The sequence below is a fragment of the Manis javanica genome, chromosome 1 (genome assembly GCF_040802235.1).
Source record: "Manis javanica isolate MJ-LG chromosome 1, MJ_LKY, whole genome shotgun sequence".
NCBI lineage: Eukaryota > Metazoa > Chordata > Mammalia > Pholidota > Manidae > Manis > Manis javanica.
This window is the reverse complement of record NC_133156.1, coordinates 185,033,309-185,177,487: the sequence shown is the minus strand read 5'-3', so window position 1 is coordinate 185,177,487 and position 144,179 is coordinate 185,033,309. Positions and strand designations below refer to the sequence as shown.

The following is a 144,179-nucleotide window of genomic DNA, read 5'->3' as shown; positions in this document are numbered from 1 at the left end:
CTCCCTCATGCCTGCCCCATCCAGTGAGCCAGTATAAAGGAAAATATCATTAACTTTAATGGTTTTCTTTAAATTGACATTTAAAACATTATTATATCTGTTCCTATTCCAAGCAGTAATTCATTTAGAAAAACCTACTGGACTGTAGTACACGCCAGGCACTCCCCTAGACAAAGGTGATACTGCAGTGGAAAAAAAAATTGGCAAAAACCATGGCCCTCTGGGAGCTTCCTTTCTAGAGGGAGATCTGGAAAATCACAATGTGCTAGTTGTATTTTTTCCAAATACATGTTAAAATATATGACTCTTAATACAAAATATGTTTATCCATGTCCCCTCCCCCAATCATCTCACATTCCTCCCGTAGTATGCTTACCACAAATTGGGAAACACTGTGTTACAAAACACAGACCTCATCTTGGGCCATATGAGAAATCCAGCCATGGTGGATTTCTAGGGGAATTTGACAGTTTTGTTTTTATTTGGGGTCAGATCTCTAAAGTTACAAAGCTACTTAAGAGAACCAACCTATTTATAAAAATGAAGTGAATGTCCCAGAGAGAGTTTCATTTCACTCTGGGGGAAGTTCCACCGTGAGTTTTATTTTGTCTCAGACCTTTGATCTGGTTGTTTCTAGCCATTTAAATGTGGGATTCTAAAAATACCCATCACAGAGGCTCTTCCTCCCCTGTGTGATTCACTGCCCACTTACAGCTGAGCAACTCTGAGTTCCTTCCTGACCTCAGAGAAGGAGCTTTGACACATGCTCTTGGTCTTCGCAAGGTAGAAGGAGCTGCATAGCAGAGGCTGTAATGATCGTGTTGTATAAGTTATAAGTTAGCCAATACTGACTTCAAGGCTGCGGCCATGAGTTCCCAAGAAAGAAGTCTTTGAAAGGAGAAATGTGCTGACCTAGACTTAGAGCATAGTTTGGGGAAACCAAGGAAATGAAAGGCTATTGAAAGACCACACTTGAGTACCGACAAGAGAATACCTAGTGACTAGAAACAAGAAAAAGCAGGAGAGGAAATGAGTTAACCAGCACAAGCTTGAAGGGTCAGGTTGGGTTATGAACCACAGCGGGAAGGAGAAGAAGAATCTACCCCAGGGGCTGGAGCGGAGGTGGAGGTGGAGACAGTACAAGTAGCAAGACACCTAGACTGGCTAAATAAACTTGCCCTTTGTGTTCCCAATAGCCAGACAGTGGATTCTTCTGTGAAGAGAACTCCAGTGATGATGATGTGATTCTAAAAGAAGAATTCAGAGGGGTCATTATTAAGCAGGGATGTTTACTGAAGCAGGTGAGTGGCCACCATGACTCCCTTCTACTCTTTCCCTCTTACCAGGTCTTTTCTATCCTAAATTACCCAAATGGTATTCCATTTGTTTGGGCAGTAGTCAACTAGAAAATGAATCCCACAGAGTGAAGACAGACAAATAGCTAAGTAGATGATCAAAGTGGCATTAGGTCACAAGGACTGAGGCAGGCAGGGCAGAAGATGCAACTTGAAATAGGGAAACTCTTCTTTTATGGATATCTTGGGGGGTAACAGACATTCTAGCAAAGATCCTGACCTTTTCATTAGCTGGAGGAAATCAGTTGGCTAAGAGATGCCATCCAAAAGACAGAGATATTTCATAGTAAAAGTATTTCCATTTGCCCACCCATCCACCCTGCAAAGCAACCAGGACACAGAGCAGGCCACATCCAGAAGAAGAACATTGTATATCATTGAAAGCAAAGAAGTACTATTCTAACATGTGGGTATGACATCGTGAGACCAAATTGAGGGCATGCCTTAAGCCTACTCAGCAGAAGGAGCAGTAGATGAAGTTCAGATTCAGTCAGAGGGCATGGACTCACCCTGGGGGGAAGTCCTGTGCAGTTACCAGGTGTCCAGGTGCCTGTCAATGTCTGGGAGGCAAGGGCTGGCTGGGGTGGGCTGAAGAGCTCGAGTTGGTTACCAGGGGCCAAGATGCAGGATGCCAAGAGGTAGGAGAATACTAGGGCTGAGTCTGGGTGAGGAAGCCAGGGCCAGGGGCCAGCACCCGGTAGAGGACGAAGTAGCAGGAAAACAGGTATATTCAGAGTGAAACAATCTGATACTAGCAGATGGTGTCATAGAAGCCATAACTGCTTGAGAAGACCAAGGTCTTACCTTCCTGGCTGTTCTGTGAGCTGTCTGAAAGGAGCTGCTCAGTAGACAACAGAGAGAACCTGGTTCCATGAGATTTCCATGTACTGTCTATAGGCCCCCCAGGACTGAGAGGTTCGACTTACATCCTAATAGGGCCCTGAACTTCTAGGCTGAAGAGGAAAGAATCAAAGTTGAGCATATATTTCCATTTAAGAAGGACTTTGGACTAGTTGAGAATAGGCATAGGTAGGGATTTTGAGTTTCACAAAGAAAGTGGGGCGTTAGTGTGGAAAACTTACCTTAGCACCAGGTTTTGAGAGAAGGGGTCCTAAGCAATAATACAGTGAGGATTTAGAAAGAATTCACAGACTGTTCTAATAACTTTTGTGACAGGGTGACCACTGATTAGATTACAGGAAAGCATAGCAGCAGGGCCAGACTTATGTGGGGAAGGTTCTGGCAGTTGCCCATGGGCAGAGTTTTCCCCATCGCTGGCTTCCTCATTCATTTGCCAAACATTCCTATATTCTGGCTCTTTGATTACAAGTGCTGGAAGGTAGCTATTAAGAGTAATTTGGGAGGGAATCTGTTAAAATTGTACTATCGGCCAATTAAATCAGACTGTCCAGATTTTACAGCTCCCCACGGGATTCTGATGCGTGACCAAGGCCAAGAACTGTAGAGCTAACCTTTTTCTTAAATGCTTATTTATCCTACTATCAAAATACGACTATTTACATAGTCATCATTATAAGCCTCCTTTTAACATGAAGAAAATAGAAATCTATGTATATTCAGGCATTTTGTTCTTTTACAATTGCCTTTCCTCTAACTTTTTTGTGGGAGGGAGAGGGAAAAGAAACCTCTTTTATATGACTTGGTGGCTCCTTTAGTTTTTCCATTCTTAGCTCAGTGATTTATAGTCTCGGTTCATATCGGAAGCACTAGAGGGAACTTTAAAAAATCTCCTCATTAAGTACCACAAAACTAACCATGCTGTGTCTACTACTGGGAGTCAACCAGGGTTACCCTGCACAGAAGGCTTATCATGAAAAAGGATTCCTGTGTTCATACTTCACAGGTGGGAAGTACTGGGTTCAGCTGGAGGTCCCACTCCCCCGAGCCCTCCTCAACTCGCCCCCTCCGAGTTCTGCCTATTTCTCCCATCCCAGAGGAAATTATTCCACTTGGGGAATGTAGAAAGTTTGAGGATTAATGATATTGGGCGTTAGTGTGGAAAACAATATAATCTGCAGTCAATATAATCTGTTTTTTATATAATTAATTCTGTTATGACAATGAACAAAATATTAGTTTCTCAACCACACGTAGATTCTTTGATGCAGAGGGACAATGTGTTAGATGTGTTTTTCCCATGTCTGCCACCAAGTCCAGCATCCTTCTTGATCTACAATGGTGGACAGTTGACACTTGGAGAGTAAACTAAATTGAATATAAGTAGATGACCTTGACAGATCAACAACAATTCTTCAAATCCCCAGGAATGCATGCCTTCCTTAAAATCTCAGGAAACACTTATTAAATGAAAGACGGACAGATCAGACTCTTTAATGTGTCACATTGTGATGCCAGAGAGAGCTTCAAGGCGATGCAATGGTTGGCCAGGCTTGGCTGATTTCACATCCTCCTGTTACCTTCCTCTTCCACTGACTCATGGAAACTTGGTACCCACCCAGTTATTGCATAAGCGAACGTGACATATGCGACTACAGGTCAGGAGGAAATGGCGTGGGGTAGAACCTTTAGTATCCTCACCCTAGGGACAGATTAGCCAAGCCAAAGAGCAGGAATTCAGAAAAAGAATTTCAGAAGTTGGTGCTTTACAAAAGCCATTCTGGATATGATACTGCAGATAGAAATAGTCTCTGTTCTCCCATATGACTCTACAGGGTTCCTGGCTTCCAACCTCTGGCAAGTAAAGGCTCTTTGAATATAAGCTCCTGACTAAATGCTTGGCCAAATAACTTAGACCCATTCTTGAAAGCTCCCTTTAAACTCCTTTGACCCGACATTATGAAGGAGGCACTATCTGTTAAAATCATAAATGTTTTATTGTTTTCTATACAAGTAACATGACATACTAGAAAATCCATCTATGTGCCTGTCAAAATGTGCTGCTTTAGAAATAACAAATAATAGTCTTCAGATTAGCAAGATGGAAACTGTATCGTCTAACCTAATTTTTTTTTGGCTTCAGAAGTTATTTCAGTCATTTGAATTTACTGTGGGAAATCATAAAATCATGTTTACCATGACATTTAAAACACTGCTATAAGCTAATGGGAAAAACTGGGTAATTCAGGGCAATAACAAACAGATATGAAACAGCTTCTATGTGCCAGACAGTGCTGGGCAAAGGAAGGAGAGAAACAAGATGCAAAACCTGCCCTCAAAACCCGCAGTCCAGTTGATGTCAGTGTTTAATTCTATTGCAAAGGACCAAGTCCTATTCTTTTTCATCACATCTGTCACAACGATCATTCCTTCCCATCTCCATTGTTGCTATCTGATGTTAGCCCCTAATTTTATGCTTGGATTGTTACAATCATTTCCTAATGATCTCCTTTTTACTTTATTATCTTTCTTTCCTCTGGCTTATCTTTAACCTAGCCAGCTGGTCCATCCTGAATGTTGTTACTATATTAATCTTCCTAAAATGTGATTATAGGCTTTTCCCTTCCAACAGAACCAACCACCATCAGGGACAACCCTGCCTTTTATTTTTATTAAGTCCCTTTCCATTTTTCCACACTCCCCTCTGCTGTCTCATGAGCCCTGCATTCTAGCCAGACAGGTCCTATTCACGGATGGCTGCCTATGTCTCCTGCATTCCCCCTGCTGTTTTCCTGTTGCCGGTAGGCTTCCCACCTGCCTCATTCACCCATCGAACTCCCCTGTGTCCCACCTGGCCAAGCGTAGTTCTTCATGACGTTCCCTCTGACATCCCAAACCCACAATTACATCTCCCTCCTTTAATTCCTTTGAAACCCATTATCTATACCAATTATGTGGTTTGGACATTTTCTATTTTATATTTCCACGTAGGGTTATAAACTTTGAAGAGTAGGGCTGTGTCTTAACCCTCTTTATAGCCTCACCATTACCTAACATAGTAGCTTCTATGCAGTATTCTTACATAATACACAAGTTGAAAGATGATCTTAGAAATAAGCTAATCCATAATTTAATAACATCCCAATTGTTCATTGGCTCTAGTGCTATCTCTATCTCCAAGACGTGGGTTGGGGCCTGGTTCTTCTGGGGTTTGTATTTATCTCTCTTTTCTTTTTTTTTTCAATTCGTCAAACACTTATTATGTAGGTACTATGTGTACAGAGTGATGATAAGAACTCATCATTGCTTTTCTTACATTGACCCTGAATATAGGGGCATAGGAGGAAAAACTGGAAAGTGAGAAAATTCATTCTGAGAGAAGACCCTGCGTATCTGCACTACTATGACCCTGCTGGGGTGAGACTCTGTGGCCAAAGGCCATCCGCTGGGAGCCTCCACTGCAGCCAGTAGCTGGCTTCTTTTTCTCCTTTCTGCTCTGTCGATATCCCCTTTTCCTCTTTACTCTCCTACTTCTCTTTCTCCCACCTTCCTCTGCCTTTTCCTGCCCTCTCTTATTGCAAAGATCTAAGATCTTAGGCTTTGGGGCCAGTGTAAGTTCAAGGATGAAGAAAATATCACTATATTGCCCTTTATTTGGTCAACTCAGCATAATTTTTTTTGTTTGCCCCAATCTGATATTGTCAGAGGAACTCAACTAATCCAACACTTTGCTCTTGGTTTAATAGGCAAAAAAAAAAAAATGATAATTCCTTTTAGGCCAACTTGGATGAAAGCATTGTTTAGGTCCAGTCATTTGGGAAGTTGATGGTGCGGAGGAGGGTTTTTTCCTCAATAAAATGAGCCAGTTCTAAAGCATAGAGACAGTTCCACCCAGGCGGGTCCTTGGCCTCTGTGTGTGGTGCAGGGCTTGTTGATTCCCTCCTGTGAGGGTTGTACTACTCTATCAGCTGCATGCAGCCAAAGAGCTCTGGAAACCCACAGCTCTTCTTTCGTGGGATGTGGTGATTCAGCCTCCATACCTCCCCTGGAACTTTTCCTCGGACAGGAAGCTCAGACTGACTTGTGTCTCTTCATCCAACTTCCCTGGGTGAAGTGGGAGGTGGAGAATCTAGAAGGGTTCCCTTTAATCTCCTTCTGCTCTTACCTATTTTGGGAGCCCTGATTATACCAGAGTGAGTCTATGTGGCCTTTGCACTAATAAGATAAGGTATATCCAATACATTGTTCTTTGGAAACATAACAAAGGATTCCGCTCTCCGCTAGGGGGAAGATCCCCTGGGAGCCATCCGCTTGAGAGGCTGTGTGGTGACTTCAGTGGAGAGCAACCTAGATGGTAAGAATGAATTTTTGTTTGAAAGAAGTACATCTACTCAGATTCCCTTCCCACACCTGGGACATCCTGAGTCAGCCACAGTCAATTATGCAATCAGTCAGGCATAGTGTGAATGAATTTCTGTCTGAAAACCTGGGAAAGACCAAGAGTTATTCTCTCCCAACGATGCCCTGGCTCTTGGAGTCTTGGGGAGTAGGTGTGGCTTTGTGGATGACTTGAATAAATCCCTGAGCAAAGCTGACAAAACCTTTACCTCAGAACTGGCTTTGATGGAGAGACTTACTACCTCCTGACTCTGTAATTGAACTATGACATTCCTTAAAGGGGAATCCCTTTTACATCCTTAAACGAGATCTCCCACAACGATAGGGATATCTGCACAGTGGGGCAGTGTGGGGAGTGGAAAGTGCCCCTAGGTTATAGTTAGGTCTGTGCCACTCAGTTAGCGGCAGGATCTTGGGTGGATTGCTTAACTGATCTGGGTCTGAGGTCCTCCTCTGAGAGCGAGGGGGTTCTGCCAGACGACCTCTGGGTCCCAGGTTATGAGTCTATGATTCATGTTGGTTGGATTGACTTCTCAGGTGTGGGGATGAAAGTATCACTGGGCAGACGTGGTTTAGACATCGAAACTCTGGTTTTGCCTTGTCATTTTGGGCTGATGATATTTTAGAGGCTGCCAGGAAAACATTACAGCTGCATAAGCCCAGATTTTTACTACTGAATCTGCTCGCTGCCTTCTCCCCATAGAATGATGCTTCCATTTGGAGGTAGGGAGTGTGTTTCTCTTTTGATTTGAGGTGGATGTTTTAAGTCTTGTCACAGTATTGGCCAGTTTATTGCCTTTTGATCTTTCAGCAGAGACTCAAACTTTGCCCCTTGATAAAACCAAGTTCAGGCTATACTGGTGGGCTGGTGGTATACAGGTATACTGTGTATCTTTAAAAAATCAGACTCAGCCCTTGGTTTATATTCTGAGCAGAGAAAATGTACTCATTAGACACTACTGGTGTGCAAAAGTGAGAAATCTAGTTTGCTTTTAAACTATAAAAGAAAATGTTTCTCCTTGACTGTTTTATTTATTTCATAAATGTACACACACACACATATGATTATACTATATAGTATCTATATAAATACTATAAACATAATTATGTAGTGACTGTATATGATCATAAAATAATGTTAAGTTTGAAAACCACATATTTAATATTCTTAGGGCACTCAAAAATTAGGGATTTCATTCCTTGCAGAAGGAGGGTGAACTGGGTGGCCTATCCAGTGCGCATGCTCACTGTCGCTCACTTTCTTTTAAACCAGGCAGGAAGACTGAAGACGAGAACCTCTTCGAGATCATCACAGCTGATGAAGTTCATTATTTCTTGCAAGCGGCCACTCCCAAGGAGCGCATTGAGTGGATCAAGGCCATCCAGGTGGCCTCCCGGACTGGGAAGTGAGGACACACCTGCAGGTTATCACCCTCCTGAGGGAAGCCCACAGATAAGCTCTGTCCAGAACCTGTCCCCTTTTGGTGACAAGTCAACAAGAAAGGGCCCGGGGGTGGGAAATTGTCATCTGCAGAGGTTCTGAATGTAACTAACCACATGCCATGTGATGTTTACTGCACCGACCACATTGCTCACTGAAGCCTTTCTGTCACTCTCCATGCCCCTCAAGCAGATATAACAAGCTATGTGACCTGGGTACTTGGCTTAATCTCTCCAGACTTCAGGTTCCTTTTCTGGAAAATGAATGAGTTGAACTAGGAGACCCCTGAGGTCTTCCCTAGCTTAAAAACTGAAAGCCTTTGATTCTAAAACCCATGACGTCAGTGTCTCTCTCTATTCATCCAGCTGGTGGCTAAGTCTTGAACCTCAGAACCTGAGCCAGTTCTTACCTTTGAAACTGTTTCCACTCTGTACTAAGAGTATGAGGGATAAACCTTTTTTCCTGTTCACCACCTTCCCCCGCTCTTGGCCCTGGGATGGTGTGTCAAAGCGAAGGGGAACTCCCTTCCTCCCCACTCTGCCCAGCAGTTTCCTGGGAGCCGGCGCTGTGCTCTGGCTTATAGGTGGAAGCTTCCCATCACTTAGTACAGCCTGGGACTTACGTCATCCAAGAAAAAGACCTGAGGAAGGCAGGAATGGCAGAAGGTCTTTTCCATGTCCTGAAACCACCCACGGCAGGTGTCACTTCTACTTGGGGCTGATCTGAGAAGGCTTTTTTGTCCCTTTCTGGAGCATTTCTCTACCATTGATTAAAATGAGGAGGGGGAACTCCAAGTCTTCAAGATTCTGTTCATTTTAATGTTTTCAGATAAAAGTGCCTAGATGAATTTGCACCGTGGGCTCTCTACATGGGTGAGGAGCCTGGGCAGCTGCCTAGCTAATGTGTCCCCACAGCTCCAGAGGGCACCGGGGCTGTAACCACAGGCCGGCAGATGGGATGATCGGTTTATACAAAGACAGCACTGGAATGATTTAAATGTACACCAGCCTCCTGGAGGAAGCTGTCAACATTGTGCAGCACCTTCAGTTCTATAGTTACTGATCTGTGGTTGTGCCTGAGTGTTAAGCCCAGGCTAGAGCAGCTCCGCTTGGCTTTCCAGGGGCCTCATGAACTCATTATCAACCAGAGCCATCTGCCCTACATTCAGATTCGGTACCTGTTTCCAATTTTTGACTCTGTCCACTAACTAGTGATTCTAATCCAAAATTGAGAAAGAAATGGATGTGTGTGAAGGTGTATTTTCTAACTTCAGATTTTCAATTTTAAGTTTCCCAGTGAGGAAAGGAGGCTAAAAAATTCTTCCTGCTTTCATCAACTCTTCTCTTTCCCTTCCCCAATTCCACATGATATCCACGAGGCTATTCCTACTCTCGGATTACTTTACCAATGGCCTACAGGTAAAAGGCCACCTGCTCTCTGATTTGTTAGTAAATTGTCTTCTTGGAACATGCATAGTAGGTTTTCTACATTCAGTGTTAAAAGTATTTATTAATGTGGAGTCAACTCTGTTTTGAAATAAACATGACCTTGTTTACTGTCTTTTTGATGTGATGTCTCTGATGTTTTACCTTCTATCAATGAGTCTCCTTTTCTACAACCCACTTTCACTTATGGAGAATAATACCATCTCTCATTTCAAGTCATCCCAATAATTTTATGATTTTTTGAAACAAAGTCAGTCTATTCTAGGGAATAATAAAATATGGGGAAAATAAAGATAAAGCTTATGAAATAGGAAGAGATGTGCAGTCCATATGGACACTGATTTTTAATTTATAAGATCAGGCAAGCAAAAGAATCCTTGCATGGCCATTAACCATAAAGGATGCAGAAAATATTCCCTTTAGGGAAAATAAGTTTCCTTCTGAAGGGCTGCTATGTATGGTTGAGCATAGTATGCACTGCTCAACAATTCACACTGCAGTCCAGGTGACTGTCACTCCTTGGAATTTGCATTATACAATCTGCACATTTGTCAAAGGGTCTGTGGAGAATTGAAAGCATCGTTATGGCTTTCTAATATGAGCAATTGATTCTTCCTGGTGGAATGAATGTGTCACTTGCCAACTTTAGAGTACAGGTACAGATGCTACGTCTGAACCTCTTGGGCTTAGAAATCATGCTTATGCCCTTTCAGGCATGATAATAGACAAATCCACAAGGATCTGAGCTGCACTAAATCTGTTGTTAGCTAGATCTTCCGGATAAGTTGTTCCAGCTTCTACATCAGCACTTGCTGCTTCACTTTGCACTTTCATATTATGCAGATGGCTTCTTCCCTTAAACCTCTGCTAGCTTCAGACCTTTCTTCTGCAGCTTCCTCACCTCTCTCAGTCTTCATAGAATGGAAGAGAGGGCATTGCTCTGGATTAGGTTTTGGTTTAAGGGAATGTTGTGACTGGTTTGATCCTCCATCCAGACCACTAAAACTTCTCCATGTCAGCAGTAAGGCATTTCACTTTCTTATCATTTGTGTGTTCACTGGAGTAGCACTTCTAAATTTCCTTCAAGATCTTTTCCTTTGCATTCACAATTAACTGTGGTGCAAGAGGCCTGACTTTCAGTCTGTCTCAGCTTTCAACATGCCCCCCTCATTAAGCTTAATCAGTTCTAATTTTTATTTAAAGTGAAAGACAAGTGACTCTTCCTTTCATATGAATGTTTAGGGGCTATAGGGTTATTAAATGGCCTAATTTCAATTTTATCTCAGGGAATAGGAAGGCCTAAGGAGAGGGAGAGAAATTGGAGAATGGCCAGTGGGTAGAGCAGTCAGAATGCCTACATTTGTTCATCAAGTTTGCCATCTTATGTGGGTGCAGTTTCTGGTGCCCCAAACAATTACAACAGTAACATCAAAGATCACTGATCACAGATCACCATAGCAAGTAGAATAATAAAGTGAAAAAAGTTTGAAATATTGTGAGAAGCACCAAAATATGACACAGACACAAAGTGAGCAAATGCTGTTGGAAAAATGGTGCCCATAGACTTGCTTGACAGGGTTGCCACAGACTTTTAATTTGTAAAAAATGCGATATATGTGACACACAATAAAGTGAAGCACAATAAAATGAATTGTTTAAGAAAGATGTTAAGTGTCTTTTGTAGGCACACACAGATACACAGACATATGTGGTGACTAGAATTCTACCAGCAGAGGATGACTAAGCATAATGAGGAACTTGTTTAGATTACAATAATGAAGTTTCCCAGTGCTGCTTGATAGACATTAGAGGAAGCTAAACAGAGCACTGACATCATTTCCTTTGGCTTCTGTGTGAAGCCCACATGGATAATCCCTTCCATGCTGCCACCCTATATCAGCCTTTAAGTTAAAAGAAAAACCACAGAAAGAATTATCAAGTTCCACTTGATGCTCTGCTCTGACTAAGGAGTTTCAAAACTGTGTAACGTGGAGTAGGAGACATTAGTAAGGAAAGAATGGGGGAAGATGAAAGAAAGTTAGGCAAAGCTTGCTAAAAAACATAAACTTAGCTTGAAATAATCACTGATAACCTTCAGGGATTCTGGCTTGGGTTCAGGGCTGAGGGAAGGTAAAATCCCTGGAGGAGAGAAACAAGGATGGGAAATGAGCATTGATGATACTGAACTTGCTGCCTGACTCCATTTGGGCTCCATTGAGTTTCAGGGGGTGTGTGCACATGGGTGCGGATGGGAGGTCGTGGGGTGTAGCAGGAAGTGCTGTGCTGTGGGGGCCTGGGACCTGTTTGAATGCCCAGGCTGTGACTTACTGCATTTGTAACATGTCTGTGTATGGGTTTCCTTATTCCTCAAATGGGAGTAATAATGTCCCCCTTGTAGGTTTGCCATTGGGACTACTGTCATAATACCTGTAAGTACCTGTGAGGGCACCCAACAAATCCTAGTTTCCTTTCTTTGGACCCTGCTGATCACCAACAGGCCCCCACCTGCCTTTCCTAACTGATTTCTCCTGTGCCCGTCTTCCACGGCAGACATACTGCCCTCTCAGTGGTCCTTGGGAGGACCATCAGGTTTCGGTCACCTCCTCTGGCTCATGCACCCCAAGGCCTAGAACACTCCCTGGCTCTGGATCTCTCATTCTGATTCCTTCTTCAAGGAGCAGCTTAATGCCTTAGCTCCCCACTGTCTCTTTGTACTTCCCTCCACTTCCATGGTGGAATCTTAGGCCTCTGAATTTCTCTACCATCTGTTTGTACCAGGCAGTTAGAAGTAGTTGCATACTCAGCTGGTTGGAGCATCACCTATCCTTCCTGTTTTAGAGTTTGTCTTCTGTAGGGTCAGAAACATGTCTGTTTTACAATTTTACAGTCTGTTCCATCCCTCCTAAAACCTAGTTCAGGGCTCATGCATAGCAGGTGCTCTATAAATAGCTGTTGGTGAAGTACTGTGAATGACAGAATTTCCAGCCACTGACCTGAGCTCAGGAATTCTGCTGCAGCTGAGATAGCAAGCATTTCCTATCAGCTACCACCCTTTTACCTGCTACACCATTCTAAGTACTTTGCAGATATGAATTCAGTTAATGTTCATAACAACTGTTGAAGATTTATACCATATTATTCCCATTTTACAGGTGAGGAAATTGTGGCACAGAGAGGAGAAGTGACTTGTCCAGGGTCACACAGCTAAGAATTGTCAGAGTCAGGGCTCTATCCCAGTTTGGCTGGCTACAGAGTTGATGCTCTTAGCCCCCCACTTTAAACTTCCCCTTCACAGTAAGAGATGGAGTTATAGTTAGCATTGACTATGAGTGCCAGGGACTTTGGTACATACCACATACATTTTATATTTAATTTGTACCACAATCATGTGAGGCAGCTTCATCCCTATTTTGCAAATAAAGAAAATGAAATTAATCAAATTGCCCAAGAACCCTGAACCAGTAGCCCAAGGAGATTCAAACTCAGGTCTGCTTGTCTTCTAAATTCATGGCTTAAGTACTCTGCTCTGTTGTGGATAGCTTTGGTGCTTACCACCTTTGGACTAGCTATCTTGTTACCACAGGAAAACCCTGCTTACTGCACCACCACTCATCCCCTATCAGTTGCAGCAATATTTCCTGTTAGTTCACAGCCAGCAACACACTGGGCTCTAGGCTTTTCTGTGTTGAAAGGGAAACCTCTGTGGTCAGATACAGCTAGGCAACTAACTCTTCCCTGCTGATACTAGATATTAGGCTTCAGAGGATTTTATTCTTTAACATCAAATATTGCAAAACTCTTTCCTGAGCTGATTAGTGTGTGTTTGTCTCTCTATATATATTTGTGCACTTGTACATAGTCTTAAAACTTTTTAAACCTAACTCTACTGATATCATATGCATGCACAAGAAAAAACTGTTGTGTGATCGAAAGTTATGTTTTGTCAGTAATAAGAAAGCAAATAACATCATAAAAGGGGGGCACTTTACTAAGAAGATATATAGATGGCAGATAAGCACCTGAAAAGATGCTCAACATCATTAGTCACTACGGAAATGCAAATTAAAACTATAATGAGATACCAGTGCTTGCCTATTGGAACGCCTAAAAAGACTGCCCCTCCCAGTGGTGGCAAGGGTGTGGAGGAACTGAAACTAGGGACCGCTGGTGGGAAAGTAAAATAACTACAACTGTTTGGAGAAAGTTTGATAGTTTCTACAAAAGTTAAGCATACACTCGCCATTCCATTCCTGGATATATACCCAAGAGAAATGAAATCAAACGTCTATGCAAAACTTATAGGTAAGTATTCATAGCAGCTTTATTTGTAATAGTCAAAACCTGGAAACTACCCAAATATCCAATAAAAAGATAACAGAGAAGCAAATTGTGTATAATCATACAATGGAATATTACTCAGCAATAAAAAGGAATGAATTGTTGATAAATGCAACATGGATGAATTTCCAAATAAGTACGCTGAGTGAAAAAAGCCAGACAAAAAAGAGTACATACTGTATTAATATAAAATTCTAGAAACTGCAAACTAATCTACAATGACAGAAAAGAGATCAGTGGCTGCCTTGGAGGAGGAGGAGGACAGAGGGGGATGGGAAATAGGAATTTCAAAGGGAAAAGGAAATTTTTGAGACTGAGGGGTATGTCCACTTACCTTGATTGGTAATGGTTTCATGGGTACATACTTATCAGTACGAAACTGATCAGGTTGTACACTTCAATGTATGTGGCTTACTGAATGTCAGTTAATATTCATTGAAGCAATGCTTGCACATACAGGCTTTCACTTGGGGTTTGGCGGAACATAATACCCTGCTCATGACTTGGCTGAGACACCCCTGGCTCTTAACACTTCTGAGGGGAGTCCCTCCTGACTTCCAGAAGTCAGCAAGATTTAAAGCACCATTCCTTGTCCCATTCCCTGGTATGCAAAAAGTATTTGAGAGAAAAATTTGGACATACTAGAATGCTTTGGCAATGTTCAGGCTAACTGAGATTTCTTGCTCTTTGAATATTACGCAGGTACCCTCTTCATATCAAGTCTTGAGCTTGACAACCTTCCTAAAGTTGTAAAGCCAGGCTCCTGCCTCCTAAGAAGTACAGCAAAGCTGAGATTCTTGTTGCTGACTGAAGATCTTGCTGTACTGGAGGTGGTCCTCTGGGCTTCAGCCTTTATTGTAAGGGGCAGGAGAAAGGAAATGAGGAAGTGGACTGCATCTGGACAGAGTCCACTAGGAAGTTGCTGTCTTATGCAGTTGCCCCTCCCCCAATCTCTTACATTGACCTGATTTCTTGTGACTTGCTTCTTTATTTTAAAATTTGAATCTAGAAGAAAGTTCCTATTATTTTAGAGTTCTGATCAGTTGGGTTTGGTCCAATAAAAAGTTTCTTATAATCCCTGCAGTGAAAGCTCAGAGGAAATAGATTCTCTGAAGTGTTCCAGTCTGTGAAGCTGAATGCACTCCCCAAAGAAGGTCAGACTGACAGAAGAATGGTTAGCTGGCAAGCTCATGTAAAAATGAAAGCACTGTGGACTTTGTGTTCAGATAAGGATGCCTGTAGTTCCTCCTAACAAAGCAGAAGATCAAGCCACTGAAGCCAAATGATTTTAAATGATTCTGAATTTTTCTACCCCTACTACAGAAGGGGGTTTTATCTCATAGGCAGTAGACAGATCAAATATCACAGTGGCCTCATCAGTCCCTAACTAACCTCTCTGAGCCTCGCATATGTATCTATAATATGGAGATAGCAATGCCTATGTTTCACCATTGACATGAGGACTAAATAAGATCATGTAAGTAACAGGACTATACTGGCTTGGGTGGTCAATATACAGTGGTTTTGCAAGATGTTAAAATGAGATTGTTTTTATCTCCATTTAGTTGATGCCCTCAGAAGGATCAGAAAAACAGTAGATGACAGATACTCCCACATCAGAACCACATGGGACTTGCAAAGGGGTAGCCAAACCCAGTTCTGTGACCCTTCTCTCTTCTCCCATCTTGAAGATCTAAAAGAGTTGTAGACATCAGTTGGAAATCTGGCAGCTGTATCTGGGAAAAGTGGTTGCAGTGCAATGGACTTTTCCTTTCCACCCAGTGGGGGTGGTGTGAAGGTATGTCCCTTCACTTCAAGCACACTGAAGGGCTTCAAGAAGACTCTGACCTTGACCTGTACCTGGTAGAATCTGTGCTGCCCAGGGCCTGGTGGGAGATCATACCTGGGCACTGCCAAAACGCTGGCGGGTGCCCTGGGGGCAGAGGCAAGGAGAGAAGCTGCACTGGAGTGAGCCTGCACTCTCTGGCATTGTTGGGGCCATGGATGCATGAGTGCGCATTTCCCAGCATGGGCCGCAGGGGAGAGAGGGCCCTGTCCAGCTTTTAAAAAATCCTGCCAAAGAGGACTGCCTGAACAGGAGGGATGTGAATGAGCTCAATAATGGGAGTGGACCATCAGATGCTCAGAGGCTGAAGGAAACAATGTAGGCAGCGCAGCCATGGGAACACACATGGCCCGCCTTGTGGGAGTGCATCTGAATGTCTGAAAGAGGCGGGTGTCTCTGAAAACCCACCAAAACCTCCCTGAGGAGGCACACGTTGAGAGGAGACCCACACCAGGTGAGGGTGGTGCTGGGAAAGTAAGTCCTTTCCTGTGCCTTGCCTACCCGCCTGGACCATTCTCCCTCTGGTGCAGCAGGAGGGAGCTGGGCCAGAGGTACAGGTCAGGGGAATGGAGAGAGGACCTTATCACACCGGCACCTTTCCCCACTGCAAACTTCTCAAGCCTCGCTGGCTCATTTGCGGAAAGCAGACTCCTTAACTCTAAATTAGGCTCAGAGTGTTACAGAATGCTAACGTTTTAATTACCTAGTTGGGATGGGTTTGTGCCTTGAAGTGGCTGGAGGGCTTTTTATTACTTCATAGACACTGGAATATATGATGAACCTGCCTGAGAGTCCATCCCAGGGTGGGAAAAAATGTAGCCCCAGAGAACGGACTCAAATGGCTTATGGGAGGAAAAAAGTAAAGGTGTATGTTGGTTGCCTCCTAGGAGTCTGGCTTTTCAACATCATAATGACAGCAACTATTGTTGGGATAGGAAGATATTCATGAAGGCATGTGCAGCAGTCCTGAAGGCTGCTCACTGGCAGCTCCCAGCTCTCTCTTTTTCAGGGACATAGTGTGATTGCACTTCCCAGCCCCACAGGAATTTAAAATATGGCTATGAGAAAATTTTAAATTATATATGTGGCTTACATTATGTTTTTGTTGGATAATGTGTTTTCTGAGAGTAGTTCCTTTATCAGCGTGAGTGGTTCCTAAAGTGAGGATGTCAAAACATGGAACAGATCCTACAGCCAAACCATGGTGGATGTATAACGGAGTAAGAAATACACATTTGCTGTTTTGAGCCGCTGAGGTTTGGGGCTGCGGTTATTGCAGTATGAGTACCTAGCTACCCTGAGTGGGTCCCTGTGGAAGAGGAAAGCAGCAGAAGTGAACTTCCTGACCACCCTATCCTCTGAAGTCTCTGTGATTGTCTGCCTTTTCTTATTTAGACCATGATCATCAACCAGAAATATCCAAATATTTTAGGATTTTCCTTGTCCTCCTAAATGTACTCTGGTCTAGTAGTAATCCAGAAGGAGAATGGTAAATGCAATATCACTGCATGGATTTTTATTTCATGAGTATCTTGATGCACAAGGAAGATAACTGTGTGGGTTATTTTGTTTTTAGGTTAGCAGATGAGGTCAACACAGAGCCAGAAGATTCACCGTCTCAGTTTGGTGATTTGTTTCCTGTCACAGTGTGTGATCCTTCTATAAACAGCCCATCCTTTCCTTCATGCCTCCCTTGCAGTTTCTGTTGCTTTCTGAGCCTCTCTATGAAGTGCTGGCACTGTGAGGGTATTTGGAGCTGGGCATCCCTGGAAGAATGGTGGCAATCAAGCCTGTTGTAATCCAGGTGGGAGAGGACAGAATCACAGCAGTGGAGGTGAGGCAGGTGAGAGTGCATTTCAATCAACACCTGAACAAATATTTACAGAGGGTCTACCATATGTTAGGAACTGTGCTAGGATGAGAAGCAGTTGAATTTTCCTCTCTGCCTGCAGAGTCCTGAAGTTCATGATTTTAACACCGTGTGATCACTGAGTCCTATCACGGGACGATAAAGAGAAATGAGCTGTTCAGAGTGGTTCTCCTAGGAATACTAATAACTGAGTGTAGCTTTGAAGGTGGATAGGATTTACCAGGCAAAGAGGGTAAGGGACTGATTTGAAAGATACTTGCGAGGAAGTATCAACAAGAGAGGAAGGATTCTGGATGATTTTCAGTTTATGATTTAGTGATCAGAAAGATGGTCATTTCATTGAGTGGAAGAAATGAAAAAAGGAATGGTTGAGTTGGTGGAAAAGGTGATATGTTCACCTTTTTACCAAAATGTGCTGGCACTGTGGAGGGTATTTGGAGCTGGGCATCCCTGGATGAATGGTGGCAATCAAGCCTGTTGTTGTAATCCAGGTGAGAGAGGACAGAATCACAGCAGTGGAGGTAGAAAACTACTGAATTTAAAGTTATAGTTAGGAATCCAGGAGTGACTACTCAGTAGCAGTTAGGGATCTAGAAGACGGGAGCAAAGAAGAAAAGTCAAAGTGGAGTTTTAGATTTCACAGTCATGGATTTGTCCTTGGGTATTTGAAGCTGTAGTAATGGATGAATGCCCAGGGGAAACAGAAACCCATGTATCCATTTGCTCATGCGTTTGGTACTTCACCCACTCCGTGGTAACTGAAGAAATGTGAGATCAACCTGGCTAAGTATATACACTAAAGAATAGGAGTGTAGACACTTCTTTCGAGATGCCTGATTGTGCAGGGGAAGAGATGAATAGCCAATAACTAGATGGGATAGGAAACCAAGAGAACACATTTTATGGATGAGAGAGACCTTCCAGAATTAAAAATTGGTTGAATTTCACTTACACCTGAAAAATATTTTTGTCAATGGGAGAAATGTAAGTCAAAAATTTCAGTCAGTTGTATACATAGAAATTAATATTATTAAAATTTGTAGAGATTTCAGTATTTATTAGTGTAATTGTCTACTTATGTTTATTATCTGATTGTTCTGCTCTGCAAGTAATGGACTTAGAAGACTTATGATTCAAAAGAAATTGTTTGGATAAACTTTAATTGACTATCTGCTAAGCTAGATGCTATGCAGGTGCAGAAAAGTCAAGACTCAATCATGTCCTCTGGGACTGAGAATCTATTTATAAAGATTAATTCCAGTGAACTGTACAGATGATCTATTTCTAGAAAATCCCTTAAAAGTAAAAAAATGGAAGTGTTGAGGACAGTCTAGAAAATTGGCTCTAGGCTTTGTGTTGAATGAAAAACTAAAGAATATGAGCTTTCCTTTTTTCCCTGTAGGCAGTGGGGAGCCCTTTAGGAAAGGGGCCTGGATGCAGATAGCTTAGAAGAAGATGACTCAAGGGAAATCAGTGAGTGGACTATTGTTTACCCATACGGGAGGTAATAGAATATAGATAGTAGAAATAAGGATGAACACAATTATTTCAAAGGAAGAATCCACAAAAGGCACGGCAGTACTGAATGAGATGGTGAGTTAAGAAGTACTCTGACAGGACCCTAGTGTCTTGATCTTCTGAGAAGAGCAGTTCCTTAACAGAGAAAGGAAAGTCATAGAGTGAGGGTAGGTTTGAGACATGAGTTTGAATGTAAGCAGAGAGAGTGGACATGCAGAGATATATTTAGACTCATGAGCAAAGAAGAAAGAGCTGAAGTCCTAGGAGACATGTTCACCAAAGAAGAGTATGTAAAATTAAGAAATTAACTCAGCTGGACAACAGGAAAGACCGTCATATGGAGATAAGGAGCAGGCTGAGAAGCTGCAAAGGGGATGGTAAAGATCTGGTTTACAAAAGACCGTCAGAAGCTAGGGAAAGAGTGATTCTACAAGAAAAGGGAAGTGGTCAACAGTGTCAAATGCACAGAAGCTAAGGAGCCTAAGTTCTCAAAAATGCCTGGGTTTGGTCATTAAGGCACCGTGGTGACCTTCAAGGGAGGACTTTCAGAAGGATGATGAGAGGAAAAGTCACTGCACAGAGAAAATTGTGGGTGCTGTAAAAGGGGAAGCAGTGGTTACAGACTATTCATTTTAGAAGTTTGTTACAGTGACATACAGGATAACTTACTTAACTTGTTCAATAGGCTCATATTAATTACAGTCCAATAGGAGCTTGCTCACTGCTAGGTGAAAAAGGCAGCCATGATCCCCACTACTACAGAGCTTGCATTCTATCTAGTATGGCCAGATAGTCTGTAGACAATGAGGACAACTGCTATTGATGAAAATAACACAAGGCATGAAATAAGCACATTCAAGTCTACGGAAAGAGAAAATGGATAGATCCTGAGGCAGAATTGAACGTCACATGTTCAAGGAACAAAAAGAAGGACAGTGTGTCTGATATTTGATAAATCAGAGAAACAAGGAAGGTGATTGGGTTTTATTCCACGTGCAAGAGGACACCATTGGTGGATTTTAAACAGGGAAGTGACATGATCAAATTTACAACCTTCAAATTCTCTTTGGCTGTTCTGTAAAGAATGGACTGTAGAAGGCAAGAGTTGAAGTTTGGACACGTGACAGGAAGCTACCAAGGAATTCAGGTAAGGGATAAGGGTGGCTTAGACCTGACTGGTAGCCCTGAAAATGGAAAGAAGGGGTCAGGTTTGGGATATGTTTTGTGGTAGAATTAACAATAGGACAGCTAAATGATGCTGAGGACCACGGGAAAAAGACATATGAGGATGACTCCTTGTTTTGGCCTGAGTGACTGCATCACAAGGGTATGGGCAGACTGCAGGAGGTGCACATGTGGGGTGTGGGTGGGTGGTAGCAACCAAGGATTTCCTTCTGCTCATATGTGACTCCTTTGAGTCATCTGAGCAGAGATGGGGTTTAGAGGGGTGGTCAGAACCAAGGGAAAGATTTTTCTTAGTGAAGGACTGAATGTCTATAAATTGTGGATTGAGGGAAGGAATATGCTGGAGAGAAGGAAAGAGGAAAATGAAGAAGGAGGGCTTTGGAAGAGGTGAAGAAGGATTGAATCACTGGCCCAGATAGAGGGTTACCATGGAAAGAGGAAGAATACCATTGAAGCTAAAAAGGAAATAAAGACAGTTGTAGAAATAATTGTTTAGAGATTGAGAGGAAGAAAGAGGACAGAGCTTATGCTAAATGCCTTCTGACATCTCTCTAAAGTGAGAGATGAAGTCAGCTGCTCAGGGGCATTTGGGTGTGAGGAATTATTGGGAGCTTGAGGACTCAGGACGTTTTGAATAGACATTTTGGAGATTCCATTGAGAATAGAGAGCATTAGTCTCTATGTAGTTTGAGGAGTGAGAAAAGCTCTTGACCTCTTTCAGAAGTGCTTAGTGATCCTATGGTGAGAAGGAGGAACCCAGTGGGAAAGACCTGGCATCCAGGGTGGCATGGAGACTCTAGCAGTAGGTTAAAGGTGTGTTGATGAATGAGGTTAAGGGTGTGAGTGGGATGCAGAAGGGCCTTAGTACATGGAGTGGGGCTGAAATGCTAGGTTCCTGGTGCAGGCAAAATGCTGGGTGTGTTTGCTGCAGCTGAGTGCATGAAGGTGCTACTCAAAGTGTGGTCCCCAGACCAGGAGCATCAGCATCCACTGGGAGTCTGTTCCAGAAAGCTGGAGTTCCAACCCAAGTCTCTGAGTCAGAGCATGCATCTTAACTAAATTTGCCAGGTGATGTCCTATGTATATTAAAATCTGTAGTGATCTGCTCTAGAGAATGAAACTTTCAAAAGGTTAAACATGTTTAAAAATAAAACTGTGTATTTCTGAAAATAAGAGGATCTTTCTTATAGGTTGTTTTCATATATTCTACTATATATAATGTATATATATTTAATTTAAAAAAAGAATGTGCACTTGTTTTAGGAGTGGAAAATATAGATATGCATGAAGAAGAGACTAATGTTCAGCCATACTCTTGGGGCTTGTTACAATATAGAAGGAATGGAGTAATGGCTGTGAGGGTCCCAGAAGTTTAGTCTCTCCCAGGTACTTGTCAGAGGGAGGCAGTTCAGCAACAGAACATTTGCCTCCTGATTAGGTGACCTTCAGCGACCTCTGTGTCTTTATCAGCAAATTGGGTATGTAAATAATGGTATATAAGGTTAAAATTAATGTAAATGCCTTAGGATAGTTATTGGCACATAATAAAAACTCAAAAAATGTTGTTGTTATATATTAACATTGTGCCAGGATGAGAAATCACTAGTAAAGCAGACATTTATACAATGTAATAGTCACTCTTGTTTGGTCTTTGGGACACTCCAAGGCATGGACTTGTTTTATAGGTACTTACCAACCATTACAGTTTAGGGGTACTGGGGAGATGAGATACACTCCCAATCTGAAGGACATGGTAGGGGAATGGATGTTGAGGAATATGCAATGGGGAACAAGAGCACTTTGGTGGGGAATTAGAAGCAACAGAGCAAAAGCCCAGGTCCTAGGATGGAATGCAAGGTTCTCCTGGGGCCTCTTCCACTTTTTATTTGGTGGTCTATGTTTTGTTTCATAAGTCCTCAGCAGCAATGCAATTGCTTTTGCAGTAACTGCAGCAAATTGAAACCATAAAAAACAGGAAATAAATGTATGAGCTGCCTCTAATTGCTCCTGACTAGGATCTAAGCAATTTGGAAATCTCCCACTTTCTGACTGTGTCTATCTGCAAATTTAAATGAATGCTTAAAAAATACTATGATATGATAGTATTCAGCATAATGATAGGGAGGGTTATATGAAATGCTTAATTTTCCATGTGGCACATGTAGGGTAGAAAGAGTTCATACCTTCTAATGCATTCAGTAAGTATGTCCTTCTTTCTGAAAGTACCTCTAACTACGGGTTCTGCTTGGCTATAGCAGTACTGTATCTATGCATGAGAATCATGAAGAACGCTGCTCCTTTCTTTAACATTTTTTGTCTTTCCTGGGGTATGAATGGTGCACTGAAGTTATTTTGTGGATGGTAGATTTGTTTGCAAGGGTACAGGTGGTACAATTTGGGTGGACACAGTTTTAACTACATGTTTACAGTTCTCTGGGGAAAATGCACACTGTCATTTACTCCTTGAGGAGTGACACACATGATATTGGAGTTTCCTAGGATTTAATAAAATAACAACCATTTACAGAATATGCAGCCTGGGCCAGTAATTGTGCTAAGTACTCTGCAAACATTGTTTTATTTTAACCTCACCCTAAGCCTCTGAGGTAGTTCATTTTATTATCCCCATTTTACAGATGAGGACACTGAGGCTCAGAAGGGTAAAGTAAGTTAGTCAAGATCACACAACTACAATAGTAGAAATGGCATTCAAATCCAGATTTTGCACTTTTAATCAATGTGATGTTTCCCTTCTTACTCCTTACACTCTTCTTGGGTGTGCCATTCAAGGCCATTGCTACATTTAGCATCTACTGTAGCAGGAATTCTCCAGTCTTCTAGGGTTACCCTTTCTTTAGAATCCAATAGAGTACATACCTTCTAATGCATACAATTCTGTATAGCTTCCTGTGGGAAATCTAGCAACATCACCAATTTTTCCAAAAATTCTGAATGGTAGGGGGGAAGACTGATATCATCCCTTCTCATTCTCAATTCTTTCTCTTAGTTCTTATCACCTGCTCCCTAACACAAGGCAGTTACTGTTTGCTCTCTACATACAGCCTCATCCTACACATGCACACAACTCTCCCTTCCTCCAAACACCACTCCTCCAAAGGCAGAACACATCAGCCGCTTCTCTGGGAAACAGATGCTGAGACAGAATTAGTAGCAGAAGAGGTTTGTTGGGGAGGGGAGGGAGTAATCCCAGGAAAGATAAAAGGAAAAAGAAGTAGAGTTGGGAAGAGAAAGCCTTCAGACTACAATGCACATCTGACAGAGGTGGCCTGGAAAGACAGTGGCAAAGAGTAATCTTCCCAGTGGACAGAGTTTTATCTTTTCATGGAGAAGAAGCAGCTCAAAGTGATAATATATAAGGACAATGAATAGTGGCAAATGGTTGTCAGGGTCTTGTAAGGAAAAAGATCATAGACAAGAAGGTCTGGAGTAGTGGCATATGGACATATATGTGCCTGAAGTGTGAAGATGTTTGTATCAGGTGTTAGTACCCCCGACAAGCATCCACCCCAAATTAGTTGGTCGTTGTTTTTAGTTAGTCTTTGTTTACAGTCACAGTAGAACTGGCACAATGGGCACATGAATAGTCATGGTGGTGGAGATGGAGGCTTCCACTTGCCAAGGTTGATGCAGCCATTAGCATTCTGAATGCCCAGGCTGTCAGCAACAGAGACGAATGCTGAGTTCCCTGCACAGCTCTATCCTTCAAGGAGACCAGCCAGCTACTTGGCACATTGGCTCATTGGACACCTTCCATCCTGGAAGGACCAACAGTTTCTTCTCATAGGAATTGACACCAGTTCTGGGTGTGAATTTCCTTTTTCTGTCTGTTGAGTCTTCAGCCAGCATCACTATCCAAGGGTTTATGGAGTGCCTGATCTGCAGCATGAGGTCCTATACAACATAGCATCCCACCAGCAGACCCACTTTGCAAGGAAGGAGGTGAGACAATAGGCCCAAGGCCATAGGACCGACTAGTTGTATGATATACTGTACCATCCAGAAGCTGCCAGAGTGATAGATCATTGGAATTGCACACTGAATGCTTAGCTGAGGTGACAGTTCAGAGGCAATGTTCTTCAAAGATGGGAACGACCACCCAGGATATAGTATACCCACTGAATCAATGACCTCCATATGACAGTGTCTAAGAACCAAAGGGTGGAAGCAGGAGAAGCTTCACTTACCATCATACCCAGTGTCCCACCAGATGACCAACCAGTTGGTCCTTTCAACTCTGGACTCTGCAAGTTAGGAGGTCCTTATTCCCAGGGAACCCATTCTTGCTAAAGGACACAACAAAGTTCTCACTAAATCTTAAGTTACAGCTGCCACCTGGGCATTTGAATTCCTTGTGTCTTGGGTCCAGCAGGCAAGGGGTCACAAACTTGAAATGCAATTAGGAATGCAAGAGATTTATTGGGAGTAATGTTTATGAAAGGTGAAGGTGGCTGGAAGCCGATTAGGCAGGGGGGACCTGCCAGGGCCAGCTGTCTCTAACTTGGCTGTTTTCTCGGCATTTCCTGACTCCTAGATCCAACCTGTGTTCTCTAGTTACAGGGAATAGCATCCAAATTACTGTTAACTTTAACAGGTTTCAAACTGTACCATCTGGTGATTTGCCTTACAAAACCAAGGAACTAATAATGAGGTTTCTTTAATAAAAGTACTGTTATTTCTGAGACTAAATCTAATATCTCTTGCTAGAAAGTAGAAAACGTTGGAGTCTTTTAGTTCCCTCCCAAATCTGTCCCTGGCCCAAATCTTTCTTTTGAATTGTCTGTTTCAGGCAGGGTCCAATCAGGAGACAGGAGACCACATAATAAATTGAACAGTACAAGTCTCATATTAAGAATTAAGGGTACATGTTGCAGGAGCTTGCAGAGAGAGCAGACTGTAATCACAAGTCTTCAGTGCCTTCTACTGACAAAAGTATAACATCCTACCAGCTGGCAAAGGAAAATTATTTAAAGGGACCATTCCATTTTCACAGAGCAGACAATGAAGGATGAGTTTGGAGTTGAGAAGGAACGCATTGATAACTGACACATCCCACAATCCCTTTTCTCCTTCTTGAGCCTGTCTCTAGTCCAGTGAGTTACCAAGTCCTTAGTATTACGTTGAAGCCATCTCCCTTCTCCATCTTTGTCATGCTGTCTTTAGCTTGCTTGGATTATTTCAAAACCCTCCTGTTTTTTCTCCCCACAATTGGCCCCCACCAACCTGTTTTCTGTACCTAGAGTCAATTATTTTAAGGCCAAACACACAGGATGAAGAACTCTTGAGGGTTTAATCCCACTTCTCTCTCAACTCTCAGCCTCGTCTCTAGCCTTCCCGTTGCATAAACTCTATGATGAACACTAGTGAATTATAGGATGTCCTCATTAATCAAACACGGTTATTTCAATCCTCAAACCCAGAAGTTTGTATAGGAAACAAAACCAATGTAACACAAAAATTTTGCTAAAAAGCAGACTGTTTATAAAATTATACCCCTCTCAAGCACCCCTCTCACTTAATACCAATGTATTATGGCCTCATATCACATGAGTGTACTGTTGGTCAGCCAGGATGTTTGCTGGCATAAATATGGTAGTAGAGTGAAAAAAATTGCAAGAATTCCAAAGGATGCAGTGTTCCAGGAGACTAATAAAAGTGTGCTAAGCAGCTCAAAGGATATAAAAGCTACTGATAAAGATTATATTGGAAGAAGTAAAAATTATCAAGGATGATGTGAGCTAGACCCTTCAAAAAGAATGATTTCAAGATCAAAATGTTGAAGCCACGAAGGTGTTCTGCAAGACACTTTCTTCTTTAAGTTCATGCTGAAAATGTAAACTATGAACAGAAGGATCCTGCATTATGCATCACAAAAATTGGGCCATTAAAAAAGAATCAACTCTGGATTGTCTTTTCAGTTGTCCTAAGAACTCTACATTCAAATTCAGGGCTGTTTTCCTGTCTCCTCCCTAAGGTGGTATCTGATTGTGTGAGGGGAGTGTGGTATTTATATAACATTATAGAAGTTGAGGAGAGGTATTTGATCTGCATGGATTTTTTTAAAAAACCTTTCCTGTATTTCAGAAAATGTTCTTATTTATTTTACCCTTATATTTCCCTAGGGTCTAGTTAACTTTAAAATGAACTCTATCTAGCCCTGCAGCTTGGGCTCAATTGAACATAAAATTCTTCTCTTCCAATGAAAACTTGCACTTGCTAATGAAAACATTGGTTTTCATAACTATTATCTCTAAAATGGGTATCAAAAGCATAGTTTGGAACTAAAAGATAAATGTTATTTCCCTTTCTTGGGGGGCTGAGTTCTGCTTCCCTTCTGAAGAGGCTAAGGGAATAATCAAAATTGCCAAGAATAAAAAGACCTTCTGATAATATCTCAGATTATTACCTTGCATGGATTAATATATACTGTATAATTCCATTTATGTGAAGTTCAAGATCAGGCAAAATTAATGTTTATAAAAGTCAGAATATTGGTTACTTTTGGGGGCATGTTTTATAATATGGGAAATTGCAGGAGGGAATCTTACAGGATGCTGGAATGTTCTATAACTGGTTCTGAGAGTTGTATATTAATATGTGGGAAAACAAATTTTTGATCCTTTTTGAATTCAATTGTGTGTTGCCTTTCAATAAAAATTTTCCATGTTAGTTACCTGTTACTGTTGTAATAATCAGCCACAAATTTGGTGGCTTAAAACAACACAAATGTATTATCTTATAGTAAGTTAGAAGGTTAGAAGTCCAAAATGGGTCTCACTGGGCTAAAATTAAGGGGCTGGTAGAGTGACATCCCTTTCTGGAGGGTCTAAGGGAGAACCTGGGTTTTGTTTTGTTTTGCCTTTCTGAGCTTCTAGAGGCTTCCCATTCTTTGTTGGAATGCCCTTACATTTTCAAAGCTGCCAGTGACCAGTGATGCCACCCTCTGCTTCTGACTCTTCCGCCTCCCTCTCCCCCATTTAAATGCCCTTATGACTGACTGCACTGGGGCCATCTGAGTGATCCAGTAGAGTCTCCTGGTTTAAGTAAGCTTCATTCCCTCTTACCATGTACCCTAACACATTCACAAGTTCTAGGGCTTAGGATATGAACCTCTTTGTGGGGCCATTATCCTGCTTACCGTGATTATTATTCTGTTACAGTTACCCAATTTGGAATTAAAGTTTTTAAGACAAAGTCCCAACCAAAAATAATTTAAATTATTAACTAGAAAATGTTGATTCTATTTCAAGTGGCATCTCCTTAAATGGGTTTTTCTCCATACCAAAAATTCACTGTAAAGAATAGGAAACATGGGCTGTGGAAAATGGCAAAATGCATATCAAGAAAGAAAAAAGCTCAGTTGTGACTTCCATCTCAAGAAACACCAAAGTCAACTCAACCCTCCGAAAGTTCTATTGGCCCTTTGATGGAGAAGGAAATTTCCAGAAGCAACAAAAATATGCCATCTCTGCTGTGGCCTACTTGACCAACCCACAAACCTGGCTTTGTTATTAGTGTTGATCAGGCCTTTGTTTTTTGGGAGTTCTGCGCTTTGCTGTTGTGCCGTTCTCCTGGTGCGATAGTCTAGCAATTATTATTCAGTGTTAATGATCCAGTGTACATAGGGCATTCTCCAAACTTTTAGACAATACTTGTAAAGAACATACTTTCCAGGTAAGACAAGGCATACAATTAAGGTGATTAATGTTGCTTTTAATTTTAAACAAGGTTGATTGCTAAGTCCTCATTCTCTTGACTGCTGGGTAGGCTGTCTGATGTTCCACTCGGCGGCACACTGCAATTGTGATGCTGGAGTTGATGGAGCACTAAGCTCCCTGGTAATTCTGTATCCTGTAACTTGTGGGTAGAAAACCAACAGGCAATTTGACCACAAATAAGGCAGTGGGATGAAGGCTGAGAAGACACTAAGCTTGGATTTCCACCTGTTTTCTAAAGGAAAAGAGCTTATGATGTAGCAAGGGAAACTTTTATGCAGAGAGTATAGTATTGATTTTTCCAGGCACATCATTGTGAAATTTAAGAACATGACAGAAAAAAGGAGAAATATAAATAGGGCACACATAAAGAACTGGGAATAGAATGTTTCTGGACTCCTCAATAGCAACATTAAACTAGAGGACAATATTGCCTTCGAAATTCTGAGTACCATTTTTGTAGCTTCAGTTCCTGAGCCGACCTGAGTTTCCACAATGCACGTCACTTAGATTATTTTTTGGTATCTTCCCCTTCAGGAAATTAAGATTGACCTCCCTCTTCCTTTACTAAACCAGTTCTCAGTCCTCCATCCACTCTCTACTGTCATACTGTGATTCAGTCACATACCTCATAGGTATGCTGTTTGTATTCTATTGCTGTTTCTTTTTCATCTTCTTGTATTAGAGTCATCAGTGAGTAAGTGCATAAAGGTCTTTTTCCTGCTCTTTTAAAACAGAAAGTTCCTTTTTTTTAATTTTACTCATTCATTTAGTGTTTCAACAGAAACTTACTGATTGCCTATTCTCAGCAAGGCTGAGAAAATAAAATAAACCCCTACAGGCCTCTATTACAATCTATTGGCAATTGTAATTCCACTTTATTCTTCCCATGCAGGTTGATGACTAGGTCAGGTTTTTATTCTCAGGAAGGAAAAAAAATAAGGCATATTCAAATGGTTAACACTATCCTGTTACCTGTGCATTGGACACACATTCTTGTGGCTGTTATTATGCATTCAAGCAACTGTTCTAAGTGTTCTCTTCCTATGAGAATGCTTCTTCAGGGTCCATTGTCCTACAGAAATTGGGAAATACTTTCACAAACAATCTCTGACCCATTCTTTTCTCTTTTTTTTGACATTATTTAAATCACTTTATTTTGTAGTATCTTTCTTTTTTCTAAAAAAATTTTTTTATTAAGGTATGATTAATATACACTCTTATGAAGGTTTCATATGAAAAAACAATCAATGTGGTTACTACATTTGCCCATATTATCAAGTCCCCACCCATACCCCAATGCAGTCACTGTCCATCAGTGTAGTAAGATGCCACAGATCCACTATGTGTCTTCTCTGTGCTACATTGTTCTCCCTGTGACCCCCCCACACCATGTGTACTAAACATAATACCTCTCAATTCCCTTCTTTCTCCCTTCCCACCTGCCCTCTCCCACCCCTCCCCTTTGGTAACCACTAGTTCCTTCTTGAAGTCTCTGAGTCTGCTGCTATTTTGTTTCTTCAGTTTTGCTTCATTGTTATACTCCACAAATGAGGGAAAACATTTGGCATTTGTCTTTTTCCACCTGGCTTATTTCACTGAGCATAATGTCCTCCATCCATGTTGTTGCAAATAGTAGGATTTGTTTCTTTATTATGGCCGAATAGTATTCCACTGTGTATATGTACCATATCTTCTTTATCCATTCATCTACTGATGGACACTTAGGTTGCTTTAATATCTTGGCTATTGTAAAAAGTGCTGCGATAAACATAGGGGTGCATATGTTTTTTTGAATCTGAGAAGTTGTATTCTTTGGGTAAATTCCAAGGAGTGGGATTCCTGGGTCACATGATATTTCTATTTTTAGTTTTTTGAGGAACCTCTATATTGCTTTGCACAATGGTTGAACTAGCTTACATTCCCACCAGCAGTGTAGGAGGGTTCCCCTTTGTCCGCATCCTCGCCAGCATTTGTTGTTCTTAGTCTTTTCCATGCTGGCCATCCTTACTGGAGTGAGGTGGTGTCTCATTGTGGTTTTAATTTGCATTTTCTGGCCCATTCTTTTCATCCTTAGTCTTTATTTGCATTTGCCTTTGAATTTCTTATCTTTGTCAAATGAGTGAACAAAGATGTAAATGTCCTCTTACACAATTTGTTTCATGTGTTTCAATGTCTCACTGAAACTAAGGTACAAGGGAGGCTGTTCCAAAGTCCAACTTGTCTGTGTGGTGCACACATGTGAAGGCATCTATTTGTCTTTTCTACTCCATCTGGACACCTGGATGCTGGCTACAAATTCCAACGTTTTGTAATAGTCCATGTGATCAGTGAAGTTGAAGAAAAAGGGATAAAATGGCACAAATGGAGGTAGAATGGTCAGAACTTGTTGATATAAATTTAATAAAGTTCTAGTCTGAGCATTTGGATACATGGTTTACTCCAATGGGGAAAATTAGAGGAAGAAGAGATACTTTCTGTCTAAATCTCCACTCCTTGTATAGACCAGTTACATATGTCAGAGACCATAGATTTTATTATTTTATTTATTATATGACTTTTTACACTGAGATATACACAATAATATACACAAATCTTAGTGTACAGCTTGATGAATTTTGACAGGTGTATACACTTTTGTAATTATCACCCAAATCAGGATACCAAACATTCTCACAAATTTTTTTCCCCCTTCACCTATTTCATCCATCCCACCATTCCCCTTTCCTATGTCAAGCTGAGACCATAGATTTTAGAACATGTAACTACTTCAAAAGACACGTATACCAGCATTTTCAAATAAACTGCCTATATAAGTAGGAAACAGAGCCATACGAAGGAGTTGTGATTCCTGAGTCTCTGGCATAACCCAGGTAGTAATTATTTGTGGAGAAAATAATTATTTTCTCACTGAAAGAGAGAGATGGTCTGCTAAGCAGGGCAAGAGAGGTAAGTGCAGAGATGGCCAGAAGGAAAAAAGTATTTAATATTCTTGCTTGTGATGTGGACCTCACCACAGCTGTGTTACTTCAAGACCCATAAATCCCACCCATCATTATAGCTTGGATGTTAGAAAAAAGAATAAGAGTTTAAAAATCACTATATACATAACACAACATATTTAAAATGAAAAACATGTGAACAGAAATTTAAATTAAAAGAATAAAAAAGGAACTATAAATACAAGGACTGATACCAGAATGATTCAGAAAATTAAAGTAATAGATTTGGTCAAAAAATTTTAAAAATAACAAGGAAAGATTAAAAGGGACATAACTAAAAAGTTAAAGAAATATGGAAAAGGATAAAAATTAGGGCTGACTAAAAAAGGATATAAAAAGGATAAACTATACATTGTAAAGTCAAGAATAGATAGGGAGAAAAGCAAAATCTCTAGACCCCAAGATTTAGAAGGGCAAAATCATGTCAAAGTTAAAATAAGCTAAAAGATAAATACAGAGAAAATAGAGAGGTGACAAAAAACTAAAAGAAAAGTGCACAAAAATCAAGAGCAAAATGAAGATGTTCAACCTTGCTAAAATTTAACTCCACATTTCCAAGTATTTTTGGAATGAAAGTCTGGGAAAAAAGCTCCCATTTTAAAAAGAAACAAAACTGACAAGTTTCGTGAATTATTCAGAGTGACCTCTGGGCTGAAGTAACTCCCATGAGTTGGGGTCTCCAGCAGAGCTTCTTGAGGGCAGAGATGGCCTGAAATGCCTGAGTCTGCAGTCTCTTAAATGCCTCTTTCTAGCCAACAGCAGGCCTATTAGTCAACAACATCAAATAATCATCCTGGAGCATCACTACTAACTACTGTTAACATTTCTATCACCTTATATCTGTTCCTATTTGTTCCTGCACAAAACTGTAAAATGTAGAAAACATCAGAGGGACAATATTTCTCAAGTGTGAATGTATTGTTAATACCTCCTGCAACTTTAGCTACAAAGAGATAGATTCCAGGCTGAGATTGTCAAGAAAGAGCCCAACCATCAGAAGTCTTCTTTATCTAGGATGGTTTTCTCTCTCCTCCTTACAGAATACTCCCCCAGCTAAAGTAAGGTTAAACAACTATCTTGGGACTCAGAATAACCAAAACAATCTTTAAGAACAAAGTTATAAGACTCTCCAATTTTAATCTTAATACAAAGCTACAGTAATCACGACAAGGGGGTTCTGGCATAAGGATAACTAGATCAATGGAATGGAATTCGAGTCCAGAAGTAAGACCAGAGCTGATTTTCAACAAGGGTGAAAAGACAATTCAATGTGGAGGAAACAAGTTTTTCAACAAATAGTTCTGGGACAACTGGAGAGCCACATGCAAAAGAATGAAGTTCCCTACCTCACACCATATGTATAAATTAACACAAATGAAGAATAGGCAAATCTGTAGAGATAAATCTATGGTGATCTATCGACTATAATCTGAAGTAGATCAGTAGTAGCTGAGGCAGGGTCAGGGGAAATGAGGAAAAGGGACATGACTGCTTATCTTCATTAAAAGTTTTGTGAGGTGGATGCTTTTGTAATCTTAATATTACAGATGAAAATCTGATGCATAGTTAACTTACCCACACAGTTAATAAGGGGCAGTTTTTAAGAATGGACTATCTCCACAGGTTGCTGGGAAGATATCTTCTATATAGTAAACACTCACCTTAGGGGTAGCTATTATTGTCTATAGACATTAATCTTGAGTGATGACTTGTATCAAAAATATACAGGGCTTTAGGCAAGGTAAGGAAAGCAGAACAAAAAACTAAGTCATACTGAGATAAAATTATACATCATTCTTGGGCACATTTTGCTTTCCATTTTGAGATGTGGATATTGTATACATAATAAAGTATGTAATTCAGGAGATGAATTTTGAAATTTACATGTAACAGGTTTATTTTTAAATGAAAAGGAGTGTTGTACATGAATTTTGATTATCTTGCTCAACTCCCCAGTACCTCAGAGGGTATTTCTGTCTAAAGGACAGGAAAGAATAAAAATGTAATTCTAGAAGTGTCTTTACCGCTGGACGAATTCCTTTTATAGTCTCTTCATATAAGGTGATAGAATTTATTCACAGTGTTTTTAAAAAGGTGAGAAATTTTTTTACACCTAAAGATGTTAAACCATAGATGTCTAATTTTAAGCTCTTGGAACCAACAACTGCAAAGCTCACATCTGTTACTTCAGTAAAATATACCCATATGATAACCTAATTTCATAGAACTCCTGAATCAGTGGAGGCACTGGGCTGAAGAGTTGGAAAACAAACCCATGAAAAATGAAATAATATCCTATCCCTGCAGAAAAACATCTGCACAGAATAATGACTTGGACATTCTTTTTTTGGGGAAAAAAAAATGCAAAACTGAATTCAAGTGTTCTTAATTGTGGCTTTGGAGATTAAGGCAGAAACCTACTAGATGGTCAGGCCAGGACTGGAGAGCAGGTGGGATAAGAATCTCTTGGAGTATGTAACTGACATTTTAACTTTCTAGCTGTAGAGGCTGTTTGTCATTTTGGGGTTATATTCTATGCTCTCTTCTGGGAAATACCTCACTCCTCTCTTAGTCCAACCCTCCCACCTGGGATGGACAGCATTAGCTTCAGTTTCATCATTTGCAACTAAAGTTTACAAATTCTGACTTATACTTCCTAATTAGCAAGCGTGGCTGAAATGAGGAACTCTCTCCAATTCACCCGTAAACTCTGAGTTTCAATAGAAACATTGCTCCCTCTGCTGGCAGTTGATTAGCATTTACCAGGTCTCCAGGACGGTGTGGCAGAAACACCTTCTGACTCAGTCCTGCGGCCAGGTATTCTCATCCAGGCATGTTGTTTGACCTTACTCAAGTTACTTCATTTCTACGAACCGCAATTTTGAATCTTTAAAATATTAATTTTGAAAATTACCTTTCAAGACTGTTTGATGAGTAAGTGGCCACATAAAAGGTACTTAATGGAAGATATTATTGTTGCAAGACAATTTGGGGGAAGAAAGGCCACCTGTTTTCCAAGGTTGTAAAATATAATCTCCAGTATTGTTGATTTTCTGGATCTGAGGAAAATGTACGTGTGTTTTATCAACTTAAGAAATTACTGTTATAGTGTACAGATTAATAACATAATCTTTATAAAGTTCTTAAAAATTCTCAGGTTAGAAATATATAACTTAAACCATAGATACCAAATAGTCCCTTTATAAAATTCAAGATCCATTCCTAATAAAAGCATTAGGAAATAGAAATTAATGGATATTCCCTTAATATGATTAATGTAATATCATAATTAATATGATTAATATATATTATTATATATAGTCCCTTAACATTATACATATATATAGCAGAGAGAGAGAGAGAGACTATTATAATGGAGAAACACTGGGGGCATTTCCACTAAGATAAGGAACAAGGCAAAGATGTCTACGATCTCCATTTCTGTTTAACATCATACTGGATGCATCAGTCAGTGTCTTCATTCAAGGGAAAAACACAGAAGCATAAGAATTGGAAAAGAAGTCCAATCCATTTACAGTGATATGATAATATATTGGGGAAACTGCCAGGAGATTCAATGATAACACCAATATAAACAAAAGAATTCAGTAAGTTAGCAGGTTATAAAATCAATGTACAGAAATCAATTGTGTGTGTGTGTGTGTGTGTGTGTGTGTGTGTGTGTGTGTGTGTGTAATTGTTAGGTAGAAAGACAGAAATAAGCAGGATGAAAAGAAGACAGGGCCCCCCAAAAATGACTCAGGAAGTTGATCAGATAGAATCAGAGAGCCAGAAATGACTCAGAGACTTAATCAGATGAAGCCACAGCATCCAAGAGTGACTCAAGAACTGTGCAGGGTCTCCCCAGATAAGAAACACCAGAAGCACAGGCACAGAACAGCCCCTGTCCTCATCTCACCAATCAGAACAAGCCTAGAGAGCTAAGAGCTGTCAATCACGGGCCTCTCTGCCCTGCCAAAACCACATAAAAGAAGCCAAAGACTGAGCATTCAGGCCTGTCTCTCCTTAGGCGCAGGCCCGCTCAGTTAATCTCTGCAGGTGCATTGAAACTTACTTTGCTTTCTTGACTTTGGTGTCTTGTCTCACTATATCTGACTTCCCTGCAACACCAAGCTCAGTTCCTTCCTTCCTAACATAATGATAATCAATTAGAAGATAAAAGAAGACACAATCCTATTTATAATTACAACATAAAAGATCAAAATAGTTGGAAATAAACTTAAAAGGAAGGGTGTAAAACCCATATGAGGGAAAACTAAAAACATTTCTGAAAGACAAATGGAAATATCCCTTGGTCTTGGATAACTTGGCATCATAGAGATGTAAATTATCCCTAATTTAACACTTCAGTAAAATTCCAACAAGTATTATTCCTGAAACTAGGCAACTTGACTCTAAATTCCACATAGAAAAATGAACATACATGCCTATATAGGAAAACTTGGGGTGGGAGGAAAGGACCAACAAGGAGAGAGAACTCTGCTAAATACCAGTACACTCTAAATCCTCTATAATAAAATAGTGTGGCATGAATAGACAGACCTGAAACATAGTTGAAAATTCAGAAATAGAGCCAAGTAAAAGGGAAATTTATTATATGAAGGACATGGTATCTCAGATCACTGGAGAGATGACAGAGTTGTTAATAAATGGTGTTAGGACACCTGCACAACCATTTGAAAAAAAAATTTGACTCCATAACACACATTCTACTCCAGGAAAAACTTCAAATGGAAAATGTGAGCCATACAAGCACTAAGAAGAAAACCTAAGTGAATTTGTTTATAATCTTGCTGTGGGGAAACCTTTAAAAATATACTTATCATCCAGATCCAATAGCAGAAAATAACAAATTCGACTAATTTAATAAATAGTTGTGCGAAAAAACTCTACAAGCAAAGTCAAAGTGACAAACTGGGAGAAATATAATTGCAACATATATCATAGATAAAGAACTAACTTCCTCTATTTGCTATTTGAGAAAAACAAAGACTCATACACACCAAAAGGTGTAAGTGCCTTTAAACATATGAACTTCGTTTATGACAAGATAAATACAAACTAAATCTCCTCTGGGAAAGTTCTTTCAATTTTTCTGTATGTTTGCAAAAAGCTCATAATAAATCATTGATAAAATCTATGTCATCATTTCTCACTATGAGATTGACAAGCATTCAAAAGTTTGAAAGCATACTTTTCTGTGATAAATTGAGTGAAATTTGGATCTGAGCTAGGTATCAGATGATATCATTATTGTATGAAAGTTCAATTTCTTGGGTGTGACTATGGTGTTGTGGTTATGTAGGAGTGTGTGCCTGCCCTTAGGAAGTACACACTATGGTATTTGTGGGTACAATATCATGAGACCTTAAAATCTATTTTCAAACTGTTCAGCTCAACAAAAGTGCTGTGTTTTTATCCTAGACAAGTGGTTTTTAATCAGGGACATTTAACAATGTCTAGAGACATTTTTGGTTGTCATAACTTGGGAGGGGGTGCTTTAGGCACCTGATGAGTAGAGGCCAGGGATGCTGTGATAGCAGCTGGACAGGAGGACCGTCATTTAAAATAAGTCCACCTGCCATCTCAAGAGAGATTTAGGTTTCATTTTACTTAGTCCACAAGCATTCCCTGGAGGACACGTCAGTCAGCAGGCCATAAGCCCACCCTTTCCCCACGCTGCCTCCTCAAAAGCCCGCCAAAAGGACACTATAAAAAGCCTCTTAGCCTGTAAGGGTGGCCTTCTTTGTTCTGCTCGTCAGAACAGAGGGGTCCTTCTCAGGTTTAGCAATAAACCTACTTGGACTGTTCAGTTCACACCCCTTCTCTTCCCTTTACCCTGTCAAACAGAGTACAGAGTACAGGACAGCCCCCTAAATAACCCAAAATGTCAAGGTTTAGAAACCTAGCACAGATAGAGATAAAGCAAAAGTGGCTTAAGTTAACCATTGGGTAATTTAGGTGATTATACAATTACACTGCTCGTTCAGCTTTTCTGTAACTTTGAAATCTTTCAAGACAAAATATTTAGGAATAAAGTCAATGAAATAAACACATAATAAAAGGAGTGTAGGAGAGAAAAAGAAGTTGAGCTTATAAAACCAAAGGTCACGCATAGAGAAACAATGGTAAAATCTCTATTAAAAAAGACCTACGGAAATAAAGATGGAAAATTCTGCCTATTCTACTTATTAGCAACAAAAAACACAGTCACCACAGTAAATTGAGAGATTTTCAAATGTGATTTTTAGGAAGTTTCTTTGATAATTTCATGTGTTTTCTACCAGACTTTCACTGTGTGATGATCAGATACACAATTCTGTCATATTAAAACTAAATTAAAACAAGCCAAGTGGGAAACCAGCAGCCAGTTTCTTCCCTACAGGGCTCAGAAGACCAATAGCTGAAAAATAGGCCTCAGAAAACGGTTAAGATTTTTTTCCATGACAAGTTAATGTTTGTGGTAACAATGTAATTGGTGTGATTTGCAAAGCTTCAGTTTTATCTTATCACTTCCTGCCCTGACTGCTCTGGGACTAGGAGGTGTTGAACAATGCAAACTGGATTTAATAAAAAAGTGGGTTTTATTTATGGTAGGGCTGAATATAAGAATGCTGGATTTTATGAGGCCTGATTTGCATCCCTCGCTTTGCACTGTTCCTACTATTTTCAGTTCTCTGCTGAAATTCTCCATGCCTTTTATGACCCCAAGCTTTGTTTTGGAGACTTCATTTGATAACTCCCACTGTGGGTCTTCTCTACTGTGCTTTTCTGCCTGTTTTTTATTCATGTTATTCTGTCTCCTTATGTGTGTGTATGTGTGCATCAGACACTGATTTTTAAAAATGTTTGTAGAGATAATATAAAGCCTTAAATGTAGATAAACTTTCTCCACGGAGGACTTTTTTTGCTTCTGCTAGGTATTTGGGCATTGTTATTCCGGGATCTTCTCTTCTCATTTCAGTGACTGAGATGCATGGTTTTCCTGTGAGGTACTTGCCTATGTACTTCTGGTTACTCCAGTTCCTGGGGCGCAGTCCTTCTAGGTCCCAAAGAAGATGGGGGATTAGTGTTGCTCCCCCTTCTCTTAGCGAGTCCTAGATTCCACTGTTGTCTTTGTACCCCTGAGAGACTTCCAAGTCTACTTAATCTCTCAGCTGCCTTTGTAGAAATTGGCAAATGCTCCAAGGCAAGATTAACCTCAGTTATGGACTTATCTCTCTAGTTCCCTTTCTTTCTCCAGAAACTGCTCCAATATTTCTTACTATCTTTTTAGTGCTATAATGCCTTAAGTGTATTAAATTTTTCTCCAGCTTTTTAAGTTGTCCTAGGTGGGAAGGCTTGTCAGATTATCTGTCTGTCATTAGCAGAAATATAAGTTCTACATATTTAATATTGACTTCTCCAAGATTTTCTAGATATTTGTAATGGGAGATGTTCCTCATTAGTCTGAGTCCTTCACTTTGCCTCAGTGTAAGGACTAAGTTTTGAAATGATAAAGGGCACTATATTCTAGCTTGGTGGTCTCTGAAGTCAGAGAGATTATTTGGGTTTAAATAGTGGCTTTACATCATATATATATATATATATATATATATATATATATACACACAAAATATATATATATATATTTGTATATATATGTATATATATATACATATATATACATATATTAGATTGCCTGGAAAAGAAGTTGAAGATGATTTTCTGTGAAAGATTATTTTCTTTAAAAGGCTAATTAATTGTTAAGATCAAATAAGATAATGTATATAAGGCATCTAGCATATGGTTAGCCATGGGGAATACCCTAGAAATGGGTTGTTGAAAAAGAAATCTTGGCTCTACGGAAAAATATTCCTTAAAATGATCAGATTTACTATCTCACATAGAACAATCAGACATTATGGGCTTCTTAATGTGATGCAAAAAGAAGCATATTACATCGCCTATGTAGTAAAATTACTAAGTATATTTTCCCTGAATTAAATCATGAAGAGATAATGAGATAAATCAATTACAGAACATTCTGTAAGATGACCAGACTGAACTCTTAAAGAAAACAAAAGTCAATATCCTGAAAAACAAAACCAAAGCCAGGGAGTTGTTTCTGGTTAAAAGAGACTAAAGGGACATAAAAAATGATATGCATATGGAAATCTTGTTTGGATCCTGAATTGGAAAAAAAAATTTATGAAAGATTTTTTTGAGGTCATTGTGGAAATTTAAATAGAGATTGTAAATCAGGTGATATTATTAATATAAACAATTTTAGATGTGATAATGTCATTGTATATAAGACAGTATTTATTCTTAGCAGATGCATGCTGAAGTGTTGAGGGGTGAAGCATCATCTTGTCTGCAACTTATTTTCAAATGCTTCAGCAAGAATAAAACAAAATATGTGGAAATGTTAACAACTGGTCTGTCTAGGTAAAGGCTAAGAGTTCTTTGTCAACTATTTTAACTTTTCTGTTGGTTTGAAATTTTTCAAGATACAAAGTTAGAAAAATGTTCTTGGCTCTGTCATTTGAGTTACTCAGTCTTAGGTAATTAAAACAACTTTGTTTTAATTCATTCAATAAAGATTTACTGAGCCTACCATCTATTAGATACTCGTACAGGTGCTTAGGATGGTGATGAACTAGATGGATAAAACCATTCTCTAATTTGCAGTTTCCTCATTCATAAAATGGATATAGAGTAATAGTACCCCCTACATTTGCACACTGCTTGCTGCAGAGTAAGCATTCAATGAATGTCGGCTATTACAATTAATCAACATTGTTCACTATTGGTCTAATTTCTTCTATTTGATAGTTTTGGTCGTCAACTCTAAATAAAAATGTGTGACCTTCCATCTTATTCATTATTTTTCCCAACCCATAATGTCACCTTGTTTTTGTTAATATTATTAGGGCATTTGAGGTTTTGTAGAGAAGATATTAGGTAAAGTCAAAGCAAAGATGAAATTAGAGTGGTTAGGGGTATAATTTTCAAATTAGTTGTATATACATATGTGTACTCAAAAGTCTTAAGTTTATGTTCATACAGATTTTATTGACAATTATATCCTGATCTAAAATGGTGTTATAAACCAGGAGCAACTAACAAAAGGGTCCTAAAAAAAAAAAACGAAGAACAAAAACTACATCTTGAACTGACTAAGTATTAAGCAACACTGGAAAATTCTTAGTACTTTACCCCAATAATCTCACCTCTTTTTTCAAACTTTGTATACATAACATGTTATTTTATTTATCTATGAGTAAAACCATGCCATCCTTCCATTCTGCCCCACCCACTCATGTTCTCAGGTGCTAATGGCTTGGTCTGATAAATGTACAGTTCATTCTAAGCCCACCCATAAAATTTACCATAGAGTTTCCAAGTTTTCCTTTCAGTGTGGACTATGATCATAGTTTAAAACTTACTCTACAAAGGATTATTTTAAGGCTATGGTACTAAAAAAAAAAAAAGCAAAGGTTAGTCATGTACATTGAAAAATAATACTTAAAACTGGATTGGGGTGGACCAATAATTAAAAATAATAAGTGATACTCTCAGATCAAGTTTATTTTCAAGTATTTATCCAACCTCACCCCCCAATTTCTACTTTCCTATTTTTCTTGCAGCTTTTGAGAAGAGTAGAACAATTGTTCATGTATTAGCATTAATATCAAGAATTCCGTATATCTTATGGGTTACACACTGTATTTCAATCCAATCTTGTCTACTAACAATATAGTAAGTTATTTTTATTATACATTCTAGTTTGGATTAAAATAAATAATATAAAAATAATTTAACAAATATTTATGGAGTACCTATGATGTTCCAGATTTTGTGAACACAAAAATAAATAAATGGTCCCTGACATTAAGAAGCTCACAGTACAAACTACGAGACAGACAAAACAAACAATTTAATATGTGACAGCCTTGAGAATGGTATGTACAAAGAACTAAGGGAACCTTAAGAGGGCCACTTACTCTGGAATGGTAGAATTTAGGGATGGTTTCCGAATCAGGATGAAGAGTTTACAAGTGTTTGCCAGGGAAAGAATAAAGGTGGGTTAGAGGAAGAACATTTCTATAGAAGGGATTGCTGAATAGTCCTAGAGGCTACATTGCTGATTGTCAAAGTCCCTTCCAACTCTAAGAAATTATTAGGAGGCAACAAATCATTGCTTGCTTCCCAACAAATGGAATGTGTATAGACTGCATTTTTCTGCTATTTGCCTATTTGTTAAATACTGGTTTCCTGGATTCTTACTTTTTGTGTTATACAGCACAATTTAAGAAGAAACCCCCAAACTAACTAAAATGTTTGGTAGACACTTTTTACTATGGTGCTGACCCACAGATTCAGAATCTGGTATAGTGAGTACTATTCTGTCTACTTGTAAGAGAAAGAGAACAAAAACTAAAGTTAAAAGTTCCTGGAAAGCTATCACCTTTAACAAAGCCGGTATATAAGAAAATGCTTTTCTTTCTTTCACATGTGGAGAAAACGCAAAGCTCAGTGCTATGTTCTGGTTATCCACAAGTGGTCCACTAGATGATGCTATAAGTCTTTCAGAAAGAAAATTTTACCAAGAAAAATAGTGTGAAATTCTGATAGTAGTTAAGTGTTCTGGAAATTTTCCAAATTTTTTAAGACCCTCAGAGCAATTCCAGGTCTCTAGGCAAGTAATAGGAATCTTACTTTCACAAGTTTTAGCCCTCTGGTTGACTAATTTTAAACTAAACCACAAATTTAACACATTTTAAAATGGTTTCAATGTTAATCTGCTTCTAGTGAAATGGAAATTTTAGAGTTATTGAAATATAAATGTATTATACATTTAAACATATTGTTATTCATTTCATTTAGGTATTCTTCCCATGAGCCTAGTTATGTCTACTACTTAATGAATCTAAGTTTCTTCAAATGGTTTCCTGAATTGTTAAATTACTATTGCACAGAAAATACCAACCAAGTTCTCTTATCATTAAAGTACTACAATATACTAACACAAATGAATGAAACAATATACAAAATCACTTTATCATTATAGTATTTCTTATATAAATAACATTTCATTTTATCAATTTATAATAAAAACAGAAAAATATTTTTTACTAAAGTGCAAAATACAAAGCTTTACTTTTATAGTATTTTCTACTTGTCTTCTTTTAAAAGTTACATATTAAAAAGGTGAACAAAAAATTGAATGGGTAAAGATACACATTTTGTAACCAAGAGTCATTTTAGTTTTAAATTCTCAAAGTTAAGAGGTTTGTTTGTGATTTTCCTGCTTATCTTTCCAATTCTGCTTCTAGAATTTCTCCCCAAGTATCTGCATCCATTGGGTACATGATTTTTTCTGGTAGGCTAATAGAAGAACATAGCTTGCTGTATCTACCACTCAGCCACTCATGTTTCACTTTACTCTTCTGGTAATTTCTCAGTAGTATTACCTGAAAGAGGTAAAGCATCATTGTTAAAGAAGATAAGTAAGTGGTTGGTTAGTAAGTTTGTTTGAAACTAGAGAAGCTGACTGACAGGGCTGAAAAGAAGATTAAGTGTTTACACTGATATACACATATACGAATGTGTGTGTATGTATATATGGAGTGAGCCACAGAGTTTGCTGGGGGTTTTGGATAACAGAGTGAAAAGAAGTAGACACTTTCTATCTGGCTAGCAGAGGCAAATGCTTGAATTTAGGATTTACAAAAATGTGAAAGGATGGATGGGAGATAGCATGGCTTGTAGGAAAAGAATAATAATTCAACTTTAACTCTGAAAACCAACATACTTTGTATATATCATTTTGTACATGCAATCCTACCTCCTCCAAGCAGAAGGTACAGTTAGCTCAAACCCAGCACCATATGGTCAAGAACACTGCAGACTATAATGATGAAACTTACCTTCCAGCAATAACCACTTTCCACATCATCATCTATTTCTCTTTGGCACACAGCTCTTAGAGCCAAGCAATGAGGTTTCCATAAGGAATCACTGTTTCTTATTGTGTAATTCCAGCTCCTGCATGTCACTGAAGCTCTGCACAAACTCCAAACATCCAGCTGACTGAAAATTTTAAAGGTAACTTCTGGAGGAAGCAGTTCAACAAAGTTATTTTGATTCTCTTTTTTTTCCTTCTCAGCATCCACAGAGTTCAACTCTATGTCAGAAACTCTTGAATTAATATTCCTCCTGGAGATTCTCTGCATAGCTTGATGATAATTTTAGTAAATTATTCTCATACAGGACCTAAAAGGCAAAGTTTAAACATACTAAGTCTCTTCAGATCAGACTATAGATCCTACTCTGAGACAGATACTGTCTGGGTATGAATTAAAGAACCTTAACTTTCTCAACTTGAGTTTCTCAATCTGTAAAATGGGGCCAATGATGTTCCTTTCCTGTGTGTTCTTGCAAGGATTAACAGGATAATGTGTAGACTGCCTGCCTCACATCTGAATTGCACAGAGGAGGCTCTCTACACGTTAGTTCCCTTCTTTTTAAATATTTTTGTAAATGTTTTATGTCAAAAAACTTCTTTCTGCACCCAAAGAAATATTATCTAAAAGAGAGAAGTGATTCTTTGCAGATTATAATTTACTGAGTTTAGTAGTAGAAATGACTACTGTGGGAACACATTTAATTCCAATTTTATTGAAAATAGTTCTGGAATTGTATATGATTCAATTCTGTTAAACTCCTGAATATTTGTTGTCTGTGGGTACTAGTGCCTGTCATTAAGTTCTCCAAATAAAATTTGTGACTGACTCATAAATCTGATGGCCTTTTAGAAGTTTACATAATTGTTTATTTACTCATACCTAATGGAGAGGAGCTTACATTTGACAAATACTACCTGAAATGTACAAGAGGTTGAGATCTGGGTTATAATGACACTAAATCTCAAATATTGAATCTGGCTAAAAGACTAGTGTTTTAGAAATGGCCTCCTGAAGCTACCATACATGCATAGTTAATTATGAACTAAGGATAACAGTCGCTGAGTCCATCAAGCAACAGTGATTAATAACTATCAACAATGTTTACAATTCAACAAGCTATAGTATGTCACTAAAGATTTAAAGTCCACTTTCAGCTAATTTACCTAAACTGCATGGTATAGGCTTCTGAAATCCAATGAAAGCAAGAACCTGTTTTTGCATATAAAGACAGCTCATATTCGCTTAAAATCAGTTTATTCCATTTTGCACTTCCTTTTACAAGGGGGGACTGGCGATGTGGCCATAAAGGAAGAGGGTTTTGAGATAACTGCTAAGGACTTCTTTTAACAAACTAATGACAATTGCACCTCCGAGATATGCTACTCACCTATGTTTCTGAATTTGCCAAGACCACAGTTACACCCGTTCAGCTGGTTATGATCCAAATTAGCTATGATGGTTAAAATTTTAATGTCAGTGTTCATCAGAGGACTTCCTCTTGAGGGTTTGGGGAAGAAAGTAAACTGATAAAAACAAGTTCATGAGTCGGGAGCAAGTTTTTGCCATGCACCTCCCCACTCTTACTATCAACACAAACCGAAGCCAAACTACCATATACTCGAAAAGAATCTCATATTAGGAGATCTTTACTGTACATTTATATGTTTGTTGCTTCTCCCAGGATCTCACTGGGGAATAAAGTGCATCCTCTCGTTATAGTCACAGGAGGCGGAGAAGGCCTTTGAACTTAAGAGTCGGAGGTGCTTGGCGAGGTTCTGAAATCCCACTAGGCTTCTTTTCTAAGTCCAGTTTGGCTTGGATGCCTGGAAAACTATCCCTCTTCTGCCTCTTCTTTATGAGTCAAACATCGCTGAATTACCTCTCTGGTTAGGTAAGAGCCCATCCCTCCTCCCTTCAGGTGACACACGGAAGGGAGGGTTCGGTGGCAGCGCCGACTGAGGGGGCTGCGCCTCGCGGCTTACGGGGAGTCCCCAACCCGTCTGGATCCCGCAGGTAGTAAGGTACAACTCCGACGTCCCATCTGAGCCACCCTCCTTGCATGCCCCGCGCAGGCTGCCGCTGCCCGAGTCCGGGGGCACTGACAGATCATCAACAACAATCGTCGGCACCCACTGTCACCGCAGATCCTAGCCGCAGAACAAAAGGCGCGCGGGCTCCCAGGCCGCTCCGTGCCTGCCCCCCGACGTCGGTAGGAAGGGAGGACCCTCCTACCTACTGGGCTGCGGTGTCTACTCCTCCCGCGAGTTAAATCTTTCGGAATTCGAACCCTTCCCCATAGTCCCTCGGGTGCCGCCCACTCTACTAACTCCGCCCTGTTGACTCAGCTTTTTGCACAGGCGCAGAGAGGAGCGCGCGTTGCCTTTTGGGATTGTAGTTTCACTAGGGCGTCTCAGCTCCGCGAACGCGGAGAAGGAAGGCGCTGGGGACTACAGGGCCCGGCATCATTCCAGACGGGTTGGCTGTGTGAAAGGGGACAACCGGGGAGAGCGGGGCGGTTAACCGGGGCTTTTAAACAGTAGTTTTGAGGCGGCCTGTTGGAGAAATCCCCGCGGCGTCACTGTTACAAGTAGAGAGGCTAGACTTGGGACACGGCCCTGGGCCTTGTGCGGCAGGAGGACTGAGGGCAGCCGAGCTCCGAGCTCCCCTCCCCCGTAGTTTTCTGAGGACCCGCCGAGGCCTCGCGCGTGTCCATGGAAGGAGGGGACCGTCTCCTTGTCCAGGGGCCTCATCCTCTCCGCCATGTCCAGCGGCTTTGAGCTGCAGCCGCAGGACGGCGGCCCCCCGGTGGTCCTGGCGTCCGGGGAGACGGTGATCGGCCGCGGGCCGCTGCTGGGAGTAAGTGTGGCAGGGTCTCGGCCGGACCCGGGGGGCCGTGCGAGGCCCTTGCTGGCTCCTGAGGCCCCACTCTCTGTCCTGGCCCGATTCCGCACCACGCCCGCCCTGCCTGTCTGGGTTTTAGAAGTTTGGGGACAGCACGTATTACAGTCAACTTTGATCAATTCACAAACGTTCCCTTATGTCACCTTTAAAAAGCACTGATTTGCGTTATTATCGTTATAATGCCTAACAGGGGTCGGCAAACTATAGCCTTGGGTCCAGACAGATCCAGGGCAAACATATCACAAGCCCTGTTTCTGTGGGGCCGATGTCCAAGAATGGTTTTTAAATTTTAAAATGTAAAATGTAAACAACCAAAAACTTACTAGCCTTTCAGGGAGAATAATTGCGCAAGGGTTGAGGATATTGCCTCTTGGCCTAACCAAGCCACAATATTTACTCTAGTATCTGACCCTTTACAGAACGTTTGCCTACCTCTGATTTATATTTTCTAGAATAATTTCTTTTAAGCTTTTGTGGGACTGGGTGGGCCTTACTTTTATTGTAATACTCTACAGTAATATCAGTACTAACCCTTATGTAAGCTTGTGTTCCATTGATCTAAGGACTTCAGGTATACCAACTTCTTTAATCCCTTCATACCCTATGAGTTAGGTACTCTTACTGTCCTCATTGTTCAGAGGAGTAAATTGAGCCATAGATTATTTAAAGGGAACACATAAGCTTTTCTACACAGTGCCACTAAACTATATTCTCTACCCTTTTGGGGATGTTTAGGAGTTAGAAAATTTGCATTCTGGAATTCTGTAGATCTCTCCCTAAATATGTATTGTTTTCTTTCTTTTTTAAATAACATGAGTTATCCAGTTTTTGAATGGTGGCTTGAATCATTCAGGTGGTTTGAACCATTTCAGGTGGTTCAAATATCAAAAAGCATGGAAAGGTATATACAGTGAAGAGATTCCTTCCCATCTCTCCCACCCAGTTCTCACCTTTCCCCAATAAGTTTTATGATGAATAATTTCTTTCTTATTGCTCTAAAGAACTTTTATGTCTGTAAAAACCAATACAAATATGTATGTCCATATACCCTTTCTTGCCCAACTTTTAGCATGCATCGTGCCAGGCCACGCTGTTCTGTGCCTTGCTTTATTTTTTGAACGTTCACCGTATCCTGTTAAGTGCCAGCTTTGTGCAGCCCGTTTTGCAGACCTTAACACTGTGGAGCAGACACCCATGAATGAGACATGGGTGTATGCTCGCTAGGAATTTTCTTTTGGGCTGTGGAGACAAACCTGTTTCTCTGATAGTGAGCTATCAGTGAGTAAGGAGTGTGGACTATACTCCTTAACCTCCAGTGTCTAAACAGAACCTTGGTATTAGCCGTAGGACAGTTCCTGAAGCAAGGAGGAGGAGGAGTTCAAGGGGACAATGGGGAAGTCAGTCCTAAAGGGGTGGTGTGTATGTGTGTGTACATATATGTATTTGTGGTAAGGTTATTGGGAAGTTGAAGTTCAGCTGCTGTTTATTTCTGGACAAGTAATTGCTAAAGTGTTTAAAAACAGTGTTACTTTTCTCCATAGTTTAATCTGTATAAACACTTGAAGGAATTGCCAGAGGTTTCTTCCTTCTTTCTTTTCCTTTACTCTTCCCTTACCATCCCCTCCCTTCTCCTCCCTTCCTGCCTCCCTTTTTCCTCCCTTCCATCTCTTGAGTTAGAAATTTAGCAGATTATGTGCTTCATCTAGAAATCTTAATGTCTGGTGATTAATGAGTTTTGATTTGCTTAACAGATTGTATCAACAGCACACAGTACTGTGAATATGGTTAGAAGATGGATGAATTTTAGGCCTATGTTTTATACACCTGGAATCAAGTTGCAGACCGTTTCATTATTTGCAGTTGATCTTTGTGTTATAGGCTAATGGTAGATGAGCCTATTTGGTTTCTGTTTTTTAAAATGTTAAGGAGTGGAAAGTCTTATTAGTCAGGATTTTGCTTTTACTTTTCAAATAATCATGCACTGATGAGATTCTGTTGCCAAGTTTGGCAGACAGAAGTAGTAGTCATGAATGACAGCCCAAATGAGTTGAAGGAAAAATTTGCAGAAAAATTACCTTGTGGTTTTTAAGATTTTGAAGCTGACAAAACATACGTGTTTCTTCTCTACAGTGGTTAAAACACAACATGAAGCCTGCTGTTTCGAGAGATCAGAAACTTAGTTCTAAGTGGGAAAACTCAGAAAGTTCATTGTAAATTCCTATCCATCTGAAATGCTTAATCTTAATAAAGATGATTTTTAACTTACTTATTTAGCTAGCTATGTTTTTTGGAGACAAATTTCACAAGCCTTAATGACCACACAGGCTTAAAGGTTTATAATTTTAATGTATTGAACAGTCTTGGTGGCAAAACATTTTCACAATGAAAATGTCTTTGTGTCTTTACAGGACAGTGAAATTCAGTTTTCTTGCGCCCTTTGTGTTAGTGGGAGTCTTCCATGAACTCAAGGTCTTTGTTTACTAGGTTGTAATTCTCTTTCATGATTTGCTCCAGTTAAAAGGTTTTACAACAGGATGAATCTCCAGAAAATTATTTCAAGTGAAAACAGCCAATCCCAAAGATTTCATATTGTGCAATTTCATTTTATATAAGATTATTGAAATGACAGAGTTATAAAAATGAAAGACAAATAAGTGGGTGCTTGGGGTGGAAAAGTGGGGGAGGGGAGCGGGAGAGAATTGGGTATGGCTATAAAACAGCAACCTGAGGAATTTTTGTCATGATGGAAATATGTTGTACCTCAACTGTGTCAGTATCCGGTTTTGACACTATTTTGCAAGTTGTTACTGCTGGGAGAAACTGGTTAAATGGTAGATCTTTATGTATTATATCCTTCAACTGCATGTGAATCTACAACTAAAATTTTAAAAATTGATTTAAAAAACAGTTTTACAGTACATGTCAAGCAATAGAGTACCTTTAGGCCAAATTATTTGCTTTATGCTTTTTCTTTAATTAAACCTAGTTACATTCTTAAATGAAAACTGTTTCTGATTTCAAATTCTCTGTACTCTTATTTTGATAGAAGGGATTATGTGACACATTCCTTTATGATCTATTTTCCTTCAAAGAAAAAGGACCATACCAGATACCTTTGGCAGACAGGTGGAAGTAGTCAAGGGCTCTAGTATAGACTTCATTTGGCATCAGTTCACCACTACTAAGAATGCTGTATGTGGCCCACAAAGTTTACACAGAGTAACCACTCCCGGGCCTGGCCACTCTACTGTTCCTGCTTGTTGCAGAGTCCCACACTGGCTGTCCTGGAATGCTAGTCCTATGCGGGCCAACCAGGTTTGTCCCTAGGGGTGTGCCGAGCACTACTAGCTGCTTGGTTTTGCCCCTTCACTCTCACTGAGCAGAGTACAGTGCCTAGCACACAGCAGGCCTTCAGCACGATTTTTTCCTTCCTTTCCTGTGTCTCAGCCTCTCAGTCTTCCAACCTTCACAAAGAGCCTACTTGAACCTTAGGTGTTGAAAGGATGTCATAGAGTCCTGAGGTGAATTAACAGTAAAATAATGCTACCAACAGCTAAAGCCTCAGGAGCAACATTCATTAAGGATTAAGTGTTCACATTTTTCCTGTTTTGTTGATTAATAATTTAGAAAATTCAGAAAATAGTTAATGAATCTATACTACTGTCAGATAGGGATGAAAGAGAAACAAATTGCTGTCAAGAAACACAGAGCAAAGTAACTAAATGGGTTATAGCCTTAAGTGGGGACTGGAGCCATGCAACCACCTTGAGGAAGGGAAGTGGGAGGGAGTAAGAAGATGACACGGACAACGATAAGTCACAGCCATGCCATAAGTGACAAAAGCCTCAGTGTTGGGAGGCCACAAGGAGAAAGGGGTCTGAGATGTAATCATTGCTGCTCACCCCCATTCCCACTTGGTAACTGTCATACTGTGTTTTTCAAGAGTAGTAAGATCTGAATTTTAAGATATAACCTCTTATTTTTAAAAGGTTACATTTAATTAAAAGTTTTGTTTAAACACCATGAGCCAAACAAGATACAGAGATACAGAGAGAGATAGGAAGGAACCCACAGTTAAGATGAGGGATCAGAGAAGGCTTTATGAACTCAGTGACACATTGAGCTGACTTTCAAGTGTTAGAATGATTAGCATTTTGGTAGGTGGAGGTAGGGGGTTTGGGAGGGAAGGGCTCTTCAGGCTGAATGAATGTGTGATTTAAAGCTCTCAGATTCGAAAGTGTATGGCATATTGGACAATTGGGTAAGTGCTGACAATTTGTGGGATTAATCATGTTATATCCATGACCCTGGTTAACTTTTACAGACATTGCTCTATAGTATGTATTTTTTTTAAAGGTTTTATTTTATTGGGCAGTTTTAGGTTCACAGCAGAATTGAACAGAAAGTTCAGAGTTCCCATAATACTGTCTACCCCCCACCCCCACTCATAGCCACCCCACTCTCAACATCCTGTATAGTGGTAATTCAGTGAACCTATACTGACATATCATTATCGCCCAAAGTCCATAGTTTATCCTAGGGTTCAATCTTTATGCACATTCTGTGGGTTTGACAAGTGTATAATGACACCTATCCCTCATTGTAGTATCACACAGAATAGTTTCACTGCCCTAAAAATCTTCCATGCTGTGTTCATTCTTCCCTTCCTTATCAACCCCTGGCAGGTTTTTACTGTGGCCATAGTTTTACCTTCTCCAGAATATCATACAGTTGGAAACATACAGTATGTATGTGTAGACTTTTCAGATTGGCTTCTTTTACTTACTAATATGTGTTTAAGATTCCTCCATGGCCTTTCATGGCTTTTTAGTGATGACTAATAGTCCATTGGATATTCTCCAGTTTATCTGTTTTCCTGCCAAAGGATGTCTTGGTTAGTCATTAGTTTTGGCAGCTATGACTAAAGCTGTTATAAACATCTGTGTGCAGGTTTTTGTGTGGACATGTTTTCAGTTCATTTGGGTAAATGTGTCAAGGAGCACATTTGCTGGATTGTATGGTAATAGTGTGTTTAGTTTTGTGAGAAACTGTCAACTGTCTTCCACAGTGGCTGTGCCATTTTGCATTCCCACTGTCAGTGAATGAAGGCTTCTGTTGTTCTACATCCTTGTTAGCATTTGGTGCTGAATTTTTTTGGATTTTGGCCATTCTAATAGGTGTGTAGTGAATTTATTTTCATACATGTATTTATATATTTTAGAAGCAATGTCTCCTAATTATTGCTCCCATGTACTACTCAACCTGGTTGTGCCATCATCTCACACCCCTGTCTGAGTTCCCTTCTCTGGTAATTTGATTCTGTAAGTAGTGTCTGGATATCTGTGTTTTTAAAAGCTCTGAAGATGATTCTATTGAGAAACCAGAGTTGAAAACCACTTCTGGCAACACCACTAAATAGAATGCTTAGCACAGAATAGGTCTTTAAGAAATGTCTGAACTTGGTAACACTTGGTAGCAGTGTCACATTGTTATGTCTGATGCGTAAACTTTAATTTATCAAAGTCTCATGTGGGTATTTAAACCTGATTTTGCCATCCTAATTAAACTTTGCTAATGCTCTTAATCACTATGTTGCCTATTTTATGAATGATGAGGACAACGTTCTCTCATTTGTATAGCATCATTGCACAAGCAGCATTGAGAGCCCAACAGATTGGATGAGTTGAAATTTCAGTGGTATCAAGTCAGCATAACTCCATCATATTGGCTAATAATTCAGCCATCTTGAGTTAGGGGCTCAGAAATTATTGTATTTTACTTTTTAATATTGAAGTGATCCACATTTCATCAGTATTGTGGATTAAGTAGCTGTTTGTGAGGTAGCAGATAACCTAAGTACTGTTTACACCATTATTCTTATAGGAAAGTATATTCACAAGTTTCACAGACCGTATCCGGTATATTAATAACCTTTTAAAGAGCACTTACTCATAAATTGGAGTCTGCCTAGAGAGTCTCTGGGTAAAATCAAGTCCATTTCCTTAAACTTGCCCTTCCTTAATATCAGAAAATGAACTTTGGTACATTCCAAGTGCAATAATATTAAACATCTTGTATCAACTACCTTTTGCTCTGTTGAGGAATAAAATCGACTTATTTAATGTTATGGCAGAGTCTCAGTGTTGGGGCTCTGGGAGGCATTCTAGATAAGAAAATTTTATGGCTTATTGATTGTCTCTGTTCTTAATTTTAGATTTTATTTGCTAGACACATGAAAAGTTTGAGGAAAGAATTTTGTGCAAATTATACCTAAAGTAAATCCCATGGTGCTTTAGGTATATGCATTTTCTTATAATACAGGCTCAAATCCCATAGCAGATGATTTTCTATTTTTCTCTACCATGAAAGTTTAAATTTGTCTATATGTTATCTGTTGTTGATAGAGCAAACTAGATAAATCTTGTATGAAAGATTAAATTATAAAGTACTGTACAAGAAAATTTTTATTATCTCAGCCCTTGCTTGGTGTATTATGTAATGAATACTGAAAAAAAAATTGCTGCTTCTCTGTTTTTATGTTTATAGTAACCAGGCTAAATGGGATCATTGGAATCATGAGATATATTATACCTATCTTTTTTATTCAGAAATTTCTCTAGGAAAACATTTTAAGAAAAGTTAAAGCATGCTGATTTTTCAGTAAATAATATATATAGGCAAAAATAAAATGAAAGGTACTATTTATTCTGTTCTCTTTCAGGATCCAGTAGCTATTCTGATTTGTGTTTTATTTTTAGAATTTTGGAACTAATAAAGAAATTAGAAACCTAACTTAAGAAAAATCTTCATTTTTTGACCTCAGTAAATGCCAAAAATAAGTATTTGGCAAACAAATCACAAATAGTTCTTTTGGGTTTTCATGTCTTTATCTTCTAGCACAAACTTCATGTCTTAAAAATGGAGAAAGGACTTACATGGACGTGAAAATACATGAAATACCTAATTCAAAACTAGAAATTCAAAGATAAAGATCCATATTGTAGCAGTACAGAAATGATACAAAAACAGAGAGCTCTCCCCATTCAAGAGACGATATGAAAGAACTCAACTGTTTTTTTTTCCTATAGTATCTGAAGAAAAACTGCTATCAATTGAGCTGTTGCTAACAAAGGATAGGAGTGATTTCAGCATTGTCATTCAGCCTATATATAAATAAAAGAAACTTCAAGCTCTTTTCTAAGCTCGTGCTGTATGCTTCATTTAATATTAAAAAAAGCTTATGTACTTGGTGCATAATGTAGGTAGCTTTCCTGTTTTCTAATATTCCTTTTCAGAGTGGCTGAGCATAAGTGAATTTGCTATTAGATTGTCCAGTATCAGTAGAACAGTTGTTAGAGAAATGGGTATTAATCATAATTACCTTGGGCTGCAAGTAACAAATGTGACAAACAGCAGCTTAATCCAATTGATTTTTCTTCTGTAACAGGTTCTCAGGCGCAGTCAGTAGGGCTGATGTAACCACTTAAGTAACTGGCTTCACTGTACTCCTGTTGTCATCCTTTGCATGTGGCTTTCATGCTTCTAGTCATATGATGGCAGCTACATTCAAGCAGGAAGAAAGAGAGGCAAAGGGCAAAAGGTGCATGCCAGTTGAGCCTATTCCTCATTACCGAGAAGGCAATTTTTCCATAAGCTCTGCTGTTTTAAAATGTGGATTTTGTTTTGTTCAGGTATAGTGTATCAGCTACAGATCATGAGATGATTGCCATTGAAAAGATAATTTATTACTCACATTACCCAAGAGAAAGAAGGGTATACCGTGCCATGCAGGGCCACACGAGGTCAGTTGAAGGCAGAAAGCAGAGTTAGGGGAACTGCAGGAGAGCCTTTCTGTGATTTTGTTGGGAATGAATGGGCAAAGCAGGGTAAGTCTAGTTTGAATTTTATTGGTCTCTGGGCTGTACTGACTGCCCCTAGTTGTCAGATGCATAGCCCTGGGGTGACTAGGGAAGTGTAAGAGCCAGGTAAAGCCATGATAGGAGGGTACAGGCTTTGGATTGGTTAGTTTGCATATGAAAGGTGGACTACAGGTGAGTCATTTACTCTCTCGAGTTATAACAGTGACCCTGGAAGGGGTAGTCATTCCCTAGTCAGCAAGGCCGCAGATACGAAAGCATCAGATACAGAAACTACAAAAGGTGTTTAATACATACTCCCTCTTACTTCATTTGTTAGAAGTGTGCCACATGGCCATTTGGATATTTTTAACTGGGTGCATTGTTACCCTAAACAGAATTGAAGTAATACTACTATGGAAGAAGAAATGAATATCTTGATGAAGCAGCTAGTGGCAACTAGGTACAGTGTCACATGTGAAGAATTAGCATCTACAAAGTATAGGTACTTCCAGTTCTGTGACTAATTTGAAGTTTGTACCTCAATAGCCAATAATATTGTAGAATCACTGTTGTACATCTGAACCCAATATAATATTGTGTATCAACTATATTCCAGTAAAAAAAGAAAGAAAAAAAAGTAGAAAGTATAGCTGTAGTTTAAATTCATGACTTGCCAATTCAAATGTCTACAGAGGCCAGGTGTGCAATAAAGAGTGAAGTGGGCTCCATGGAAGATTTTAGGGAGTGCTGGGGACTTATGGTGAGATGGGCAGTACACATACTTTTCAAAGTAAAACATAAAAGAAACCCTTGTGAGTGATTTTTGTCCATTGGCTACCAGTTTGTGGTGCCTAGTCTAAATCAAAGTTTAAAATAAAAATCACATGTAGCTAAATAGAGGCTTTTTAAATTTAAATGACTGTAAATAGTTACATTTCATTTATCATGTTATGTAGCAATCATGTACATTACATATTCTAGGTAACTTGATAACCCTTTTAAATAACATTTTTGAAATATTAACTTCCCTCAGCTTTTCATTTTAAAAGATTTCATACTTGCAGAAAAGTTGAAAGAAGAGTACAGTAAACACTTACATATCCTTAACTTAGGTTAATTAATGGTTAATATTTTGCCATGTTTACTTTCTCTCATTTATTTTTTTTCTTTCTCCTGAACCCATTTGAAAGTGCAGTGCATGCATTATGTCACTTCATCCCTAAGTATGTCAACACGTATCACCTAACAGCAAGGACATTTTCACATAAATAATACATATATAATGTGTTTGTATATGTATGTATAGATACACACACATCACACTCCAGAAATCTGTGCAGTAAATGTTAATATTCCTTATTCAGTTTATTCAACTTTTCCAATAATATCCTTTTTAGCATTTAAAAAAATTAGGATCTGATCACTTGTTATCTTTTTAAATCTAGAACTGTCATTCATGGCACTGCTTTTGGGATCTAGGTCAGTTTCATAGAATGCCGCGATTTTGGTTTGTCAGATTGTTTCCACATAATTAGATTCAGGTTAACCATTTTGGGCAAGAATGCTCAGTAGATGACGTGAACTCAAGACAGCCTATCGGGAGGCCCCACTCTCAGTTTCCTGTTTGTAGTGGTTTTATAAGTGTGACCACCTGGGGAAGGTGGTGCCTATCAGATTTCTGCAGTGAAAACACTGTTCCCTTTCTGAGTGATGCTTTGAAACTTCATGAATATTGTTTCCTCTCAAGCTTCCTCCTGAAAGTTAACATCCATTGAGCCTTTACTGAGTTAATTATTACATTGGTAATTACAAAACAGTAATATTCTGGTTTGATCATTTCTTGTACATTAGCTGGCATTCTTTCGTAAAGAGGCTTTTCCTCCCTGCCCTAGCTCCAGCCCCTTTATTGAGATCAATACAGACTCATAGATTATTTTTTTATTGATTGTCAATGCCCAGATTGTTTCCAGTTTTGCTGGTCTTTTGAACTGGATGCAAGGTGCATTTTCAGCATTTCACACTTGAGTTATGACTTTCTTCTGGGAGGGATATCTGCACCCCACCACTTCTAGGTTCTCATTCCTCTCTTCTCTTCCTCCCAGTTGCCACCTGTCTTTCTATTCCAGCATAGGTCCTGAGGCTTGCTCTGCATTGAGTGTTTGTTCCCCTTCTTGTGTAAATCAAAGTTTGTGGTCATCTGTTTCCTAGTTGTGTATTAGATGTGGAATATAGGTGGTTTTACTTGCTCTGTTTGCTGATCTCTGATTTTTTGGAGGATGTGTGTAATGATTAGAATTTAGATGGCTACAGCTATTCAACAGAAACTGGAATTCCTTCATATTAACTACTTCTATGGCCTCCTAAGATGCGAAATGTTGACTTTCAAATGAAGTTGTCATTTAACCTGGTGACACTTGGTAATCATTGAGAAACTCATGAAAGCCTTCACTGTCTTTTAAAATATGTTATGTCATTTGTCTCTACTCTCACCAGCCTCTAGCCATTGTGGCCTTTTTGAGTTTTTGGGTTTCTTTTACTTTTCTATATCCTTTGTCTTTCCACTTGCAGACCAGTCTTAGTCATTTCTCCCCCATTGTCAATGCACTGCCTACTAAACCCAACCAATTTTATTATCTGCTGTGAATCAAGAACTGGGAATTCAGATAACACATCTTACTAGATTGGGTATGACATTAGAATAAACAGGATCAAATGAAAGCTTGAAGGCCTCTTGGCACTGTTTTAGGGTTTGAATTTTCCAAGGTCTACTTTTTAAATAGCCATTCAGCCTGATTTCCGGCTCTTTAGTATGTTCTAGTGTAGACAGTTAAGCTGATAATAAATAATATAAAAATGATGTTTTACATAATGGTAATGAAGGGGGCAGTGCAGTGTTAAGAGCAAAGGTGTCTCTAGAATCAGGTTCCTTGGGTTCAAATCCCAGTCCTACTCCTTATTGGCTGTGTAATTTTCAGTACTTGCTTAAGCTCTCTGCACTTCCATTTCTCACCTATAAAATGAAGATAATAGTATCTTCTCCACAGTTTCTGTGAATAGTAAAAAATAATACATGATAAATATAGAACAGTGCCTTGATTCTTGATAATTGCTATTACAGTTAATATATAAGTAAGATTGTATGGATATTTACACAAAGAGCAGTGATCAGTGTTTGTTGTTATATAAAGCAGGCCATCATATCTTCACAATAATCTATTTGTACCCCCCAACCCATCCTCTACTGTCCCTACCCCCATCCTGAAATGAAAATAAGCTTTAATGATAATTTGTTAAAACTTTAAGCTTCCCACTGAAAAAGCATAAATCACTTTTTGTAGCTTATTGATTATATAGAGGTATGGTTTGAAAGGGACAATTCTAGCTAAGTGCCTGAATGATGTTAATTTAAAAGACTCTTTAAAACACTTTTTTGGGTACTTTCTAGAAATGTACAGCTTGCAGTGAGATTATGTTGTTATGGAATCATGTGTCCACTAGAGGTCACATTATGATTTTTATATTAAAATATCTTTTTCTTGAAGCCTACTTCAAAGAAACGCTGAGATAGGAGAAGTCTATTATTACTTCCTGCAAAAATACGGTTTAGAAAGAAACCTAAGCTGGACTGTTAACAGGAATTATCACTGTATGTCATGGTTTTATATTTGACAGTTTGTTATTCTGTTGGTTAGAAAATTTATTTGTATTACCCAAGTTAGAAATAGAAACTCCTTACTCCCTGCCACAGAATACTTTGCATTTCTTGAACCTACTTCTGAGTGATTACATGTAGGCATAGGGTCATATATGTCTATTTTCCTCACATACTTATTTTTATTAATGAGTATGGATTGGCATACTAACTACTCAAAGAGTAACCTATACAAGTTACTTAAATTCTCTGGACCTTTAATATCCAGATATTTAAAATGTGAATAAAAGCTATGACAGTATTAAGGTGAATCTCAACATTCAAGTGAAAGTTCTCTGCAAATGATAAAAGCTGTGCAAATGTAAAGTGGGTTATCAGGTAACTGCTGTTGTTTTGGACCACTAAGAACATTATGGGAAAGAAAATAGGAACCTCCAAATTTCTATCCTCTCTTTCCTGATAGACTAGATTATTTTATATTTCCTTTTCTGAAAGCAATTGTAGCTAATGGTGTATCTTTTAAATGGGCTTCCTTTAAGATACTTTATTTTAGAAAATGTTCTAAAAATTACCTGTAGTTCTGTAGACAATTCGCAGAGGTGGAATTTATTCCATGGTGATCTTGGTGTTGTTCTTTATATAGGCACAGCCTTAAGTGTGGAGCTGCTCTCTGGTTAACATGAGTACTGGTGCTTGGTAGTATTGCGTTTTGCAAGTTTTTGGAGAACTAATGGGCTTAATTGAGTTTAGGCATTGCTGTAGTCTGCTTTTACTGGTAATTTTGGTCCTGATGTAGATAATATCAGAATTGAAATGATAGGTACTAAGGTAACCAAGAGATGGCCCAAATAATTATGGTGTTTAGTAAATTATGTTTCAGCCACATTTACAAAGATAATCCTAACTGGGTATTTTTAGCCTTTCAGGGAGGGCTTGATTGGTAATGTCATAATTTAAAGTGCAGTTTTTAAATTTTGGTATGCAGAAATGATTGTGAGCATAAATAGGACACTATTGCCCCCAAATAAGCAGATACATATATGTATGTTAGAAATAATAATAATCTCTTCTTCAGTGTAAATACTTGGTTTTCACTATTGTGCCTTCCTGTTCTCTTAATTACTGCTGATGGCCTCAAAGCTCAAATGCTGGTCAGCCTGACCTGTGTCTCTCTGATCCCAAAGCTGGTAGTCACACCTTATTTTATATTTACCTGACTCCTGCTTTTTAAAACCTTTTGTTATTATAGCATACTATGTATTTCCTACATTTGAAATGCTTATGTATTTCATAAGCATTGAAATGAGTATGTATTATGTAGATTTTCCCCCCTAGTTTTATGATTTTATTGATAAGAATCCCCACTAAATGTCTATCTAGATAGAAATCATAATGAAAGGTTTTGAGATCTGTTAGATTCTAAACTTGAGTCTCTACTCTGGCATTTATTCTTCTGTGTCCTTGGCAGGTCCCTTAGTTTCTGAATTTTTTCATCGTCAGCTCAAGAAGACAGTCATTTCAATATACCATTGTTGAGTGAATAATATATTTCATATCTAGCCAACTAATTTCAGAAACATTGCTATGGAATTTTTTATTGTTATTGTTGTAGTTTTTCTAGGGAGATGACTGTGTTTGACATTTTTATTTGTTTTTCCTGTAGATAACAGACAGGAGGGTGTCCAGAAGACATGCCATTCTTGAGGTAGTTGGTGGTAAGCTTCGAATCAAACCGGTAAATATGCTATTAATGATTTATTTCAGCTTTTTGTCTCTCACCGTTTTCCAGCTCCTGATTAGAGGGGCTTATTTTCTGAGGTCAATAGAAATAGGGAATTAATATCAAAATATATCCTTATTGCCAGAAGAAAATTGGGAGATAAAGGTTTAAACTATTTAAGGTATCTATTTCCCCATAGGGCAAAGCTACATTTAATAGTTAGAATTTTTATGAAAAATGACTACCAGTTTGTATATACATAATGATTTTGTTAATAACTGGATATTACTAATAAGATCCTATAAGAAAGTCTATTACTATGTAATGGTTGTTTTTTGGGGGGGTTGGGGTATTGACCAAAGTCACTTAAATGTTAGAGTTGTATTTTAACAGATTTATATACCTCTGTGTGTGCTGTTAAATATTTCTAAAATTTAGACCTTGTTCATTTTAAGGTTTTAGAAATAATTTTAATTTGAAAGTTTCTGTTGAAGGCTAAAATTTTAATAGCTTGCTTTATAGTCTAAGCACTGATATTTTGTAGGGACAGCAGTTTCTGAGAGTATGCTGTGTGATTGTTTTCATTTGCAGAGTCTATCTTGTAGAAAAATGAAATATGAGTGTGAGAGTCCATTTATTTTGGACTAGATACTGTGGTGGTAAAATTATAGTGGAACAAAATTAATTAACTTATAATATTTTAAAACCGACATGTATTTTCATCTTGTATGTACCACTGCCTATTGTATCATTAGTTCTTTTCTTTTATACATATAATATTTGTGCTATCCCATGTGGAACTATCCCCAAATTTATGAAATATCCTTTTAATTCTAGTATTGGGAAAATTTTTGAATAAAGGTGAATTCACCTTATTTTATCTTGAATAAATATATTTTTTAAAGGTTTGTATTTCATTCTGCATTGTCGTAGTGTCTTGAAAAGTGCTGATATCTGTAGTCAGCACTCTTATAGGAGCCCCTTTATATATCATCAGCTATTCATCTCTGAATCTTCTCCAACTATCTTATTCTTAGATAAGACTTACTAGATCATAAGCTAATTGAGCATAAGAACACTGACTCATCTTCATATCTCTAGTTATTAGCCATATGCCTTGCACATAGTAGGTAAGTAATATTTGTTGAATGCATGAATAAATGCTGCAGTGAGAACTGTTTCTGGAATTTCTAGGAGTGGGGTTATCATAGATTTTACAAAATTATGTTATTTTCCAGTACCTAATTTCTGACTCTTGTTCAGTAAACTACTATGGTCTAAAATAAAGAAGTTTCATTTTGTTATTAATAAAGCACTTTAATATAAAGAATACAGGATTCTCTAAATTCCTACCCTGCCTTTTCTGATAGAGCATATTATGAGTTTATATTTACTTATTTTGAAAATAGTAATTAGGGGAAATAATATACTAGGCTCCTCAAGTGAAAGACCCAGGACTTAATACTTACTTTTTATATTATTAAGATTGACTGCTTTTTAATACATGCTAATGAAATGAGGAACTTGTAGTGAGTACTTGATTTTTTTGGTAAGTATAGTGTTTCCATAGTCCTTGATGATTAGATTTCTAGTTATTTTTTAACCAAAGCAGAGAGTATCAACTCCTATGGTAGGTTTATGGACTTTTCTAGATTTGTATTATAAGTATTAAAATACTAATATATATGCAGGTGTCATAGAAAATAAACCAATAACCAGTAGTACTTTTTACTCTATCTATAAAGACAGCCTGTTGGTTAATATCTGTAACTGATGTTTTTTTTATAGCTTCATCTTTATTCAAATAACATGTGAAAACTTCATAGTAGCAGAATAGTTGTAAATAATGATATGATCCACTTAGAGTTTAGCATAGTTATTTGTGATCAAGTTAATCAATTGAATTGTAAACAGCTGAATAAATATTAGATCTTTTTATACTCTTATTTACTCAGTGCTAGGAAAAAATCCTTCTTATAATAAAATTCATGTGACATTAAATTTTTTATGTATCAGAAATAGGCTACTAGGAAATCATCATTTTTACTAATGCATGAATATTTTAGAACTTATCTATATTCTTCTCTTAAAATGCAGACATCTGCATTTTAAAAACTAGGATGTTTTCCAAAGTATCTTAGTAAAGATGCTTAACTGGAGTTGTGTCTATACTTGAATGAAAGGTATTCAGAAATATTTTGAATTTCTGTGATGACTCAATAGAGTATTAATAATATAAAATAAGTATACCTAAAGGTGATTTTAGTAATGGAAAATTAACTATTTGGGTTAAACTTCATCCATATGAAGTGAGTCAGATTTCTGCATTAGAGTTATCAATGTTCAATTAAAAGAAGATAACTTTTAGAAAATATCCTTCACCTTTACCTTTACTTGGTCTTTAATGAAACTATAATCATATAAAACAACTATCTGATGTCAACAAGTGTCTTTTGAGCACCAAACTATGGTTTATACAAAATTAGAAGCTAGGGCAAAAACTCCTCATTAGATTATATATATAAAACTAAAATATGGGATGATAAAGTTTATTTATTTAAATTATATCTGTTCATATTTATCTTTTAAATATCAATTAGTATAATTTCTGGACTTCCTGGTGAATGTGACCTTATAGAGATGGGAGAAAGGTAAATATTTTTTACTGTTTTCTTTGTACCATTATTTTTGACAACTTCTGTAGAATATGGAAGGCCCTCTTGAGAATGTCTGATTTTACATAATCTGATTCTAGCAAGTTGTTGAATAGGAATTAGAGCTCAGGTTCTTTGAACCCTATGCAGTGCTCTTCCCACTTCCAAGTCAGGATTCTCTTGCCATTTGGTGTCCCCTTCTTTAAAAAAATTTCCTGAAGTTAAAACTAATAATAGTTTTATTTTCACAAGACATTTTGGTGCCTTCAGTTGAATAGAATTTTAGAACTGAAAGCCACCTTAGATTTAGGCTAATGTGTGTGGGGATTTGATTTGGACCTGAGCTGTCATTTCATATCAGTAGGGAAGAGAATTTTCATCAGTAAGTTGTACTGGGATAGTTTGTGTGGGGAAAAAAATTCAGACTTCCGCCTCAAACCATACACAAAAGTCAGTTTCAGGTAGATTAAATGTGCAAGTCAAAACTATAAAACTGTTAAAAGATTAGGAAAAAAACCTTTATGATTTAGAGTAAGAGTTTTTACATAACATAAAAAGCAGAAACTATAAAAGATTGAAAGAAGCAAATTACATTAAAATTAAGTTTGCCTATCAAAATATACTATGATGAAAATGAAAAATACAAGAAAGAGAAGATATTCAAAACACATGCAGTTGACAAAGGAATGATATCCAAAATGTATAGCAAATGCATTCGATGAGAAAAAAATACTGCAGTAGAAAAATGGGCTGAAGACTTGAGTGGCAGATTACAGAAGTGGAAATATGACTGATTAGTAACATGAAAAAGGTGCTCAGCTTCCTTGTTAAGTGGAGAAATGTAAATAAAACCACAGTAAGATACCATTTCACACCCAAAAGACTGGCAAAAATGAAAAGTCTAACAATTTCATGTGTTGCTGAGGATTTGGTACAAGTAAAATAGTTTTAAACTGTGGGTGAGAGCATATATGTTACAGCCACTTTAGAATGTAGCTTGAAGTTATTTCCTAAAGATGAAAACATGCATTCCCTACAAACCAGAACTCACACGCACGCATACCAATAGATATTTACAAGAATTTGAAGAGCAGAATTATTTAATAGCAAAACACTAGAAGCAACATAAATTTCTATCATCAGTAGAACTGATAAATATATTGTGTGTGATACATTCATCCAATGAAACATACTGCAACAGTGAAGGTTAATTATAGCATGAAAAAACATGAGTTAAAATCAAGAACATAATACTGATAAAAGCAATCATTAGAAGAATATGTACAAATATGGCTCCATTTATATAAAGTAAAAATTCTACAGAAATAGACAGTGTATTCAGGTCCACAAACTTAGGTGTTAAAACCATAAAGAAAATTAAGGAAATGATAAACACAATAATCAGTATAATTAAACTGAGAAGAGAATGAGATGGGGAAAGACTCAAAGGTGGTAGTATTATTTTTCTTAAAGTGGGTAGTGGTTCCACACAAAATATCTTACATGTATTATGTCTTTTAAAAGTTATGGAACATTTATGACATGAAAAAGGTGTGAGGAATAGTACAGTGTACTGCAGTTACTTTTGTAATGCCAAATTACCAAGTATTGGAAGACGTGAGAAAGTGCATTTGTTTTTAAGGAAGTGTTCAACTCTAGTACTAGAATTTGATTGTTTTAGGAAAATATTTAATTGGGTTTTGAATTTTATTCCAAGAATTACTATATTTACTTGTGGAAGGAAAGCTGCTGCTTAGACTTGGTGATACAAATACAGGTCCTTTGCTTTGTATAATGCTTGATGTCTTGATTCTGTTAATATAGTTTCAGTAAAATACTTATCCCCTCGAAATAGATTTATTTATTCAGCTGCTTATTGTAGTTGCACCTTAAAGGTTAGAAACTTAGGGAAATTCTAAATCTGACCTTAACTGTTAATAGAAACTTAAAAATCTTGAAAGTAATAAGGAGGACAAGTGACTTCCTGTTCATTTATTTTATCTTAATGTGTACTAATATTATTTATTCTCTGTCCCCTAGTCAATTACAAATTATTTCACCTGCTAAAGCAGGTTATATATACAACTGGAAAAACATGTTGAGAGAGAGGTTTTAGTTTAAAAAATACTGTAAAACTATATAAATGAATATAGCAAATGTTTTGTTATTATGATGGTCCCTTCTGTATATTGTATACTCCAAATTATGTGTAAACGATTAAGTGCTTTTCTGCTTTCCTTCAAATAAGAAATCCAGTCAAATAAAAAGTAGCTTTGACAATGATAGATGAGTGCAATTAGGGCAAATTACTAATTTGTACTTTTAAATTGGATGAATTTTTTTCTCTAATACTTCCCTTTAAAAAAAGGTTCTAGCTTTCAGCAGTTCTTGGAAATAGTGCTTGAGAAGATAATGTTGGCTCATGAGGATTTGATGTTAGCTTTTTTGTATCTCATTTAGATTTAATCTAATCTGGTATCAGCAGGGAGAAAATGTATTATAAAGGCAAAATGACAATGTTCTCTGTAAATGATTGTATCACCAGTGGTTAGTTATGTCCTCAGGGTGAATTCATAGCTGTCAGTGCTTTTATTTCATTTTAATCAAATCTTACTCTTTTTTGGTTCTTGGATGATTGAGGAGGTAGTTATATAACTGCATATAAATTGCAAAAGATACTCTCTTTTGCCATTTGGTATTGATCCTCAAAATGTACAACTTTGGGTGATTGTGTTTTTTTCACAGCACAATACAGTTCCTGAGTTGTGATTGTTTTTCTTCTCATGAAATTATGAGTGTACTTGGAAAATAGTGTAAAATACTACAATAGCTTTTCCACAACTCATTTTATAAAAAAAAGAAAGAAAGAAAGAAAATGCTTTCCAGGTTAAAGAAGTAACATTGAAAATAAGAGGAACCTCTTGGGTACATATCAATCTTTCTTTAATATTTATAATACAAGAGGAAACTATAGAAAATTGATTTGTATTTTAGTTCCATTTCTTGAGGGATAATACATCCTTTTTATCACTTCTAAAACTATATCATTATCAATTTAAGTCTGCATTTCTCATCCCATGAATATGTGAAAAGGCACACACCAAAGAGATGCTTCTCATACAAGGAGCTTTTGTCTTTATTCACTGTGGGTTTGGGTATACCGCTATTTTGCCTGCTTTTAGAATCAAAATTAATTTAGCCTCATTGAAGGAATTGAAAAACCTTTCATATTTTTCTGGTCTTGGGAAGAGTTTGAATATTCAGAAGAATCTTTAAATCTATTTGAGTCTCATTTTGGGAGGAATTAGAAATATTTTTAGTTACCGTATTTTAAAAATATAGGTGATTTCATTCTCCTTGTCTTTTTATAATTAAGTACTTTTTAAACAAGCCATGCAAACACACATAAACATATATATTTTTTAAGTCAGTTTGGAGTATATTCTTTAAGATAATTGTCAATTTTGGCCATATTTGCAAGTGTTGCTGTAAAGTATTTACAGTATCCTATGGTTTTTCAGAAGCCTTGTTTTATATATACTTGTCTTGGTTTCATTCCAGGTTGTGTAGTGTCTTTTCCCTTTTTGTTTATTAATATTACTAGATATTTTCCTAATTTACAGCTTAGAAAAAACTAGCTTTTGGACTTCATGTATGTCTGGCTTAAGTAGTTGGAGTGCATATAATTTGACATAGACTTCTAAAAACTTAGTTGAATAATATTTATTTAGATTTAAGTTACAGGCTCAAACAGATTTGTTGAAATGTCATTTTTGCTCTTAATTCTGGAACCCTCTGTATGAACAGTTCTGGGAAAAGAAAAAGATAATCATGGACCACTCACATTGGTCCACTTTATTTGTGGCTGGATTTGCTAAATGTCTGATAGTTCACCACCTAAAATTGAAATGTTAAGTGCTTTCAACTGAGGAAAAAAACTCAAAATGAATGTTTCTTTGACTTTGGTTTTGTGATGCCTTTTTTAAGAAATGTGGTTTCTTTTTTTAAGTATTTTTCCTTTCTGATCTTAGAATTTTATGCCTTTGTTTTTAATATCTTAGCCCTTAAGAATTTAAGACTGTCATTATTTAATCTAATTTGGAGATCATCTGAATCTTTAAAATATTCATGAATAAGAACATGGTCTTATCTTGGCCTGTAATAAGCAAACCTCATTTAAAGAATATTCACAGTTCAGGCAGAAGTTATATATATTTCTGACTTGACTCTTGTCTCTCCTGCCACCCAGCATTCCTGACTGGTTGCTGTGGCATTCTGAAGGAAGGGGAGGCTTCACTTAAAAGGCTGAGGAGTAACGGGATGATTTTCCAAGCCCAGCAGTGTGCGCAAGCTCAGAATCTCATGGTTTGTCCTGCTTGTTGCACTTAAAAGCTCTGGCCAGAGAGCTGCTTTGAGAAATAAATAAGGAGTGGCTGATAGCGTAATGAAAGGTTTTTAAACATCATGTTTAAATTGCAACTTGATTTTTTAAAAAATCAAACATTCACAACTCTTTTTAGGAATATTGTGTCACATAAATATAGTGTTACATTGCATCTCCCTCATTATGCAGTCTTGCATATAGTTTGCAAAATGACCAGTAGAATAACTGCCTACCAAATTTGTATAGGCTCTGTTTTTAATTTCTACTTCTACCCTTTGTCTCCAAATCTTATTTCACTGCTTTCTTTTAACACAAATTTGAAGGAAATAGAGATGTTTTCAATTGCAGATAAACCTAGGAAGGACTGGTGGCCAGATCCTCCTGAAATTAAATTGCCAGAACTAGGTATTGTAGTCATTCCATCATTCAGAGTTGTCTTTTGTTTTGTTTTATTTTTAAGTTTGGGCATGTATGAACAATGCTTATTTTCGTGATAGTTTTTGTTTTAATGTTCTCCATTCTATATTAGTCCTACGCCATCCCCTTTGGCTAAATATACTGTTTGACAGTTTAGCTTCTAAAATGTAGTTATTTTCTTTCCCAATTGTTAACTAGTTTCTAGGTTCCTTTTCCCAAATTCTGTGCTTCTGTAGTTAGTTTAAAAGTATCATGTTTGTTATTCAATCAGACGAAGTCCTGTGAAGTGGTAAATAAAGTTACTTGTGTGATTTTCTTGGGATTTTGAAAGCCAGGAAACAAACTCATGTGCCCAGCTGCTTCTATGAACTTTTTAGAAAATGAAAGTGGGTGATGTTTAAAAATTGTTTACCTAACTGTATAGATTCTATTCATAATATTTAAAAATCATGCAACCTGGTATCTTATAGAGAATGGAATTCAAATAATTTTAGGGGTGAATTTAAGTGACTTAGTTGGTAGCATTTTTAGTAAACACATTAGATTTCAAGCCTCACCATGAACTATCAGGAACCATTTCTGAGATTATCCACTGATGACTGATGGTTGGAATGTCATTGATTCTTCCTGTTAAGAGATTTCTCTAGTTGTTGTCACCATAAACTATGACAGTCATGTTAGGTACCACTGTCAGCACCCATTGACCTTACTTAGTCTAGTGGTGATTATCAGATGATTACAGTTGATCTTAGAACTGGTTCAAGCAGTTCAAGTAGAAAGGTGGGGTGAGATAAGATGTCTTAGACTGTGGTCAATGAAAGCATTTTAAGTAGACCTCGGTGATTGGATCAGAGATTGTGTGTATAGGGCAAAGATTTTGGAGTATGAAGGTCGGAGGTGAACTTGAACACCACTGTAGGTTTATGTAGGGCCTTCCTGCAGAGCTTTGTTTATATTGCAGAAATGTCACAGGCTTTACATAGGGAATGTGAAAGAATACCTGGGAAGCAGTGAGGTGAATGAAGTCTGGGGAGACTTGATGTGATGTTAGCACAAGCAAGAAATGTAAGCAGTAAGTAAGAGCTAGAACTAGGGCAGGGACTCTGCAAATGGAAAAGAGAAATGGATTAAAAAAATATTTTAGAGGGCCTTGACATTTGGATGGAGTGGGAGAACATTGTAGATGTTTGTTTGATGTTTGTGGATATTTTGATGTGTTTTAACATATAATAGAAAATGAAATCAGACTGTATTGCATTTACCCCTGAAATTCCCTATTCATTTTCTGCAGAAATAGATTTTTTTTTAAATTGAGGTATCTTTGATATACAATCTTATGAAGGTTTCACATGAGCAACATTGTGGTTGCTACATACACCCCTATTATCAAGTCGCCTCCACATACCCCATTATAGTCACTGTCCATCAGTGTGGTAAGATGCTGTACAGTCACTACTTGTCTCCTGTGTGCTGTACTGCCTTCCCCATGCCCCCCTTACGTTATGTGTGCTAATAATAATCCCTTTTAATCCCCTTCTCCCTCCCTTCCTGCCCGCTCTCTCCAACCCCTTCCCTTTGGTAACTGTTAGTCCCTTCTTGGAGTCTGTAAGTCTGCTGCTGTTTTGTTCCTTCAGTTTTTGCTTTGTTCTTATACTCCACAAATGAGTGAAATCATTCGGTACTTGTCTTTCTCTGGCTTATTCCACTGAGCATAGTACCCTCTAGCTCCATCCATGTTGTTGCAAATGGTAAGATTTGTTTTCTTGCAGAAATAGGTTTTAAAAAAAGAAAAATTATAATCCAAAGTAGCCTACTAAAGTTAATAACATTATTTGCTTCATGTTTTATAACAATACTCTAGATTTGTTTATATTTTATTTTACTTAGCTGTAGTCTATAAAGGCTTAAGATTTTTAAAAAGTGAAAGTAACTACATTTAATAAAAATTTTAACCAAATATCCCAATGAAAAAAAATTGTTGAAGAGTAAAAAGAAAAAAAGTAAAGAGCTGATGCATTTCTAGAATTTCAAAATACCCATATTAAAAATAGACCTTTTATAAACTTATTTTTCCATAATGAATATTTTTTACAGTAAGAACAGTTTTTGTCTACTGAATTTATGCAGAATCTAGGCTGTTCAAATTCAGGGTAAATAGGACATATCTTAACACCTGTAGGTATTTTAAATGATTGGGATCAGAAAAGTTTTTGATATATGAAAATAGAGTTGTTTCTCAAGATACTGTAGTAAAGTACAAATGGAAAAACTGGGCATGGTCAGCATATGTCCAATGCCAGGGTACAGTTACCTTGTTGTACTACAGAGGTTGTTGATGTCTCTAGAAAAAGTCTCATTTAAACCAATAAAGTAGGTGGAGGAATGGGGAGAGGACTCAGTTTCCACACTGAGAATTATTTTTCATGTTTTTCTTTCCAGTGTCCATTTGTTTCTTGTAAGCAAAATGGAAGTATCTTTTAACCAGTTAATTAACTTTGATTTTTTCTTTGATTCCTAGAGAAATGAGAGGTCTATTATGGCTTTTTTCCTTTTTCATGTATAGATAGTAATTATGGTACTTATAATGCCAGATTTTTTAGACTTTGAAGTCTAAGTTTATACTTAAATTGTTTTGATATTAAAGTTTTGGATCAGTTCACATTTTTACTTTAGTCATAATTTTGAGTTACAACCTCACTGCATTCTTTTTTTATTTGTTAGATACACACAAATCCATGTTTTTATCAGTCTTCTGAGAAGAGCCAGCTCTTACCACTGAAGAAAAATCTATGGCGCTGGTTGAATCCTGGAGACAGTTTTTCATTGTTAGTCGACAAATACGTTTTCCGTGTTTTATCTACAGACTCTGAAATGGAAATGGAATGTACTCTAAGGTAAGATTGCCTGAATGAAATGAGAGTAGGTAATGGTATTTACAACTAATTCATCAGTTGTCCACAAATGCTCAGTAGAAGCGTTTGGATTAAAAACTATATTGGTTATATAGGAGTTGTGTGTGTGTGTGTGTGTGTGTGTGTGTGTGTGTGTGTTTTTCTAGAAAACATTTGACTTTGGAAACTTAATGCCTCATTAGTGATTGCTCCCATATGTGGTGTCTTTTACCATTGTGTTCAGAATGTATTTTCCACCCTACTGTAACCAGGATAGTTAATTTGAGACTGACTACATTTTTTTAATATATATATTTTTTATTGAAGTATAGTTGACATACAATATTAACTTGGTTTCAGGTATACAACATAGTGACTCGACAGTTATCTATATTATTAAATCCTCACCCCAACTAATGTAGTTACTATCTGTCAACGTAGATGGTACAGAACTACTGATTATATTTTCTGTGTTGTGCTTTTTCTTAATCTCTTTTTTTTTAGCTTTTTAAATTTTATTAGCTTCTGGCTTAGACTACACTTATATAAATCCTATTTCTTAAAAAGATACAGACTAGGGAAACTAAGGAAATTAGGTAATACAGTAAACATCTGTGTAAAATTAAAATTAATACACTAGTTTTATTGAGGCAGTCATTAGCAGATGATTTGTCTTTATTTCAGCTTTTAAATTATAGAATACGTAAACTGGACTAATAGATGGACAAAATTACGCAGAGTATGTCCTCTGATTATAATGGTATTAAATTGAAAATCAATAACAATAAATAGAAAAATATCTGAATATTTTGAAGTTAAATAGCACACTTCTAAATAATACACAGGTCAAAGAGAAATCACAAGGGAAATTAGAAAACATTTTGAAAAGAGTGCTACTGAAAGCGCAACATAAATATTTGTGAGGTGAAGCTAAAGTAGTCCTTAGAGGAAAATTTGTATTAAATGGCTCTATTAGCAGAGAAGAAGGCTATAAAACCAGTGACCTATGCTTATGCTTTAAGAAGATAGGACCAAATTAATTCCTGAGCAGATACAATAAAGGAAATAAGAATAATACTAGAAATCAATAAAATAGAAAATAGACAAAAAATATCTGAACAAAGCCAAAAGTTGGTTCTTTGAAAAGATTAATTGGTAAACTTAGTAAGGTGTACCAACAAAAAGAACACACAAATTACCAATATCAGGAATAGAAGAAGGGATATCACTACTTACAGGCCTTAAAATAATAACAAAGAAATATTATCTAAAACTTTATGCCAATAAATTTGACGACCTAAATGAATGGATGCATTCCTTAAAAAACACAATTTACCAAAACTGATAAATGAAAAAAACAGAAAATCTGCTAAATTCTGTATCCATTAAAGAAATTGAGTTCACTTAAAAGAATTTTCCACAAAGAACTTCACTAGTGAATCCTATTAAACTTTAAGGAAAAAATAATGCCAATATTAATACATTTTTGTCCCAAATAGAAGAGAGTATACTTCCTCACTCACTTTATGAAGCATCCATAATCCTGACACCAAAATCAGATAGGAACATTATTTAAAAAAATAAACTATAGACCAGAATTCCTCATCACAAAATGTAAGTCCAATCCAGCAATATGTTAAAAGGGTAATACTTTATGACTAAGTGGAATTGTCTGAGGAATGCAAAGTGGGTTTATCATATAAAAAAATCAATCAGTGCAATTCACTATAACAGATTAAAGAACTCACATTTTTGTAGGTGTACAAATGTGGTTTTGACAAAATTCAACAACTATTATTTTTTAAAAAATCTCTGAGAAAACTAGGAAAAGAAGGAAACTTACTTGTATAGAAAATACATGTAATAGTCAAATATCGAAAATTCTTCTCCTAAATTTAGGAATAAAATAAAGTTGGCATTTTGTGTAACTTCTATTCAACATTTACTGGAAGTCTAACCAGTCTAGGAAGGCAAAAAAAGAAATAAAATACATCAGATTGGAAAGAAAGAAGTAAAACTGTCTTTATTTGTAGATGACATGATTGTGTATTTAGAAATGCTGAGGAATCTATTAAAGAAGCAAGGCACAAAACTCCTCAGTGATTATGTTTATATTATGTTCTATAATAAATTGATCTCTACTGGTAGAAATCCAGTCAATGGTTATTTCCAGAAGAATTGACTAGGAAGGGGCACAAGGGAGCTCTTCATGATGATGGACATATTCCATGTCTTGATAAGGGTTTAAGTTACATGGGTTATGCATTTGTCAAAACTGACCAAATGGTGCACTTCAGATGTGTGCATTTCAGTATATATAAATTATATCTAAAAATTGTTAATAGTAAATTTTAAGAAATTACATCAGGAAGTTATTTTTGATTTCAGTTAAATGAAATTTAATAACCTTCTTTGCTTGCCAGTTTGAAGTACATATCTTCATCCTCCTTTTTATCTTACCACAGATGTAGAAAGAATATTTTTAACTAGCTGCTGAGATGAGAAATATAAAGAAGTAACTTTTTTGTTAAAATAAACTTCCTTGGTAGAATTACATATTTTTTTTTCAACAATCAGAAAATATACATTTCTATAAAAATGTCATTTCCTGATAACTTTTTTGAAGTAGGTATGTCATCTTTAATTTTATTTATATCCACTCAAATTAGCTTGTCCCCTTAGTATGAAAGGCTAGTGTTATATCCTAAATAGATCAGATTGTGGGGTTAGTGAACTTTGGATTTTTCACTATTGATAAAAGTGAAAATACAACCCACTTTAATAGCACTGTACTTTTTCAGGCTGTTTATTAAAAGTAATATTACCTGCTGCATTATTAATATCAAGCTAAATATGTTGAAAGAAGTAGTAAATATTTTGTATATGTTTTGGCAGTTGTGTGCCTAGGGTAGCCCAATTACATTATTTATATTTAAATACTAAATGTTCTGTTTGTAGCTTACTAGTGAACATTTACTTGAGGGTGTTGATTTCATTCTCAGCTCTTTTCCAGTTTGTGATTCAGAGTTTTCAGGTATTCTCATGATAATACATTAAATTTCTTATGTACAGTAATCATTTTTGTTTTTTTTTACTTTGTTCCTTAGCACTCATGTATAGTAGTTGAAAGACCAGTAACTTGAAACCATTTGCCTAGAGTTTAACAGTAATAGCTGTTTTTAATTGAAGATATTTATGACATTTGTCTAATTTTACATAGATTAAAAGTATATAGCCCTCCCTTTTAAGCATTTTGGCAATTCTAGATTTATTTAAGGGTGTTTTTGCTTTCGTTGGCTAAACGTTTAACATTTGGGCAGTCAAAATAAAAATGAAAAATAAAATATTGAACACTTTCTCGAGAAGGGCTGTGTATTAGAACATATATTGGCAACCTTTCTCTGTAAAGGACCAGATTTCAATTATTTTAGGTCTTGTGGGCTATATAATCTATGTCATAATAATTCATATCTGCTCTTGTAGTGAAAAAGCAGTCATAGGCAATATGTAAACAGATTGCTTATGGCTGTGTTTCAGTCACTCTTTATGTACAAAACAGGTAGCAGACTGGATTTGGACTAACCATTGTAATTTGCTGATACCTGTATTAGAGTAAAAGCTAAATTGCTTAACAAGCAGCCCCAAAAATGAAGGGCTTAACCAAGGTAGAATTTATTTTCCTGTCACATAATAGTCCTTCATAGTAGATGCGTTCTCCTTGAAGAAATCCAAGTGCTCCAGCTAGTGGAGTAGCTCTGCCATCCTCAACATTTAGCTTCCAAGTTATCTTCATCATTTCCAATTGGAGGGATAATATATCTTGTACATATCATTTCATTTACATCCTACTGAAAACAATTAGACATACTGCTATACTGAGTTGCAAGGAATGCTGGGAACTGTAGTCTCCAGCTAGGTGGACAAACACTGTTATGGATGCTTACAGATCAGTGCCATTCCAGCTTTGCTGTCTGTTATGCAGTTAACAGCCACTTAGCCTCTGATTTTTAAAAGCTAACCACCTGGCCTCTTCAGTTATAGAATCATGTCATCTCCATTGATACTAATGGGTTCTGTTCCTTGGCAGCCTCCCCTACCACTGTAATAGCCTCACTATCGCATACCTTATTGCCTATTGTTCTGGACTCTTCTAGGGAACATAGCTGGTTGATTCTCTGGTTTTATGTAATAAATCCATTTAAGCATGCCTATCTCTGAACCTATGGACCTACTTTTCAGTATCCTGCCATGGCTCTCTAGTATTTCTTCCATATTTACTAAAAGCACTTTTTTTTTTTAAAGCATGAACAAATCATCCTGGCTCTATGTTAAGCTGGCTTTGGTTGTCCTTGCTAGGACCTTAAATCCCAGGTTGCAAGAAAATGTGCTTTATCCATCCTTATATTTGCATTAGCTCTTCTAGTATCTTCAAGATCCATTCTTCCGCATACTGTTCTGGTTTCTGTCAGTATGTATTAACCAGGTTCTGTAGCTCTTCAGTAAATATTTGCTTTCCTATTGCAGCAGAGACAGTACTTTTCTAGTCAGGTAATGGACTAGAAGTCTGAGGGTAGGTGAGTGCAGGTCTTGAGGAAGGCAAGTATCATCAGATAGGTGTCTCCCATAGGAGGCAGCTGCCAGGTCTTCAGATGAGGAGCAGCTCCTTTCCTCTAAGCAAGGGGAAGTGGACCATCTCTTAGATTGTGCAAGTATTGAAATATATTTTAGACATTTCTTGATACAGTGGGATTTTCATATAATTTATAACTAGCTCTATTTTGCAGTGTCTATCACATTAAAAAATGCTGTTTGCTGTTGTGCAAGCTTATTTGTATGAACTTTTAAATCTTTATAATGATCTTTATAAGGAATAGGTACTGTTCATAACCTTATGTTTCAGATTAATTAAGAAACAGACAGAAGTTTTGAGACTTGCCCAAGATTACACAGCTAATATGTGGCAGAACTAAGATTCAAAGCCAAGCTGACTGGTTCCCAGAGCTCTCTTACTGACCACCCTCTGCTGTACAAGAAAACTTACAGCGGTCATTTTAATAGTGAACACCTTGTTGAATGGCTCAATAAATTTGGTATAGTTCTATAATGGGGTGTATGTGAATGAACTAAAGAAATCTCCAGGTGAAAACATGGATAAATCTTCACGTTGAGTAAAAACAGAGTAACAAATATATAAAGCATGCATTCTTTATATGTGGATATATACATAATATATATGTATATTATGGATTACTTGAGTTACTTCATGAATTATATATATTATATAATATGTTATACATAATATATATTATTTGTGTATATGTACACATATATACATATGCATATACTCAGATAATGGATACGCACATAATATAGTGTGAAGTGTAAAGACACGCCTGTGAAAATAAACATTAAAATCAGCCTGGTGTTTTCCTTTGAAGAAGGAATGGTAGGTAGGGGAACAAGATTGAGGCAGGGCACAGGGTCAGAATTGGCTTTGATTGTATTTGTAATTAATCTGGAGCAAATAAGACAGAGTGTTTCTATTTGGGTGGGTGGATATACAGTATATTCATAGATAGGTAGATAGAATACATATATTCTGTATGCATTTCTACATGTTGAAATATTTTAAAATTTAAAAAAGAACAAAAAAAACCTTTGTGCTTTGTGGCAGTGGCTGGGACTCTGATGCCATTGTAAATTTTTTCTTCCAACACTTATGAATTTAAGAAAGGGATTCGAACAACAAAATAATGAAAAAGCTTGTCATTTCTTCAGGTTTTCATTTTACTCATGTCAACATGTTTTTCGTATAGTATTTTGATTCTCTATGAGAAGTCACACTTACAACTGACTCCATGGGAGCGTATGGGTCTAAACATATCTAGTGTGTTCATATTTCACTCTTTTCAGCATATGTTTCTGTGAAATTACTAAGCTGGAAATATCAAAACCCATATATTTTTGAGAAGTCCTAGTAGAAGAAAAACAAATTTAAAAAACCACTTTGGTTTTATATTTTAGTTAATTAAATTACAGCATATTTCATTCAGAAGCATGAACATAAATTTTATGTTCTTATTGCCTCTGAGTAGTGGGTGCTGAGCAAGTGTTGGTTTATTAATATAATGAAATATTTTTTTTATATCTAAATCTCACTGCTGAGGAAGTACAACACACTCTCTCTAGGGAGGTTATTTTTTTTAAGACACTGTTGAGGAAAGTAAAATAAATTTCTTGTCATATCAGTTTTTTTTTTAATTGTTAAAGTTCTTAATAGTTAGATTCCATATAAATAGGTGATTTTAATCACTTTAATTTTGAACAAAACAACACAATGTTGATGAAAATGCCATTATAGTATGACAGTATGAAGTGTCATATCAAAATTCAATTCATTTATAATTTTTGAAAGCATTTCTAGATCTAGCTCATTCATCTGAATAGCATATTTTATATTAAAGATATAAAAATATAGAATTTATACTTAAATTTAACCTGGACTGTATTTTGAAGTTTTAAGCATTACTTAATTGCCAAAACAATCTTTAAATAGAAGAAAAGAGTTGGAGGATTCACACATCCCAGTTTCAAATCCTATAAGAAAGCTGCAGTAATGAAGACAGTGTGGTACTAGCATAAAGAAAGACATACAGATCAGTGGAATAAAATGGAGTGTCCAGACGTAAACCCTTACATGATGGCCAGTTGATTTTCAACAAGAGTGCCAAGACAACTAAATGGGAGAAATAATGGTGTTGGGAAAACTGGATATCCACATGAAATAGAATAAAGTAACACTCCTACCATATACCATATAAAAAATATGCATATAAACTGGATCAGAGACCTAAATATAAGAGCTAAAACTATGAAATAATTAGGAAAAAACATGTAAATTTTTGTGACCTTGGATCTGGCAGTGGTTTCTTAGATGTAACACTAGAAGTGTAAGCAAACAAAGAAAAAATAGGTAAAGTAGATTTCATAACAATTAAAAACTTCTGTGCTTCTAAGGGCCCCATCAAGAAAGTGAAAAGACACCCCACTGAGAGAGAATATTGGCAAATCACATAGCTGATAAGAGACTTAAATGCAGAATATATAAAGAACTCTTGGATTCAATGATAAAAAGAGAAACAGCCCAATTAAAAAATGCATAAAGGATTTGAGTAGACATTTTTCCAAAAATGATACCCAAATGGCCAATAAACATGAAAAGATATTCAACGTCAATAAGCATTAGGAAAATGCAAATCAAAGCCACAAGGAGATACCACTTCCCATCCACTAGGATGGCTGTACTCAAAAAGAGGTAATAACAAGTGTTGGTGAGGATGTGGAGAAATTGAAACAATTATACATTGCTGGTAGGGTTGTGAAATGATAAAGCCTCTTTGGAGCATACTTTGCCTGTTCCTCAAAATTTTACTTAGAATTACATGTCGTCCAGCAATTCTGCTCCTAGGTATATACCCAAAAGAATTGAAAAGATCTGTTCACACAAAAACTTGCATAGTCCCATTCACATGGAATATGCTGAAAATGTAAATCTGTAGAGACAGAATGTAGATTAATGCTTGCCAGAGGCTAGAGGAAGAGGGAATAATGGGTAGAGACTGCTAATGCATACAGGGTTTCTTTTTTGAGATAATGACTGTGTTCTAAAATTAGATATTAGGGATTGTTGCACAAAACTGTAAATACACTAGAATCCACTGAATTGTATACTTTAACAGGACAATTTTTATGGTTATGTGAATTATATCTCAATAAAGCTATTATTTAAAGAGGATAACTCAGTTTTCCTTATTATATATAGATAAATTTCCAAGTTTTAATTTTTTTACTTAACAAATTCTGGTAACACTATGTTATAAATCCTGTGATAGTTGATTTCTCATAGAAGTATTTGAAGATAAAATGAAAATAGTCTATCACAGTGACAGTGTTTGATATTTAAATAAAGGTATAATAGAATAGTTTGTGCTTTGGCCCCTTTGGAACTAAATGTTAATTTGAATTTTTTTTGGGATTGGATATTTTTGTCGTGCGTTTATTCTTGGTAAATATGAATAAAAAATTCCCTATGGGCCACAGGGTGTGTATGTCTTAGTCTTGAATTTATACCACAGTAGAAAATAAACTATAAATGAAATGGGTAATACTTCCTAACTTATAATACTATAAATGAAAAGTCATTGTACTACTATTGAATATTTCTTAGTATTTTTCAAATTAAATATTACGAAAATCTAAGGAAAAATCCTAATTTGGAAGTACATCTGTATCCTGTGAATAAATGGATCTTAATCTAGGGGTAGAGTGAGATTTCATAGACAGGATAATCATACATTTTTCAAGTCTTCATATTCAGGGCCTGACACATAGAAGGTGTTTTAAAAATATTTATTGAATGAACAAAAACTGATGTTTCATAGTAATTTACTCTAATAAGTTTTCTTTTGGCTGATATGGAATTCAAATCTGCCTTTGAAGGACATTATTCTTGTATACAAACACTAAAGCAAAACATGCTACTAATCATCTTCTCAACTGTACACATTTCTAAAGTCTCTCTTCATTTTTTTTTTTTAGTGGCTAGCACATATTTATTTAAAATAATTACTTATATGATGGAGAAAAAAGTAATTTGTGCCCTATACACTTTTCCAGGAATACTTTTTAAAATTAAGGCATTATTGATATATACACTCTTATGAAGGTTTCACATGAAAAAACAATGTGGTTACTACATTTACCCATATTATCAAGTCCCCACCCATACCCCAATGCAGTCATTGTCCATCAGTGTAGTAAAATGCCACATATTTACTATTTGCCTTCTCTGTGCTCTACACTGTCTTCCCCATGATCCCCCACACCATGTGTACTAAACATAATACCCCTCAATCCCCTCCTCCCTCCCTCCCCACCTGCCCTCCCAAACCCCTCCCCTTTGGTAGTCTAGTGAGTCTCCTCTAGTCCCTTCTTGGAGTCTGTGAGTCTGCTGCTGTTTTTGTTCCTTCAGTTTTGCCTCGTTGTTATACTCCACAAATGAGGGAAATAGTTTGGCACTTGTCTTTCTCCACCTGGCTTATTTCACTGAGCATAATATCCTCCAGCTCCATCCATGTTGTTGCAAATGGTAGGATTTGTTTTCTTCTTGTGGCTGAATAGTATTCCGTTGTGTATATGTACCACATCTTCTTTATCCATTCATCTACTAATGGACACTTGGGTTGCTTCCATATCTTAACTATTGTAAATAGTGTAGAGGTAAACATAGGGGTGCATATGTCTTTTCAAATCAGGGATCTTGTTTCCTTCGTGTAAATTCCTAGGAGTGGAATTTCTGGGTCAAATGGTATTTCCATTTGTAGTTTTTTGAAGAACCTCCATACTGCTTTCCACAGTGATTGAACTAGTTTACCTTCCCACCAGCAGTGTAGTAGGGTTCCCCTTTCTACACATCCTCGCCAGCATTTGTTGTTCTTAGTCTTTTCGATACTGGCCATCCTAAATGGTGTGAGGTGATATCTCATTGTGGTTTTGATTTGCATTTCCCTGATAATTAGTGATGTATAGCATCTTTTCATGTGCCTGTTGGCATCTGAATTTCTTCTTTGGAGAATTGTCTCTTCATATCCTCTGCCCAATTTTTAATTGGGTTATTTGGTTTTTGGGTGTTGAGGCATGTGAGTTCTTTATAAATTTTGAATGTTAACCCCTTGTCAGATATGTTATTTACAAATATATTCTCCCGTACTGTAGGATGCCTTTTTGTTCTGTTGATGGTGTCCTTTGCCATACAGAAGCTTTTTAGTTTGATGTAGTCCCATGTGTTCATTTTTGCTTTTGTTTCCCTTGCTTGAGGAGATGCATTCAGGAGGAAGTTGTTCATGTCTATATTCAAGAGATTTTTGCCTATGTTTTTTTCTAAGAGTTTTATGGTTTCATGACTTACATTCATGTCTTTGATCCATTTCGAGTTTACTTTTGTGTATGGGGGTTAAACAATAATCCAGTTTCATTCTCTTGCATGTACTTTGCCCAGTTTTGCCAACACCAGTTGTTGAAGAGGCTGTCATTTCCCCATTGTATGTCCATAGCTCCTTTATCATATATTAATTGTCCATATATGGTTGGGTTCTCTAGTCTGTTCCATTGGTCTATTGTTTTGTTCTTGTGCCAGTACCAAATTGTCTTGATTTTTGTGGCTTTGTAATAGAGCTTGAAGTTGGGGAGTGTAATCCCCCCAGCTTTATTCTTCCTTCTCAGGATTGCTTGGCTGTTTGGGGTCTTTTGTGGTTCCGTTTGAATTTTAGAACGATTTGTTCCAGTTTGTTGAAGATCGCTGTTGGTATTTTGATAGGAATTGCATTGAATCTGTAGATTGCTTTAGGCAGGATGGCCATTTTAACAATATTAATTCTGCCTAGCCATGAGCATGGGTTGTGTTTCCATGTATTGGTAGCTTCTTTAATTTCTCTCATGAATGTCTTGTAGTTTTCAAAGTATAGGTTTCTCTCTTCAATTTTTAAAAATGCACTTTTACTAAAGAACAATTTACACACAGTAAATTCACTCCTTTTAAATGTACAATTCAGTGCACTTTGACCAATGGATGTAGTTGTGTAAGTTCTACCATAGTGAGAAATAGAACATTTCCATTTCCCCACAGTGCCTCTTTGTAGTCAGTCCTTTTACTCCATTCCCAGCGCCTGGCCACTACTAATCTGATTTCTGTCCCTGTAGCTTTACCTCTTCGAATGTCACAGAAATGGAATTAGATAATTTGTAGGCTTTTGTTTCCGACTTTTTTGACTTAGCAAAGTAAATGCCCTTGAGATTCGTCCATATCATATATATCATAGTTCATTCCTTTTTATTTCTGAGTAGTATTTTCATCTCCCCATTTTCATGTTTTCAAAAAGATCAATTTGTTGGATCATCTCTGTACAGACATAAGGAATAATGATCCCTCAACTTGGATGATCTTACTGCACTTTGCATTAAGTCGGAGGTAATTGGTTCTGCTAGTATGTTCCACATGTCACCCCAGATGCTTCTGTGTCAGAGAAGTTAGCTTCCAGTTGGTCTACAAGTTTGGGAAGATTTCTCAAGTGGTGTATTGGCCAGAGCTCTGGTAGCAGCTATGTGGGACTTGACCTTAGTGCTTTATTTTTTCTTCAAAAGCCTAATTAACTTAGCTGATGTTCTTACATTTTCCCTTTGGATACTGGGGGTAATCTTGACTTTTATGGACTATCTGGACAAATATTGAATAAGTAAAACACTCTTAAGTCTTGAGTGAAATGGCTGCTAAACACCTCATCAGCTGTGGTTTTTAGGCCCATGATTTGGAAAGATTAAAGTATTTTATGTTGATACAGTGGGCAGAAGATGAATATATTCTAGTCTGTGTATTTTATTCTAGTATATTATGTGGTGTTTTGTCTTGCTAAGTCTGAGAAAAGGAGCACAACTCATTTATATGTACTTGGGCAAGTCACATTTGTAATGACATGATAGGCAATGGAAGTGTTTTAAATTTAAATGATTAATAAATGAATTTTTATTTTATTTTATAGAAATAGTCAAATGCTTGATGAAGATGATAAATTGAATGAAACACCAAAATATTCCTCAGTTAATTTGCCTTATGAGACAACTGGTGCCCAACAGCTGGAAAGAGGCGAGGAAATAGCTAAGACTCAGGACACTGCTGCCGATGGCGTGGTGAGAAATCTAAGATCTTGTCCATTTATAATATATTTCTTATTTTGAGGAGAAAAAAGAAACTGAACTTAGAGGTATCATGACAATAGTGCTAGCATTGCTGTTTCAAAGTCAAGCTCTCCAGAATACCACATGAGTCCACAACTTGAACTAAAAGATAATACATTTCTTTCTTTGAGAGGTTAGACCTACTCACTCCACAGCTGCAGGGAGTTTTTAAATGGTAGTTTTCTGCAAAGTAAATAACTTTACACTTTCAATAAGGATGCATGATTAGTTTTAGTAATTAATATATGGGTGCCTTTTTAGTCTTTCCTAGGTGAATGTGAAGATTTCAGTAAGCAGCAGTCAAACCCTGCTGAGAGGAAAAGAATCCTTCCGGCATGGATGTTAACAGAAAATCTAAGGGATCAAAACCTTTCAGCACCAGTCAGTGGAGGTAGGCTTTTAGGAAACATTAAACAGAATTTGGAAGTTGTTCTGAACAAATGGAGATAGAGTAGCAGTGATCTAAGTGTATAGCTTAGCCTAACATTTTTTTAGATGTCTACATGAAGTCTAGGTTAAAATATAAGCTATTATTTTATGCCATTTTTCAAATGCCATCTGCTAATTATTTTTTTTATTTAACAAGTGCTGTTTTTCTTAAGTGCTAATTTATCAGATTAACATATATTTTCAAACAAGCCTGTTGGTGTCATATTTAAAATAAAAGGCCAGCCCAGTGAGCATGTTCCAAATTAATTTAATTACATAAAAAAGTGCCAGGCACACAGTGTTATGTGCTGGAGGACTCAAAGAAGAGTTGGCCTCTGTCTTAGCACAGGTCAGTGTCATGGCAGATATCACAATGATTTATGTCATCTGCTAGGTATTCCCATTAATTAAGATATTAAAGTGTTTACTACATTGTCTTATTAGCATTTTCTTTGCAACTTTTCAGTCATCTCAGGTTTAGTTTCTATTCACGGCTTGTTTTCTTTTGTATGGGTCACATTTTCCTGTTTATTCTCATGTTTAGTGACTTTCTATTGGATATTAGATATTAAAATGATACATTGTAGCAATTTTTGATTTTATGTTACTCTAAATAAATATTTTTGTTCAAATTGACAAATAACTTGGACAAATAGGCAATTTTCTTCTAAAAGGCAATTAATTTAACCCTCAACTCTGTTTGCCTGTTGTGGGCAGCAGCTGCAGGCTCTACTTAGTTCTTCTGGCTTCCAGCTCTGCTTTTTCTCTGAGTTCCTGGGGTATCCCCCATGCCCATCTATAGTTTAGCAATGAACCCCGGATTTGGGTCAGTTTACCTGTAGATTTTGGTTCTTGGCCTTCTGAAACTTCCTTCCTTCCAGGATTTTGTCCCTAACTTTCTACCTGCTCTACTAGCCTCAAACTTTGTTTTCTGACCACTGAAGCCAGTAAGGCTGCAGCTTTCTGCTACCTGTGAGTTGGGGGGTGCCCTCAGGGAAAAAGCTGCAAATTAACAAACCTCACAGGTTTGTACTTAACTTTTCAAGGTTAGCCTCTTATCCAGTTCTGCCTTTCTGGTCACTCTCCAATGGCTTTAAATAGCTGTTTTTTATATTTTCCCCCAAAATTGTAATGGTTTTGTTTGTGATAATTATTTCAGTGAAGCTACTCTGCCGTTTTATTCTGAATATTCTTCTATAAATTAGCAGCACAATTGAATGTGTTATTTAGTTGAATGCTACTACCATTACTACTAATGCTACTGCTCTAAGAGTCTTCTAAAGCTTTTGACCAAATATGCTATGTACAGAATATTCCTTTTTATGCTATATATATAGTAGGATTATATATAGTAAGATCAGAGTGACCTTGTGGGAAAAATAAGTTACCTATTTTGTGTTGAGGGAGGTGTCATTTAATCTGGAGAACTTTTTTTTTTTTTTTTGTATCTACACCTAGGATTTCCTGGCAAGGTTTTATTCCAGGACAGTGGTTTTTAGTTCCCCCATCTCCTATTATTGCATGTTTAATATATTTTTATCAGTAACATTTCTCATTAAGTGTGATAATCCTTAATTTGCAGGAAGAAAGTAGGGATTAGGAGATGATAACTGAAGGGGGGGAGGCACTGTCCCTCAGTAGGGTACTTTCTCTAATAGCAGAAGAATAACTATACCTGACCAAAAATCAGACCAATGTGAACTGCCTTCCTGCAAATAAGTCCTTTTCTCTCAGAGTTGTTTTATACTATAACTGCTTCTGTTACACTATTTATAACTGCTTCTGTGGCCACTAGTATATTGATTATAATCAAAATATAATTTGCTTCAAATTATAAATAGCTATTAACTTTCACTTGATAGATGTACCATTTAAAGTATGAAGCACCTTTTTGGGCACTTCACCTTGAAATGCAAATAAGAGTAATTTTACATTGGTATGGACAGAAATATTATATAATACACAATGTACTTAAAATGCTAAAGCTTCAAAATAAGATTAAAAAGTCTGTGGATTAAGGCATGTCTTCTATATACTTAGATTTTGGGGGAGTACTTGTAAGACCAGGGTTAGGTTACTTAATTCCTTTAATGACAGAAAGATTTAGAAATATAAGCTTATTACTTAACATACAGCCAATTAAAAGTTTAAGTAATTAGACTTTTTCTGCTGTGTAGTTATTGTTATTGTTACTGTCTTACTGGTTTGTTTAAGTAATAAGTCATCCAGGTCAGTAGACCAACACAAGAGATTTTAAAATTCGATTTCCAACATACATTTTAGGCTCATTTAGATATAGGTTACTTTCTTATGTCTTTTGCAGTTTTAGTGCTGTATTTTGTTCATAGATTAAATTACCTGTTAAAATTACCTGAAACCAATTTGATATTTTGGAACCTTCTGTGTCTTTAGGTACAGGACAGGTAATGTTAATTGATATTAAATGACTTATCCAAGATCACATAATAAAAGCCTGTGTGACTCTATGAACTCATGCTCTGATCCTTATCACCATACAGCCACCTAGATTTACCCTCTACATGTTCTGGTGTGTTTTATTTATTTTTCTCTTCTAATAAGCCATTACATTCTCTCCTGGATCTTTTCTCAGTTGAACTCTTGGTTTAATCCTTAAATGTATGTGAATGATTACTGTGTATGTATTTGATTAAGCTACTAACGTTTTCATTTTCAACCAGTATAGTCTAGTTTATTTTATTTTTCTGGGTCCCCAGGTACTAGCCCTTGGACATTATCATGAGTTTCTCAGGCCTGGGCTAAAATTTCTCCATGTCCCTTAGTGATTGGGAAGTGAATATATTTGGGCAACAGCTTTGAGAGCCTCCCCTCCTTGGCTTCCAGCTGTCTCCTTCCAGGCCTAAGGTTTCCCTACATGTGATTCCTAGGTCATGACACTCTTGCTAGATTGAAAAAGGAGCTTTATCTTTTCACAGGTATCATGCTGCTCTGTAGTACATTTTTTCTCCCATCTTCTAATTCTCCAACATGGAGTCATGAAAAGTGGCACATGCTGATAAAGACTGAAGTAGTCTCCAAACCATTTGGTTTGCATTTAATTTTGTACTCTGATTTTGTTCTGTATGACCACTTGATGCAACTATAAATATTGAACTGGCATTGTTTTGACTATAGTTCAAAATTTACTTAGAGTACTATTTAATTTATATATTTTATTTCCAGCAATGCTAAATTCTATAATTAGTTCTAACAGTTACTGAGCCGCTTGAGTTTTCTAGCTGTGCAATCATACTATAGAATTATGATAATTCTGGCTCTTCTACCTACTGCTTTAAAAAATATTTCCTTGTCTTATTTAATGAGCTAGACCCTATAAATTTTAAATAAAAATGGGTAAGATTGGCATCTGTGTCTTGTCCTTGATTTTAACAGGAAATCTGTTAGTATTTCAAGATCTAGTATGATTGGCATTTTTATTTTTACTTTTTTTTAAAGAATAATGAATTCTTTGAAAAAATTTTGGTGTAGAAATAGTCCTACATTTTCATGTGTTTTAATATAATTAATGATATTAGTAGATTTCCTGATGTACCATGCTTGGGTTCTTTGAATAAGTTGATTATCGCTTGAGCTTATTATTTATATGTTCTGTTAGATTAAACTTGCTTATATTTAGTTTAGGACATTTGTAGCTGTATTCATAAGTGTTAGTATTTTTTTTCATATGTGCCATCTATGTCAGATTTTAGCCTTAAAGCTATGTCAGTGTTGTATAAAATGAATTTGGAGGGTTTCTGTATCTGTTCAAGAACAGTTTGAGGAATGAAAATACCTGTTCCATTATAGAATCTTTCCATATCACAATCTGGGTCTGATGCCTTTTCGTAGTTGATAGTTCTGGCATAGGAGTAGGTAAGTTAGGCCAGTAAAAAAGAATGAAACACCCAGGAACAGCCATATGTTTATTGGCTGTTTTCACTTATTCTTCTGTAGTATGTCATGTACAAAGTCCCAGATTTCTTTGTTTGACCTTCTTTTTTTGTTACTAATAAACAATTATTTAAAACTGTCTATCTTTTCTAAGTGTGACAGATAATATCTCCCAGTATATTGTTTGCCAGTGTGCTATCAGCCTCTGACTTTGTTTATAGTCTTCTGCTTAAAAATATTTTTTGTTTTTATTCTAGATAGATCTATAGGTTCCCTTTCATCTTAATAAAACCTCCCAGAAGTAATAAAACTATTGTCCCCATATTTTCTTCAAATGCCTTAATAGTTTGAATTTTTATATTGATTATTAGTTCAATAGAAATGTATTTACAAATATGATATGAAGTAGTGCTCTGATATTATTTTTTTCCAAATGAAAAGCTAATTTTCTCTATATCATTTATAATAATACAGCCTTTCCTCCAATTTGAACTGATAATTTTTTATATTTTAAATGTGTATTATTTTGATCTGTTTCTCAGTGTTCATAGTTTTATGAGTTATTGACATTTGTAGGTACAGGAGGTAATTTTCTTTTTCTTTTTATATGTGTGTTTAAGATGATAATGTAATCCAGGGAAGTGGAAAAGAAGGAGTCTGCAAAGATAAAAGCCAAGTAAACATAACACAACAAGGAAGAAAGCGATTAATTCCATCAGGAAGTTCAGAAAGTACATCAGCAGAGCAAGACACAGGAAAAAAGTGCAAAAATGCTGATCAGGAAGAGTCTATCATTTCATCCAAGGTGATTTTATAAAAAATTCATTATTTGATTATTTGTTTTCATCATCAAGTGTTATATATAGGAACTAATTATATGTTGTATACAGCAAGGAAAACCAAAACAGCTTTTCAGTAATAGGTTTATGAAGATAAAAAACTAACCCAGAATTTTTGGCTTGATGAAACTAATGTAGTACTTGCATTGTAGAAAATAAAGCTAATTTAGAAAATTTCAGGCTGGATACACAATGGAGACCACTTGACTCTGGTTATAACTGGTAACTTCATTCTGAAAACCTGATTTCTTCTAGTTTCATTGGTCATTGTGAGACTGCATGTAACCACCTTTTTCTTGATCAGCATGAGGAGAACAACAACTGATGGGCTAGTTCTTAGTAGCCCACTGCAGGATTATTTCTGGGCTAATTCACTGTATTTATAAAGCTTCTCCTCCCTCCTTCAGTTTCTGCTAACTCACTAGAATGATTTGGCTGACTTCAGCATTCTTTAACAGTGAGTACTTAGAGAAAATGAGGTCTTTTAATGGATGCTTTTAAGAAGAGAGGAGAGGAGAGATCAGGTATTCCTCCTCTCAGGAGAAGGGTGGCTTTAGATGACAGTTTTCATGATCTTTATAGACCCATAGCTGAGCTGTGTCAATCCCCGTCTTTTTGTCTAAGCAAGAGCCAAAGGAGTAGGATGGCTTTAGAGTAATGTGCAGTGGAATGACTGAAATGCCATCAGCCATTCCAGAGGGTCAGAGCGTTTAGAGTTCTCCCCTCATTCCTGCTTCCTCTTCCATTAGGGAAGATCCAGCCCACCTCAGACTCAACTCCTTTGCCTACTTACAGAGTCAGGTTTAATAAATGAAACAAAATGTTTTCTGACTCATATATATTGACCATAAAAACTTACTAAGACTCAGACTCAACTCCTTTGCCTACTTACAGAGTCAGGTTTAATAAATGAAACAAAATGTTTTCTGACTCATATATATTGACCATAAAAACTTACTAAGATAAACCTCATTTCATTTTGAGCCCCAATATGCTCTGCTTTCTGGACATATTAATATGACTTTTTCCAAAGAAGAGAAATTATTTTTTTCAGAAGAAAATCTGTAGTATACATATTTTACTATGTTTATCTCAGCCCATAAAGTTTGATAATCAAAAGTAAAACTTCATGTCTTCTTGATGAACTGTAGAGAGGAGCAGTAAACAGATCCAAGATAGTCTAAGTATTTGTGAGATTTTGATGACATCAAGGCGTATTCAGCCAGGTCCCAGGAATGCCTGAGCTCTTCTTGGCCAATAGCTCTTTCTTCGCTTGGGTTTTGGAGGGAGATTTTGCTTCTTTTAAAAACAGCATAAACAAGACTCAAGATTTTATAACCTTTTATAATCCCTTATGCAGGGCTCTTGGGTAAAGCCGGGCCAGAAAGGTTGGCTTAGACTTTCCAAGCCTCACCTCCATCTGTGCCCAGTTTCAGTCAACATGGGCTGTAGCTACTCCTGAAGGGATGTCTACAGGGAAGAGCCAGGTGAAGAAGAAAGAAATGAGAAAAAAAAAGAGGATGGCTCAACTATTTAGTCTTAATGACAGAAGATTGCCAATTATAAAGAACTATGGACAACTGACCAGGCCTTCAGAGTAGACTTGGGTCAGTTTACTTGGAAAGAATTGATCACACTCTATTGGAGAAAAGTGAAAAAGGAAGTTGAGAGAAGGGCAGAAATTACCTTCCTCTTACTGGACCCTATTTCTGACACGCCGATTCAGTTGGTTGGTAGGGCCTGTGCGTGCATCAGCATTATTTTAAATAAGCTCCCACAGTTTTAATGTGTGCTCAAACTTGAGAGCTACTCATGTTCCATCATTCAGTAGAGGAAATTGAGGCACATGATCACATTCCTAGAGGCCTTGGGCCTCAGACGGAAGTCTCTTCATTTTGGGTCCAGTGGATTTTTTTACCATATATATTAGACTGTCTACAAGAAGTTTGTGATGCTACTAACTTCTGATCATGAAGATAATTGCTCTGAAATAGTATTTTTTTTATTAATTCCCTTATGCCTTATTCCAACTCGTTACCAGTTATGTAATTGTTTAATCTGAGAGTGAAAGTGCTTCACCCTATTGACTTTAAAGAAAAGGATCATATTTCCTTTATGTAACCTAATTAGGACTTCTAAAAATGACAGAAGGGAGCCTAACTTAGGCAAATGAAGCAAAATAGTACTACAAAGTCTATCAACTGTCTGTTGCTGGGAAGGAAGCTACCCCATACTTTGTGACTTAACACAACAATAATTTATTATTTCTTATAATTCTGTGGGTTGACTGGCTCAGGAAGGTGATTCTTTTGTGGCACCTTATTGGTGTCAGCTGGGCTACATTCACCTTGGATCAGTTGAGGCTGGAGCATCCAAGATGGTGTCACCACATGAAGGTGCCTCAGCAAGGGTTGATGGAGGGCTTGCTGGGCTTCCCTCTCTCCATTTATCTGTTAAGTAGCTAAATTATAACCTTTTATAGGTATCTTTACCTGACAGCTGGATCCCAAGGTAGTGAAAGTAGAAGCTTCCAGGTCTCTTAGGGCGTAGGACTGGAACTGATACAGTGTCATTTCTGTGGCATTCTTTTGGTCAGAGCAATGTCTTGCCAAGGGTTTCAGCCCCAGGCAAGTTTGCTATGGATTCAATGTGACCAAAGAAATTGACAGCAAAACATTCTTTGGGCTGAAAGGGTTTATTACCTGGCTTGTTCTTCTGGCGGTAGGTCAAGCACTAGTGTCTCTGCTTCCACACAGAGCACTGGGCCGAGCTCTCTATTTAGTGCAATAGTAGCTTATTGCCTACTGGAGCACTGTAACCAGATTCCACAACAGCAACAGAGGATAACAAAAATTAAGATACAACAACATTTTGATACAGGTTGCAAAAGTTATAATAATCCTCAAGCCAAAGGAGGTTCCTAATAACAAAAATTATAATAATCCTCAAGCCAGAGGAAGTTCCCAATCCACAAAGATCTTAGGGGTGATAAGACATATGTTTTAATGGCACCAACATAGGCAAATCTTGTCCATCAGGTAGGATGCCTGCAAGAGAGTGGTCCTGTGATAGGACTGTAGCAGGAAAGGGGTCCCTTCCAGGTCTAGTATACCATACTTTTACTCCTTTCCCCATGGGGGTTACTGAAGGGTCTATATATAGTGCTACTGGAGGTGCATGCACTGGCGTAATGATAAATCCCCGGTAAGATGCTCCTACCTTCTAGCCATTCAGGATATACTACTGTGACCTTTGGGGGCCACTCTGCTGTTAGTCCAGGAATACACAGGAGGCCAGCTTCCAGGCCTTGTCCCCAAGGTGCCAGGAGAGCCAGCCATCATTGGTCCATTTGTTGAAAGGTCCAAGGCCACATCCATTCAGTTGTGTCTCCAGGGTTCAGTGCAGGTGGTGCTGGCAGCAAGATGTTATTCTGGTGGCTGAACCTTGGCTTCAGTGATTCTTTCTTGGTTTGTACTTGCAGTTGTATAGGGGAGGCAGCCATATGTGTTAACATGTCTATGGGGCTCAGGGCTCCCTTTCGGGATCTCTCATTCAAATGCCGGAGCACAGTCCATAAGCAGACTGACCATCCCCACAGACTGTTGGAACCTGACTTTAGTCTGGACTTTAACAAGCTATAGTGCCTCTCTGTCATTCCTGTTGTGGTAGGATTGTATGGCACATGAAACTCCCATTTGGTTCCCAGCTGTCACACCCATTTTTACAGTGTATGTTCAGTAAAATGGGTGCCCTGATCACTCTCAGTTACCTGAGGTCCGTCATAGGCAGCAAAGAGACACTCCAGGCCTCTTTTGGTCATCTGCTGGTCTGCACAACCAGTAGGAAAAGCAACCAGAAGTCCAGTAACTGTGTCCACACAAGTCATGGCATACCAATATCTTTCTGACACAGACAGAGACCCAATATAGTCTATCTGCCACCTGACAAGGGGTATAGGCCCCTTAGCTATTGTCCCATGTTGCTGTGGAACTTGGTGTAAGTCCCTTTTGGAGCACACAACACACTCTTGCCGGGCTCTACTAACTTCTTCTAAGGTCAAAGGCAAGTCCACATTGTCTTTTGCCCCACATGCAACAAACGCTGATGTAACCACTGGGCTACATCAGAGGCAGGCTTTCCTTCTAACCCAATGTATCTGGGCCAGTTTATCTGCTTCATCATTTCCTGGGGATGCCAATGGCAAATGACCTGTTACATGGTATACTGTAATTATTTTAGTCTGGCCACAGGCCCTAAGTCTTGCCACAATTCTTGCCTGCAAAAGGGTCCGTGACCAACCAGCTGGTTGGCATGGTACCAGGTTGGTAGCCACAGGGTCAAGCCCCGATAGACAGCCCAGCTGTCAGTGCAGACAACTATAGGAGAGGGCTCCTGGCTGATCACAAGCCACACAGCCCGCAACTCTGCCCATTGGCTGCTCTTCCCCTCACTATCTTCCATCCATATTGTCTCAGTCTTAGGATGCAAAGCTATGGCCCTCCATTTTGGGGGCTGCACACGGTGGGAGCCATCTGTGTACCATGCATCTTCAGGTATAGGGGCTTTTCCCTCCCGATAGGGACTTTCTGCTACTAATCGTTCAAAAGCAAGTTCTTCCTGCTTTTCACTAGTATATGTCACCTGCCCCAATAAGCATTGGAGTTCTTCACTCAGTGGGCTACTAGAGAGGGCACTATGCTACTGTAGGTAAGCACCCCACTTGGCCAGTGTGGGTGTTTGTGCCACACCACTCTTTGGCTTTTGGGTCCAGTTTCGTACCCACCCCAAGATGGGATAGGTGGTTATTACCTTTATTAGGGCCATTCCAGTGATGGGTTCTATAGCCAGCAAGGCATGATATATAGCAGCCAGTTGTTTTTCTATCAAAGTGTATCATACCTCTGCCCCTTTCCAGAGTAGTGACCAGAATCCAGCGGGTTAGTGAGTTCATTCAAGCTGCTGCCAGAGACCCCAGCCATAACCATCTTCAGTTACATGAACATCCAGCTCACAGGGCCTTGATGGGTCTATCACATTCAAGGCCTGCACAGCCTTAACTGCCCGTTTTGCTGTAGTAAAGGCAGATGCACATGTCTCATCCCAGTCCCACCTGATGCCCTTTCATACCAACTGGTATAAGGGCTTCAGAATTTGTGCCAAGTGCAGGATAAACACTCCCCAGTAGCCTAAAAGACCCAAAAACTCCTGTAGCAATGCTACAGTTGTAGGGGTAGGAAAGGCCTGGGCTTTATCTATACCTGCTTCTGGTATAACTTTGGTCTTAACCTGACCAGATGACCCCCAAGAATTTGACAGACAAAACAGGTCCCTGAACCCTTGTATTGTTCACAGCCCATCCTTTCTCCTGTAGATGTTGCAGCAGTCTAGGTGCTGCACCTTGTAGATCTGAAAGAGAATTGAACGTGAGCATGACATCATCAATATAATGGTACAGCCACACTGTTGACGGCTTCTCCCATGTAGCCAAGTCCTGGGCTACAAGTCCATGACAGATGTTGGGGCTGTGGAGGTATCCCTGTGGAAGGATGGTGAAAGGCCATTGCTGTCCTTCCCACGTGAAGGCAAACTGTTCCTGACTTTCCTGCTCAATGTCAATGAAAAGAAGGCATTAGCAAGATTACCATATAATGGTATGTTCCTAGTTCATGGCTGAGGATATCCATCAGGCCTGCAATAGAGGGACAGCAGCATGCATAGAGGGTATGACTTTATTCAGTTCTCTGAAATCCGCAGTCATACACTAGGAGCCATTTGACTTTTTTACTGGTCACAGTGGGGAATTGAAAGGGCTATGGGTGGGCTTTAAAATACCTACCTTTTCCAGGTCCTAGAGAGTTTCTCCAATCTCTTTATGCCCTCCAGGCAGTTTATATTGTTTGATATTAGTCACCCACCAAGGCACAGGCAAAACTATGGGTGGGTGCCTAGCATGTTCCCTCAGAACTGCCTTCACCACACGTACTCTCAGTCTGGACTCACCTTCAGTGATCTGCAACCATAGACCCTGCAGGATAGCAATCCCCAAAATATACTCAGGGATAGGAGATATATACACAGTATACTCTTTTGGGGGTAGATGCCCTATTCCCAAAGATATCTTGGCTTACCTGTTTATATTAGTTTGGTGGAAGGCATATGTTTAGTGGGGAGAGGAAAGACTTATTTAATCTCTTTGAAGGAGGCTTTTGAGTGAGCTGTTGCAAGATGGCTGGCATGTGCGCAAGTGGAGTTAGTGATGAAGAGAACTGTCAGTGAACCGCACAGTGCGAGCAAAGGCACAGAGGCAGGAAAGCATGTGTGGTCCATATGGATGCGTCTGCACTGGAGTGTCGTGTGCTTGCACATATGGACATCTGCGTGGAAATGGATGGGCAAGATCAGGGGAAGAAGCTACTGAAGCAGACTGGGGAATGAATCAGATGGCAGGGAAGGCCAGACTAAAGAAATACATGAAACTACTACAACCTCAGAGACTTTTTAAGGGGTTTTGAGTAAGCGAGTAAAATGGTCAGGAAGATAGCTCTAGCAACAATGTGTAAGATGGAGGCAGGGACTGCTTAATAACCTGTCCTAGGAGGCCACAAGGAATGAAGGCCTGAACTGGAATGGTAGCATTGGAACCAGAAAGAAATAGATGGATGTGGGAGACATTGTTGAGATAGAATTAACAGACCCTGATGACACAGAATATTGAGAAGATACTGAAAATGTTCTTACCAGAAGAGAGGAGAAGCAGTAGGTTTAGCGTTGGGGAGGGGTGAACTTGTTTGGTTTGAGCCAATCAGGGCGTATCTATGAAAGCTGTCTAGTAGATGGAAGTGAAAGTCTGTCTCACAGGGAGATACAGATGAAGGCTAAAGGGAGAGTTCTGTTACATCCAGATCATTTGGAAGCAGACTTGAAGCATTCCACTTAGAGTATATGGAAGTGGTTGCTTTGGCAATGAGAGCCATTCCCAGTCATACGGCCAAGGTAGGTCCAACTTGGCCTGTAGTAAGAACTGCTGGAGCAAATAAGCTGGCTGTGAAGTATCATCATTTCTCTGTATATAGTTGCCTGCTGTGGCCTTATATTCATATTTCTTAATGAAAATAGCAGGGGAGAGGAAGACTATAACTCTTATTACACAGCTATCTCTTAAGTAAGGTGTCTCAGTATTGGTTTACCACATTAAAGAACCCTACGTCCTTTGCTCCTGATTGGCCATTTAGCACCATTGAGACAAAGACTTTGGATTAGAGAAATGTATAAGAAGCAAAACTGCAGGACTTGTTTGTTTCCGGGGAAAGTGAGGGAAAGCAGGAGTGGGTTGGGATTGTTTAGGCCTTAATATGTGGGTAATGAGTTTAATACAAGATTTACAAGGCAATTTATGTACATATGTTCTCTCCAAGCACAACTTGGAGACAACAAATTACCTCATTGAACTTGTATTAGGGGATATTCTTTATCCTGTGTCTTGTACATTAAAACTTCAGATGGTTGAGGGGAAGGGATGACTCTTTAGGTAAGTTAACAGACTATTTCAGTAGCCTTAACATTACATTCCAGCCTCCTCCAAGCACCAAGGTCACCTTCATGCTCCTTAATCCCTGAGGTCTCTAGCATGTATTTTTACAGTGTAGGGAATCTGGCCCCTCTGTCACGAATCCCCAGTCTCCCACACTTTATTCTTCACTTTTTTCATTAATTCTAAGAAATAAGCCATGTAGGTGCTTATAAAATATAGAGCCCTCTGCCTTCCTTCTACTTCTTCAAAGTACAAAGCACCTTGCATCTTGCCTGTTCCCTCACTCTCCACTTCAGTGACTTGCTCTGGCTCATGAGCTTTGCAGTTGGCACAGTACAAATTTGTTTCTCAGCAGACTTATAAATTACTGCATGTAATGGATTTGGGGGTCATTTATAAATAATTGAAACCATGAATGTTCAATTTTTGAATGCCAAGAGTCTACTGAATATCAATATTTCATGGAGTTCTATAAAGAACTATGAATTCCAGCTTTTATGCCTCTTAAAATGTATTCGAGAGCCCCTGATCCATGGTATTGAGTCTGTGACTCTATTATTATTTTCTGTTTTAGAATAAATTAACATGTTAAGATATACTCCTTGTGAAGCCTTTTAAAAAAAGCAAATCCTTCTTTAAATTTCATGGAGGTAGAAGGAGTTAAAGCGATGCTAAACATTTCATAATTTTTATTTCATTTTCTTTGGTTTGTTTTTTAATTTAATTTTTTATTTTTTTTACATTTTATCTTTATTTTTGTAACTATGTAATATACAGAAAAGGTAATGACTGTTTCCACCATTTTATTGAAATGCCCTCACTGTTTAACATACCCTAGAATGCCATACAAATATCCTCATAAGCAATCCATACAAATTCCTCATAAACGACCCAAATGCCCTGCTCCAGAAGGTGCTAGAAGGGAAGTAGGAGCAAGCTCACAAAAACTTAGAGGAACATAATCCCAGGAAGACAAGAGCTTTAAAATCCCCCTGACTTTCTATATGTTTTAAAATACTTTTTTAAGTAATAAGTTCTCACCAGATTAAAAAGTAAGCTGAAAATAAGAATCAGGGTTTTGAACTTGACAGGCTGGGGAATGCTGTCTGGTACCTGATGAAAACCTCTCTGTGAAGATAAGTGTTACCCACGTGCAGGCACCTGGCACCTGCCTGAATTTGTTTTCATTTGACTCCAACATCCTTGCCCACCTAGAGTTCAGCTGTGCATCTCCAGCAGCAGCATCTTTGTTTCTCCTTTATTTATTTAAAATTTTCAGTTTATTCATTTTTAATTGAGGTATAGTTGATACATAATATTATATTGGTTTCAGATGCACGATGTGATGATTTGACAATTATGTACATTTAAAAATGTTTGCTACAATAAGTGTAGTACCACCTGTCAATCTATGAAGATATTACAATGTTATTTACTATATTCCCTCTGCTGTCCTTTCATCCCCATGACTAATTTACTTTATAATTGGAATTTTATATCTCTTTATCCCCTTTACCTATTTCATCAACCCATTTTATTTCTTAAATGGCAAAATAATACATGCTTGTTGTAAAAAAAAATAGAATCAGAAGCATGTGGAGTAAAAAGTGAAAATCTTGATTTGCCTTATCCCTTAGTCCCATTGCCTTACTAATATTTTGGTTTGTATTTTCCTAAACCTTTCCATTGGGATTTATACAAGTAAATGCACATATAGATTTTTAGGGAATTTTTAAAAAGCCAAATGGAATCATAGTGTATATATTGTTTTGTTTAAAAGAGTCCTTAGCCATATATAGATCCCTACCTAGATCTATAGATCTTTTCAGTCTCTGTATATAGCATTTCATGGTAAGAAGGGATTCTAATGTATTTAACTACTTCCCTAGCTATGTTTTTTTTCCCCGTAATAAGTGTGTCAGGATGTTAGGTGGGATTTTTTTCCCTGTTGCCCCAAAGCTGTTGCTGAGTCCCAAAGCTGGAGACAGAAACACTAAGTTTGAGGGCCTTCCATTTGAAAAGAGTCCCAGCAATGAGAGCCAGACCTTACCTGTGGGATTATTTAAAGCATGTGAAGTGTTCACCATCCCATCCCAGGCTGTATACAAAGAGAGCTAAGAAGCCAGAAGATTTTAACATTTGGGGGAGTGCTGTGTTTGTGGGCAGAGGTCATTTTCTCCCTTTCTAAAATCAAGAGGAGAGAAGTGCTCTATGAGAATTCACTGTGGAATGCCAATAAGAATAACACAATGGAATTTTATTGAACATCTGCTGAGCCAGTGGATTTGCTAACTCTCCCCATTACATTATAAACAGGGAAAAAGAGAATTGGTGAGAGTTGACTGGACTGCCAAGTGAGGAGATGGGTCAGAATCGCCCTATTTCCTCCCCAGAGGGTCAGGCCGTGGCATGTATCAGTTGGTCCTATAGTGAAGAGACAGGAGATTGGGGTGTAATTGAGCAGCCTGGGAGAAAAGAGTGTGTGTATTAGAGGAATGTGGCTTGAATGCTACCAGCTGAGGATCAGGTCCACGGGGTAGCCAAATGATTGCTTTTTCCATAGGCTATTTATTGCGGTACAGGACCCTGGTAAGAGCTAGGTTCCTTTTGCAAGGTCTTCAGTCAGTTGGGTGGCACTTTTAAAGTTATATACTATGTTTCTTAAAAAAGCAAAGAATGTCCAACACTTAAGTGGTTAGTCCAGAAGAAGTCATGCTAGTGATGTCTTCTCAAGAAATTTGAGCTGTTAGATATTAACTAATACCAAAACGTACTTTTTCCAGATGGCAACCAGCATATCTGAGTCCTTAGTTATTATTGGGGGTAAACATTCATGTATACCTTATACCTGTTAGGTTGTCATCACATCCCAGAAATGGTAGCCAGGAGGACCGAGGTTTATCTGAGCAATGCTTCTATTCCACAGGAAGTATAAGTAATTAAGAGGTCATTTTTAATAGGATACAACTAGGCTTATTCTTTGTGCTGGTGTTAAGTACAGAAAAAATTCTTCAGTGCTAAGGAGAATATATACTTGTTTTAAAATACCTTTAATTGCTTAAACTGAAACTTTTATTTAGACCACTTCAAAGGACTCATTTATTTTCTAAGTTGGTCATAACATAGCTTCATGTAAATTTTTCTGTAAGAGAGGAGCAATTTTATGATTCAGCTACAGCTACATGATTTTATGATTCAGCTACATGATTATATTTAGAGGCTAGAAATAAAGTATAATAGTAACTTACAAGAAATTATAAGGACAGTGCATGTTAAAAGTGTGATACATCAATGGGAAATTAAGAGACTAGTAAGTTTCTTTAGGGAAAGATCTTTTTCAAATGTAAACAAACTTTGTATTTTCTTGTGTTGCATTTGTATTTTTCTGGTTACTTTTTCCTGAGTATCTGATATGATTGTGAGAGTTTGATACAACTAGATTCTTTTTCTAAAAGCTGTAGATTGTTTTACAGTTAGTAAACTAGAGACTTAGTAAATGGTATTAATAACTTTAAAATGTGCATCTTGAAAGTTTTTAAATATATATATTCAATGAATCGTATATTTTCATGTTTTTATGCTTAAATTTATGTATTTTTAAATACATGTTTCATTTTTTTTTTTCTGATTGTCTTACAGGAAGTGCCACAATCATTTTCTACAACCACATTAAGTGACACAGAGGAAAATAATATGAAGACTAATATACAGAGAAACAAAATGCCAGTAGAAGAACTTGGTAAGATTTCTGAACATAAAACCATCACTAAAGGAACACCAAATAAGGAAGACAAGGCGGGGAGCTGTTCTGAGAGTTGTTTGAGTGCTGAGGAGAAGTCCTTCAACAATGAGTCCCAAGGCTCTCATCCTGTGTCCAGCTCTGATCCCTCCAATCCTGAAACACTGCATGCAAAGGCAACTGATTCAGTTCCACAAGGTTCTGAAGAAAACAAGGTCAAAAGGACACCCTGCATGTATGGGGCAAACTGTTACAGGTAAAATGAAATTACAGATAGCATATAATTCCATCATTTCAGTAGCATGTAGGTAGGAAGGTAATATGCTATAGTGTATTAAAAGCCTAATAAAACCCATTGGCCTAAAGATTAGAAGCTTTATCATGTTTTTGCTGGCTTGCACTTTCTCAGTATACATTCCAGCAAATCCTGCTAGAGGCTTTTAAGATATAGTGGGGAATTAAATGTTCTGTATGTAGACATGCTGATTAATGCAGTGATCTGAAGTGGGGAATCCAGACTAGAAAATTTAATCACTCAGACCTAAATACCTGCTTATTTAATGTCTTATTTAGATACTAGAAAGATGGCTCCATAAATAGTTGCATATAGTATAAGTATCAAGAGAATTTTAGGTTCTGTTTAGCCATCTTTTTATACTTGTACATTTTCCTTTATATTTTTCTAATGGGCTTTTGAATCACCATAAGGTAAGACAAATGAATATGCATTTCCTAGATTAAGTGATTGCCCCTATACTTACTTCATTTGATTACATTGTACTGTATTTTCTAATTCCGTATTTTCTGAATTCAAACTTAATCCTTTAGTTTTAGGCTATAATTTATCTATAATGTTTATGCTTGCATGTTTATAATTATACAGCCATATTTCAGACGTACATCTTTGTCATTACAACTTGTTAAACTAAATATCTTACTGCTATGTTACAGTAGTTAGTTGTCTTCTGTTCAGTAGTGTATTTATATTACATACTCTGTTAGTTTCATATTCATATTATCTCTTTAAAATGCATTGCTATTTTAGCACTTGAATAACCATATTTTTCAACTTAAGTGGTTATAGTTTATGCATTTTTTCACAATTTTGTCTGTTCATAATGACCTTAGTGCCACCTACTGAACCTAATGTGTAAACTTATAGAAGTATATAAAATTTACATTATTTTATATTTTTAAAAAATTTCTGTTGGATATTTATATTAGTTCACTAGAGCCACCACAACAAAATACCTCAAACCACAACAAAATACCTCAAACAAAATACCTCATGTTTAAGATGGCTTAAACATTAGAAGTTTACTATCTTGTCTGGAGGCTGGCAGTAAGGATCAAGGTATGGGCAGATTTGGTTTCTCCTGAGGCCTCTCTCCTTGGTTTACAGATGACTGCCTTCTCGCTGTGTCCTCACATAATCTTTTCTCTGTGCATGCACATCCCTGGGGTCTCTTCCTCAGCTTATAAGGACACTAGCCATATTGGATTAAGACCTTACCCTTATAACCTTAAGTAATGTGAATTATCTCTTTAAAGGCCCTATTTCTGTATATATTCACATTAGGGCTTAGAACTTTAATGAGAATTTTACAGGGACACAATTTAGTCTATAACAGTAGTCAACATTGGCATTTGTCTTTGTTAAAGGTGATCAAATGCCTTATTAAGGTCATAATGAATTCATAGTTCATGATAATACATATTAGTTTTAATCAGTCATAGCTTATGAATAGTTATTTTAATTTTTCTCTAATTTGGATATATATAATTCATACCTAAGAAATATTTACCATTAAAGTCTTGAAAACAAAATGTTTACATTTGGGGAGAAGGTAACATATATTGAGTTCTGGTATATATGTGCGTCATAACAATCATTTAAAGATATCTTTTCTCTAACCTCAGTGCCAGTTTTAGTTCATGCTATGGTCTCTGGGACAGGTAAATAATCTCCTACATCTCTACACTCTTCCTCAAGTTCATATTTCTCATTGTTGCCTAAGTGATCTGGCTAAAAAAATAAAAACAAAGATAAACAGAAGAGAAGGAAGAGAAACAGTATGACTCCCTTGTACAGAATCTTTCAGCAGCTGAAATCTCTGGGTTTCTTAACATAGTCCAGAAGGCCCTGACCCCCTGTAATTCTTTAGGTGCACCATTGCTGTTTTATATCTTCTGGACATGCTGTTTCCTTTTTCTCACTCCTGTCCTGCTTAAAGACCCTGTACCCATTCAACTCCTTTTTGAGTCCTTTTCTGATAAGGCCATTCTTCCCCAAATTGCTCATCCTCTATTCTATGCATTTTTTTCCTCATGCAGTTTCTAATATTAAATCTAATATTTAATATCTAGCCATTGATTTCTAATTATTTATTTACATGTTCTGTGTCTCCTAAAAGAAAATTATTGCTCAAGGGTAGTTATAATCAGTCCCTTGATGTCATGCACCCAAATCTGTACAGGCTCTTCAAATTAAATGTCTCTAAAGCAGTTACGTCTTTTCAATCCTGTGTTAAATAAAATAACAACAAAATAAAAGCATAGACATTCAGGAGGGAAAAAATGAGCATAAATATAAATGAATATGGACTATAAAGCAATGATATAGTTTTGTATACAATATATGAAAGTAGCACAAAAATGGTTGGAGAGTAAAGAAGCAAAATTTGACTACTGTAGATGTGTTATATAAGTAGAATCATTTGCTGTTTTGTGACTGGCTTATTTCACTTAGCATGATGTCCTCAAGGTACACCCATGTTGTAGCACATGTTAGAATTTCCTTTAAATGCTGATGTAGTCTGTGTATCTTTACTTTTGTTGCCTTTGCATTTGGCAAGAAATTTTTGCCAAATCCAGTGTCGTGAAACTTCCCCCCTTTTTTCTTCTAAGAATTTTATATTTTAGGTCTTTGATACATTTTGAGTTAATTTTGTATATGGTATAAGGGAATGGTCCAAACTTCATACTTTTCCTTGTGAAATCCAGCTTTCCCAGTACTAGTTATTGAAAAGACTGTTGTTCTCCCATGGAATTGTCTTGGCACCTTTGTTGAAAATCCTTTGACCATGTATATGAGAGTTTATTTCTGGGTTCTCTATTCTCTTCCATTTTTTCTATATGCCTTTCTTTATGCCAGTCCCATACTGTTTTGATAACTATAGTTTTATAAGAAGTTTTGAAATCAGGAAGTATGAGACCTTCAACTTCATTGTATTTGAAGGTTGTTTTGATTATTAAGGATCCCTTGAGATTCCATATGAATTTTAGGATGGATTTTTCTATTTCTGCAAAAAATGCCATTGGTATTTTGATAGGCTTTGCATGAAATCTGTAGATTGCTTTGTGTAGTATTGATATCTTAACAATATTGTCTTCCATTCCATGAGCAGGGAATGTCTTTCTGTTTGTGTCTTGTTTAATAGAAATTAAAACAATATATAAATCTCTCACCTCCTTAAGTTTATTCCTAAAAACATATTTTAAATGTATTATAAATGGAGTTATTTTCTTAATTTACTTCTGGGACTGTCCATTATGAGTATATAGAGATACAACTGATTTTTGTGTGTTGATTTTATATCCTGTAACTTTGCTGAATTAGCTCATTAATTCTAACAGGTTTTTTGGTAGAATTTTTAGGGTTTTCTACATAGGTAGAAAATGCATACACACACACACCTCAACAGTGGACTGTTCATGGCACTATTATTTATAAAAGGCAATAACTGGAGTTAACCTAAAAGTCTATCATTTATATACTGCACAAATCATAGCAGCTTCATACAGTAGATGTTACACAGTGAAGAAAGTATATTGCTACATGCAACAATATGGAGTTAACAATACTACACAAACATAAACAGGGATTCTCAAAGAAGTACATAATATATTTTTCCACTTCAATTCAAGAACACATAAAACTAATATGTTGTTTTATAAGACCACTTCTCAAAGTATAGTCCAGAGACCCCTGAGGGTCCCAGGCCCCAAAATGCTTTGGGAAATCTGTTAGTTCAAAACCATTTTCATAATAATACTGGGACTTCTGTACTTGTGTGCCTTCTTCACTCTCACTCTCTCACTCACAAGTGTACAATAGTTTCCCAGAAGCTACATGATCTGTGCTATTGTTAATGACTGTACGCAGAAGCAGATGGGAGAATCAAGGTGCCCTCTGTTAAGCCAGACATTAAAGAAATTTCCAAAGTATAAAACAATATCTCCACAAATTTTTTTTGGAAGATAGAGTTATTTATGTTCAGACATGTTATTTACAATAATATATAAGAGGTTTATTGTTATTTTAAAATAAATATACTTTTATAATTTCTCATTTTTAATTTCTAATAGGGTAAATAATCTGCATAAACAAAAGGTCTGTCTGGAGTTTTAGTAATTTTTTCCTGAGACCAAAAAAGTTTGACCAACATGTTTTAGATGACAGGATAGTAGTTACCCTTGGATAGTAAAATGGGTTTAATGAATGGAAGGGGATATATAAGGACCTCTAGAAAGTTGGTAATTTTCTGTATTTTATCTTGGCAGAAGGTGCATGGGTATGTTCATTTTAAGTCTTTACTTATGCTGTGTAGGCTTGTAATATTTATATTATATATATATATATATATTCTACATAAAATAGTGTTTGTAAATTGTCCATGACGTTCATGACTTACCACATGTCACCAGAAATTTATTTTGCTGCCATGAGAGTTCTTACTAGATGTCAGGAGTTTTGTTTTTAACAGTTGATTCACTGTCTGGAATAATCAGATGTATATTGCTTGGTTTCCTGCTATATTCTATTAGTTTTTCTAGAAAATCTAGTATGTCCTATTATTTTTTTCTGACAGTATATTTGCCACCCTCATAGGAAGAATCCTGTCCATTTTCAACACTTCAGCCACCCTGATGATAGTGATTATGGATGTGTACCAGTCATGTGTCAAGATGAGGTAGATGACAGGCCTGAATGTCCATATGGAGCATCTTGTTATAGGTATGTAAACCTGAGAAGTCTGCTTATACTTCATCTCTGTTACTCAGGAGGGAGGAACTGCGAGCAGCTTCTCATCTCAAGCCTTTAACTTTTACTTTTAAACTTCTATAGATAATAGGTATTTATTTCGTTAATAGGTAGGATTACAGCATTTATTTTAGATAATTCTAAGTTGTTGAAGTTATTCACCTCATAACTACCTGAAATTATTCCTCATTTCTAACTTTTTAAAATGCAAACCAGATCATTTAAAAGATGTCAATGCTACCCATTATACACTCTTTCCAGAATCGTTAGTGGGACATAATTCACATTCTGTGACATTATCTCTGTCTACTTTCAATTCCTACTGCTCCACCATTCTTCCCCACACATGAAACTAAGTCCTACAGGAAAAGTAGAATACCTGTCCTCTCTCCTTCCATAGCATCTTGTGCCCACCTGTATCATACAGAGTAAAATTTATCTCATTAGACTGTGTTGTTTCTTTACTGGAATGGCTTCCAGACAGTAAGTTTCTTTTCAGCAAGGATTCTTTTATCCTTATATCTGCAATTTTGTTTAATGAGTGAACAAATTTGAAATCAAATTACTGAAGAAAGAATTAATGATTCCAATCTCAGAGAGCTTTAAATCCAGACAGCTGTCTTTCTTAGATAATTTTGGAATACAGGTTACTGAAGCTACTGTCCTATTTGAAGTTGTTGCTGTTTGTATGATTGTGTTTTACAATAGAAAGGCAGAATAAGCTTCTGAGGCTAGAAAGAAAAATCAAAAACATATGCCTTATAATTTGAAAAATAAATGTTCCATTCCAGCAGAGCATCCTATGGATCAAAATAAGAGGATATTGTCATCAACTATGTCAGTAAACTTGAAAATTTAGTAGAAATGAGCAAATTCCTAGAAAATGCAACTTTCAGAAAAGATATAAGAAGAAAAACTGATAATCTCATAAGGTTAGAGAAACTGAATATGTAATTAAAAGCCCTTTACTAAAGAAATCTAAGTCTCTGTGGCTTCAGTGGCTGGTAATACCACACATTTAAAAAAGAAACACTTAATTTTTATGCAAAAAAAAAGTAAAAGGGTGCCTATTCCCTAATCCATTTTGTGAGACCAGCATAACCTTGATACTAAAAACCTAGCAAGAATAATACAGCTGTAAAAATTATAGGACAATTACTTTTGAACTTAGATGTAAATATCTTAAAAAATAAAAGAGGTTAGTTAAGTAAATTGAGTAAGTTTTAAAAAGGAAAATATGACTAAATTGGGTTTATTCAAGGAATACATGTTTTGTTTAATATTACTAAACAATGTAATTTGCCACATATCAGATTACATAAAAAAATCATACAATCATTTCAATGGATGATTTAAAAAACTAACAAAATTTTTTCATTTATGTTGAAAACTCATTTCAAAATAGGAACAGAATGTAGCTTTAATATCTTACAGGGTATCTATAAAGAAACAGCAAACATCATACTTAGAATAAGAGGTTAAAAATTTTATTTCTGATACCAGAAATGAGACAAGAATGCCTATTATTCTTGTCAGCATTACACTGGTGATTCAAGGCAATGAAGTAAGACTAGAAAAGGAAAATGGGTAAGGATTCAAAAGGAAGAAATGAAACTTTCATTGTTAGCAAATGGTATCATGTGGAGAGAAAATAAAAAATAATACCTAATTAATTTTAAGTATTAATACATGCTTAGCAAGGTTGTTGAATACAATACCACTATACAAGGTCAATTATATTTCTGTATTCTAGAACCATCCAATTAGAAAATAAAAACTTCTAAAAGATTGTATTTGTAATAACATCAAAAAGTATCAAGTTCATAGGAATAAATCTAGTAAAAGGTGTGAAACCTCTATGGAGAAAACTGTAAAACTTTGATAATAAATTTTTTTTTAGAAAAACCTAATTAGAAGGTGTGAAATATATGCATTGGAAAACTCAGTATTGTTAAAATGCCGTTTTTCCCCAAACTGACTTGTATCCAAACTCATTCAGAATCACCATAGTTTTTGTGTAGAAATTTATGATGTGATTCTAAAACTTATATGGTTGTGCAAAGAGCCAAAAATAGCCAGGAGAACCTTAAATAATGAAAAATACATGGCAGAACTTGTTATAGAGTTATAATAATTAAGGTAGTATAGCATGGACCCAAAGATAAAATAACAGGACCGGAACAGAATAGAGCCCAGAAACAAACTTGTGCATAAACAGATGACATATTGATGAAAAGGGGCATTGCAGGCATTGAGAAAGTATGGATTTTTTCAATTGATTTTATTGCAATAAGGGAATCTATCTTGTAAAAGAAAATTGTAGCCCTATTTCACATCATAGTAAAAAACTGAATTCCAGATGGATAAGAGAACTAAATGTGAAAAAAGGTAATAATTCTGCATTACCAAAGTTTTTTTTAATAAAAAGGCATTTATTATATTTATTATACTTTTTAAAATATTTTAAAGATACATACAAAAGAATTATTTCATGATCTCAGAACAGAAATTGTTTTCTAGAGCAGTAAGTAACTAAGCAGTAACTAAGATAGAAAACATTTAATTATTTGACTACATTAAAATTAAGATTGTTTTATCCATCAGTAGGCACCATTAAGAGAGGGAAAATAAGCCACAGAGTGAGAAAAAATACTTGCAACCACATAGCTGACAGTAGGCTTATATCCAGAATATATAAAGAGGACTTACAAAATGCTCTGTTTTTATCTTAGTGACATGTACAGACTTTTTGCCCAAAAGGGAATCTAAATAGTGAATAAATATATTAAAAAGTACTCAGTATCATTATTAATCAGGGAAATTTCACACACATACACACAATAATTCCTTGCTCCCATTTATTTGCTTGTTCAACTAATGTTTTCTGAAAAATTATCAGAGGTCAGACTGATGAAACAATGCTGAGTGAGGTTACTTGTAGAACAAAGTATTTGTATCTGTCTATCTATATATTTTAGAACAAAACAGCCTTTCACAGCTCATCTCATAATTCATGGCACTATAGTTATATGCCTTTTTATTTAAAAAACTTTTGTAATGCAGAATTTTACACATATGCACAAGAGGGGACAATATGGAATAAGTTCCAATGAAGCTGTAACTCATTTTCAGCAATTGTCAAGTCTGAGCCAATAGTTTCATCTATACCCACAACCCCCTGCTCTCCCTGTAACTACTACCCCTAGATTATTTTGAAGCAAACCCTTGACATTATTGTTTAATCCCATTTATCCATAGATATTTTATGGTATATCTGTAAGTGATAAACACTTACTAAAAACATAACTAGAACACCATTATTAAATAAATTTTTACTATCAGTATCCTGTCAGGCATCCTAATTCCCATATATATATATATTTCATTTTGTTTCTTTGAACCAGATTCAATTAAGATCCATATATGGCAAAACATGGCCATGTTTCTTAAGTTATTTAATCAATGGGTTCCTTTTTGTATTTTTCCTTGCAATATATTTGTTAAAGAAAGCTGATCATTTGTTCTGAGGAGTATCCCTGGATTTTCCTGATCGCATTACCAAATTGTCATTCACTGTGTTCCCCTGTATTTCCTAATAATTGGTAGGTAGAGCTAGAGGTTTGATCAGGTATCAGTTCTAAAAACTATAAACATTGCCTTGTCATATGAATATAATGTCCTTTTCTATAAAAATACTTCTTGCTATAAAGTCTACTTTGTCTAATATTTACAAGTGGTTACAGATATGTTATTATTGATGTATAATTTAATTTCATAAAACATTTTTTAGAATTTAAATCCTTGGAATTTACTGAGATTTGCTTTTGGCCCAGCAAATGTTCTATTATTGTTGAACATACCATGTGCACTTATATATTCTGTGATTCAGGGCAGTAAAGTTCTGTAAGTGTCAATTTGGGCAGGTAGTTAACAGTGTTGTTCAGATTTTTATTATCTTTGTTGATTTTTTTCTATAGTAGTTTTACTAGTTACTGTGAAAGGCTGTAAAAATCTTCCCTGTAATTGTGCATTTGTCTATTTGTTCCTTTAATTCTGTCAGTTTTTCTTAATGCACCAATTGCAGTCTGTCTTCAGTGGAAAAGCCATGAAAATGGGAAACTCATTCAAAGCTGTTCTCCTTCCTTTGACTCCCCTCTCGTTTCTGCATGCTTTTGAGAGCCATTACTGCTTTATGATTATTAGTTTTTATATTTTTAGCAGAATATAACTGTTACCTGTTGGAGGTTTGAGCCTGAAATGATCTCCTCTGTCATTACTGGCAATAGAACTACTTTGTATGATACAATATAGCCACTCCAGCTTTCATTGGTTAGCATTTGTGTGATATCATTTTTCATACTTTTACTTTCAACTTCTGTACTTATATTTAAAGCATGCCTCTTACAAATAGCATATAATTGGTTCATTGGCTTTATTTTTAATTCAATTTGATAGTCTCTGCCTTTTAGGTAGATTGCTTAGTCCAATTACATTTAATACAATTACTGATATATTTGAGTTTAATTTTGTCATTTTGCTATTTGTTTTCTGTTTTTCCCTCACATCTTTTGTTCCTTTATTCATCTTTTCCTTATTTCCTTTGGATTATTCAAGCGTCTTTCATTCCACTTTTTTCTCCTCCATTAACTTTTTAGTTATATGTTCCTTTTTTCCCATAAGTTTCATTAGATTTTAATAGGCATTGTTGGACTTAGTAATGTCTACCTTACAGTTGGTATTTTTACCACTTCCCAAACAGTGCAATAATCTTTCATTACTTTAAGTCCATTTACTTCCTCTTCTGTATTTTTTTTTAACAATTGTCACTTTTCTTTTTACTACTGTCATGTATTTTTTAACTATTGTGGTATCTCTACATATTTTAACTTGTAAGGCATTGTTATTACCTTAACTTTTAAGCATCATGATTCTTTTATGTGTATTGACATATTTCTCATTTTGCGTACCCTTCATTTTTTCCAAAAGTTTATCCTTTCATCTGAGATCATTTTCTTTTAGTCTAAAGAAATATTTTTGGCATGTCTTTAGTGAAAATCTACTGGAAAAGAATTCTTTCAGCTCTCATGTGTCTGAAAATGTCCTTATTTTTATTATTATTATTATTTTGATGGCTCTTTTCACTGGATGTAGAATTCTAGCTTGGCAAGTTTTATTTCCTTTCTTTAAAGGAAGTAAAAAAATGTTTCTTGTTATAAAGTCTACTTTGTCTAATATTTACAAGTGGTTACAGATATGTTATTATTGATGTATAATTTAATTTCATAAAACATTTTTTAGAATTTAAATCTTTGGAATTTATTGAGATTTGCTTTTGGGCCAGCAGATGGTCTATTATTGTTGAACATACCATGTGCACTTATATATTCTGTGATTTGGGAGAGTAAAGTTCTGTAAGTGTCAATTTGGGCAGGTAGTTAAAGATGTCATTCTATTGACTCTTGAACCCATAGTTAGTGTTGAAAGTCCCTAGTTTGGTTTATTGGTGCCTTGAAATTAATGTGCCTTTTCTCCAGCCACTTTTAAGAATTTTATTGTTGCTTTTACTTTCAACAGTTGAACTAACATGTGTCCAGGTATGAAATTCTATTATCCTGTTTGGGGTTTACTGAACTTTTTGCAGGTTGATTGATGTTTTTGTTAGTTTGAGGAGATTCCTTAGCTGTTATCTCATCAGCTGTTGCTTCTTCCTCAATCTCTTTTCTCCTTGTACTCCAATTAAACATATATTAAATGTTTGGCCATGTCCCACATGTCAACAGTGCAAGGCTGTAAGGTTACTGTATCAGAATGGTAAAGTGTCCTCATTAGTTTGCTTAAAAGCAAGTTTTCACACAAGTGCATCAAACTTTTCCTATTGCCACAGGAAAAAAAATATGGAAGTCTCACAGATCATAACCCACAAAGACCAGCCAGAAGTTACTATATTTAGATGAATAAATATACACACACATACACACACACATATATTGTGATGAGTGTGTTTTCCATGGTTGACACACTTGGAAGAGAGATGAAATTTGTGAGCTAAAACATCTTTGCTTTTTATTTTTACAAATTTGCCTTCACAAAACATAAGAATTATTTTCAAATAAGAACAGTTATTCTCTCAAGTGAAATATTAGGTTGATTTTTAATCTTTTGGTTTCCAGTCTTACCTTCTAATCCCTTGAATGTGTCTAGTCAGTTTCTCTTTTTGATATATTTCGGTGATCTGAAATGTTGAATAATACGTTAAATAGCCTTAAACTTACACTACATCAACTCCCTAAACTGACATGCTGTTATATTGTATTTCCAAGTATTGTCATCTATAGTCAAAGTTTTTATCATTATAAAGGAAATATGAAAACACAAAACTGGACATATATGAGTATATTTCATTTTCAGCCCTTCCACCCCATGAATAAAATAGTAAAACATGAGTAAAACAGAAAAACAGATATGGGTCACATATTAAATACATACTATAGTACAAATAAAGATCTCCATAGCCCATGTAATATAGGAGGTTGACGTTTAGAAAAGCATATTTAATTAATAAATTTTATTGTTTTTCTCCTGCCATTTTCTTTTTCCTCCATTAAAATGAAATGCATGCTAGGCATTATTAACTTTTTTTTCTGACATCATACTTTTTAAAACCTAACAAAATTAAATCAACTTGAAAAAATGATAATTTGAAAGAAACAGTCGATGTCATTTTGAGTATCTTGCCAATTTAACTGATTTATTCCTTTTGCACTATGCATTGCAGTCTCTCAGCAGACTTACTCAGTTTAATGCATTTGATTAACTTAAGGTGCTTGTCTGAATTAGAACATTAGATACTTAATGTCTGTATAACCCAGTGATTGCAGTGCCTGCCTCTGACTCATTCACTTCCTCTAGTGAGTAATAGGATTTTATACAGTGCATTACTCCTCAGCTGTTTGTTAAATTAAGCACTAAACTTAGTGTGTATATATACACTAAGATGAATGGAATCCATCTTTAACTAGCTTAGTATAAATGTAAAGTCAAACTCACATACATTACCTCAGGTTTATAAGGCTTAGGCAGGCTTATCTTATGCAAATTAAAATTTTGGTGCCTTACATTTTTCAGAAGCCAATGTCCTACTTTTTTTTTTACTTATAATACCTTCTAGAGAGGTGACATAAGGAAGTCGGTCAGTAATCAACTATGAGTACTCTCATCGTAATGAACCTGCAACATGATCTGTATAGTGTGAAACAACAGTGTTTTGTCTCAAGTATAGTTCATTAAAAATATATATTTGATAGTAAGTAAATTCACTATTTTATGTTATTTGCTGATCCAGATTTGATCCAGGAATTTATCTGTGAGCTAACATTCTTTGCTATTTCCTTTTTTATTTTTGAAAAGTGTTCCAACTTCTGCAGTATTGTTTTACTTGATCATATATGCAGGTATACAGTTCAGCCCAAAAGGTACTGATTTTTAGAAGCCATCTGATAAAAAATAGGAACATGTGAGCTTAGTATAAATCCTTATCATATTATTTGAGGCAAAATAAATAGGTTTTAATAGGGAAACACTAGTTGCCTTGTGCTTGAAATTCCCAGAATCAGTCATGGAAGGCTCTCAAATCATTTATTTACAGTTAAAAATAATTAAAGTTGTAGCATTTTAAACCTTTTTTATAGGACCTGCATATAGAGGAAGTAACCTATCATCATTTACCATGCTTACAGTTTCTTAATATTACGTAAGAAAACAATCTTAGAAGAAAGTATCTTAGATTAACTGTTAATCACTTGCTGCACAGTTTAAATAAGACATGGCCGTAATTTTTTTAAAACTTCATTTAGAAATAGCTTTAACAATATCAATTATACTCATGTAGCCTTCATAAAATATACTGGGATGTTTTCTGTGGTTTTGTTTACCTTTCTTCTTTATTTGAATATGCACCATTTCCATAATAATACATTTGTTTTTATTTGTTATGTTTAGAGTTAATTGCACATATATAGGATTGTTCAGAATTCTTATGCCAAAGATAATAAATTATAATGATTTTCAGTTAAAAAATTGACTGTGTTCTATTATTTTATGTTGGTTTACTCTTATTATTTGCTAAAGACTGTATTTGTTAATTCTCCTCTTTCTCTTAAATTTTGAGAGTTAGATATTTGGTAACAGGATTCATGTTTTGCTTTAGGTTTTAAGGTAAGCATTGAATTGCAGAACTGCAAGATAAAGTTTTTGGAATGAAAACAAAAATATTGTATGATCACTTATTCATTGAGCAAATACTGTACATCTATTAGTAACATACTGGTTACTAATATAAGAAGCTGATGTTAAACAAACAGTACTCTAAGTTCATATAAAATTCTGAGTGTTAAGTTTTAGTATTAAGTTACCAAATCTTTGGAAATAAATAAAAATAAAACATATTACTCTGTTCTCATTACTGTTGCCTAGTTTATCTGTAGGTAGATCTTTATGATGGAGAGATAATGGGTTTTTTAGTCACAGACTTAGGTCCTACAGAGGTTGGATCATCACTCTGGGGGCCTCCATTCAATACTGGGGAAATCCAGAGCAGAGAGCTATTTATTCATAGTCATAAAGTCAGATTAGTTATATTCCTGACTGCTCTCCCCTAGCTGCCTTTGCTTCTTCTTTTCTTTTTCTCCACCTGTAATTATTGCAGAACCACAGGGTTCATTTCTCTGATAACTTGTTTTCTATTCTGTTCTTACTCTCTAGGTGAGTTTTACTTCCTAATTCAATTTAATGGCTTTAGACTCATTTGTTTAAATGTCTCTACTTGGTTGTAAAATAAGTAATTCAAACTTACCACATTTGAAACAGAACTCTTGATTTTTATTATGGAAACAACTTTTTCCAAAGTGTTCTCCACCTTTGTAAATGATGTAATCATTCACATAGTGTTTAGGCCCCAAACCAAGAAGCACCCTGATTCTTCTTTTTTTTTTCACATCACTCATTCAGTCCATCAGTAGTTCTTTCCTTTTCAACTTTTAAAATATGTAGGAAACTGACCACTTCTTACTTCCTCTACCTCTACCATCTTGGTCCACCATCATCTCTTACCTGAAATTCTGCAATAGCTTCTTAACTCATATCCCTTTTTCTTGGCCTCTTGTAGGTCATTCTCCACACAGCAACAGAGAAATTCTCTAAAAATAAGTCAGATCATGTTGCTTTCTTACTCAGAATCTTCCAACAGATTCCCACAAAACTCTTTGCTATAGCTTACTAGTTCTTCTCTGACTTCATTTCCTACAATTTTCCTTCTCAGTTATTCCTGTTGAGCAATACAATCTTTGTGTGTTTTTCCAAATACTGTAGCTTGTTTCCTGCATCAGGACCTTAGCAAATTTAAAGACATTTCCTATTTCCTCCTCCTGTAGTGTTCTTCCTTCAGATAGGCATTTATCATTCATATATCCATATTTTTAAAATAAAAAATTTGGGGGAAGATGTATATTTTCAAATATAACAACTCATAATACCCTGGTGTGGTTATGAATGTTTACTTCCTTGCTTAGAATGCAAAGATCACTGTTAATAATTAACAACAATGCAAAAAAAAAAAAAAGCCAGAAGGGATTCTGAGGCCTGTTAAATTACAGAAAATGCTGTTTGTGAAAAAAGGTTGATGTAAATCTTTTATGAATGAACTCTGAGTAAGTATTTCCATTCATTATTAGGAAAAAGTCCTGGATGAACTTTAGCATTGTCCTTGAAAGTTATTTCAAGTGCTTTAATGCCCTCAAAGAGCTGTACAGAATTACCACTTAGTCTTAACCCATGGTTATATGAAAAAGACATTCTGTCTTGTTGTGATGTAACTGATATTTAAAAATGGTATATACATAGGCAAATGTTAAAAAATATTCTATAAATGTGTGAAGTAGGGAGAAGTACTCAACTGTAATAATTATAAGTATTGTTAAAGGCAAAATTCAGCTATTTACTACTGTTAATTGGCAAATGCTTATGCTGGCACATTGTTTCCAGACATTGGCTATCTTAAAGTAAAATTGATTTGTATTTCTATAAAAATAGCTGACCCCTGTTAAATGCTTAATAGCCTATAAATGTTTATACACATTACTTCATTTAACTTTTGGAACAACCCTGTGTGAGGTAGGCAGTATTACCCCTATGTTACAAATGAGGAAACAGCAACTTGGTTCACAGGAATCCCCCAGCCAGTAAACGGTTTAGTTTGAATTCAGTCTCAGCTCTTCTGATCCCAGAACTGGAGCCCCTTCCACAACATTCTGCTTGAACTTAAATTTAACAAGCCAGATGAGAACAGGTCCAGGACACAGTGTCATCTATTTCTTAAGCATTTGTGAAGGACTCTTTGTGTTCCTTAGCTGCATGATTGATTGACTAGAGCTAAGTGTCATGATGCTGAGCAGACAATATCTCAGGAACCTGATTGCAGGGGAGTGTGCTTAATATGATTGTCAGATGTTCATCGTTTCCTGGGGAAGTAATATGAATTGTAAGTGGCAGGAAACTCTACCATATTTTAGTCTTAGGTTTGCATAAAAAAGATTCAGTGAGTATGATTATTAACTTTGTAGGTGTGAGTGTAAAGCAGTTTCAGCACATTGACATTTTTAACCTAATGTGAATAGGTGTTCTCTGGGTATGTACAATAGAAAAACTGTCTTTCAAAGGACAGATTTAGGAAAACTCCAGAATGCATGGATTGGAATTTACTAAAAAAAAAAAAAAAAGTAATAACATTAACTCAGTAAAACTCATTATCAGTCTAGAAAGTATTAGAAACCACTTTTTGTGCAACCAATGAGAATTTTAAAATTTGGTTTGTATTGCAAATGATTCTTCCAAGTTTTTCTTGACAGTCATTTTCTTAAGAAATAATAGTGAAGATATCAAAAACGTCTCTTTTTTCCTATTAAATAGGAAAATATAAAATATTCCATCATTTTGGAAACTCATGTGAAAGCTTAATTTAAAAAACTTTTTTGAAGGAAACATGTTGATTGTATTCTAGTAGATAAAGTCATGAAAAATATAGTTGAATGCCACCTGTGAAAGATACTTATATATGTGCTGTTAAAACTTTAAAAAATGTAACAAAAACCCTAAGGCCTCCACCAGCTCATCTGACAGGTGACAGAGATAATACACACACACACACACACACACACACACACACACACACACACGTGTTGAAAATTTAGATAACAATATAAGAAATTATGTGGTAAGTACCAAATAGTAGATACAGACAGTACATTCTAGAGATATTTCCCGGTGATTAACCAGAGTTGCCTTCCTGAAGGAGGTATGATTTAAACTTCAGCAGTGTAGAGTTAGAAGATTATCCTTGGCAAACAGGGTATGGGCAAGTGCCCAACAATGGCAAAGAGCCAAACACTACTCTCCAGGGTAGGAATAAAGGTTGGAACCCAGATTATGGGGGACCTTGAAGAAGAGGACAATTAAGAATTTAGCATTGAGAGTACTTACTTTTTTAACATTTAAATTGCTATATAAACAAAATGTATCTATAATTTTGACTAAGCCTCTGCATGTGATATATTATCTTTTCTGTTTTGGCTAATTTTCTTATTAAAGTCTATCTATTCTTAGAGTTACATTTATCATCAACAGAAGAAAAAGTATATTTCAAAATACCCAAAACAAGAAACTTTTAAACCTGTCCAAGAGTATATGTTTCTTCATTTCTAGGCAATACCTTTATTGATATTCTTCTATTTGAAGTTGGAAGTTTGGTCTTTAAATGTGCAAAAGCACCAGCTCACCTAGTTTCTTCTGGTCTATACTGTGTTCTTACACATGTCTCTTAATGAAAATAGCAAGTGCCCCTAGGAAAGGATGGAAACTGTTAGCAGAGGCTCAAAGAAACAACTTTTCCTCTGTAAAGCAGAATGAAAATCTGCACATGGAGCTGAAAATCTTTTCTGAGTACAGATTTTTATAGTACCCTTTTCTGCTCTTCCTTTTTAGAATATGCAAACATAAAAGTTTTTCTTACTCATTTATTCTGAAATGACTCGCCTTCTCCTAGATAGTATGTGAAGTTATATTTTGTGGATGGAGTGGGTATGTGAGTTCATTTGGGGATGTGTTACAAGATAATAGAGAATGGGCAACTGCCTTCTACAATTGTAAGGTTGAATCAGTACCTCCACCCCCACCCATTTTCTGATACTGTTATCTTCACTTTGCTGTTTTAAAAAGTTACTCTTGCTCTCAGTCCTTCTAGCCTGCCAACTGGTATCAGCAGTCTTTTAACTGGTATTTGGTGCATAAACTTGAGTCATAGTTAGCTCCCTTGGTTGCCGTGGCACTTGTTTTCAAAACTAACATTTACTTAGTTGAGAGTTTCTAAAGCAGCTTGTGAGGGAGTCTCCAGTAGCAAACAATTAAGACCATATCTAACTTTTCAGTAATCCTGCTCTACTAAGGGCAAAGCAGGAAATGATAGGACTGCTTGGTACATGAAACAAACATACATTCAAAGGATGGAGAAAAAGCCTTTAGAGCTCAAAAGGCTGTAGATTAATAATAACAATAATGAGGCATTTGTGTAGAATGATTGCCACTTCTCAGTAGGTTTGAAATTTTTTCAAAATAGAAAGTTACCTATGTATTTTGCTACAACAACAACAAAAAGATTAAAAGAAAGGTTACTGAAAACAATCTCAAGTGAGAGCAGTCTTTTTCTCGGTTACTGATGAAGAATACCTTTGGTATTATCCCCCTTGGTATTTTTCTGTTCCTCCTCCCTTGATGTCCAGCAGTAATTCCACTTTAATAAATGCTGAATTAAACATTCAGTGGCCTGTGCCAGCATGTTGAGTAAGGAAAGATCTTCCCACAGATCATCACCACAGCTTTATTCATTTGCAGCCCTCTTCATCACATTTAAATTGTGCAGTTTATTTCTCTCAACTTTGAAGTTTCTTTTCCATCAAAAGCTCAAATTTGGGTTAATTACCCTAAACACACAATCTTTTATAGTCTTCTTTCCACTTTTCAAAACCATTGAGTTATGACCTTAATGTGCTGTGTGGTTGCACTCTTGCACCATTTTTAGTGCTCATATTGTAGGAAAACTTAACCAATGAAAAATGAGATATTAGCAGTAAGAAATGTCATTGACACCTGACACAGGGCCTAGCATGCAGTGAGTGCCCCATGACTATTTTTTGAGCCAATGATGAATGTGTCCATGGCTAACAATTAATTACAATCGGCCATACCCTTAGACTAACGCACCTTCTATGCATTCCTCCTGAATCCTCACTAGAGTTTCATATGAACTGTACAACTCAGCACATATCTGTTGTCAGCACACCCACCTCTCTGTCAGGCCCCGAAGAGAAATAGAGGTACCCATCAAGGGGATCATGATCAACCAATTACTGCTTTGGATTTTTGCTGCCTGGGCAGTTTCACATTATCTGGAGAATGTCTTCTCTATATAGTGTACCCAAACATTTGTATAACTAATAAAGTAATAGGAGGGGTCAAAAATACATATAATCAAGAGCAGATATTCAAATCATAGTTTCTGTTTGCTTTGGAATATATTACATAAACATTTCAACACAAATTGATTTTCTGTTTTCTTACAATTGATAAGTGTTCTTTGGACATGACTTTGGAGAGATAGGACCTAAATGCTTTTTCTGTGGATTCAACAAGAGCCTTAAAAGTAATCCTTTAAGACGTTATACACACACACATATGTACATGTATGTGATATTTTATGTTCTATATTTTATTTACTATTTTGAGGAAAGAAGGTTTGGTTTACCATTCTCTTTGCTTTTAAAAATATGCCTGGCATAGAGTAGGCCCTCAGTAAATGCTGTAATTGAAAAGCACATGCTTTGTACAGCATGGTGACTATAGTTAAAAACAACAAAAAAAGCAAATACTTTCCAATGAGAGGTTAATTGGGGCCTAATTTTATTTGCGAGTTAGTGGATGTTCTGGTTTAATTTAAATAGTCTTATTAGATTTTTAGTAATTGGAAAATTAGATCTTATTTTTGCTTTTTTTTTAGGAAGAATCCCCAGCACAAGATAGAATATAGACATAGTACACTTCCAGGTAAGTAATTTTACTTCAGGAAACTCAAAATGAAGCCTTCAAATAATTCTCCTGTTAAACCTAGATTTAGTTTCCAGGTACTGTGACGTTTTTTTAAAATCTCTGGTTCTGTGAATTTGTTGAATTGCTGATTTTAATAATTTTTCTTGTATTTTAAAGAACATACATGTTTATTTACTAAATGTTTTCTCTAATCATTGTCCAACAATATATTTATCCTTGTATCTCTTAGGATTCTCTTGTGTGCAGATGCTTGAAAAGAAAATTTTAAACTGGCCTAAATGATAATGAGAACTTAATGACTTCTGTAACTCAAAAGTCTAGAAGTAGGGCTGGATTTAGATGAGGTTTATTGCTTTGGCTCATTAATAATGTCACTAATGTCACGAACGGCCCAATTTCCTTCCATTATTCTATCCTTAGAGGATCATTATTATCTATCCTAAGATTGGCTCCTCTCCTATCAAGGGAGTAGATGCATCCTTATTCAGCTGGGACAGTGAGCACCTGTGTTTGCATCCAAGGATGGAGAGAGAGAAAGAGAATGAACCACTTTGGCTCTCACTATTCCTAGGAAAAATCATGAAACTTACTTTTTTTTTAACTGACTTAGATCACATTCTTACTCTTGAACCAAAATCACTGTGACCACTGATTAGTTTGTACCACCCCTGGAACCAGGATAGAATCGCTTTCTTCAGAACCATAGGGATCCCTCATAGAAACTAATTTTGGGGGATTGAGAAGGAGGGGAGAATGACACCAGAGAAGAACCATCCATCCTGTTCCTTCTGTTTCCCCTGTTTCCAAACTCTAATATTTTTCTCCTTAAAAAATTTGGCCTTTTTCATACTGTTTATATAATGCAGCAGCCAATTCAGCCCACACCATTTCTGCCCACAGAATGACAGAATAAAATACATACCATGCAGGCTATACCCATATCCATTTGTATGTGTATAAACAAAACCAACATGTTACCAAGTGATAGAAATAATTTCACCATAAGAGAATCCCATTTGCTATTCTGATTAAAATATACTTTAGTGCTTTAGTACTCCAGACACAAATAGTTTCATATTATCTGAGCTGCTGTGGCATAGAGGTGATACATTACACTTTCTTTAGTGGGACTGTATCTAATAATATAGCTTTTGTGGTGATTAAATTAACTTCCTTTGCAGCAATATTGTAGTCATATTCATTAAAACTATATGTAACTGACAAAGTTTAGCATTGCCCCATGAATGAGCATTTGACACATCTGTGTATTTTTACAGAAGTAGGAACCATTTTCCTAAAAAGGATCAATATACACCAGATGGCATAGTTAAAAATATCTGAGTTTTCTTTGCAAAGTCTCTTTGAATTATCATTGAAGTATCCTCTAAAAGAAAAACATATTTTTAGAACTAACTTTTTTTAAGAAAAACTTTTTATTTCATTGGAAAGACAGTTTTTTTAAAAAGTATAGTTATTTTTAAGCAACAGTGTAGTTTTATATTTTTAATATACTTTCAAGTGTTGCTATGTAGCAATATAGTCAGAATAGCTCTTCTCACTCTAAGACTTATAAATAAAGGTGTCTGGAATATTTCAATATTACATTAAATGTTGAGGTCTCGTATTTCTTAATTTAGAGAGAGCTAACACTGAATTCTAGCGTACTCATTTTTTCTCATCTCCCAAATCTTAAAGTTTAACATTATCCCAGTTCTTAATCTCATTTATATATTTATTTGTTACACACTTATTTATTCATTAGTTTTGTCTTCCAAGTGAAAACAAACTTACAGAGATACACAAGAACCCTGGCTCTGTATGCTGTGGTGAGATGCTCTAAAATCTCATAGGAAAGGGAAGGAGCACTTACTGCTGGGGATTATAAGGATGGACTCCTTGTGGGAACTTTAGGTTAAGTTGGTCTTTAAAGTGGTAGGCTTTAAATCATCTTTGTTCTTGGTTTTGTGGTGGGTAGGTATAAGCCATCCCATGCAAAGTGAATAATAGATCGATCAAGGACATCAAAGCTGAAATGGTTGTGTTTGGAGTTAGCAGGTGGGTCAGTTTAACTGACGGTGGAGTCTCTGTAGTTATGGTGGGTCATACAAAAAGGATGTATTGAGGTCAGATGGTTAGAAGCTCTTGAAAGCCAGAACAAAGATGTGGGTGGGTTGGCAAATAATGGTGAGCCAGTATTTTACCAAAATCAAGTTGGTGATGCTGAGCAGTCTGAATTAGAGTGAAAGAAGCCTTCTGGAGATTAGTTAGGCAGTTGAATAAAGGGCCAGAGCTAGGGTGGTAGGTATGAGAATGGAAAAGAAGGTTTGGATACAAGCAAGATTTTGAAGGAAGAATCAACAGGGTTTGCCAGCTGATTGGTTATGATGTGGGACCTGCGATGACTCAGAATTATAGTGCAGATTATCAGGAGACTGGGAATGACATTTACATGTCATAGAGATCAGGAGGAAGCACTAGATAGTTTTCTAGGTTCTTTTTTTTTTTTAATTGAAACATGCTGAATTTGAGGTGGGGGTATCGTAGCTGCATAAAGAGACTATAAAACTTAATATAGCACCAAATTAAATAAACTGCATTAAACTTTTACTGTTTAGTTTCTGATTGGTAGCCCTTGTAAAATACTTCAGTCTATAAAGTTGTTTCACACATGTAACAATTCATATAGGGTATTCTGTTTTTTGTAGGTATCATCTGCTGTCATCTGTGAAGTTTCTTGTGTATCTAATTGGTTTAAAGTTTCACTAACTTTCCACTTTTTCAGTGTTGAAGTTTTGGCACAAGATACTGAATAATCAGTGCCAGGAAAATTTTGTTTTATACTTTCTTAGCTATCTTACCTATTGACAGCACTTAAAATAAATTATCATCAGCATTTTATCACCTGATTATTGGAGTCATTCTTTCTGGCTTTTATGTGATATGCATTTTTCTAGACAATTGGTACTGTTCATGCTGAAAATTTAGAATGTTCTACTGATAGCTATTTCAATATTTCCCTAGTTCTGCAGTTGTATGCACATATGTGCTTATATACTTTTTTTTTTTCAAAATTGGAAACCAAAGTAGCTCTGCAGACATCCTTCTAGGGATAAGAACTGGCAGTGAAATTTTAATTGTAAAGGAAAGGTTAGATGCAGACTTTGGAATTGTCATTTTGATGTTACCATATTTGGTATTTCTAAGTCAGAAATTACCATATCTTTACACCAAATAGTTAACTAGTAACATGTTGTTTTAAACATGTTAAAGACTTTGTTACTTTTTCTAAGGGTTGTTATTCTTAATCATCATGGTCCTCAGTTTTTAAATATAAGTGACAGCCTGTTTCTCTTTTGTTGCTTTTAAGTTCAAGCTGTCAACCCATCCCTACTTCACTGATTTGGAGAAGAAATGAAGATTCCTATTTTGGCCTTAAAATTAGAACCTTGGAGCCAGAAAGGACCTTTGGGGTTATTTAATCAACATCCTTGATTCATAGTTAAAAGATAAATTCCATTAAGTGACTTTTTCATTGTCACGGGCTTGTTTATGACAGATTTTTGGATTTTTACCCCTACAGTCTATCCTCTTTCTCTTAAACCAGGCTGTTTTTTAGAGACTTTTTGTTGGGTGAGGGAGATGGACAACCATATAAAACCAGTAACCAGCAGAAGAAACTTACAAGCATTCTAGGTGAAACTGGAGACTTCGAAGCTCATTTTGATTTGGAAGAACAAACTCACTTCTCATTTCTCAGACGTACTTCACAATTATATTTCAAATAAGCTAGTCATAATAAAAGACAATGCTATATATAGGCTCATTTTTTAAAGTATAATTAAAATAATAATTAAAAATAATAATTAATTACACTCTTTAGTTCTGTGGCTATCTATTGGAAGTCACAACTACAAAAAATAAAACTACAGAAAATTATTTTTTGCCACTGATTAAAAAAATTAAACAGCTGCTGCTGTGTCACCTGTTGTTATTTTTCTGCTTCAGTAACGTGTTTACTCACCATGGCATTCTCTGTACAATACTGGGGTCTTGGTGTGGGGTCCTCTGTGATGTGACTCCTTGTGGCTCAGTTGCCTGGTTCTCTAACCAACTAGGTTTCCTTCCGGAGAAGCTTTCTTTGAAATTTTTGTATATCAAACAGCGCTATAACAAGGCTTATGTGAACATTACTCCTTTCAGCACTTTAAATCCAGATATCCAGGTACTGTGCTGTATGCTTCAGCCTGCCCAGTTGGAGAGTGCATGCATGGGTTTGTTTTACTGCTTGCAGTGTTCTCCATATCCCTTTTGCAAAAAACTTAGTAATTTGTTATGGTAAAGACAGGGACTTTATTCCTAGTTTAGGTGCTAGTCATATTTATTTCAAAACCTTACTTCCTGAGACTAATCCCATGATTTGGGAAACCATGTAATAACTCCAAGCATTTTCCAAGAAAGTAAAGATTCATTATTTCTATGACCCAGTTAAACTGAAAGGCAGAAACTTATTTTTCTAAATACCTTCAGCAATTTAAAAAAAAGTGGATTCCTATCTAGATGGCATTTGTATTGTGGAATATTTAAAGTCACTAATTGAATTTGCTACAGGAGAGTCCATTATAATTGATTCCACAAAGATCATCACATGTCAGCATTTAAAGGCCTGTTAAGAAGTACTGACACGGCACCACTAACAAGGACACAGAGCTGAATTCTAGAGCTGGCTTTGCCCTTGTTGTGACTTGCTCTTCAAGTGCTTTCCCACAGTGAAACTTCCTATTCGTATGAAGTGAAGTAGGTGAAATTTGATTGCCAGACACATTGAGTTTTGCGATGGCTGGGTTTCTTTTAGATTCAAAGCCACCTTTTAAAAGAACATGAATGTGATGTTTACATGAAAACATCAAATGTAGATGACGATCTGGTAGAGATAAACAATTAAGGAAAGAAAATGGGATTTTTCTGATTAATATGTCCTTAGTGCCTCAACAAATGAGCCTGCCTAGAATGTTGCAAACATTTCCAGGGTTCATTGAGACTTAAAGACCCTTCAATCAGTAAGATTTAAATAAAAGTCTTCCATGTAATTTATTATATTGGCAGGCTAGTGATTAAAAGCATAGGTTATAATAAGAAGGGTTTCTGTAAAACTAAAGGTACTTGGCATTGATTTGCAAATGACACATTTGTTCATTCATATACTCAACAAATATTTATATACAGACATGTATATTTTTATATATCTATATACATGTGTATATTGGTATATACACGTATATATAGATAAAACTTGTAAAATTTTACAAAAGTGGGCAGTGCACATATAATAATTATGTGATATCATGTGGTAATAACTGCTAAGAAGGAAAGTAAAACTATGTACGAGGACAGAATGGCAAGGGTGTGTATATGGAGGGAGGGGCAGGGGCAGTGCTATTTCAGAGAGGATGGTAAAAGAATGACTCTGATAATTTGACATTAGAACAGAGCCTGAAGGAGAAAGCAAGCCAGGTGATGATCTGAGGGCAAAGATGCCCGGCGATGGGAAGAGTGACTTCAAAAGCCCTGGAGATGGTCCTGCTTAGACTATTCAAGGAACTGTGAAAAGGGGAGAACTGGAACAAAAGAAAAAGAGTGGCATATGAGATCAGGAAAGCTAGCAGTGTGCTAGTTGTGTAGGGTCTTAAAGGCCAAGACCTGCAAGTAAGGACATCAGATTTTATTCAGAGTGAGACAGAAAGCTATTGGAAGGTTTTCTGGCCTTTTTGTGGAGAATAGACAAGAGTGGAAGCAGGGAAAGTGGCTAGGTGAATATTGGAATAGACCAGGAAGAAGAGGATGGTATAGGGACCAGGGTACTGGAGTGGGTGTGCTGAGAAGTGGCAGATATTTTGATTGTACAGCCCATAGGAGTTGTCAGTGTAGGATATTGGATTTTCAGTGGGGGATATTCAAGGATGACTCTAAGGTTTCTTGCCAAAACAACTGGAAGGCTGGAGACATGTACTCAAGACTGGTAAGAGAATGATTTAGGTGAAGTGTTAAGAGTTGTGCTCTAGAAATGTTAGCTTTCAGGTGCTATTAGTCATCCAAGTAAAAATAATACATAGGCAATAAGATAAATGGGTCTGGAATTCAGGCAGTGGCCAGGAATTTAAGACATAAATTTGGGAATTTAACATATAAGACAGCATGGAATGATCTGAGGAGTATGTTAGAGAAGAGGTCCCAGCCTAAAAATTGGGCACTCCAAAGTTAGAGGTTGGGAAGGTGAGGAAGGTCCAGCAAAGGACACCAAGAAGGAACAGCAGATAAAGTAGGTAGAGAACCTGAAGTTACTTTAGCTCTCTATACTTTTCTTATAAATCTGCTAAGATAATTTCTGAATCTGAAAGGAAACTATCGAGATGTCATTAGTTCTGTATATGAGATATTTCCAAGAGCAAAATGTACAAGAACAGAGAGATTGATGTTCTTTCCTTCTCCATCTGCAAACTACCCTCTAAATGTTTTATAAATCAATTAGATTATAAAAGTTATATGGGGATTGAGATTAGCTAGACATAAACGTGCCTTCAAGATGCTTACAGGAAGTAACAAATGTATACAAAATAAATAAATTTAGGGCAAGATTTCCCTTAAGGAACTGGCTTGCTTACACTAATGAGAATTGGGCAAATTATTATGTAACCTTTTTACCCTTGGCTACAAAGAAACTTGGGGAGAAATTTGATGCTTAATTTATAATAATTACATTAAAAATTGATGTTGACATATTTATATTCTCTTTATGTTCTTAGTTTCTATCTTTGTTTTTTTTATTACCTCACCATTGTTATTATAAGCTGTCTCAAATCTTCCCTGGAATGAGTAGTGATATTAAGAAAAAAATGTAAGTCTCTGGGCTCTATGGGAGTAGAAAGGGTAGAAAAAGTACTTCGTTTGTCATCATTCTTATTTTTTCTCTGTCAAAATCCTTGATTTTCCTTTAAGTTACATCTACTTATTGCATGTGAACATTTTAGGAAGAAGTCAACTAATACATATACAAAAGTACAAACACTGATATTTTTAACTCAGACATTTCCTGTTCATCACAGGCACTGTCCTCTGCCATTCAGATTTCCAGATAGAGTCTTCCTACTTCTTTCTTATATGTTTCCACATCATCTCAGATGCTCTCACTGCCTTATTTTAAACCACCTCTGTTGATTGCTGTGGAAAGAAAATAACAGAGTGGGATAAGGAAGAATGAATTTGGAGACAAATTAATGCTAGTATTGTAATATTATTTAGAAATCTATGAATTCTAATGACTGTTACCCTACTAATCCTAGTCTTATTCAAACTATAAGATCTGTAAAAGAAACTTTGCAAAGTTTGTAAACTCCTATCCTATTTAATCACAACCCTGCTGTGTCGTCAGATTATTCTAGAGTTGCTTTGATGATTAACCCCAAACTTCAGTGCCTTCTACCATTAAGGAGTGTATTTCTCCTTTGTGATATAGCTACCTGTTGGCTGTGGCCCTGTTCAGGATTCTGATCCTGGAATCCAGGCTGAAGGGTTAGCCCCTATATGAGACACTATGTTTTTATGGCAGAGGAATAATGCAAATAGCAAAACCACAGGATGGCTCTTAAACCGCAGGAAGGCACACGCTACCTTCACTTACTTTTCTTGAGCCAAGTCTGATGTCACTGGGGTGTATAAATATCATAGGGTGAGACAGTGAATAACTGGGACAAAAATATATTCGACTACCCCAGAAGGTAGGCTAACATGAATATGATTACAATATTAAGGAACCATTGTTCTAAATCTCCCAGGACATTCTAATTTCAGGAGACTCATGGTAGGAAAAGTTAGAATTAAATAAATGTTTTTTCAAAGTTTGAATTACAAAAATGAACAAATGGGACTACATCAAACTAAAAAGGTTGTGTACAGCAAAGGACACCATCAGCAGAACAAAAAGGTGTCCTACAGTTTGGGAGAATATATTCATAAGCGACTTACCCAATAAGGGGTTAACATCCAAAATAGATAAAAGAGTTCATACACCTCAACATCCGAAAAAGAAATAACCCAATTAAAAAATGGTCGGAGAATCTGAACAGACACTTCTCCAAAGAAGAAATTCAGATGGCCAACAGGCACATGAAAAGATGCCCCACATTGATAATCATCAGGGAAATGCAAGTTAAAATCACAATGAGGTAACACCTCACACTAGTTAGGATGGCCAACATCCACATGACAACAACAGATGCTGGCGAAGATGCAGAGAAAGGGGAACCCTCCTGCACTGCTGGTGGGAATGTAAATTAGTTCAGTCATTGTAGAAAGCAATATGGAAGTTCCTCAAAAAACTAAAAATAGAAATACCATTTGACCCAGGAATTCCACTCCTAGGTATTTACCCTAAGAAAACAAGATCCCTGATAAAAAAACATATGCACTCCTAAGTTTATTGCAGCACTATTTACAGTAGCCCAGATATGGAAACAACCTAAGTGTACATCAGTAGATGAATGGATAAAGAAGATGTGGTACATATACACAATGGAGTATTATTCAGCCATAATAAGAAAACAAATCCTACCATTTGCAACAACACAGATGGAGCTAGAGGGTATTATGCTCAGTGAAATAAGCCAAGCAGAAAAAGACAAGTACCAAATGATTCCACTCATTTGTGAAGTATAGCAACAAAGCAAAACTGAAGGAACAAAACAGCAGCAGACTCACAGTCTCTAAGAAGGGACTAGTGGTTACCAAAGGGAAAGGGTTGGGGAGGGTGGGTGTGGAGAGAGGGAGAAGGGGATTAAGAGGCATTATAATTAGCACTCACAATATAGTAGGTAGGTCATGGGGAAGGCAGTACAGCACATAGAAGACAAGTAGTGACTCTGTGGCACCTTTCTACTCTGATGGATAGTGACTGCAGTGGGGTGGGGGGGGGACTTGATAATACGGGTGAATGTTGAAACCACAGTGTTGTTCATGTAAAACCTTCATACGAGTATATATCATGATACCTTAATTTTTAAAAATAGAAATTTTGAATTACAACAAATGGTTGTTTCAACCCCTTTTCTAGAAATTTTTAGTGATTAACTATGTAGTAAATAAAATTGATTCTTAACAGATAAAGACATTTTGCAGTTAGATGTCTCTAATCCAAGGTTGAGTGGTGGTTGATGTGTTGTGTACCACACTTGCTGTTTTCCAGAAGGAAGCATTTCAGATGAAGACAGTGAAAATGTTGGACAACCCAATGAATATAACTTGAATGACAGCTTTCTAGATGATGAGGAAGAAGAATATGAGCCAACAGCTGAAGATTCTGACTGGGAACCAGGAGAGGAAGACCAAGAGAAAGAAGATATGGAAGAGCTTTTGAAAGAAGCAAAGAAGTTTATGAAAAGAAAAAAGTAGCTCTTTTCTGCAATACTGTGTGGCTCACGTTTACTCTTTTTTTATGGGAAAAATTCAGGAACTAAGGAAGCACTTAAGCAATAATTATTTTCCTTCTTTTTATAGTTAGGACTTTACTATTGACTCTTTGCAAATGAAATCTTATAATGTCAACTTTCAGATATAGTCGATGGAATTTGTCCTGTTGCTTTGCGTTTTCTACACTGTTTAAAGGATCTTGGAGCAGGAAACAGAGAGTTAAAGATAAATAATTGATATTTTCATGTACTTTGTGTGCTGGTAATAAAAAGTTAAAGCCATATATCGCACAAAACTTGAGTCTTTTTTCTTTTTTCCAAAAATTCTGTCTTTATAGAATCCTATGTAAGTATAACAGGTAAATTACTTCATGGGTGGGAAAGTGAACCTCTTTCATTGCTCTGGAGGTAATTCTTCAAGCAGAACCAGACTTTAAAAAATGATAGCCATCTTACAGGACTGTTATTTTTCTAGTATCCTAGATACAAGCTTTGGAGTTTCATTTACTGTTGTTATTTTCTGTAACTTAGGAAATTAGTACCAAATGGACACTGAACATAGATTCAGTGAGACTATAGAAGAGAAATGTTCACCATGCAGGGACTGCTATTTGTAATTTGCTAAATGTATGAGTTGAAAGGCAGAAAAACTCAAAGAATTCAACAGTTTTTTCAAACTGAACTCCTGCCTGATTATTTTTACTCTTTGTGTACTATCTTTAAGCCTATAGAAATGATTTTTTACCTTAATTTTCTCAAAGGATATTAGTATTTTCATTCTCAGAGAAAGTAGCAAGTCATCTGCCAGTATTCAAGATTCTGGCCTTTTATTTCAGGGGGAAAAAACCTCTTACTCTCGTTTTATGACATATATCTCTATATCTCTATTCTTAAACTACTGTAGGCCCTGTAATGCTCTTCATTTTAGGTGATAGGATTTTTGAGATATAGTTTAGATTCTTTAATTTTAATCTTTTTAAGATTTAGAATCATTTGAGTATGTGTACACAGCAGGTAGAGTATTGAAATGGAAGTATGGTATTGAAATCATAAATCCCTAAACCAAAAGTGTCCTTGTTACACACTAATATTTTTAATTCTGAGACCATAGAAATGTGTATCTTAAAAGAGCAAGTCAGACTTATAATTCTTTTCTTAATGTTTTTAATGTTTCCCAAGTAATTGAATAATATTAAAATTTACTTTAACTGCAGCAAGAACAAGATAAATATTTCTCTAGATTGTTATTACCTATTATTCTGACTTTGCCTCTGTTATTACTTAGGAACTTATTTTCCTGTTCTAATATCCCTTTAGTGTTGGGGGCTTGACAAACCTGGGGAAATACCTAACTTACTCTCATCCTTGCACTGACTTAATCCTTAAAGTCCACTCGTAGATACATCCCAAAGGAATTGAAAACATGGGTCCACATAAAAATGTGTACACAGTATCCATAGAAGCATTATATATAATCGTCAGTGAGTGGAAACACCTAAGTGTACATTAGCTGATGAATGGGTAAACAAAATATGGCATCTTTTCAATGGCATATTTATTGGCCATAAAAAGTAACTGAAGGATTGAGACATGCTACAGCATGGATAAGCTTTGGAAACATGCAAAGTGAAAGAAGCCAGACACAAAAGGCCACATACTGTATGAACTCAATATGTGAAATATTCAAAACAGGCAAATGTATAGAAACAGTGGATTAGTGGTTGCCAGGGGCTGGAGGAGGAAGGGATAGGGACTGGCTGCTAATGGGCATAGGGTTTCCTTACAAAGTGATAAAATACTCTAAAATTAGTAGCGATGGTTCCACAACTCTGCAGATATACTAAAACCCACTGAATTGTACTCTTTCAAAGGGTGACTTATGGTGTATGAATTAAATATCTCAATAAAGTTGTTATAAAAAATGCAACAGTTGGCACTGGTCTTTTACAAAGAAAAAGCATTTAATGTCAGAATGTATTCTTTCTAGTAATATGATAGTTCATGGTAAGTAGTGAAGGGAAAACTGATGATTTTTAAAAGTAGTTTGATGGGCCTTCACTGTCAGCCTGAAAACATTTTTTACTATAATATATACATACATAATTGACTAGAGTAATGAAAATTTGCCACTCATAAATTTGCCACTATCCAAAAGTAGTTGAAATCTTTCATAGGCTGAAATGGCATAGTGAAGAAGCGCTTACCATTCATTTATATGGAAAAACTGAGCATTCCGAGACCACCAAAATAACCTCTCTTAGGCTTTTCTGATACCTTAGGGCACAAAATAAATGGAGATAAAGCACAGATGCTCACAGACAGGTAGGTCAAAGCTCTGGCAACCTGATGCCAGATGCTGAGTGTGGTTCCAAGAGAAGCAGCATGGAGGCGCCACTCTCACTCCTGAGATGCCCGCTGCCTCTGTAATGGCTGCTGTCAAATAAACACTGAATGCTATTTTCACTTTGCCTTTTTTGGTAAAAGTGAAAATCCTCTAGATTTCTTTTAGTTAGTGAAAACAGGGACTAATGGAGGTGTTTTGTAAAAGCAAAGTGGCCTAACATTAACTTTGGAAAAGCAGGGGAGACGTGTGGAGGGAAAACTGATGATGGTAGGTTATCGGTGGGCTCAATAGGTTATCGGTGGGCTCAAGAGCAATGCTAACAGAAACTTAGTTCTTTAATTAGTCATCCTAGCTTTCAAGCAGAAGTTAGAACTGTGGAAAATCTCTGTCTGTCACTTTGTGCTTGATAGCTTCCTAACACTTTAAATACTGTTCTGATGATACTGTTGGTGATACAATGCAATGTATCATTTGATCAGTGATACAATCAGCATTTGGATGATCTGCAAAACTCAGCAAGTCAGGATTTTTCCAGTGACCAGTATGTGTTATAAAATCAAGCATGGGTAAAGATCCATGTAAAGTACAAGATAGATCAGTGGAATTTAATATAACAGAGTCTGTAAAGTTCATTAATACGGTTTCAGATTACACATTTCAACTAGCCTTCCAGAAATGGCCATTTGTCCAATTTTGGTGGCATCAAAAGTAATATCCACAACTATCTGAAAAGCCTATTAAAATACTCCTAAATGTACATATTAGGAAAATATTGCAAATGAATGAGCTAAGTACCTTACTCAAGAAGCTAGACAAAAGCATTAAATAAACCCAAAGAAAATAGGACAGAATTAATAAAATAAAAACTTGAAATAAAAGATTTTAAAAAGCAGACCTGATTAATAAGACACAAAAATACATTCTTTGAAATCATAAAATAGATGCTTCACAAAATAAAAGACAATTAGAAGGCCTAGAACTATAAATATGGATATAAGGTGCTATGTACAAGTTCACGCCAATAATTTTGTAAATCTAGGTAAATGTATGACTTCCTATAAAAATGCAATTTACCAAAATTTAATTTGGAACAAAAAAAGCTGAATAGGTCAATGGCGATAGAGAAAATGGAAAGTATTGCAAGCTCTACTACTAGTGTGGGCCTAGATACTGGGTATTACGGTGAGAGTCAAACTCTTATTCAAACTCTAAAGGACATGAAAGCTAACATTAATGGAGATGCACACCTTATTTCTAGATAGAAAAATGCAATGTTGAAATATATGTTAATTAGCTTGTAGTGATCATTTCACAATGTCTGCATATATCAAAACATCACATTGTACACCTTAAACATACACAATTTTTATTTATCAAGCATACCGAAATAAAGTGGAAAGGCAGAGAAAGACAAGTCTCCCTAAATTAATCTATAAATTCAGTTCAATCCCAAGTGAAATTTCAAATGGAGTCTTTATAAGGTCCAACTATAAAATCTAAAGTTTTTACAAGTTTGCAATTCTAAAACTCATTTTGAAGGAAAATGCACTAGGCAGTAATTTTTGAACAAGAACAACCAGGAGACTTGATTACCTCATCAAAATGTCTACCTCAGAACAAAAGAGCTATCCATGCATTTTTAACAAGATAGTATTGACATAGGAAAAGACAAATAGATGAATAAAACAGAATAGAGACTCTAGAAACAGACCTATGTTTTAATTAAATTAAAAATGAATTTAATTTATGTGAAATGCAATTTTAAAACCAATTGGGAGAAGTTGAAAAATAATTAAATTATATTCTTGCCTCAGATTCTGAAAAATAAAATTTAGGTAGATTAAATCCATCAGAAGGAGAACAAAATATTGGAAGGAAATAGAAGATGTTTCCCTAGCCTATGTTGAGGAAGGCCCTTTTAAGCAAAACCCACACCTCAGAATCTATAAAGAAAAAAAATGAACATATTTCACTAATAAAAACTAAGAAACTGTTTTAAAAGAGCAACAGCCTGAGAACAAGCTTGACTTAAGTATTGGAATGGAAAGATGTATGAAATACTGTTTTTTAAAAAGAGAATCATCAAATTATGAGCCCAGTATGATTCCATTAATTCAGAGAAGAATTACCTATATGTACCATTTACATATGAATAGAAAAGGCTAGTATACAGAACACTGTCAACAGTTCTTACCTGTGAGAATAGGAATGAATATGAAGAGGAAGGGAAGCTTGGCGGGGCTGTCAAATGCAACCTACATGCTAAGGTATTCCTGACATTCTCAAGAATGTATTAAATACCACAGGTGTCTCATTGCTAGGGATACCAATCAAGACCAGCAATAAAAGATAGTCTCAAGTGCAGTCTCAAGATAAAGCCCTCTGAGACCTGGTAAACAATCCTTGCATGATTTCTGATGCTATCAATAACATTTCTGTCAATGAAAACTATTTTAGTGACCAGGACTAATCCCCCTATGCCCTTGGCCCCTGGGGTTTTGCCAAAACATAAATTAAAATAAAAATCATTTAGCTGATAGGGATTTACGAGAGTTTATGGATTTATGGTAAACCCATGCCATGAGTGTTGAGCAACGAATGCCCTAGGCCAAATCTGATGGACAGAGGGGTCTTAGAAGAAATTTAAAAGCTGAACTTCCCCAGTTCCCTTCAAATTTCTGGCACTTACCAATATAACCTGTAAAACAATGTTGGAGAGTTTCGGGAAGCTGGAGGTGAAGGATTATTGTAAAGTAGGACAGGATGAACCAGCTCAGAACTGTATCTTCGCCCTTTGTCCCCAAGGATCTTCTCACCTTCTCCTGGCCATCTCTTGGCATCCTGTGGTGCTCAGCCTAAACACCGGATGATAGGTTGTCCTCGATGTCTTGGTGCTCGGACTCCTCCACAGTGTCAGCATCCTTAGGTCGGTAGATGAGCACCTGGGATCGTTGCTGTTCTGCGTGTTACAGCAGGTCCTACTGCCCACTGCATAAAGAAAGGCCTGTTGAAGAACATGAACTAATTATGACTCCAGACAACCCCACCCACCCCAGTGCTTAAGTGGGAGGTCTAGAATAGTCCTTAATTGTGTTTATACTAACTTTACAGTACAGCACTGGAATTCATCCCTTTCATTTTGAAAGAGAAATTTATTGTCCCAAAACTTAAATTAAGCAAACTGTGTGTGTGCCCATCCCTTTTGCCCAGCATTAATGCTGGAGAAATAAATTGGCAAGAAATAAAATCGTGTTGCTTGGTGTGTCCAGTTAATAGCCACACAGATCAATCTGCCTGTTGTTTGTTTCTTAGATACAGCATGTATTGTTTCTGATTAGTGGTTGACATCTCAAGATAGAGTGAATCATCCATGGCTACTTATTAACCACGTCACCTGAGAAAGAATGATCCTTTCAGGACTTAGCAGGTTTACTGGTGTGTGGGGAAAAAAAAGTGGCTGGAAACTAGTAGTTTGGCTATTTAGGTAAACATTCCCTATCTATAGATGTTTAATCCACCAAACTTTTTCTTTTCCAATGGACACCCTGTCTATAGTTCCCCTAAACCAGTAAAAATAATAAACTCCACCTAAGACATTTTGTTTAACAACACAGAGATACCACTCCTCAGGGTGACAGTGTAAAGTTAATGAAAGCCTCTGCACCTCCACTCAGCACACCACCATGCCAATGACAGCTACCCTCAGTTCATCTCAAAGACCTTTTTACCTTTCCATAGTGCAGGCTGCGCACTCGAGATGATTGTCTGTCTCTGAGCACGTGCCCAGGAATGGGTCTAGGGGGCCACATGCAGCTCCGTGATCCTATGTCTCTGACCTCAGCCAGTGATCCAGGGTAAGCCCAGACCCCAGCCATGTCCATCAGGCGCTCCTTCCAGGGAACTGGCACTGGATAAAGACAGAGAAGAGGAGCTGGAGGGGAAAGCTTTGTACCTTGGCTCTCTGGAGAGCAGGTCCCCAGCCTCCATTGCTGAGGCTTCTGAGCTGTCTCATTTCCTTGGGGTCAAACTTTCCTTTGACTGAATGATCACAAGATCTTTTTGAGTTGTCCTTAAGCTAGCCAGAATTGACATTTGCTGCATTCAGCAAAAAGGAAAAAAATGTAATTACTACACTAAAGGGTTAATTATGGATAAGCTATGTAATCAACACTACAGTTTTCATTTAATTATGGAGATTTTAGTTAATTTTTATGATCTTTTCCTGTTCTCTCCAAAAGTCAGTCATTAAGGAGGCATACTGAGGCAGAAATGTTGAAGAGTTAATGTTTTTCTTTTAAAACATCTGAGGTAACCCTGTAACATGAACTTCTGGCATTTTGCCAAGTAATGAGTCTCAAAGTTTATTGTCATACATGTGCTATTTCAATGCTTGCTGAGCTCAAATACACATAGGCACTTCCTAAAGGAAAAAGCTGCCACAGATCTTCAGCCACCCGTCTGTGGAGAGCTGCACAAGCATTTATTTAGCTTATTATTAAAGATTTAAGTATAGCTTTAAATAATTACATTGAGAGGAGAGATAAACCTAGTGACTAGTTCATTATAAAATATTAAAATAAATACAAGTCCATGATTTCTTTAATTATAAAAGAAAGTGATGCCTAGTTCTATCCTGGTTAATCCAAAAACAAAAGAATTTTATGTCAAAAATATTGATTATTTCAAGTTGACCTCATCCTTATAAATGTTTCATTTTGTGTCTTATAGTGTATATAATATATTAATATAGTGGTGCATGTACATTCTTTAAATAAAAGATTTACATAAATACTTGATATTTACATAAATACTTGATATATTGAAAAAGTGTACATGCTTAAAATTTCTTGCTTATGCAATATGCTATAGAAAACATTTTGGAGACCACTTGCATGCCTACAATTTCTCATGTTTGCAGGTCAACTTTTGAACTGCTACCCAGGCAGGTAGACTAACCCAGCTGTAGGTTTGCAGAGCAAAGAAAATGTAAACAGAGTGATCAATTAGGAAGGATCTGTTAGGGGGCTTTAGTCAGGACAGGGAATGTATTTTGGGTTCTCACTGAAGCTTCCGAAGTTAGAATTGTGGCTGCTCCAAGATTAAGCAAAGTTGGAGAGAGCTCTCTAGAATGCATTTCTCTGTCCTCAGACTTTTACTTTTCCCCAGTGGAAATTTGGAGTCTATGAAATGTGCTCAAGATACGTCCTTTGATCTGGCTATCTCGGGCTCTGGCTGCAATGTTTCCTGGATCCCAGAGCATGCAGCAGTTTGGGGTAAAGTAGCAAGCTGAATGAGAAGTAGATTCATCCTCACTCTCCCAACAATGTCCCCCACCCCCACAGACTATCATGAGGACAGTTTGGTTTTGGAAGGAGGTGGGAACTGGGACAAGATTGGATATTGCTGCAATGGAAGTCCCTGTGACCTGTGTGAGACAAGTCTGGGTGTCACATTGCCGGACTCCATGGTGGACCTTTGGGTAGCAAACTCTCCTACACAGCCATCAGCAGCTAGACTCTTTCTTCTCTCAGATGAGTCCTAGATTCCAAGTGAGCGGACTACTGAGAGCGGGGTTCTGTTCCTGGTCCAGGGAAGAAATTAGGAAACTGAAGGGTGGGGATGGGGGGAAGAAAGGGAGCAGGAGATTGCTTGGAGGTCAAAAGATACCGTTCTCCTGCTAAAATAGCCTCAAAGATTTCTGTGGCCAGCAGCATCCTTTCCAAATGGAAAACTGATTCTATAGGATGTTTATCAGGTGAGGCTCAAAAAGGAACATAGTGATGGTAAATTTGTGAAATGCTGGATTAAATAAGTTTTTCACTCCGAGATGCATCATAGCTTTTCAGAAGCAAATTTGTACTGTGATTCTTCAAAATGGATTTATGGTATTTACTGTTTCTGAAATATATAAACATGATTTTTTCTCTGGAACATTCTAGAAATTCTGAAATATCCATTCACTCCTTCATTCAACAAATAGTTGTTGAGTAGCTATAATGTGGCAGATATTTCTGGGCACCAAAGATACAGAGATGCATAAGACAATATTCTTCCCCAAGTGGGGCTTATATTCTAGTGGGATAACAGCAAATAAACCACCAAAATAAAAACTATGTTGTCAGTGTAATAAATGCTATAAAAATAAATCAGGGAAAAGAGATTAGAGAGTGGTGGGGTGGGGTCTTATGGTGAGTGAGTGGTGGGGGCTATTTTAGATTGGTGGTCAGAGAAGGTGTTCCTGAGGAGTGGTAGTTGAGGAGAGACCTGAATGAAGCACTGCAGCAGCCATGTAAAGATCTTGGGGAAGAGTATTTCCAACGGAGGTAACAGGTACTAAGGCCACGGGGCAGGAGGGAGCTTGGGAAATTCCAGAAATATCAAGAAAACCAGAGTGCTTAAGCTAGAATGAGCAAGGTGACGAGTGGGGGCCGGAGGCAAGGAGGAGAAGGAGACCTCCCTTCAGTGGGGGTAGCAAGAACCAGCTCATGAAGGGTCAGATCGTGGGAGTGTTAAGAGAACAGCTGAACATTTAGGGCATTTTGCAAATGACAGACTGTGAGTTACAAAGGCCAGGCATTTGGGGCTGGAAAGGAATGAAAAACTGAGTCACATTTGTGTTCATGTTGATATTAGGTGAGGAGTGAATGGCCTGGTACCTTGGACATGGCTGAAGCAACCAGGGGTGTGAGGCATAATTAGCTCTAAGTGCAGCCTCTGCCTTGGATCCCCCTACGGCAGCTGAGGCATGCGGTGTCCTGAAGGAGAGGAAAGGAAGGATTACCAGGGGCATTCAGAGCTCTGTGGGGCTCCTTTATCTCTAGCTGGAGGCCCTATCCCAACAGAGAAAGGGTGGGCATCCTAGGTGTGTCATGCAGGTTGAGATTCCTTGAGGGTGGGGATTCTGTTCTTTTTCTCACGTAATACGTAGCCCTGTGCTGATTCTCAGTAAGTGTTCCAGTGAATTGAATTTAGATCTTGTGACTTTGAGAAAATGAGTACTCTAGAAGAGAAAGTGACTTACACTATCACCAACCGAATCCAAGTCCATAAAGATAAATTTGTAACATGAGAAACCTTACAAACATTTCTATCATTAACTATTAATAACACCCAAATTATTAAAAGTTAAGACATTTCAAATGAAAATTTCAAAAGACCTTGTATGCATATTAATAAAATATGTGTTTTTATATATGGGCTGACATACATATACTAAAAATAACTTTTTGGTGGTAGCTGTACATTTGAACCTTTGTTTCCATTTTTAGAGTTACATCATTTTTATCTAATTCAACCTAACTCAAAAAGTCATTTATTCTCTGTTGCCACAATTATTCCAGAAAAAAAAATTCAAAACTATTGAAAATGTGATTAGTCAAGCCCTTTGAGTAAAGTAGTTCACCCAATTGATGACAGGTTTGCTAATCTTCCTGAAATTTCCTATACAGGTTTCCCCTGCTATTCAGAAGTAGAGTGCTGCTATGAAACCTTTCTTAAGGTTTAAGGTCTGTTAATGTATTAATGTACCATCAAAAATACAGAAGATTCATCAGTAGCCAGGCAATAACAGTCAGGAAATTTTGGTGTATAAAGATCAAAGAGTATTGAAATTTTATAATACGCTTAAAATATCATTTCCGAAAAATCAGAGAAAACAGACAAGCCAAAAGAACATGAAAATCACCCATAAATCACCATTTTCAGACTATCATTAGTAACTCCTTTTTTGAGTATCTTATTCCCATTTTGCAATTGGTAAATTAAAGATTGGAGAGTTTAAGTGAATTCCCCAGGAGTTAAGTGAATTATCCAAAGTTAAGAGGAAAACTTCATAGCAGCAGTGGTTCTGAGACGGATGGTAAGTGATGTAGGCCTTCTCACGCACTCTACATCAATACTCAAGTACTCCCTCTCAACCTGCATTTTGAAGCTGTCCCAAGTTAGTAACGGTGGATTCAGGGATAGAACAAGTTCACCGGATGCTTTGACCAGTTCTCTCACACTTAAACTTATAAAAAAAGTGAGCTGCCAAGAGGTCCAATTTTTATCTCATGCTTTGATCTTGCTGCATAGAATGTGGACAATAAATGACAGATTAATACAATTATCAGCCCCATTGAAATCCATCCTTTCAGTGAACTAAGGTCTGGTTTGCTAGATTTTCTGTTTTTAAAAATGAGATAAATAAATTAGGGAATAAAATAGGTGCCAACTGGTATCATTCCTGCAGTGATTAATAAAGTAATTTTGAAAGAAGAGTTCCTGATTGAAGATGCAAGGACCCCGTCATGCTAATTTCAGCCCATTTCCTGCCTACGAAATGTCTTCCTGCCTCTGTCACTGCCAGTGACTGACAGCTGACTTAATTAAATTCAAGCAGTGTTTGCTTCTCTTGACCTTTACTGAGAAATGAATTTTCAAGCTCTGGACATGAATAGAGTGCTTTACTTTGGGGAGAATAATGTGTTTGCATCATCCCCCTCAACCCGTGGAACTGATTACCTGTGCTATTTCTGCCTCCCACTTTACAGTGGACTTTAGAGGATAGCTCTCATTGTTGCAGCCACTCTAACTAATTGTGAGCTTTGGCTCTACATTTGTTGCCCAAAAGAGGGCAAATTTGTTTCTGGTTGAATGAATGAAGGCTCGAGCTGACCATTGCTCTCAATAGCCTCCAAAATGTGTTTCATTTGAATTAGAATTTTCATATTTGGTGAGGTCTTTGTTCATGCTGGCTCATATGAACAAATAATTTTCTCAACTTGTGGCCTTGATTTTCTTGCCTTTCTTCACCTTCTACTCTTTCCTTGTTTCCTTATTGCTCTCCATCCCCCTCTATTGGGGAAGACCAGGTGGTGCAGCAGCAAAGAGCCCTCAAACCATGCTGAGTTCAGGTTTTCAGCTGTAAAATGGGGTAACACTACCCCTCTCATAGATGGGCTGAAAGGATGAAGCAACTCTATGTATGCAATGTTCCCAGCACATTGGCACACACTGTGGTATGTACCAGGTCCATGTAACTGCTGTTGTTATTTTTTTACATATCCAAATTATAACCCTTATTTCCACTGCTGTGTGAACTTTGCAGGTTGCCCTCTTTTTAAAAAAAATCCTAGCATACTATTCTCAAAACCTTCAGAGAACCAGTTTCTTGAGAGAAAATTTTCCTTTTGTACCAGCATCAATTTGGTTATTCCTGAACATTCCAGAACATCCCAAGGTTCATTCATTCTCTGGTTGACATGTACCTTGTAATTTCTGCAGATCTCTCCTGCCACTGGAGCACTCAGCCAGCTTCTAAGGTGGCAATTTCATCTGAAAACAAAAAGTTGGACTGCATCTCTAAGAACTCTTCTAAACATTGTCTAAGGACAAGTAAGGACAAACCTATAAACCTCAGAGGCTTGTGTGTAGAGGAACAGGGTATTCAGACATGTTATGTATGGCCAGGTGATCCCACACTGGGCAGTTCTGGAAGTGAAAAGGCACAATAAAATTGTTTTAAGATTAAGTGATTTAAAAATATTTATTTATTAATGAATAGATTGGTTTTATTGGTTTTACTTTATTGGCAGACCTGCAAAGGAATTCTGATTAAAACTATTTTTCCAAAAGAAAAAATATTTTAAAAAGTTAAATATGTATGATTTTTTTCTGTAATAAATAAACATTTAAAATTCCATTATAGGTAGGTTTTTTAAAGTATTAAAACTAACATAAGCAGAATATTTATTTTGGGTACATATTTTGTACTTAATTAATTTCTTTGCCGTATCTTTGTCTTCTTTATAACACTAATATTTTACTGAAGAATATTTTTTCCAATATTGTCTTATTTTTATTTTTTTCATAAAACCACCTTCAGTCTTCTTCAAAATTGCCATTGTGGTTAATCAATTGGAAATTATTTATACCTTTATCTGTTTCTTTTCTAATGGAGAAAATACTTTATACATGCTGATGTACCCAGTAAGCTTTAAACCATTTCTGTCATAGAGAGGCTATCCCCAAATCTATTTCATTTTGTATGGAAATAATAAATCAACATTTAGAATTCCATTATAGGTTTTTTAAAGTATTAAACTAGCATATGGAATGGAATAATATGTCAATCCAAATATTTTCAGAGATACTTTGTGATTCATAGTATCTTCCTTTAACAAATGTTTTCATGAGACAAACTCATAAAATATATGTTGTCTTATTTATGAGCTTTTAGAGTTTTTCAGCAAAGTGTTTTAGATTCTGTACAAAAAAAATTGTAGCCCTACTCAATTTCATTCTGTTCTAGTACAGGATATTAAGTTATCAATTAGAATAGACATTCCATCAAAAGATTCTTCTCTGAGGGACCCAAAGCTATAAAGCTTACAGAAAACAATTTTAAAATGGCAATAGTCAGTCCTTCCCTATAAGTAATTATATTAAGTGTAAATGGATTTAACTCCCTAAAGAAGAGCCATAGATTGGCTGAATGGATTTAAAAAAAACAGGATCTATTTGCTCTCTATAAGATACTCTCTTTAAATCTAAGGACATGACATGCATAATTTGAAAGTAAAAGGATGGAAAAGATATTCCATGCAAATACTAACCAAAAGAGAGTAGGGGTGGCTATACTAATAACAGACAAAATAAACTTTAGGTCAAGAACTGTTCCAAAAGACAAACAAGCACAATATATCATGATAAAAGGGTCAATTCATCAAGAAGAATTATGAATATATAAGCACCAAACATTTGAGTTTCTATATATATGAAGCAAACACTGATAAAACTGGCAGGAGAAATAGACACATTTATAAAGAGACTTTAAAACCCTGCTTTCAATAATTGATAGAACATCTTGACAGAAGATCAACAAGTAAAGGACTTGAACAACACTGTAGACCAATTGGACCTAACAGACATGTACAGAACACTCCACCCAAAATACTAGGATACCCACTTTTTCTCAGCTATACATGGAACATTCTCTAGGATAGACCATTTAGCTAGATCTACAAAACAAGTCAATAAATTTAAAGAGACTGAAATCATACAAAATATCTTTTCCAATCATAATGAAATGAACCTTGAAATTAATAGGAAGAGGAAAACCGAAAAAAATCTACAAATAGGTGGAAATTAAATAATGCACTGTTAATGAATGGGATGCAGAAGAAATCAAAAGGGAAATTAGAAAATATCTTGACACAAATGAAAACAAAAGCAAAGCATACTTATGGGATGCCACAAAAGTGGTGCTAAGAGTGCAATTTATAGCTAGCAACCCATTAAAAAAGAATGAAGATCTCAAATAAAAAGTCTGTGTACCACAAGGAACTAGAAGAGAAGAACAAACTAAACCCAAAGCTAGCAGAAGGAAGGAAATAATAAAATTAGAGCAGAGATAAATGAAATAGAGAATAGAAAAATAATAGAGAAAACCAACAGAACCAAAAATTGGTTCTCTGAAAAGATCAACAAAATTGACAACCTTTAGTTAAATTAAGAGAAAAGAAGACTCAACTAAGAAAAAAAAAACAGAACAGTAAGACTGAGAAAAGAGTGAAGGCATTACAACTGACATTACAGAAATAAAAAGGATTGTAAGATAATATGAACATGGGGCTCTCTGGCAGGCCACAGCATATGGCCCGTGGCACAAGTGGCTGGTTTACCAAGTGGCCAGCAGGAACAGAAGCACTGACAACTACTCCCCCTGAAAGACCTGAAGGAGTTAGGTGACCCTGATATCTAGTTTTACATACTCTTTGAGGCTTCACTTATTTACATTGCCTTCCAGGCAGACATCTGAGTTTTCAACCCCTGGTTCTAAATGTTTTTGCCATCCAGCCTTGTTAATGTGTATTTTTGTTTATAATCCTTGGATTTCTCTAGATGATTTCTTTTTTTTGTGTGTGTCAATATGTTATCTAGTTTTATTTTTATTTTTTCATTTATTTTTATTGTTGAGATATATTTCACATATAACATTGTATAAATTTAAGGTGTATAGCATATTAACTTGATACATTTATATATTGTCATATGATGGCCATTGTAGCCATACTTAGTACCTCTATCACATTACATAATTATCCTTTCTTCTTAGTATTTGGAATAATTAAGTTCTAGTCTCTTAGCAAGTTCAATGATTCTAATATAGTATTGTCTATATTCACTATACTGTGTATTACAGTTCTAGGGCTTGGTAACCTAACATCAAAACCTAAAATACTTACTGCCATGGAGCCCCATGCTCATAGTATTGTTTTATAATCCTTTTTATTTCTATAAATTCAGTTGTAATGTCTTCTCTCATTTTTCTTAGTTACTTAGTTAACTTAGTAGTAACTCATTGTATTTAGATGATTTCAAATAATTCTACTATGCAACCACTTTCTTAAATACCTCTGACAGAAGCAGTGTCCTGCTCTCCTTCCTGCACTGGAAGATGTAAGTATTGGTAGTAAATGGCAGCACGAACTTGGACGTAGAAATGTCTGACTCTAAGGCTCACGTTCTGTCCAAGACTCCATGCTGTCCCTCTTGTACTTGATCACTGGTGGGAACACGGATGATGGATGAATATAATAGCTGCTGTTGAAAGCTGCCAGGTCCCGAAGTAAGCATTTTAGATTCTGATGCACTTCAAAGTTTCAATGTTGTTGTTTCAAGCTCCTAAATTCAGATAATTTTGTTTACATAGCAATCAATAATTAATATAGTTAATGTTTAGTTTGACTTTTAACCCACTCCCTAATCTTACTCAGCTTCCACTGCTGCCCAAGAAATTTACCCAGAGAGAACAATGATTCATGGGGATCTGTGTACTAAAGATCACATGAGAGTTAGAGTTCTCTTTTTAAATTTATAAATGGAAATGTTGATTTTATTCTTCAAACTCACATGCTTGACCAATATGATTGTTATTTTTCAAATTGTGATGGCTGTTCTTGCAGGTAAACTTTAGAATCAGATTTTCAAATACAATAAGGAATTTAGCTAGACCTAAATTTATCATTGAACTTGGTGACTGCTAACATATTTACAAAATTCAGTCTCATCCAGGAACATACCTACTTCTCTATTTGGTTCTTCTTTCATGTCCTTTAGTATTAGTTTTCTTAAAGACGCTTTGCATACTTCTTACCACTTTTATTTTTATGTATGTCGTAATTATTATTGCCTTTGGTAATGTAGTGCATTCTTTCCTTTGCATTTCCTAATTGGTTTTTGCTATTACTGTGAATAAGAAAACAAATCTCCTGTGCTAATCTTTGATTGGGCCAATGTAATGGATTGTCATTAGTTTTAATATTTATTTCAATATATTCTAGACATTGTCTAGTTCGACAATGTTATCATCTGCAAACTATTGAAGTTTTGTTTACTCTTTTCTAATATTTGTACTTCATTAATTTTTCTTTCATTAAAGGAGGTAGAACTCAATGATTCAGTCCTTTGCACATGAAAATCACAGGGGTTTTTTTTTTTTAGTATTTTAAGCATAACTTAAGAGCTTTTCAAGAACTGCCTTATGGTAAGTGCAAAATAATGAGTTATAAGAAATACATATATGGTCATTCATATGAAAACACTGTTTTGAAACAGTTCCTGAAAACACTGCAGTTCCTGAAAACACTGCAGAGTCTTAAAGGTGAAACAGGTGTCTGTCATGTTAATGAGAGATTTTTGGACCCCCCCTCCCCCACCCAAGGGCAGGGGCAGAGGTTGAATCAGCCAATGGCCAATATTTTAGTCAATCATGCCTGTGTGAAGCCCTCACAAAGCCCCCGAAAAGAGCTTTTTACTTGTTTGCTCTCTGCTCTGCCTGCTCTTCTCTGGTGGGTCCTGCTTCTTGGTCGGAGATTCTGAGCTTGAGGAACCAGAATGCTTCCATGTGCCACCGAGCCAGGCCCCAAGCTCCACCAAGATAGAAGCTCCTTTATTTGGAACCTTGCCGTATGTCTCATGTCATCTGGCTGTTAACTTCTATCCTTTATGGAATCCTTTAGTAAATTGGACAACATTAATGTTTTCTTGAGTTCTGTGGGCTGCTCTAGCAAATTAATAGAACCTAATGGGGAGGTTTTGGGAACCTCCAAACTAGAGCCGGTAGGTCAGAAGCACAGGGAATTGCCTGGGGCTTGTGACTGGCATCTGAAGTCGGGGGTGGAGGGCAGCCTTGTAGGATGGAGCACCGTTGTGGACTGAACCATTCCCCCCAAATTCACATGGTGAAGTTCTAATTCCCAGTACCTCAGCAAGTGCCCGTATTTGGAAATGGGGTCATTGCAGATGTAATTAGTTAAGGTGAAGTAATACTGGAGTAGAGTGGGCCCCAAAACAATAAGACTGCTATCCTTATTTAAAGATTTCATGCTTATTAAAAAATTGGGCACAGACATGCACACGGGGAGAATGCCATGTGAACAGGAAGGAAGAAATTGGGGTGAAGCTGTACAAGCCAGTGGGTGTCAAAGGTGATGAGCAAACCACTGGAAATGGAGAGGGACATGGAACTGCCTCTTCCACAGCTCTCAGCAGGAAGGAACTCTAACTACACCTCGTTCTTGGATTTCTAGCCTCCAAAAAGGTAAGATAATAAATTTATGTTTTTGGAACCACTCAGCTTGTGTTCCTTTGTTACAGCAGTGCTAGCAAACTGATGCACTGACCTAGAGGGTGTCTGGAGGAGTATGTATAGGTACTTAAGCCTTTCATGATTCTGATCTTTGTAAACCACTGCAGGCTGTAATAGTCAGCCTCTGCTGCAATAATGGTGCATACTAACAACACCAAAATTCAGTAGCTTAAACCACAAACGTTTATATTTCACTCATGGATCTGTGGCTGTAGCTCTGCTGCATGCTGCTAGGCTGGACTGGACTTGGTTTCAGCATGTGGGAAAGACCCCGGTCTGCTCTCACTGCTTCTCATTTTGGGACCAAGACTGAAAGCACAGTCGCTTGTGAGACATGTTGTTCTCAGGTGGAAGGCAGGAGCTCAGCAGGTGGAGCCAAAGCATGCAAGAGGTCATACAGTATGTTCATTTGCATCCATTGGCCAAAGCCAATCACCTGACCAAGCCTAAAATCAGCAGATGAAGGGTGGGGCTAGCAGAGTTAGGAGAGTATACTCTGCCTATGGATGAGCACAAACAAATAATCATTAACAAATAATACAACCTATTGCATAGGCCTAATAGCTTAAAACAAGCTTTTATTTATTTATTTTTTTACAGGACATGTATATACATTGAGTAAATAATTGATCATATTTATAATAATCAAAATCTAGCAGGAATCTTCTGAACCATCAGTTTGATTTTCTATAGTGGTGGCTAAGCTTTTCCCTTTTCCTGAAATGTCCTCCCCCATTTTCATCTCCTTTTTTCTCCTTTCAAGACCTGCACTGCCTGGCATAGGGCTTTGCATACATCAAGCAGTCAGTAAGTGTTCATTAAATTCATTGTTTAATTTAATCTTCACTTCTTGATGTGACTTCTAAAAAAT

The 144,179-nt window shown here is 36.8% G+C and overlaps 3 protein-coding genes across 5 annotated transcripts in view; 2 read left to right on the top strand and 1 right to left on the bottom strand.

Moving 5' to 3' along the window:
- The window catches only part of PLEK (pleckstrin), a 23,580-nt gene extending 13,968 nt beyond the window's left edge, over positions 1-9,612 (top strand). The window contains exons 6-9 of the mRNA XM_017654756.3: positions 1,197-1,301; positions 5,547-5,630; positions 6,498-6,567; positions 7,885-9,612. Coding sequence (XP_017510245.1) covers positions 1,197-1,301; positions 5,547-5,630; positions 6,498-6,567; positions 7,885-8,021 — 396 coding nt within the window. The 3' untranslated portion in view covers positions 8,022-9,612. The remainder of the gene's footprint in view (positions 1-1,196; positions 1,302-5,546; positions 5,631-6,497; positions 6,568-7,884) is intronic.
- A 29,085-nt stretch (positions 9,613-38,697) lies between these two features.
- On the bottom strand, positions 38,698-45,277 carry FBXO48 (F-box protein 48). The gene is made up of 4 exons (XM_017654759.3): positions 45,197-45,277; positions 44,352-44,487; positions 42,926-43,271; positions 38,698-42,469 (listed from the first exon to the last, which is right to left on the bottom strand). The coding sequence occupies exons 3-4, from the start codon at positions 43,229-43,231 to the stop codon at positions 42,308-42,310; spliced, it is 468 nt and encodes a 155-aa protein (XP_017510248.1). The 5' UTR covers positions 43,232-43,271; positions 44,352-44,487; positions 45,197-45,277; the 3' UTR covers positions 38,698-42,307.
- Positions 45,278-45,445: 168 nt separating this feature from the next.
- On the top strand, positions 45,446-126,628 carry APLF (aprataxin and PNKP like factor). Of its 3 annotated transcripts, none has more exons than XM_017654757.3 (10): positions 45,446-45,820; positions 59,040-59,111; positions 69,273-69,445; positions 81,037-81,184; positions 81,494-81,623; positions 86,191-86,375; positions 97,580-97,935; positions 102,571-102,696; positions 116,825-116,871; positions 126,110-126,628. In XM_017654757.3, the coding sequence occupies exons 1-10, from the start codon at positions 45,725-45,727 to the stop codon at positions 126,313-126,315; spliced, it is 1,539 nt and encodes a 512-aa protein (XP_017510246.3). In that variant the 5' UTR covers positions 45,446-45,724; the 3' UTR covers positions 126,316-126,628. The 3 variants fall into 3 exon arrangements, with proteins under 3 accessions (XP_017510246.3, XP_036878056.2, XP_036878057.2); XM_037022161.2 differs by lacking the exon at positions 126,110-126,628 and adding an exon at positions 120,242-120,713; XM_037022162.2 differs by lacking the exon at positions 126,110-126,628 and adding an exon at positions 119,580-119,780.
- Positions 126,629-144,179: the final 17,551 nt, after the last annotated feature.

What these genes read in the sequence shown, in the direction of transcription:
- FBXO48 (XM_017654759.3), bottom strand. Translation starts at nt 43,231, where the DNA reads ATGCAGAGAATCTCCAGGAGGAATATTAATTCAAGAGTTTCTGACATA. An exon ending in AAAGTGGTTATTGCTGGAAG is followed by an intron (nt 42,470 to 42,925) that starts GTAAGTTTCATC and finishes TACCTCTTTCAG; the next exon opens with GTAATACTACTGAGAAATTA.
- APLF (XM_017654757.3), top strand. Translation starts at nt 45,725, where the DNA reads ATGTCCAGCGGCTTTGAGCTGCAGCCGCAGGACGGCGGCCCCCCGGTG. An exon ending in GAAATGGAATGTACTCTAAG is followed by an intron (nt 69,446 to 81,036) that starts GTAAGATTGCCT and finishes TTTATTTTATAG; the next exon opens with AAATAGTCAAATGCTTGATG. An exon ending in AGTCTATCATTTCATCCAAG is followed by an intron (nt 86,376 to 97,579) that starts GTGATTTTATAA and finishes ATTGTCTTACAG; the next exon opens with GAAGTGCCACAATCATTTTC.